The following is a 144,179-nucleotide window of genomic DNA, read 5'->3' on the forward strand; positions in this document are numbered from 1 at the left end:
CCCTCCTCTTTTTCATTCTGACTCCCTGCTCCTGAAGTTACTTCTCTCTTAAAACAACAACAACAACCTAGTGTGTGTACATGCGCGCACGCACACACACACACGTATTTGATACTCAAAACATTCTTAGATGTCTATATGTGGTGTTATGCTGGGTGTTTCTGTTCAGTAACTAATATAACTGAATATGTATATCGACTATGTCGTATAATGATATGTTGTGTATTGTTATATGTATATGTATGTGTGTGTGTGTGTATATATACACACACACACACACACACACACACACATATCTGTATATAATATGCAGTAAGTCCATATGACAGTTTTAGAAGTCTCATGCCAGTGATAATAGTGTGAAATGGAGGATACTGCATATAATACATATTCCAACTGTGGCACTGTAATGAAATATCTCATGGATTTCATGTATTTTTGCAGCATTGCCCAAAATTCATGTGTGACATTTTTGAAGCATAAACAGGACAAAATCTGTTTGTTTGTTTGTTTGTTTCCCCCCCACACAATGCTGTCCGAAATCATAAGGTCCTTCTCAGATCTGCCTCCAAAATTCCACTTAACCTGCAAGTTGAAGAAAGTACCAGGATTCTTCTTCCAGTGGAGTCTGATTGAAACATGAAGAACCACCAGAAAGAACAGCTGGGCTCTGAAGGTGCCTGTCAACAGCACCTGGACAACAGATTGAGCAATGCACGGAAGCCACCTGGTCACTGTCTTCCACACTGTGGTGTGTTGTACTTATTCATATTTAAATTACAAGAATTATTTCTAAATTTGCATTTAAATATATAAGTCCCGATTGGGCCTGAAGGTTGGGCCCGAAGGGCAGTCTGGGGATTCTGCTCGTGTACCGTCCACCCCGCTGCACGACTGACTCCCTGGCCGAGGTGCTGGAGGTGGTCTCTGATGTACGTGTGCAGTCCCCTAACTTACTGGTGTTGGGGGACTTCAACGTACATTCGGAGGCCATCCTCACAGGAGCACCTCGGGACTTCATGGAGACCATGGCCTCCTGGGAGCTGCACCATATTCTAACTGGGCCCACCCATGTAGCTGGTCATGCACTAGACCTTGTGTTTGTTTCTGGAGAAGCGGGGAGTGATCTGGAAGTCGGGGGTATATCCACCACCCCCTTGTCATGGTCAGATCACTATCTGGTGACGTTGGACTTCTCGGTTCCACAACCCCTCTGCAGGGGTGGAGGACCCATTAAAATGGTCCGCCCCAGGCGTCTTATGGATCCAAATGGATTCCTGAACGCGCTTGGGGATTCTCTGGGGCATGCCAACGGCCACTCGGTCGAGACCCTGGTGGGTGGCTGGAATGCCGCAATCACTGGGGCATTAGATCAGGTGGCTCCAAAACGCCCTCTCCCCCTGAACAGGGCTCGGACTGCACCATGGTTCAATCCGCGGTTACGAGCTCTGAAACAGGAGGTGAGACGGCTAGAGCGCCAGTGGCGGAAGTCTCGCTCCAAAGATGATCAGACACGGGCTAGTGCTGTATCTTCAGCCTATCACGTGGCGGTGAAGGCAGCAAAAAAGGAATATTATGCTGCCTCCATCGTGTCTGCAGAGTGCTGTCCCAGGAGGCTGTTCCAAGTGGTCCGGAGCCTGGTCGGTCCTGTGGCTCCAGAACCACTGGAGCATTCTAAGGCCTCCTGTGAGGCCTTGGCAAGGCACTTTGCAGATAAAATTGATCAGATTAGGTGTGTTACTCTGCACACTGTGGATACAGTTAGTGAGCAAGAGGCGGCCTGTGGCAAACCGGTTTTGTGGGATCGGTTCCAGCTTCTTCCTCCTGATGAAGTGGACAAGGTGCTTTCATCTGTAAGGCCGATCACCTGCTTACTTGATCCTTGCCCATCTTGGCTCATTATAAGCTGCAGAGAAAGATTGAGTGAGGGGATCAAGGCGGTGGTGAACGCCTCCCTTGAGGAGGGAGTGATGCTATCAGCCCTCAAGGAGGCAGTGATAAGACCGCTCTTAAAGAAGCCCTCCTTGGATCCTCAAGTTTTGAACAACTTTTGCCCAGTCTCAAATCTGCCATTTTTGGGCAAAGTGATTGAGCGGGTGGTGGCAGTGCAGTTGAAGGCACACTTGGAAGAAACTGATTATCTAGACCCATGTCAGTCAGGCTTAAGGCTTGGGCATGGGACAGAAACAGCCTAGGTCGCCTTGGCAGATGATATGAGGAGGGCTTTGGACAGGGGTGAATGCTCCTTCCTTGTTCTCCTCGACCTCACAGCGGCTTTCGATACCATTGACCACGGTATCCTCCTGGACCACCTGGAGGGGTTGGGCATTGGGGACATCGTATTGCGGTGGTTTCGATCCTTCCTCTCTGGCAGGTACCAGAGGATAGCACTGGGAGAGGAGGTTTCGGACCCGTGGCCACTTACTTGTGGGTTGCCACAGGGTTCCATCCTCTCCCCGATGCTATTTAACATCTATGTGAAGCCGCTGGGGGCTATCATCAGGAGGTTTGGGGTGCAGTGTCATCAATATGCGGATGACATGCAGCTCTACCTCTCATTTAAATCTTCACCAAGGTTGGCCGTAGAATCCCTGTCCAAATGTCTGGAGACAGTGAGTGGCTGGATGGGGAGGAATAGGCTGAAGCTGAACCCTGACAAGACCGAGGTACTTTTGGTGGGAGACAAGAGGAGGCTAGGGGATGTTGACCTGGTGTTGAATGGGGTACGGCTACCCTTGAAAGACCAAGTCCGCAGCCTGGGGGTCATTTTGGACTCCCAGCTGTCCATGGAGGCTCAGGTGTCAGCTGTGAGCCAGACAGTGCTGTATCAACTCCATCTGATACGGCGGCTGCGCCCCTTTCTTCCCGACCATCTGCTCCCATTGGTAGTACATGCCCTGGTCTCCTCTCGTTTAGACTACTGTAATGCTCTCTACGTGGGGTTACCCTTGAAGACGGTTCGGAAACTGCAGCTGGTACAGAACGCGGCGGCTCGCCTGATTAAAGGCAGTGCTGAAGGAGTTGCACTGGTTACCAGTTGTTTTCCGGGCCAAATTCAAGGTGTTGGTTTTGACCTTTAAAACCCTATATGGTTCCGGCCCAGCCTATCTTAAGGAGCGCCTCCAGCAGCACCAGACAGGCCGCTTAACAAGATCAGCCTCGGATGGCCTTCTCTCTGTCCCATCAGCCAGGACAGCTAGACTGGTGGGGACGAGGGAGAGGGCCTTTTCTGTGGTGGCCCCCACTCTGTGGAACTCCCTCCCTAGGGAACTCCGCCATGCCCCCTCTTTAATGAGCCTCCGTCGTGCATTAAAAACGTGGTTGTTCAGGCAGGCATTTGGGGTGGGTTAGGGTATTTTAGAAAACGTTTTTATTGTAGAATTTTATTGTTTAAAACTGTTTTTATGGTATGCTGTACATCGCCCAGAGTGGCTGGGTGACCAGCCAGATGGGCGATTCATAAATTTAATAATAAAAAAATAAAAATAAAGTCAGCATATGCAATTTGTATGCAGATTGCCACCCTCTTTTGTTGTCTTTTTTGTGTGACGCATTTCCTACATTTTGGCCATTCATAAGTGGCCACCCTACTCCCTGGAGAAACACCCCCACAGAGGACACTCCCTGCTGTTATCTCCAAACTCAGATTAGAGATAACACTGGGGATGATGCAGGAGAGAAAGGGGTGGGACGTTATATCATCCTGGCATCAGCATGTGGTGGGCCAGCTGGCATGAAACACGTCTGCGCCCCTGATTTAAGAGCTCGGGAGTTGTCCTCATGGTTCATTGACCCACCCACAGTTCACTGTCTTGCCTGATATAGCAAGCAGGTATCTAGTTATTGCCCCAGCAAGCAGGAAAGATGAGTAAGTGTAGAGTAGGGTTGGCTGTTGATGGGAAATCCAGCCCTTTGGGGCTCACTGGATTTCCCTGGAGCCCCAAGCGCAGCTTGCATTTGTGAGCCGAGCCACGGGCGTTTTCCTGAAATCCGGGAACTTCCTTGGTTGTCCTCCTGTTCAAATCACCATTCATGCAAATTGCAGCCATAATTTGCATAAATTGCGGCCACGATATGCCTAATTAAGCGCGTCATGTCTGCAATTTGTGTACATTATGCAAATTGCGGCTGCAATTTGCATGAAATGGCAATTTTGAGAAAAAGGGGGCGGGGACAAAAATATGCAGGCTGGGCTCAGTCTATACAAATTGAGTCAGTCCATCTTGCAGATAAGTGAGCTGGAGCCCAGGGGTGGGAGGTGGGGAGCTGCTGAAAGCTCAGTGCACTTCACCCCCTGGACAGATTCCTCTGACATCACTAGTGTCGAGACCATTGGAAGATACTGTTGATGTGTGTACAGCTTCTGTAATTCAGCCTCATCAGTGGCTGTGTGCCATTTGTTGTCTGAAGAATCCCTATAAATAGCTTGTGTGGCTTTTCATAAAGTTCTGAGGATTCTTAGCAATGAACGCCGCTGTAGAAATGCACCCACCAAATTGCTATTTTATTATATTACCATTGCACATTGGAAGGTGACAATTTCAATGATTTGATCAACTCCTTTATTGGAATCCCAGCCAAGTTGACTCAGCTCTTTGTCTTCCTAAGGGTGATAAATTGAGTTTTATGTGTGTGGAGCTTACCGGGGGTGGATCTTTTTCAGAAGTGACTTTATATCAAGGAGAAAAGAGAGAAAATTGTAATGATATTACTTGGCAAAGATTCATTCCTCCCCCCACCATCTTTCTTTTTTTTTATGGCAGAAAGGATGATTGGTGTAGGTGTTCCTTTTGCATGAAGTGCTCCATGGATGGATACACACATTGTAGGAATCATCTGAAGCCAGTTAAAAACCTCAAGGTGCCTCTGGGTATGGTCTGAAGGCCTATGATGAAGCGGCCTTGCTGAAGTAAAACAAGTCTGCATCTGGTGAGCACCTTGATGAGAGTCTTAGTGAGAACCCAATGATGACTCCCTTGCATTCTATGGAGCTGAATTAGAGAACTCCACAGATCTGAATTAGAACAGTAAGGAGTAGGCAAAAAAGTGTCCCCAACAGCCAATCAGGGATGACCCCCAAAATGCCTACTGTTATGTATTATTTTTATTGTTTATTGTTTTTGAACCTTGACAGTTCCTGTAGTGCTGGGAGTAGCAACACTGGGTGGAGCTTCTGCTAAGTTGTCACTTCTTTGTGTGCTGAATGAAATAACAGTTGTGTGTGAGGCCCACTGATTCTGCAGTCATTCCTTCTACCAATTCATCATCAATGATTCTATGGCAGATGCCCAAATGATAATCACTCACTGAGGGGCATTCCAAGTAAAGTGTCTGCAATTCAGAATTTCTGTGCCCTCCAGATTGTTCCAACAGTTCATGGAAACCCTACTTTCTGGAATTCCAGGTGTTGCACCATAATTTTTGACGATGTCCTGCTCATGGGATCAACAGGGGAAGAACTTGCCAAATGACTTCAAGAAGTCCAATATCATTTTGACACATCTGGCATTCATGTAAAAAAAGAGAAATGCAAAATCGGAACGTCCAGCGTGACATTTTTGGGCTACCATATTGATGCTTCCGGCATTCACCCCACTGACGAAAGCATACATGCAATTCATGATGCACCTGCTCCAAAAACAAAGTAGGAACTTCAGGACTTCTTGGGACTTCTTAATTTCTACCATGTATTTCTTCCACAGAAGGCTACCATTGCTGAGCCACTGCATCACTTGCTGGGAAAAGGAGTTCCATGGAAATGGACCGGCCAGCATGAGAATGGTTTCCAGAAGGTCAAACACTTGTTGAGTTCAAATTCTGTGCTTGTACATTATGATGGAAAAAACAACAACCCACTAATTCCTACTCTACCAATGCTTCTTCTTATGGGGTTGGTGCTGTGCTAAGCCACAGTACCCCTCCCCCAGTATACATAACACCTACACAGCCTCTAGCAAGTGCCTTGTGCAGGGGTGAAGAACCTCAGGCCCAGGAGCCAGATCTTGCCCTCCTAGGGTCCCAATCTGTTCTTCAGGGGTTTCCCAGATGGCCACACCCCCTCCTCCCAACCACCAACCAGTTGGCAGTTTCCCGGCTTTTGTGCTTGGTTTTTTCGCCATTCTAAAGGTGTAATGCCTCTCCTAAGGCTTAGCCACTGGCAGTAAGAGTTTTAGGGCACAATCCTATAGTGGCTAGATGGCTATAGGATTGTTTGGTTTCCAGGAACTGATCATGGAGCCCTCACTTCAAGGGTGGTTCCTGGAAAACCGCCTCCCCTCCCCCTCCCCCTTGTAGGCAGTGTGGATCGTCTCTGGGCTCCTTGTACAGATGAGCAGCATGGAGCAGAGCAAAAGGGGGCATCCTGGGGGGCAGGGAGAGGCGGGAAGTGCAGAAGCGCTGGTACGATGCTTGCTATACATCATGTGGCCTCCCCCTGCCCCTGCTCCAAGGTCCCAGCGCCAGACAGCTGAAATTGGCCATCTAGCTGCAAATGCAAGGCAGCCAGAGTGCAGAGGAGAAGATCCCTTCCATGGTTCAACCACCCTGCATTGGATAGGTGGTCACCTCTGAGTTCAGTGACCCTTAAGCAACAATATGCTGGTATTTGGGCACCACACTTTTTGCCTTTGACCCTGCTCACCACTGGAATGGTGGGCCCCTGTCAGGTTCTCTGAAATGGAATTCAGTTAAATCCTTAGGCTAATTCCCTGCCCCTGTCTTAGTGGATCTCTTACTATTGCACAGGCATGGGTGCGTGGGTCTAGAAAAAGTCCATATGGAAGGTGCCAACACCTTATGAAGTCACATGTCCCACCTCCCTATTGTCCATGTGTACCACGAGTTGGGGCAGCTGTTCATCCTACATTTCCCCATCTCAGCCTGAACCAGGGTGGGGCAAAACATCTCCCTGCAGAAACCTGGAGAGGTGCAACATTGCCACCAGATAGTGCAGAAACAAAATCGGGTAATTTGAAATGCCAATTTTGGATAGACATTTGCGGGGCGGGGGGGTGCAAGCCTTCCTAGCAGAGAAGAGCTGGATGCACCAATTGGTTGTCAGTGCAGTCTTAATTTTGAGGTAGAAAGCATTCCGTATAGCCCTAACTATTACTGCCAGAACAGGGATTTACCATGAAAGCCGCTAAAACCTTAACTGTGGAAACAGTAAAATGTAATGTGTTGCCATAAAATCCCTTTAACCTTTTGATGAATTTGAGTTTTAAATGGAGCACTACAATTGTTTCATCTTTTAAGTACAAGGGAAATCTTTCTTTCTTTCTTTCTTTCTTTCTTTCTTTCTTTTTTAATAGAAAGAGGATCAGACGGGAAGGGAGAACTAGAGAACCAGGGAGGGGCAGGTTGTGGATGCGAATTGTGATTGCACCTACAAGGTTTACCTCCTAGAGTCCTTTCAGATATCTGGAACCTTCATCTGTCCCTCACTGTGACAATGTAACAGTTTCATTTCAAGATGTCTGGGAAGCAAACACCTGGACTTGGAAATGACTATAAGGCAGTCTTTCAATATTATTGTTTACAGACCTTTACAGCTCAAGCCCCAAATGCCTACTTATAAGTAAGTCCCACCTAAGTGCATATAGAATTGTAGAGTACTTCACACTTCCTTTTTTTTCTGGATTAAAATAAAATCCTTTATTTTTGTCACCACACAAAAAAAATTAAACTTCCATGAAATGACAACACCTCAATATATTCAGTTAGTGAAAAAACCTCAACAAATCATTTTCAGCCACTCATGTGGATGATTATTGGGATGTATGTGCTATAAGGTGACATATTTTCATCCTTTTCTCCTTTCTTATCCATTTCTGCTGGCTTTGAAGTATCTCTCCCAGCATAAGCCATCGAGTCAGATTCCTTCGAGCTTAATATCCTATCAATAGCCCTTTTAAGATTTCGTTACATTTCTGTGGAGCATTCTTAGCTCATAATCACAGCACACATCTTCATCGCTCCACAGGGAACTCTCTTGCAAATATTGGGAAACCCACATGTTTTCCACATTATAGCTCCAGAAGAGAGCCAACCCCAAGCTGTGTGTATATTGTTCTAACTATTGTAGTATCCTAGAATGCACCTTAACGATGCCCCGGGGAGATTGCGGTGATGCATTTGTTACTTTATTGATCTCTTTTCTACATTTATTATTGCTTTTATAATTTACTTATTCCACACCTGGCACTTTTATCTGCAGAGCATCTTGCAAGCACAATCTTTTCACACATTCTTGGAGAAACAACAGAAATGAAAAAGAGTGCAGAACTGGAAATACAGGGGGTTTTTTTCCCCCTCCTCTCCTAATACATTTAGGAACTTTTCTTTGCCTTCTGCTCTTCGAGACTGTGTGGATCTTTGCTGGGTTTATTTTAATTATTATGTCATTCATCTGTTGCAGTAATTGGACATATCACATATTGTTCTTTGTGACAGAATTGCTAGAGAACCCCAATAACTAAAGTGATTAAATAATTGAAAGCTTCTGGGAGCTCAAAGTAGCCTCCTACAGGAGGTTGTCCACTATTATTTTTAATGAAATGCCACAGTGGGCAATCTTCTCTGGGATGTCTGTCTGTCTGTCTGTCTAAATGTGTGTGTGTGTAAGCTGTGACAATTTTTTCTGCCACATTTTTCAATTATTCTCATTCAATGAGATAGAAAAGGCTTTCAAAAAGAAATTCAACAGTGAAGAAAGTTTCAGAGGAATTATTTTTATGGGTTGGGTTTGGGCTTCTTGTGCTTACCTTACTTAGGAAGTGGCTGAAGAGTGTGCATAAGTGTCCTATTTTTTCATGGTACAATCCTCTCTCCAGCAACCTGTAGCCTCCTCAGCTTCCCACGCTTCAATGAAAGCCCAGGGGAAGATATCATGAGGTGATTCCTCCCACAGGCTGGCCATCTCTCTCTCTCTCTCTCTCTCGCTCTCTCTCTCAGATCAGGAAGTGTAGGCAGCCTGGGAGGCTGCAAAACAATGGGGAGATGTGTAATATAAAGAAAATTCATGCAGCATCTCTGGGCTGCCTCTCAGTTATTCATTAAGCTCAAAAACATCACAAAAATAAATTATTAAGCACCCTGAGAATGAGGCAGAATAATGGAAGTCTCTTTCACAGAAGAAGAAAGCATTCTCAGGAAATTGGAGGACAGATTTTGGCACAGCACCAGCTCCACCTCTTCCCTGGAGCCAGGTGCAACACTGCCCCCCCACACCTGTATTGTAGTGGATGCAAAATGGGGTCCAGCCTGCCAGCAACTTGATGCTGTTGCCGCTTACACACACACACACACACACACACACACACACACCACTAAACCCCAATGGAAACAAAGAAAGAAGCTGTGCTGCAACTCTGGCCAATTGTGAGCCCTACCTGTAAGTAATTGTGGAAAACTTATCTTCCACCTGGAGAGTGTCCCCTCTCTGTGAATTTATCTGCACACACAAATAGAGCAGAGAAGTTTGAGAGACCATTTGTGCAGACCTCTGATATATCATAGCTATGGAGCCAGTGTGGAGTAGTGGCTAAAGGGTTGGACTGGGAGTTGGGAGATCTGGGTTTTAGTCCCCACTTGGCCATGGAAGCTCACTGGGTAACTTTGGGCCAGTAATAGAGCATCTCTACACCAGCCTAAAATCCTGCATTTAGAATTGGGCTTTTTGCTTCCATTTTAAATGCAGCATCACGATGACTCCCTTTTTCACCCCCTTCCTTTTCCTCCACCCCCTTCCCCCTCCTTCTCCCCATATCTGAGTCTTCCATTAGCTTTCATTGATCTCACTCTTCTTTTTGCCGCTTTTCCTCTTTTCATGGAGGAAACTGAAGCAGGAGGACACAATGGGGTAATCTGATAGCTTATTATCTGTGATCTATTTAAAAATGGAACAAAGGGCATTTAGTGCAGGAAACACCCTGGAAGGTCACGGAATCTTGTAAAGAGCCCATAAACTTCCATAAAGGAGCATCTCCATTGCAGGAAAAAAGCTCAGTGTGAAGGAACCCATAGACTCCCAGCCCAACCTACCTCACAGGGTTGTTGTTGTGATGATAAAATGGAGGAGAAGGATTATGTATGCCATCTTGGGTTCCTTAAGGTGGAAAAAAGGCAAGATATAAATGTAATAAAATAAATAAATAAATATGCTCTCTCTCTCTCTCTCACACACACACACACACACACACACATACAGATGTTGTTAAATCCATTTCATTTGTGTTGCATAGATTGTCAGGTGTCCTTCATTCCATTGTCCTCACATTGACAGAATCTGATATATTTTTAGTAACGTATGGGGATTTCGTTCCATTTGTGCTAATGAGCATTAACGCAAGTGTGAATTTGTGCAAAGCCCTCAAAAAAGTAAAGACCAAAAAACAGTCTGCAAATCCACAGAATCCATGCAACTCAGAAAAAGCCAGTCAGCTGAGGAATCTGCAGGTCTTATTCAAAGAAATCTGAACTCCTTTGAACCTGTTGTGGATTTCTCCAACATAGATAGATGATAGACAGACAGACAGACAGTCAGATAGATACACACACACACACACACACACACACACACACACGAAGATAGATAGATTAAGGGCAGAGTAATTTCAAAATATATTTAAAGCTAAACATTTTGCCTTCCACCCTCATCTGCAGCTGTGATGTTACTGAAGTCTCTTTTTCCCTGATATGAGGGCAGCTAAAGGTTTATTTCACAATTTCACCTTATGTTCTTAACAGCATCGATGACATTAGCATATTGCAATGGATGGATTCTTGTGATGAAATAATAATAATAATAATAATAATAATAATAATAACAACATCATATAATCAAGTCCTGACTGAAAAGGGTTATATAATATTTGAGTCAGAGCAGATTGGATTATTTTCCAATTAGAAGTCCCCACCGCACTAAAGCTGTGAAATATCGGTAAGTATAGAGCTGTCTGTTAAAGAGGCTGGAACTTGTTATGCTTCATTTGAGTTAACATCAGTTTAGGATTAATTTGCATTAGGAACAAAATAACACAATTGTCTCACAGGGGGAAAAAAAAGGATAATGTATGTATGCATTGCCATGTGTTTGGCATAGACTTGCTACCAATCTGCTAACTTTAATTTAGCATTTTTTTAACTATGATCTTCAGTATGAACCTTTGTTCTAGTGTGGAAATTGATCTAGAGTACTTAAATTTTGTAAAGATGAAATGAATTAGGGAAAATGTTCAAAGCAATTAATTTTCCTAACTCAAAGGGGTTAGCAAAAAATACTTTTTAAATATATTATTTTGGGTTTTATTTTAAGTGTTGTTGTTTTGTTTTAAATGGCATTGTTGTTTGTTCCTAATTATTGATTCTAAAGGATTTATTTATTTTGGGGGGAGCAGGGGAGAGAAGGAAGAACAGGACATATAAATATTGTATTTACTTAATGCTTATCGCCTCCAAACCAATGAGGGGTTGTGTGTGTGTGTGTGTGTGCGTGCGCGCACGCGCGCACATACGTATGAATATCCATCACACCTGAAGATCAGAAGTGAAATTTGAAATATTTCAAAATTCAGAACTTAATTTTGAAAATGCTTGCCAAATTTTGAATATGAAGAACCATCAGAAAGAACTCTAACTTTTGAAATAGACACACACACACACAAAGTTTTCCTTACACAAAACTTATCATTTGTGTAAGCAGGAAAGATGAAAGACAATGGGAAAGATATAAAATTAGAGATACCATGGTAAATCTGTCAGGTTTTGTCTCTGACATGGATATGATCAGTGATAGGGGAGACTTCAGAAGAACTGGAGGAGTTCAAAAGATGAATGTGGTGAAGGAGCAAACTTTCTAGGGTTCCTCTTCCTACCCAACCATTTGTTGTTGTTGTTGTTCAGTCGTTCAGTCATGTCCGACTCTTCGTGACCCCATGGACCATAGCACGCCAGGCCTTCCTGTCCTGCGCACTCTCCCAGAGTGTGCTCAGGTTCATATTCATTGCATCGGTGATGCTATCTAGCCATCTCATCCTCTGCCGTCCCCTTCTCCTTTTGCCTTCAGTCTTTCCCAGCATCAGGGTCATATAAATTAACCCCAAGACTCTTCAGATCCAGGTCCAGTTCATAATATAGTTTGACCCCCACCAGCCAGCCTCCCTACCAGTTTCCTCACCCACCCCATCCAAGCAAACACACCCTTCTAAAGTGGTGGGGAACCAGTGTCATGGAGAGCTTGCTGATAAATCAATCAGAGAGACCTCTACTTATCTGAAACAGAAACTTATCAGCTTTATCAGCATCAGTTTCTGTTGGAGGGCCTGAATTTGTAGTGTTTAGTTCATTTAAAATTGGGGTGCATAGTAGAGATGGGGGAGAAATTCATTTGGTTCACATTTTAATTCAACCTTACTTAATTAATTTTGCACTTTGGAACCAATATGTGAATGAACACTCAGTTAAGCTTTCAAATTCATACTTCTCTGAATTTTACAATGGAGTTCTCCAATCAAAAAGTGTACAAGCTTGTGTCTATAAGGGGAAGTGCACACACAAAGGTGTGGAATAACATTCAAATTGCCAGAGGGGCTGTGGCTCAGTGGTAGAGCACCTGCTTTGCATGCAGAAGGTTCCAGGTTCGATCCCTAGGATCTCCAGGTAGGCTGGAAAAATCATTGCCTGGAACCCTGGAAAGCTGCTGCCAGTCAATGTCAACTGGGCTAGATGGACCAAGGGACTGGCTCAGTATAAGGCAGCTTTCTATGTTTCTATCCATAGTAGGAACAATGTAGTAGGAACAATGCTTGCAAAGCATGTGCCTATTAGGCAAAACTGCATAGAAAAATGCATGTATTAGGAGAAATGCAGGCAAAGATCTGTACGAATATTCCGGATTTGTACTCTGAAAGTTGGGATGAAATGGAATTAATTAATATCACCTAAGCAGCACTAAAAAGGGTCACTAGCATCACCATGTGCCCTACTTCACAGAGGACATCCCTCTATTTGAAGGGCTGTCAAAGGACAATCCTCAATTTCAAAGGCTCTAGTCCAAGTCTAGTTCAAAGATAAAGGGCCATAAGATGGGAAGGCTTTGAAACTGTCCATCAGCAGTTAGCGACTGGACAGAAGACTGAGTGGGTACATAGGTCACTTGGTCACAGTCTTGCCCATTATAGTGTGATGTACCATCTTCCTTTTTAAATAATAGTCATTATTTCTAACTGTTCACCCACACATATGATCTAGCATATGCACGTCTTGTGCAAACCGGTGTCCTCTTTTTTTGGTGACACATTTCCTCTTTTGTGTTGTTGTTGAGGTGCAAAAGCTTCTGCCCTTTTTGTTTTATGTATCATTTATTTATTATAGAATTTGTAAACAGCTCCACATCAAAAGGTACTGGGGAGGTGTGCGAGAAATTAAAATATAAAAATACAAAACATTTACAATAAAAGCAAAACCATCAAGAAAGCAGTGGCTGAAACTGATCCAGGAATTAGGAAATTGCAACGCCAGCAATGAAGTAATGTAGGTGTATGCCTGATCTCAATTGGGTGGGCATTCTGAATGTACCACATCCATAGGTGCTTCCCAAATTTGGTTCTGTCAGTCAGTAAGGACACAATTGTATTGCATGCATGGAGTGTCCACAATTCCTGGAAGAAAACATAGCAACCTGTGCAGGTATGGAGCTCTGGAAGTCAGGGGTACATCTAGCTTTGTAGGGGGGCCTGGATAAGTCAGGAAGGGTCAGTCTTTACATCACTCCTGTACCCTCATTGGACATGTCCCTCAAAGGCAGCATCTGATTGGTTCAGATTGCTGCTACTAAAAATATTAGTTTTTTAAAAAGTGTTATTTTGAAATAGTGTGACACACTGCATGCTCGGCTTGCCTCACCAGCTGCCACAGCAATTTCTCTCGCAGCTAGCTGGGCAAGCTTGCAGCCAGGGTCAGGCTGGCATCAAGAAGGAGCCACCTATCAAAGTTCAGGGATTCCTTTGGGGACCCTCAGAACCCTGTGGTCCCAGACCTGCACCCCCAAGGTCTGACTCTGGCTGCCCCACTCCTGGGAGTGCTTCTGAGGAACAAGTGTGCAAAGCTCTCAATTTCAGCCACAATTCTGTGGAAAGAAAACTGCCTTGGGTGCATGCTTGTACATTTTCTTAGAAGAGGCTTAAAAAACAGAATGGTGTGTGTGCTAGTTAAGTTGTTTTGAGCCAACTCTGAAGCCCTTAACGAAACCCATCATTATGAGGTTGTTGTGTGGCTTTGTAATGCTAAAATTGACAGAGGCAATTTATTGCCCGTTCACTCATCTGCGTATGTAGCATGCATATAAAACTGCTGCCATGCCTTTTATTCATGTGGGTGCTCAAGAGGCACCTAAGCTCCTAAAAGTGCAGTCATTATCCTATAAAAAGGCCCGAGTGCCAATTTTTTGGCACTTACTCCACAACTGCAGCTTGAAGAGACTGTGTTTGGTGCCTTGGCCATCGGATTGGTGTCCCAAATAGGTAGCTTCCCATTCCGCGATGCTATCTTTGTAATGAACTGGGGCTGGGATAACTCAGGAGAAGAGAGAAATGGATTCTTATTTCTGAGTCTTGTTTGTAGGAATCCTCTGAGCCTGATATTATTGGTACCCCTGCTAAATAATATGCTACCCTGCGTCTGTGGTAACTGTGACCAAAAAAAAAAAAAAAAATCAGTGCATTCTTATACTGCCAGAGAGACCTGGCACCAAGGAAAAACCACAACAACACTGAGCAGGGTCTGCCAAAAATAAATAAATAGATGACTGGCTATTGTGTATGCCCTTGTACTGTACAGTGTGAACAGTACAAGGGATGGGAAAATCAGACTATTTCTGGTCCATGTCATTTTTGCATGTTCTCACTCATAAGTCCCTTCCATTCTGCCATTAAAATAAATCTGCACAAAAAATGTACATTGAAAGACACATTTAAATATGTGTTTTCAGTGTGTCTTCTCTCAAAATACACATTTAGATGCCTTTTTGTTCCTTTTGTTCTTTTTTTTGCCAAGAGCTATGTTGCATTATTCAGAGAACTGAAAAATCTGATGGATGATTAGATTCTAATCTATACGTTAGTTGAACTGGTAAATTTGTATTAGAATTTGCAAAGAAAAATTCCTCAAACACCCCTACTTTGAAGCACAATTCAAAGTGCTGGTGTTTGTCTTTAAAAACCTAAAAAGGTTTGGACAAAACAAAACAAAAGCTTGTAAGAAAAGAAAAAGAAAAAGCTTGGGACAAAATGAGTGCATTTCAAAAATGTAATTAATCCATGCATTTGGAAAAAATATGCATAGAAATACACACAGATTTTCATGCAAGAAGAAAAGAACAGCAGCAGCAACAATAACAGCAACAACAAATCTCACAATCTGATATGGAGGCTACACAGAACGAGTTTAGAAATGGGATTCTGAGAACTTCAGCAAGCTGGAGTTTTGCCAATTCGCACATCCCTATCCAGCAAGGGTAATTATGCAAACACCCCAGCATGCATGGTGGGGGAAATAAGCCACTGAGGTTTATTTCACCCTCCATGATATTGAGAACAGGCTCTTAGAGTCTCAGCCATTGAGCTACAACCCCTCACCATGGCCCTGGTCAAGCTGTAGTTTAAGGCACAACGGCAGGGCAAGCTGTCTTTTTTCCTGGTCAGCTAGTAAGTCTAATTTTCTGGCATGATTAAGTTTAGTTTGCAGTACTGTACTGACTCTTAATGCAATAGTGTTGATCAAAAATGGAGATTAAAAACAAAACAAAACACCTCAACTGGAACCAGCTAATGAATAATCTGAGAAAATCATCATCATACACCCTGGTAATTCTCTTCCCCTTTAAATCCGTTCTCAGAAACTGAGATGGGAGGTGACAGGAATCTGTGAGATTAAGCACATGAGGACTGCTGATAGTTGACAATAGGGTAATCTTGATAATTTACATTAAATTGTAGCACTTATCCTACTCTCTGTCATTTTAAAAAGGCAACCCAAAAGAAGCATCATCACTAATTTTTCAATTGAGCTCCAGTTTAATTTTTCAATGGAGCTCTCTAGCATCCTGTGAAGGATTTTATTACTGTGTACTGACAATGGAACTCCCTGGACTGAACTCCCTTCCTCTTTCTTTCTTTCTTTCTTTCTTTCTTTCTTTCTTTCTTTCTTCTCCACCCCCACTTTCCTATTATCTATAAAATCATTAATATTGTATTTATTTGTTCACAATCTCTTATGTTAGACTAGAGTGCAATCCAATAGTATACACTTGCTCTATGTAAAGTGCAAGTGTAGGAGTTGCATTTTATATAGTGCAATTTTGAATTTTGCCCTAGGTTCAAATTCTGATATAATCATAGGGTTGTACGAAAGTCACTTACCTTTTTGAAGGGTGACATTTGTGGTGGGGGGGAGGCACTCTGACCCTCCCCCCAAAATTCTCTCTGGCCGGCTCTGCTCCACAGAGATTCTGCGGAGCCACCCGCAGACGGACATCTGCCTGCTGGGCAGCCTACTGGGATGCACATGGCAGCTGCCGTAGCTGCCGCCATTTGCGTCCCTGTATTTTGCCGTGACAGGCTACGTAAATATTTACGTAGCCTATCACAGCAAAAAAAAAAAACAGCGGACATAAATGGCGGCAGCTACAGCGGCCACCATTTGCGTTCCCTTTTTTTCCACCATTTTAGCCTACATAAATATTTACGTAGGCTATTACGATGAAAAAAAAGGGGAACGCAAATGGTGTGTGGCCGCCATTCGCGTTCCCTTTTTTTTTTTTTGCCATTTTAGCCTACGTAAATATTTACGTAGGCTATTATGGCGGGGAAAAAAGGGAACGCGAATGACGGCCACTATGCCATTTGCGTTCCCCTTTTTTTCCCCGCTGTAATAGCCTACGTAAATATTTACGTAGGCTAAAATGGCAAAAAAAAAGAGAACACAAATGGCGGCCGCCGTAGCTGCCCCCATTTGCATCTGCTGTTTTGTTTTGTTTTTTGCCATGATAGGCTACGTAAATACTTACGTAGCCTATCATGGCCTCTGCAGGGATGCAAATGGTGTCCCTGCATTAGCCATGATAGGCTACGTAATTATTTACATAGCCTATCACGGCTATAATCAGGAAGTGAATGGTGGCCGCAGATGCGGCCGCCATTCACAAGTCAGCTCGGATGGCAGCAGGTAAGTGCTCCATTTCATGTGCCTTTCGTGGGGTGGGGGGTGGGGGGCTTCATTCCACCACAGATTTTAGGGGGCTGAATGCACTGGCATTTGGCCTCACCGAGATCCGTGGCAGAATTCTCTGACATCCCTATATAATCATGGAGAAACTGAGCAGTCTTTGTGCATAGATCAGTCCTCCAAATCCAGCAAGAGAAATCCACATTGGATGAGCATTTCCTTTACAATGCTGAGTGGTTGGATACATTTTTGATGAAGGTAAAAAGAAGCAAAGAGAAGTGGATTGCCTTACATGGCAATTTTAGTGCTTGCACATGGCCAGTCGTCTGTTGCTAGGGAGGGATCTCAGCCGCTACATCTCAATTGTATTTCCATCTTTATCAAATGGGGAATGGCCTAGCCATTGGGACATTGTAACAAGGAATAACTTAGGGATTATAAATGACTTTGCACATTAAGACTGTAGTGTACTGGTAGATTTTGTAGTGCACGACATTGTTACAGTTTGTAAAGTCACACACACAGCTAAAGTGCAGCAGTACAGTGCATAATAGGCATTGCAAGCTATTTGCGTTGCCCTTATTTTCGCCGTAGTCTACGTAAATCTTTACGTAGACTACAGCGACCAAATAAGGAACGGGAATGGCGGCTCCCTATGGGGGCCGCCATTTGCGTACGCGCTTTTTTTTTTTAAGTCACCTGTGATAGGCTACGTGACGATTAACGTAGCCTATCACGGCTGACTTTGCAGATCTAGCCATGATAGGCTACGTGAATCATCACGTAACCTATCATGGGGGCGTTTATTTTTTTTAAAAAAAACTTTTGAGTTCGCGGCCGGGCGAGGCGCCTCCTTCCCGGCCTGAATTTCGGCCGGGCGAGGCGGGAAGCCTCCCCCCCCCGGCCTGAACTTCACGGAGGGAGCAGCAAAGCGCCTCCCCCCCACGAAAAACTTCGAGGACAGGTAAGTGAGTTTCGTCCACCCCTAGTGAGGAGGGGTGGTCTTCCACGCAATCCTTATCCCCACGCCGAGCTGCACAACTAGGGATGTACGAATCCCTTACCTGGCTCTGCACAGGGGCATTTGGGGTGGGGGGGAGGAGCTCTGTCCCTCCCCCTGGAATCCTCAATGGGGGAGAGGCGCTCCATCCCTCCCCCCGGAATCCTGCCTGGCCAAGCCGCAGAGCTGCCGGCTGGCTCCGGCCGCCCGCAGCCGGACATCCGGCTGCTGGGCAGCCCTGCAGGGACGCAAATGGTGGCTGTCGTAGCCACTGCCATTTGCGTCCCTTTATTGAGCCATGATAGGCTACATAAATATCTACGTAGCCTGTCACAGCAGGGGGAAAACCCCCAGCATACACAAATGACGGTAGCAGCCGCCATTTGCGTACACTGGTTTCCCCCCCCCCCCTGCCGTGATAGACTACGTAAATACTTATGTAGCCTATCATGGCAGGGGGAAAAAAAACCCAGCATACACAAATGGCGGTAGCCACCGCCATTTGCGTTTGCTGGGTTCCCCCCCTCTGCCGTGATAGGCTTACGTAAATACTTACGTAGCCTTTCACGGCCTCCGCAGGGACACAAATGGCATCCCTGCACTAGCCATGATAGGCTACATAAGTATTTACGTAGCCTATCATGGCTAGGAAGAGGAGGAAGCGAATGGCGGCCAGGATGGCCGCCATTTGCAAAGCAGTGTGGACAGGAGCAGGTAAGTGCTCCGTTTCAGGTGCCTTTCGTGGGGCGAGGGTGGCAGGGACTTTGTCCCGCGCGCCTTTCATGGGTTGGGGGGGCGGGGGCTTCGTTCCAGGACAGTTTTGGGGGGGCCAAATGCACTGGCATTCAGCCTCACCGAGATCTGTCGCGGAATTCTCTGACATCCCTAAGCACAACCCGTTCGGGGGGCCTCAGGTGTCACCTGTCACCATAAGGTGCCTCTGCATGCACACCATCCCTAATCTCTTTCTGCTTTTGCCCATCCTAGCCACCAACTGAAATGTGTCCTATGAGAGATTGGACCATATTCCCCTACTGGATGCACCCCAGCCCCAATAACAGTGTGAAGTAGGCAAAATGACACACGGTAAAGGACAATTTAACTGTGAGCCTAAAATGCCTACATGGCTCCCAAAAGGGCAACCGGTATAAACTAGGGATGTCGGAGAATTTCTCCACGAATCTCCGAAATTGGTGGAGAAACGGTCCTCGCCCCCACCCCCCCCGGGATGGGACTTACCTTTGTCGAATGTCCCTGGCGGCGGCGGCTCCCGGCGGCGGTTCGGCAGTGGTTCGGCGACCGGTCTTCCGACCGGCTGCCGCCGCTCCCATTTCCAAGTAAAAAAAACAAACAAACAACAAACGTGATAGGCTACATAAAGATTTACATAGCCTATCACGGCTAGATTTTCAAAAAACACCGTGATAGGCTACGTAAATGTTTACATAGCCTATCACGGCCGACTTTGGGGAAAAAAAGAAGAAGCGCATACGCAAATGGCGGCGCCCATGGCATTGCCCTTATTTTTTCCGTAGTCTATGTAAATGTTTACATAGACTACACGTGCCCAAATAAGGAATGCAAATGGCAGCGCCCATGGGCACCGCCATTTGCGTACGCGCTTCCCCCCCCAAAATCAGCCATGATAGGCTACGTAAACATTTACGTAGCCTATCACGGCTGATTGCAGGGGACGCAGACGGCGGCAACTATGGCCGCTGACATTTGCGTCCCGGCAGGAGACAAGATTTGAGGCCGGAGGGACGGGGCGCCTCCCCCCCTGGCCAGAATTTTGGCAGGGAGGCATGGGGAGCCTCCCACCCCGCCCAAAATTTTGGGGGGAGGGACGGAGCACCTCCCCCCCCACTGCGAAGCAAGCTGCGGGACCAGGTAAGGGACTTTCATCCATCCCTAGTATAAACCCACACTGCTTAAGGGAGGGCAGGAGGGAGCCGCGCGAGCGAGTGAGTTGGATTGAGAGGGGGCGCAGGGCTTAAGAGGTCTCTGCCGACCCCTCCCCTGCCTGGTGGTGCCGGGGGAGGCACCCAATAGGCAGCAGCCACCTCTTCTCTCCCCCCCCGCAACTCCCCCCCTTTTGCCAGTCAAGCTGGCGCCGGGGTTAGGGCTTATGCATTAGGACCCACGTCATTGTGATCACATGCATAGTAAACTGGGAGCACGTTCCATTGAACTCAGTGGTGCTTACACCTGAATGCACAGGCTCAACTTGGAAAACACATTGAGCTGTAAGACATGATCTTCAGTCAGCTGAACTGTAACCTTTAGCATTTAATTAGAAATGCAAATGGTTGTGCCAAAACATGCTGTTAGCATTGAAACTGTTAGTGTGAAGCAGGAACATCATCAAAGAAAAGGAAAGAACAATCCAGCCTCTGCTTGATTATTTTCCTCATTGCCTGACTCCCGCTGTGCTAATTTCTCACAAACCATCGTAAGAGTCAAAAGCCTCGTTATCACCTCACTCTCTGGGCAGAGCAAGGAGAATGTTCAGCTACCTGGGCACTGTGGCAAATGACAGTACCACCCGACCCGTACCCTGAAAAAGAAAAACAGGGGGAAAAAATGTCCAGAGCTGTGCTCTCTAAAATTCCCCCTCACTACACCGTTGGTCCAGATACTGTTCAAATCATTGGCAAATCCCCCCCCCCAGTGCTTTTAAGAGGCAGAATCATTAAAAGAACCCTGTTAAAAGAACCCAAAGGCCTTTTTGTCTTCATTTCCTTTTTTCAGCCAGATGGTTTGAGAAACAGGATATGAAAGCAACTGTACTGTCCCCAAACATTTTGCTGCTAGAAGCTGTTCCCAATTCCCCTCACACACACCCCATGCCCCTCATTGTATGCAACCTTACAATGTACGGTTGTAAAACAGCCGGTGTGGTGTAGTGGCGAGAGTGTTGGACTGGGAGTTGGGAGATCCGGGTTCTAGTCCCCACTTGGCCATGGAAGCTCACTGGGTGACTTTGGGCCAGTCACTGACTCTCAGCCTGACCTACCTCACAGGGTTTGTTGTGAGGATAAAATGAGAAGGAAGAAGAGGACCATATAAGCCACCTTGGGTTCCTCATGGAGGAAAAAAGGTGGGGTATAAATATAATAAATACATACAGATATACATACATACATACATACAATAAACCTTGCTGCACCCTTCAGACACCAGTTCCTCTTGCCCCCCATGGTGCCACAGGACTGAAAGGACATATTCCTGTCTGAAAGATAGTCTCTTCCTGCTTCCTTATCAGGGGCTTCCGGGAGGCTGATGCCAAAGAGGGCTCAATTTGCCTGCTTTACTTGTTGAAAAGAAAAAAACGCCCTCTGATAGGCTACATGACGATTAACGTAGCCTATCACGGCTAGATTTGCAAAGTCAGCCGTGATAGGCTACGTCAATCGTCACGTAGCCTATCACGGGGGCGTTTTTTTTTGTTTTTTTTAACTTTCGAGTTCGCAGCCGGGCGAGGCGGGAAGCCTCCCCCCCCAGCCTGAACTTCACGGGGGGAGCAGCGAAGCGCCTCCCCCCCACCGTGAACAAGCTTCGGCAAAAGGTAAGGGACTTTCGTCCACCCCTAGTGAGAGCTGGACTATAAGGAAGGCTGAGCGCCGAAGAATTGATGCTTTCGAACTGTCGTGCTGGAGAAGACTCTTACGAGTCCCCTGGACTGCAAGGAGGTCAAATCAGTCCATCCTAAAGGAAATCAACCCTGAGTGCTCATTGGAAGGACAGATACTGAAGCTGAAGCTCAAATATTTTGGCTATCTAATGCGAAGAGAAAACTCTGGAAAAGACCCTGAATCCTGGGAAAGACTGAAGGCAAAAGGAGAAGGGGACGGCAGAGGATGAGATGGCTAGATAGCATCACTGATGCAATGAATATAAACTTGAGCACGCTCCGGGAGAGAGTGCAGGACAGGAAGGCCTGGTGTGCTGTGGTCCATGGGGTCACGAAGAGTCAGACACGACTGAACGACTGAACAACAACAAGGATTAGTAAATATTTTTCGCTGGTTGTTCTTAAGCTTCATCGTTATATAGTAGCTAAAAGTCATGATATGGCCAATGGAAATGAATTCTAAGCTTGCTTCTTTGTTATAAGCCTGAAGACACAGTACTGAAATTGATTATTTATGCTGTATTGACTTGTAAGATTGGTGTAATCTTTAAGTAGAGTGATATTTGAAATTTATGTGTAATGTATTTTAAATTTAAGTTTGTTATGTAAACTTCTGATAATATTTTGCTTTGTTTTCCTCTCTTTTTGTGTTTCTTCTTCTTTTTTGTTTCCTTCCTCTTTGCTCTTCTCTCTCCTTTTTTTATATTATCTCCTTTCTTCCCTTCTTCCCCCCCTATTTCATTATTGAGGGGTCCTCTTAAGAATACTGTAATGTTGGAAACTGTAGAAGATGGTTATGTTGTTGGTGTTCTTTGGTTCATTTATAAAGATGAAAGTAGAATAAAAAGTATTAGGGAAAAAAAATACATCTGCCAGGATGATGGTAAGAGTAAAATGGGCAGCATGTGTTACAACAATCTTGAATCAATTGGATTCTTTGCCAGTTTTTCCAGGTTCAATTTGAAATGCTGGTATCGATCTTTAAAGTCCTGAATGGCCTAGTGCCTTTTTTTTTCCTGTTTTTTTTTTTTAAAGACCACTTTGTGCCACCATAAGCAGAAACTAGAAGGTCACCTTTCAGGAATTACGTAACAATGAATTTCCTGAATAGGCTGGGGGTTGCCTCTCCCAGCTTTACAATTCTATGAGACTGGACTGGCCCTAAGACCAGCATTAAAAGCCCTGCTCTCTGCCTCAATCATTAATCAAGTTCAGAGGGTAAGGTCCCGGAGACAGGATCTCCTCGGTGGTGGTGACACAATTGTGGAACTCTGCCACCCCCCTCCTGTTATTACACAGACTTAGAAACAAAACAAACAAACAAACACCCTTTGTATCCCATTGACAGGCTTTTTTTAAATGATCAGTGCCATTTTTTCATGCTGGTTCTTCCATTGGCATGTTTGCAAATGAAATCATAGAATAGTAGGGCTGGAAGGGGCCTACAAGACCATTGGATCCAACCCCCTGCTCAATGCAGGAATGTTTTGGAGCCCGCTGGAAACTGCATGTATCATTTGATACATTCTGAATTGCTGTTTCACTGTCTCTTTTTGTGAGCCACCTTACAGGAATCTTCAAAGGTGGGATGTCAAAAATAAAATGGATATGTAACATGCACTACATTCCCTGTACCTATTCTTGGCAAATCACCACTTCTGTTGCATCAGCATCTTGTCATTGATTTGGGGGCATGACATGGGTCCCATTTAACTGTCTTGTTAATAACGGCTAGAATTCTTCAGGATTTCAGCCCCCTCCCCTTTGTTGTTGTTCAGTCGTTCAGTCATGTCCGACTCTTCATGACCCCATGGACCATAGCACGCCAGGCCTTCCTGTCCTCCGCTCTCTCCCGGAGTGTGCTCAAGTTCATATTCATTGCATTGGTGATGCTATCTAGCCATCTCATCCTCTGCCGTCCCCTTTACACAGATTACAGAGTTTTGTGATATGTTCCATGGGGTTTTCTTGGCAAGAATACTGGAGTGGGTTGCCATTTCCTTCTCCAGTGGACCACATTTTGTCAGAACTCTCTGCCATGACCTGTCCGTCTTGGGTGGCCCTGCACGGCATAGCTTATGGCTTCACTGAGTTACGCAAGCCCCTTCGCCACAACAAGGCAGTGATCCATGAAGGGGTTACTAATCCTAGTATCATAATATTGATAATAATAATTAAAAAGAAAAGAGTTTATAAATAATAAAAATAACAACAATAAAACAATCACTAATATATTTTATACTATCTATATTTTATAATTTCGAAATATATAAATGAGTGTGCACATCTCTGTACACCCTCACATGGAAGATTTAAATACAATCTATCATATCCATTTTAAGAGAAGAAGAAAAAAAAGGAAAAGGATGAAAGAAAAAGAATGGATATACATAATCAGCTATCTCTTTGGCCTTATAGACCAAACATAGCCAATTGACAAAACATGTTTGTAAATTCCAGTTCATGGAGCTGGAGCAGAAGTCTCGTGTGTTTTTCCGATTAGCCATGCCGCCGCCATTTCGTGATTTAGAAACTTCTTCATCTGACCTTCAGAGAAAATGCAAAACGTAGCAGGATATTTTAAATGATATTGTAGATTCATTTGTTTTGCCAGATTTCTCGCCTTGGTAAATACCCTTCTTTTATCAACAACTTCTTTGGTGTAATCTGGAAATAACATAACTCTATCTTGTTTTGATCCCCCCAAAAGATTTTCCCCCGGTCTTGCCAAACGCAGGATATGATTTTTTGTGGAGACTCTTGTAAATTAAACTATAATCGTATAGTCAGTCCCTTTAGCATTTGGCACATGGAATGTATGCTCAATATCAAGTACATAATCAGATGAAAAAGGAAGTATCTCATGCAGGAGCTTATCTACAAAAGTAAACAAATTTATATCAGTAACTAAATCTTTGATACCAATAATACACACATTTGCTCTGCGTGTGAAAGCCTCCAATTACGAGATTCTTGCAGAAAAATTATCATGAAAAGCTTGCAAGACGGTCTCCTGTGCTGCCACTCAATCTTGCCTCTCATTAACCACTCGATCTTGCAGCTCGTTAACCTTCACCTCCATTTTTTGCCAAGAGTTGTTAATTAAATCCACAGCCCCTTGCAGGGTGGTGATGGAATCTTGGATTGAATCCAGTCTCTTAGTCTGTTCAGCAGATTGCAAAGACAAAGCTTTTATCAAAGCAAGTAACTCCTCTATATTTTCATCAATTCTCGAAGCCTTTGCCAAGGGAGGTGTGGGAGAGGTCGAGGGCACTTTTCTTCTCCTTGGTGTTGCCATCCTTCTTTTTAAACAAATCTTGTAGGTCCTCGAATATTGCTGGTATTCCTTAGTCCATAAACACTAAAAACTATATTGGGGCACATCAGCCCTGGTTCCTCCTAATTAGATAGGAGTTTTCAAAACAACTTTGAGTGGTGATTAAGCTCTGGCAGACTTGCCTCATAGTCCAACCTCTCTGCTGCATTGCAAAAAGAGCTGTTTTTCCAAGGCTTCATCCAGAATGCTGCTCTTGCTTCCCCCTTTCATTCCAGGGAAATATAAAAAGGTTTTTCAACCTTTGAAAAGCTGTTTGAGATAGTGTCCCGCACAGACTCCGCAGAACGCCACCAGGGCGACATTGGCTCCGACCAGAAGTCTACCCTGGCAGGTGTATTTTGAACTGATTTCAGGGCTGTATCCAATGTTAGCCCTACTTGTAGTAAACCCATTGAAATAAATCAAGTGCCATTTTATTGGTCGAAAGGTGGGGTATCAATCAAATAAATAAATACATGAATTGAATACAGCATTGAATACAACCCTGTGTTCTGAATTGTCTTTAAAGGAAGCCCTACACAGAACACGTGACAATACTCCATAAATCAAGTATGAGTAGCCACTTTTCCAGCTAGGATCGTAGTTGGATAACCACCCAAACTTGGTAAAAGGTCCTCCTTCTCTCCCTCTCTCTCAGTCTCTCTCTCTCTCTCTCTCTCTCACACACACACACACACACACACACTGGAAAGAGTTTAAGTTTAAATGCTTTGGCATTAAATGAAAAATGAAACCAAGGGAAACAAACGCTAGCTCACTTCTTGCCAGATGAACAATACTGGCATTTTCAAATAAGACTGTGAATTGTGTCTGGAAATATTTGACAGAAGCTAATGCTCCATCATCCTGAGAAGGGGAAGAGGAATGGGGTTGGAACAGCTCTGAAGTACATCACTTTTGGGGGGTGGGGGGTGGAGGAGGGAGATAGATTTCCTTGAGGGTTTTTTTTTCCAGCCACAAGAATGTGAATTCCAAGTCCCTCTCTCTTTCCTCCCTCTCTCTTTTCTATTTAAATGGGAAACTAATGGCTTGCGCCCATGTAATGACTTGTAATGTTTAATTCAGGATCTCTGGTCCCAAGCACTCTCAAACGTTTTGATGTATCTGTGTTCTACATACAGGGGTAGTAATGGTGGCAAAGGTGGTGGATGTCAGGAGTGCCCTTGCTGCCTTCTCAAGTAGCTAGATCCTCAAGTATCTAGAATCAACCCACAGACAAAAAAGCTCTTTTCCAAGGCTTTATTTCCATTCAGCCTAATGACGCTTACAGATGCTAATTGCCTGAGCCTAAGTGGAAAACTCAGAGGAGCAGCAGCCTACCAGGGGATCCTAGCCTTAGGGCATCAGTTGGACTCCGTTTGGAGGAAAAAGCACGGCAACCCCCTGAACTTAAGGAGTAGGAGGGGAGAGTCCACCCTTTTCCCATGGGGCATCGCCAAGTGGGCTGAGTGCCTCCTCTCAGTGCCTGCAACTAGGGATGGTGGAGAATTTCTCCCCGAAACTTCGGGGGGCTGAGCGCCAACGTGTTCGGCCCCCCGAACACGTTTCGGAGATAAATTCTCTGCACCCCCCCGCCCCCCGCACCCCCCCCCGGGATGGGACTTACCTCTCCCGAATGTCCCTCCCGGCGGCGGGTCCGGCCGGTGGTTCGTCGGGTCTTCGTTAGGGGCGGGGGCGGCAGCCCATCTTTCGACCGGCTGCTGCCGCTGCCATTGCAATAAAAGAAAAAATAAAAAAACGCCCCCGTGATTGGCTACGTGACGATTAATGTAGCCTATCACGGCTAGATTTGCAAAGTCAGCCATGATAGGCTACGTAAATCGTCACTTAGCCTATCACGGGTGACTTTAAAAAAAAAAAAGCGCGTACGGATAATGGCAGCCCCCATAGGGAGCCACCATTCCCGTTCCTTATTTGGTCGCTGTAGTCTACGTAAATGTTTACGTAGACTACAGAGAAAATAAGGGCAACGCTATTTGCGTTGCCCTTATTTTCGCCGTAGTCTTCGTAAAGATTTATGTAGACTACAGCGACCAAATAAGGAACGCGAATGGCGGCTCCCTATGGGGGCCGCCATTTGCGTACGCACTTTTTTTTTTTTAAAGTCACCCGTGATAGGCTACGTGGCGATTTACATAGCCTATCACGGCTGACTTTTAGGGATGGCGGAGAATTTCTCCCTGAAAATTCGGGGGGCCGAGTGCCAACGTGTTCGGCCCCCCAAACAAGTTTCGGGGAGAAATCCTCCAAACCCCCCCACCCCCCGCACCCCCCCCGGGACGGGACTTACCTTCACCGAATGTCCCTCCCGGCGGCGGGTCCGGCCAGCGGTTCGGCGGGTGTTCGAGCGGGGCGGGAGCGGCAGCCGGTCTTTTGACCGGCTGCCGCTGCCGCCATTGCATTAAAAGAAAAAAAAACACCCCCTCATAGGCTACGTGACGATTAACGTAGCCTATCATGGCTAGATTTGCAAAGTCAGCTGTGATAGGCTACGTCAATCGTCACGTAGCCTATCACGGGTGACTTTAAAAAAAAAAAAGCGCGGACTACAGCGACCAAATAAGGAAAGCGAATGGCGGCTCCCTATGGGGGCCACCATTAGCGTACGCGCTTTTTTTTTTTTAAGTCACCCGTGATAGGCTACGTGATGATTGACGTAGCCTATCACGGCTGACTTTGCAGATCTAGCCGTGATAGGCTACGTTAATCATCACGTAGCCTATCAGGGGGCTTTTTTTAAAAAAAAACTTTCGCATTCGCGGCCGGGCGAGGCGGGAAGCCTTCTCCCCGGACTGAATTTCGGCCGGGGCGAGGCGGGAAGCCTACCCCCCGGCCTGAATTTCGGCCGGGGCGAGGCGGGAAGCCTCCCCCCCCCGGCCTGAACTTCGTGGGGGGAGCAGCGAAGCGCCTCCCCCCCACCGCGAACATCCTTCGAGGACAGGTAAGGGACTTTTGTCCACCCCTACTGACGTTGCAGATCTAGCCGTGATAGGCTACGTTAATCGTCACGTAGCCTATCATGGGGGCATTTTTTTTTTTAACTGTTTAGTTCGCGGACGGGCGAGGCGAGGCGCCTCCTCCCCGGCCTGAATTTCGGCCGGACGAGGCGGGAAGCCTCCCCCCCAGCCTGAATTTCGGCCGGGCGAGGCGGGAAGCCTCCCCCCCCAGCCTGAAATTCGTGAGAGGAGCAACGAAGCACCTCCCCCCCACCACGGGAAATCTTCGAGGACAGGTAAGTGACTTTCGTCCACCTCTACCTGCAACCTTCCTCTTGTCTCTGTGCCTGCGCCTCATGTCTAGAAGCTCAAGTTGTCCTTCCCTCTCCCTGCCAGGGTCACTGTCGCTCTCAGGAATGTGAGTGCGGGGGAGGCTCTCCCTCCAGCTGCACCTCTGAAAAACGAGCAGGTTCATCTCCCATTGATTGTATCTCTTCCTCAGAATCAGAGCTGCTTTGGGACTCTATGTGCTCAGATCCAGCCCTGACAGTGGAGTAGAATGACTTGTGAGTAGCATGGACCCATTTTCCTTTCCTTTCCTTTCCTTTCCTTTCCTTTCCTTTCCTTTCCTTTCCTTTCCTTTCCTTTCCTTTCCTTTCCTTTCCTTTCCTTTCCTTTCCTTTCCTTTCCTTTCCTTTCCTTTTCTTTCTTTCTTTCTTTCTTTCTTTCTTTCTTGTATTTTTACTTCTGTCAGTAGTGCTTATAATTAGGGATGGGTGAAATGAGCCATCGGCTTTGCCCTTTGTGTGTGTTTATTTGTAAAGAATAGTTCACTAAAAAGTTAACCTATTTTGTTTTGCCTTAAAAATAAAATAGCATAAATGTGGACAGTAACAAAAATAAAACAACTAGAGCCCATACCTCAGGGGTGGGCAATTTGAGGCTCTCCAGATGTTTTTGTCTACAACTCCCATGATCCCTCACTATTGGCTTTTCTGGCTAAGGATCATGGGAGCTGTGGGCAAAACAGCACATAGCAAAATCTGCAGCACAGACAACAAAATCAGCGTCATGTATATAAATCAATGAAGCTCTTGATAAATGATGATTATGGCCTGGTGAACACTTTAGGGCACAATCGTATGCATGTTTATACAGAAAGAAAGTCCTACAACTCCCAGCATTCCCCAGCCAGCATGGCTGGCTGAGGAATGCTGGGAGTTGTAGGACTTTTTTCTGTCTAAGCATGTGTAGAATTGTGTCCTTAGGTAGAGAAAGTAGAGTCTGACATAATGGGGCTGAAATGCCAAGGCTTTAATATATGAGTAAAGTTTTATATTTGATATATGTATATACTTTTCTGTTTGGGGGTGCTGCTGCTGCTGACCTATCAGGTATCTGGCATATTCAATTAATGTGATCCACTTTGTGAATCAGAATAGTCTGCTGCCGTCCTGGTGCTGCCCAAGATTTCAGAGGTCTGGTCCATGATGGCTCAATAGGGCCTTTAGTATCGTAGGTGCACCCACCCTCTGGAACTCTCTACCACTACAAATTAGACAGGTGCCAACCCTTCTGGGTTTTCGGCTTCTACTGAAAACATACTTTCCACAACAAGCATTCCCAGGAAAGCAATCTTGTCTTCTGCATGCAGTAATAATATACCTTATTTAATTGAGCTCTTGGACTGTATTGCTTGGTACATCACTTAGAAAGTTATTTTAATGTAAGCTTATCATAAATATTGTTAAATCAATAAATCGGCCCCCTACTGCATCAGTGAGGCAGATATTGTCAGGGTGGAAACTGAGCCCAGAGAGCCCCAGAGCAGTTCTGATTCTGAGGAGGAATGGCCATCCATGGGAGTGGAGCCAGCTCATCCCTCACAGGCTCAGCACCTGGCAGAGATTCCTCCTGCTGGCATTCCAGAGATAGTTAGTGACCTGGGTAGTGAGGGAGTGCAGGAGGGGGGCTTCTTAGATGCTCAACGCAGACGCAAAGAGCAACAAGCGATGGAGGGCGTGGAAAGGAGGCGTAGTGCCCATTTGGCACGCAAGCAACAGCCGCCTCCCATGGACCCAAGGGAAAGAGGGAGAATCTCTCCCTAGCCCATAAGTTCTGGTTCTTCAAGTGACTCTCTTTCAAATGGGGATCAACTGCCTGCCTGAAGCTTAGTCCACGCTGCTGTTCCTTGCTTTAGCCGCTGGTGATTAGCATCTGAAAGAGTTATTAAGCTGTAATGGGATTAAAGCTTTGAAAAGAATTCCCTTTCATCTGTGTCTTGAGTTGGCTATTGGAATCTACTGAGAGAGGCCACCAAGGCATTCCTGACAGATATGCCCAAGGCAGGCAAGGTAAGACAAAAATGGCACCCACCCCTCAATAAACCTAGCCATCCTCTCAGACAATTTGTACACACACCCTGTCCATCACCATAGGAAGAATGTCAGACATGGTATTGTTGGGTTTAGGGATGGACGAAAGTCACTTACCTGTCCTCGAAGCTTGTTCGCGGTGGGGGGGAGGTGCTTCTTTGCTCCCCCTGCAAAGTTCAGGCCAGGGGGGGAGGCTTCCCGCCTTGCCCGGCTGAAATTCAGGCCGGGGGGGAGGCTTCCCGCCTCGCCCGGCCGAAATTCAGGCTGGGGAGGAGGCGCCTCGCCTCGCCTGGCTGCAAACTAAAAACTTAAAAAAAAAAAACGTAAAGATTTACGTAGACTACGGCGAAAATAAGGGCAACGCAAATAGCGTTGCCCTTATTTTCGCCGTAGTCTACGTAAATCTTTATGTAGACTACAGTGACCAAATAAGGAACGCGAATGGCGGCTCCCTATGGGGGCCGCCATTATCCGTACGCCCTTTTTTTTTTTTTTTTAAGTCACCCGTGATAGGCTACGTGATGATTTACGTAGCCTATCATGGCTGACTTTGCAAATCTAGCCGTGATAGACTACGTTAATCGTCACGTAGCCTATCACGGGGCGTTTTTGTTTTTTTTTCTTTGATTGGAATGGCGGCGGTGGCAGCCAGTCAAAAGACCAGCTGCCGCTCCTGCCCCGGGCGAACACCCGCCGAACCGCCGGCCGGACCCGCCGCCGGGAGGGACATTCAGCAAAGGTAAGTCCCGTCCCGGGGGGGTGTGCGGGTGGGGTGCGGAGAAATTCTCCCCGAAACTTGTTCGGGGGGCCGAACATGTTGGCCCTCGGCCCCCCGAAGTTTTGGGGAGAAATTCTCCGCCAACCCTAGTTGGTTTACCCTGGTCAGCTGACCCAGCGGGGTGGTCAACTGGATGCTGGAGGAAGGCAGGACTGGTGAACAACTAATCAATGAGCAGGAGCTACATCTTCAAGGTGGCAGGTATACAGGTCCTGGCTCTGTGGAGTCCAGATGTGCAATATTAGGGACTGGGTCCAGGAGAGCATGGAGCCTGAGGATGGCAGAGAATTCCGCCATGGACTCCAATGAGGCCGGATTCTAAAGAATCCTCCCCCCCATGGAGTCCATGGCGGAATGGAGCACTCACCTCCACCTCCCCATGGAATCTGTCCAGGTTGGATTCCTCTCAACGTCGATCCTGCAGAGCCGGCTGTCTGCTCCACTTCACTGCTGAATGTCTATACGGCCGGCAGCCATTGCCGTGCTGTATCACTGTATAAGTAAATCTCTGTTTACGGCTGTATAACTAAGTCTCCATTTACAGCTTAATTTAGGTTAATCTACCAGCTTTATGCCTTGAATGGCATCCAGTATTCCATTTGTGTCCCTGGTTTTTGACGTGGTAGGCTACGCAAATATTTGCATAGGCTAGCACGTGAAAAAAATAGGGATGTTAGAGAATTCTGCCACAGACTCCAGTAAGGCTGGATTCTTTAGAATCCGGGCCACTGGAGTCTGTGGCAGAACGGAGCAATCCCCACCACCACCCCACAAAATTTCCCCGGGATGGACCCTGCCTTTTGACGGCCGTCTGCTGCCCTCATCTATGGCCATGAATGGCTGCCCCAGTCTGTGGCCGCTATTTCCCTTCCTACTTTAGCCGTGATAGGCTATGTAAGTATTTACATAGCCTATCATGGCAAAGAGCAGGGACGCAAATGGCAGCCATTATGCCATTTGCGTCCCTGCCTTTTGCCGTGATAGGCTATGTAAATATACATGTAGCCTATCATGGCTAACGCAGGGAAGCAAATGGCGGCTGCTACGGCGGCTGCCATTTGTGGCCGCAGCCCGGCAGCAGATGGAGGTCTGGCTGCGGGTGGCCCCGGCTGGTGACTCCGCATACTCACCATGGAGTGGAGCTGTCCTGGACGGATTCCGGGGGGAGGGACAGATCGCCTCCCCCTGCAGGCGGATTCCCCTGCGGAACGACAGGTAGGGAATCCGCCCATCCCTAAATTGAAGCCCTCTGCTGAAAGATGAGTGGCACAAAGGAGAATAGCATGGGGATTCCTCTCCCTAGAAGGTGGGGCTTGGGAAGGGGGTGGGGGTTTGGCTGGCAGGAGGCAGGACCACAGATGGGACTCAAACCTCTGCAGGCTGGATTGGGCCACAGCAGGATTAGGCCCATGGGCAGGAGGTTGCCCTCCCTGAGCTAACATATATGTAGAGGTGCAATTTTAAAAATGATTGCTAATCAATGATAACGAAGATAATAATAATAATACCACCTACCAGTGTAAGGCCAGAGTTAAACCTATCTCATTTTGGCTCAAGTTTCATAAGGCCAGGAAACTGGAAGCTAAGGCTGAAGCTTTAATTAGGGATGTTGAGGAAATCTGCAACAGAACCAAATGAGTTCAGGTTTTCAGGATTCCGTAGTGGGCTGGCTTTTCCCCTGTTGGGTGGATTCCATGGACTTGCAGACCAGTTCTCTAACTTTCCCAAATTTTGCACAAATTCCATCATAGAAAAATATGCAAAATTTTAGGGATGTACGAAAGTCCCTTACCTGATCCCGAAGCTTGATTCATGGTGGGTGGGAGGCACTCCGTCCCTTCCCCCCGAAATTCTGGCTGGGGGGGAGGCACCCCATCCCTCCCCCCTGAAATTCTGGCTGGGGGGGAGGCGCCCCATCCCTCCGGCTGCAAATCCTCCTGTCCTGCCGGGATGCAAATGGCGGCGGCCATAGCTGCCGCCGTTTGCGTCCCTGCAGTCAGCCGTGATAGGCTATGTAAATGTTTACGTAGCCTATCACGGCTGAGTGAAAAAAACAAACAAACCCGCGCATACGCAAATGGCGGCGCCCATGGGCGCCGCCATTTGCGTATGCGTGGTTTTTTCTTTTTTCTTTTTTTTTTTGCGTATGCGTGGTTTTTTTTTTTTGCGTATGCGTGGTTTTTTTTTTAAACATTTACATAGGCTATCACGGTGTTTTTTAAAAATCTAGCCGTGATAGGCTATGTAAATCTTTACATAGGCTATCACGTTTGTTGTTGTTGTTGTTTTTTAAGTTGGAAATGGCAGCGGTGGCAGCCAGTCGGAAGACTGGCCGCCGCCGCTGCCACCGCCCCACCGCCGCCCCGCCGCCAAACCACCGCCAAACCGCCGCCAGAGCCGCCGCCGCCAGAGACATTCGCACAAGGTAAGTCCCGTCCCGGGGGGGGCGGGGGGGCAGACCGTTTCTCCACTAATTTCGGGGGGCCAAATGTGCTGGCATTCGGCCTCCCCGAGATTCGGGGAGAAATTCTCTGACATCCCTGCAAAATTTAGAAAAAGCCAAACGTGTATTTTCCTCCATAGGCTAAAGCATGGAAATGCACATTTGGGAGGCATTTGTGCATGTTCACATGTGCACGTTTGCACAAATGTGAATTTGCACAACTGTGCATTTGCACAAATTTGGAAACAAAAAGTCTGATTGTGTTGATGGATGGACAACAAGAACAAAAGGTGCCTGACAATCCACGAATCACAGATAGAATGGATTTTACATGATCCCTACATCCCTAGCCTTAACAGAGATGTCTCATGGACAGTAATGATGTTGTGCAATGCCCAAATTATGCTCGCTTAAAACATGGCCTCCATGCAGCCACACTTGTCTTTGGTCTTTCAGGACCAAATCCAGATAGGGAGAATGGAGTGTCAGGGACCAGCAAAGATTCTTCACATGTGCCAGGTCCTGTCTTTCCCTATGAACTTTCCTGTAAGTTGAACCATGCCTGTTTGTTGTCTTTATAAGCAATATAATTTTGGGGATTATAATGGCAGAACCTTTACTTTTCTGACTCACTTTAACTAAAGGGGCACTCTTGTTTACCCTAATCGTTAGGTGGCAGGACCAGGAAGAGAGTCACTAAGTTGAGTCTCAGCTGCCTGTTCTCTTGCTTTACCTGGAAATGTAAAGGACAATGTCTCTGGTAAGAGCTGACAACTTAGCAGCCCTACTTCTCTTCTCTTTTCTTTCTTTTCCAGATGTGATGTGAGTCGTATCCACTGGTTCTGCCCCAACCTCCATGTATCTAAACTTTAATGGAATGTGCATGGGTTCTCTGTTTATAATCTGAAGAAGCCCATTCTGGTCCCAATGGTATTAGATGACTACAATCCAGTTGTAAATACCCTGTTCTTAGGGAAGGTTCTGGACAGGATAGTGGGGGGAACAACTGCAGGCACTCTTGGAAGATACTGATTATCTGGACCCATTCAAATCTGGATTCCATCCTGGCTATGGGACTGAATCAGCCTTGGTCACCCTGAGGGATGACCTTTATCAAGAGGACAAGGGGAGGGCAACTCTCTTAGTTCTGCTTCGCCTCTCATCAGCTTTTGATACCATCGACCATGGTATCCTCCTGGATTGACACTGTGGGATAGACATTGAAGGTACTGTGTTAAGTGGTTCTGGTCTTACCTACAGGACCAATTGCAGAGGCTAACTTTGGGTGACCATTCCTCGGCCCCTTGGCAATTGAGCTATGTTTATAATCCATACCCAGCAATATTGGAGGTTCCACATTGTGCATAAGGAGCCTACGCATGTTCAAGTGTATGTGCAACTGGGAGCTTGAAGTTGGGAATGCAACCTGTGGGTGCTAGCCCAGTCTTTTCTTTCTCCACTTGTTCATCATACCAGTCTGCACGGGACTCTGTTGACTGGCAGATTATCAACTGACTCCTTTGGAAAAGCTTTGCATCTGAAAGTTCAAGCTGTGGCACTGTTCTCCACATTGAGCCATGCAAATCATCACTGGCTTTTGCAGTGACCCAATAATGAACATGAATGTATGCATCAGGGCTGGGGAGTGGGGGTGGGGATCTCCATTGACCAGAGCCATCCCCAAAACCTGGTCCAGAGCCTGCAAAGAAGAGAAGAGAGCTTCTAACAACTGGCAAGGGTCACATAAGAGACATACATTATTTATAAGGAGGGCAGCAATCAGTAACAGATTAAAGTGAACACAGGCATTAATTATTCAAAATAATAAATGCTGATAATTGCAGCCAGCCAGATAAGGAAAGAAGAGGCAGCATTGGCTCCTGAAGTTGATTCTGGATTGATTGAAACAATTTCCCAACTTTTTTTTTTTTTTTTTTTTTAAGGACAGGGGAAACAAAACACTGGCAAAAAGAGGTTGCCCAGAAGTCCATAACTCACTTGGCCAGGAACATTTAAAGGGCCAAAGCAAGGAGAACAACTCCTATCCTTGCAGGATTGGCAGGTGTTTGGTATGACACATGCTGAGCTTTTCCAGGATCATAATAAAGTTCTGGGAAATCCAGCCCTGAAGAAATCTTATTAGTTTTATGTAACATCTTTTGGCTTCTCTTGCAATTCTTTGGTAGTGCTGACATTTCTGGTTCAAATAGGAGAGTGGGTGAAAAAAGAAATCTGAATGCAAGATTTGGATTGAGTAATTAATTTAGGGTGCAGTCCTACTGATTGCATCCTCACATCTTGGAAGCCCCCACTGGAAGAGGTGGAGGATAAATGATATCCTGGCCTCTCCAGTCTCCTCCCCTCTCCACCCACCACCAGAATGACCCCTTTCCTCATTCTCTGAGGTTGCTTTTCTGACCTCAGAGAGGCAACTCTCTCTCTCTCTCTCTCTCACTCTCTCTCTCTCTCTCATTTCTATACTGCCCAATAACTGAAGCTCTCTGGGTGGTTCACAAAAAATAAAATAAGTGCAGCATTAAATATATAAACTATGAAAATATGAATATATATATATATATATATATATATACACACACACACTACAATATAAAAGTACAATCAGAATAAAGCATAGCAGCAACGATGATATTTAAACTACAGATTTCTGGTAGCCCCCTGCCTCACTTATTTGGCAGGGGTTCCCAGGGAAGGACACCGGAATATGATTTTAGGGTCAAGGCAGTCACATATGGGAGGAGGCGATCCTTCAGATAACCTGGCTCCAAGCCATTGTGAGAGGGAGGGGTCTAGGGTCAGATCTCCGATTCCCCTGTCTCCAAGTTCGGGTGGGTTTTCTGAGCCATCCTGTGGTCCTTGGGATGCTCACCCAGGGACCATAAGATTGCTGTCTTAGTTACTTGATTAACAGTTACTGGGATTTGGAATTCCCTGCCAAGGAAGGCCAACCAAGTTCCAGTTATGTTGTCCACTGCACTGGAAGGCGAAGGCATTTTTGTTGAGACAGGATTTTGGTTTGTAAGCTGATTTGTTTGCTGAAAATTGAGGATATATGAACATCTCAATTATGTTGGCAAATGATGCAGACATGTCCCATTCACAATCTCAAAAATGAACATATGCAGGAAGAGATTTTTTTTAGAAATGTTTGCAAATTCCTGAATTTGTGATCACGTTAAAAAAAACAATTAAAAACCTCATTTCAAAAAAATCTGCACTTTGAAATGTGCATTTTTCAGAAACACACACACACAATTTTTCACACTTCAGTCGATGGGGGAAAGCACACACTTTTGACAAATGCACACAGGAATGCACACTGTTTCCATTTGAAACATAGAATCATAGAATAGTAGGATTGGAAGGGGCCTATAAGACCCTTGAGTCCAATATGCACTTTTCCTGTTCAAATGAGCTGAAATGCAAGTCAGTCAAAAAACAAAATCTGGAGCAAGCAAAAATGAGCTTCAAAATTATTTGGGGGGAATTTAGGTGAGTTTGAAATCACTAGTTCTCTCATCCCTACTGAGAGTGGCAGAGAACAGTCATGGAAAATTCTACAAACTGGGTCTCTTTTCCGATGGGGAGAAAAAGAAAGAACAAACCTCAGAAATGTTCATAAAAAAATGTCTTGTGAGAAACTGTGGCTCAGCTTTAGGTTCTTTTTTCCTTGTGTATGATAACTCCTCTAAAACCTACCTATTATAGCACTTTGAGGACTCTTCCATTAGGCTGTCTTCCTGCCACTTGATGGTTCTTTGGATCAATATCAGTTGAATTGTTTATGGTTGTCACTAATGTTTTAGTTGTTTTATAGAGTGGCTGTATTTAAAGGATAATTGTTGCAGCTGTTCTATATGTTGTATGCTTTAATTCCATGTAAGTCACCTTGAGTCTCCCCCCTCCCAAATTGTGCCTAAGAAATAATAATAATAATAATAATAATAATAATAATAATAATAATAATAAATTCCACTAAGAAATCAGCTTTGGGTGAAGGGTGTATACTGAAAGTGGCTCTTGGATGAATTTGACTCATTGTGAAAATTCGGCTCAGTATTTCACCAGCAGAAGCCCCTCCAATAGCCTGCAGCTTTATTACACTCTCCGTTCCAAGTGAGCATAGTACAAATTGTGAGAGTGAAGGCCTCCAGACATGGATTTATGTCTGAAAATCAAATACTACCAGAGTTCAGATAAGGAGAGGAGCTTTATAGACAGATACACAAAGGGAAAATTGTAGCTTGCTGTAATGGCTAGCAGCTCAAGATGTTATGAAGCTTTTATTTTTATTGCTGATAACAAAACATTGCTTTTATTTTTTTGAGGGAGGGTGCTCTTTCTTATCTGCAGGATTCATTTCCCTATCTGGATATGCTTGTAGTACCTTTTGAAGACTCAGCATGACTCGACAAGTAATTTGGAGAGCAAGATGTGCTGCTGGCTTCTCCATAGACCTCTGAAATGCACATTCCTTGATGTATGTCTCAAGTTTGTGGTTCACTTTGGGGATATATTGCTAATTAAGCACCTAAGCAGATGTGGCTAGTGCTAGCATGCAGGATTTGAAGAACAGAGACTGCAGAGAGAGAATGGGAGCGTTTCCCAATGGAAATTTCAAGGGAGGGGGAGGGGGAATCCAGATGATGACCACGGTGGGGGCAAAAACATTGACCTCTCCATCCCAAGGTCCCAATCCAGATCAGACCCCTGCAACTGCATTTTATTTTGATTTTATTTTTATTTTATTTAAGATTTTGTTAATTTTCTGAATATCAAGACAAACTAGGGATGTCTGCCATTTGGAAATCTGGCCCTTATGAGGCTCGAAAGATTTCTGCTGCCCAACTGACTCTGCTTGCATTTGCAAGCCAAGCCAAGCCATGGGTTTTCCCCAAATTCCGGGGACTCTTTATAGTTTTTGCTCAAATTGTGGCCACAATTTTCACAGATTTGCATAATTTGTACAGATTGCAGCTGAAAATTGCACAAATTATGCAAATTGTGGCCGTAATTTACACAAATTGAAAAATATGGAAAATCAGCCAAGTGACCCAACGTGCTGCAGACCAAATCCGGCCAGTTAAAGGAAAACAGAACAAAGCCTGCGTGGGCCAAGTTGTCAATAGCTCATCGAGCTCCACCCCAAAATGGATTCCTCTGACATCCCTAAGACAAGAATACAGAGAGAAGGAAAGCCAATTGCATCAACTTTAAATCTACTTGTTCCAGAGGGTGAGAAATATATGGGTGGAATCCATTGACATTTGGGAGGTTTGCTTTATGGTTCTTCAGAATAGCAAAATATATTTAGGGTGCAATCCTATGGGGATAGTGGGCTGCCTCCAAACTTGGAGGCAGCCAACTATCCAACGCAGGGCAGGCAGAGCACAGAGGGGATCCTCTCCTCCGTGCTCTGGCCACTCTGCATTTGTGGCTAGACAGCCAATTTTGGCTGTCTACCCAGGGCACGTCGGATTGGAGTGGGGGGAGGGAGGCTGGATGGTGCATAGGAATCATCGTAATGACACTTCCACAGTCTCCTCCTCTCCCTGCCCCCAGGAACGCCCTCTTTTCAGCTGCCCTGCACTGCGCATTAGGGATGTATGAAAATCACTTACCTTTCACGGATTATGCTGATGGTGGGGGGGGAGGCATTCCGTTCCTCCCTCCCGGAATCCTCCGTGGCTGGCTGTGCTCCGCAGCAGCTCCCTGGAGCACCCGGCCAGGCCCAGCCAGGTCAGAGCCGTCCGCAGCCGGATTTCCGGCCGCGGAGGGCTCTGGGTAAAAACTAGGGGTGGACGAAAGTCACTTACCTTTTCTCGCAGCTTGTTCGCGGTGGGGGGGAGCGCTTCGCTGCTCCCCCCGCGAAGTTCAGGCCAGGGGGGGAGGCTTCCCACCTCGCCCGGCCAAAATTCAGGCCGGGGGGGGAGGCTTCCTGCCTCGCCCGGCCGAAATTCAGGCCGAGGAGGAGGCTTCCCGCCTCGCCCGGCCGCGAACACGAAAGTAAAAAAAAAAAAAAACAACGTCCCCTGATAGGCTACGTGATGATTCACGTAGCCTATCACGGCTAGATCTGCAAAGTCAGCCGTGATAGGCTACGTGAATCGTCACGTATGCTATCACGGGTGACTTAAAAACAAAAAAAAAAGCGTGTACGCGAATGGCGGCCCCCATAGGGAGCCGCCATTCGCGTTCCTTATTTAGTTGCTGTAGTCTACGTAAATGTTTACGTAGACTACGGCGAAAATAAGGGCAACGCTATTTGCGTTGCCCTTATTTTCGCCGTAGTCTACGTAAACATTGACATAGACTACAGCGACCAAATAAGGAAGGGGAATGGCGGCTCCCTATGGGGGCCGCCATTCGCGTACGCGCTTTTTTTTTTTTTAAAGTCACCCGTGATAGGCTATGTGACGATTCACGTAGCCTATCACGGCTGACTTTGCAAATCTTGCCGTGATAGGCTACGTGAATCATCACGTAGCCTATCAGGGGACGTGTTTTTTTTTCTTTCTTTCATTGCAATGGCGGGGGCGGCAGCCGGTCCCGCCCCGCTCGAACACCGGACGAACCGCCAGCCGGACCCGCCGCCGGGAGGGACATTCAGGGAAGGTAAGTCCCATCCCGGGGGGGGGTGCGGGGGGCGGGGGGGTGCGGAGGATTTCTCCCCGAAACTTGTTCGGGGGGCCGAACACGTTGGCGCTTGGCCCCCCAAAGTTTCGGGGAGAAATTCTCCGCCATCCCTAGTAAAAACAATAACAACAACCCGTGTATGCAAATGGCGGTGGCTACGGCCACCGCCATTTGCGTTCCTTCTTTTTGGCCATCTTAATCTACATAAATATTTATGTAGACTGACGGCGAAAATAAGGGGAACCCAAATAGCGTAGCGGACACTATTTGTGTTCCCCTTATTTTCGCTGTCTTAGTCTATGTAATTATTTATGTAGACTAAGACAGCCCAAAATAAGGAATGCAAATGGCGGCGGCCATAGTTGCCGCCATTTGCGTATGCCTTTTTTTTTTTTACACAGTCGTTTTAGGCTACGTAAGTTTTTACGTAGCCTAAAACTTCTGGGTAAAAAAAAAAAAAAGGCGTACGCAAATGGCGGCGGCCAGCCATAGCCGCCGCCATTTGCATATGCCTTTTTTTTTTTTTTTTTACCCAGACGTTTTAGGCTACGTAAAAACTTATGTAGCCTATCATGTCTGTGTAAAAAAACCAAAAAAACCCCTGCAAATGGCAGCGGTGGCAGCCAGTCAGAAGATCAGCCGCCGCCGCCGCCGCAGCCCCCGCCACCCGGAAGATCCGCCCCAGGTAAGTCTCGTCCCAGGGGGATCCGCTGGGGGGACGGGGGGTGGCAGGCCGTTCCGCCTCAGATTTTTTGGGGGGAATGCACTGGCATTCGGCCTCCCCAAGATCCGTGGCGGAATTCTCTGCCATCCTTCCTGCGCATATGAGCATGGAGATGGGGATGAACTGTGCAGACTATGAGGAGGCAGGAGAGGGAGTGGAGAGTAAGGTTTCTGGGAACCAAGCTCAGAGCCCTGGCTCCAAGCTCTGTTCGCAGAAACTGAAAAATCCTATGGCCATTTAAACACTGTCTAGTGGCCATAGGATTTCTCTCTCTCTCTCTCTCTCTCTCTCTCTCTCTCTCTCTCTCTCTTCCCCACAGTTTAAGGAAAGGGTTTCAGGGATGTTGCTTGCTGCACCTGCAATGTATAATCTAAAAATCCTGCACACTTGGGCTAGCCATGTGACTGATCTAGTTGGCAAGGAGTTTGCATTACTCTCAAGATGGAACAGTGGTTAGCAAGCACTAGCCTTATAATCTAGTCCCATAGGGTGAAGGCAAGGAGAGATCTGCAGGAGAGGCCCTTTTGAGGCAGCCATTACACGCAAAGGCCCATTTGTTAGCCATGCACTGAAGGGCTTTCTCCTGTGTTCTCCCCATACTATGGAATGCAGTCCTTCAAGAACATCCGCCCCCCTTTCGTTGCCTTTGGAAAGGGTATAAAGATGCATATTTTCTATTTAGTCTTTCAAAATGTGTAGTTTTAATGCTTTTACTGTTTTTATTGTTTTAAGATATTATTGTTTGAAATTGCTGTATGCATGATGGCTTTTTAGCAGATATAGCAGGATATAAATGTTAATAATAAATAAATACAGTTTCTGAAGTTACAGGTTGTTCAGTAGAGATGCCAAATTGTGTGTCGATATCATACTGGACACATAAGCAAGTCTTGTCAGTAGGATGAAGGTGCAAATGAAGAAGACTATTGTGAGGTGGATTTTCTCTTTGGTTGTTTATTCACAACATCCAGAGTTGAACCCAACCACTTCCCAGAACACACGTGCGTACATGCACACACACACATGCACAGTAGTGCTGGCGCTGGTGAAGGCTGGCCCAGTCTTGGATGTTACAGACAAGCAACAGTACAAGAGGCAGATTTGGCCATTCATTATCCACAATTTTAAATGCACGGGCAAGTCCTGAGAGAATGAAGCCTTCTTTTAAGACTCTTGGGGAGAAATTTACTGGGTGTTTTGGAAGAGCAAATATTCTAAAGAAAATATTTTAATGGAAAACCTGGCATGGCTATATGTTTCCCAAAATGTCTTGAAAGCTTTTGGTTCGTATTTATGTATTATTATTATTATTATTATTATTATTATATTTGAACTTTCTTTCAGGGTACACAAGCATCACAAAGTAGCTTACAATAGTATAAAAACACAAACATACGAATTACAGTTTTGTTGTTGTTCAGTCGTTCAGTGGTGTCCGACTCTTCGTGACCCCATGGACCATAGCACGCCAGGCCTTCCTGTCCTGCACTCTCTCCCCGAGTGTGCTCAAGTTCATATTCATTGCATCGGTGATGCTATCTAGTCATCTCATCCTCTGCTGTCCCCTTCTCCTTTTGCCTTCAGTCTTTCCCAGCATCAGGGTCTTTTCCAGAGAGTTTTCTCTTCGCATTAGGTGGCCAAAATATTTGAGCTTCAGCTTCAGTATCTGTCCTTCCAATGAGCACTCAGGGTTGATTTCTTTTAGGATGGACTGATTTGACCTCCTTGCAGTCCAGGGGACTCGTAAGAGTCTTCTCCAGCACCACAGTTCGAAAGCATCAATTCTTCGGCGCTCAGCCTTCCTTACAGTCCAGCTCTCACAGCCATACATTACTACTGGGAAAACCATAGCTTTGATTAGACGGACCTTTGTCGGCAAGGTGATGTCTCTGCTTCTTACTATGCTGTCTAGGTTGGCCATAGCTTTCCTCCCAAGGAGCAAGCGTCTTTTAATTTCATGGCTAAAGTCACCGTCTGTGGTGATCTTGGAGCCCAAGAAAGTAAAATCTGTCACTGCTTCCATTTCTTCCCCTTCTATATGCCAGGAAGTGATGGGGCCAGATGCCATGATCTTCGTTTTTTTAATGTTGAGTTTCAAACCAGCTTTTGCACTCTCCTCTTTCACCCTCAACAAGAGGCTCTTGAGATCCTCTTCACTTTCTGCCATTAGGGTGGTATCGTCTGCATATCGGAGGTTGTTGATAATTCTCCCAGCAATCTTAATTCCGACCTGTGATTCATCCAACGCAGCATTTCTCATGATGTACTCTGCATATAAGTTAAATAAGCAGGGTGACAATATGCAGCCTTGTCGTACTCCTTTCCCAATTTTGAACCACTCAGTTGTTCCATGTCTGGTTCTTACTGTTGCTTCTTGACCCTCGTACAGGTTTCTCAGGAGACAGGTACGGTGGTCTGGTACTCCCATCACTTTAAGAATTTGCCACAGTTTGTTGTGATCCACACAATCAAAGGCTTTAGCATAGTCAATGAAGCAGAAATAGACATTTTTCTGGAATTCTCTTGCTTTCTCCATGATGCAGCGAATGTTGGCGATTTGATCTCTAGTTCCTCTGCCTCTTCAAAACCCAGCTTGTACTTCCAGTAGTTCTCGGTTCACATACTGCTGAAGCCTAGCTTGTAGGATTTTGAGCATCACCTTGCTAGCATGTGAAATGATTGCAATTGTGCGGTAGTTTGAACACTCTTTGGTGTTGCCCTTCTTTGAAATTGGAACTAGGGATGGTGGAGAATTTCTCCCCGAAACTTCGGGGGGCCGAGCGCCAACGTGTTCGGCCCCCCGAACATGTTTCGGGGAGAAATCCCCCCGCCCCCCACCCTGGGACGGGACTTACCTTCACCAAATGTCTCTCCCGGTGGCTGGTCCGGCCAGTGGTTCGGCGGGTGTTCGAGCGAGGCGGGAGCGGCAGCGGTGTATGTTGCGGTGTATGTAGCGGTGTATGTAGCGATGTAGCCTATCACGGATGACTTTAAAAAAAAACAAAAAAAGAGTGTACGGATAATGGCGGCCCCCATAGGGAGCCGCCATTCCCGTTCCTTATTTGGTGGCTGTAGTCTACGTAAATGTTTACGCAGACTACGGCGAAAATAAGGGCAACGCTATTTGCGTTTCCCTTATTTTCGCCGTAGTCTACGTAAACATTTACGTAGACTACAGCGACTAAATAAGGAACGCGAATGGCGGCTCCCTATGGGGGCCGCCATTCGCGTACGCGCTTTTTTTTTTTTTAAAGTCACCCATGATAGGCTATGTGACGATTCACGTAGCCTATCATGGCTGACTTTGCAGATCTAGCCATGATAGGCTACGTGAATCGTCACGTAGCCTATCAGGGGGCGTTTGTATGTTTGTTTTTTACTTCCGCGTTCGCGGCCGGGCGAGGCGAGGCGCCTCCTCCCCGGCCTGAATTTCGGCCGGGTGAGGTGGGAAGCCTCCCCCCCGGCCTGAATTTCGGCCGGGCGAGGCGGGAAGCCTCCCCCCCCCGGCCTGAACTTCGCGGGGGAACAGCGAAGCGCCTCCCCCCCACCGCGAACGGCCTTCGACGACAGGTAAGTGACTTTCATCCACCCCTAATTGGAACGTAAACTGACCTTTTCCAGTCTTGCGGCCATTGTTGAGTGTTCCAAATTTGTTGGCATATTGAATGCAGCACTTTAACAGCATCATTTTAGGATTTTAAATAGCTCAGCTGAAATACTGTCATCTCCGCTAGCTTTGTTGTTACTAATGCTTCCTAAGGCCCACTTGACTTCACTCTCGAGGAAGTCCAGCTCAAGTTCAGTGACCGCACTATCATGGCTATCAGGGACATTCAGATCTTTCCTGTATAGTTCTTCTGTGTATTCTTTCCACCTCTTCTTAATCTCATCTGCTTCTGTTAGGTCCCTGCCTTCTTTGTCCTTTATCATGCCCGTCTTTGCACAAAACATTCCCTTGAGATCTCCAATTTTCTTGAAGATTTCTCTAGTCTTTCCCATTCTGTTGTTTTCCTCGATATCCTTGCATTGTTCACTTCAGAAGGCCTTCTTGTCTCTCCTTGCTATTCTCTGGAACTCTGCATTCAGTTGGCTATATCTTCCCCTTTCTCCCTTGCTTTTCGCTTCCCTTCTTTCCTCAGCTACTTGTAAAGCCTCATCAGACAGCCACTTGGCTTTCTTGCATTTCTTTTTCTTTGGGATGGGTTTCGTTGCTGCCTCCTGAACAATGTTATGGACCTCCGTCCATAGTTCCTCAGGCACTCTGTCTATCAGGTCTAATCCCTGAAATCTATTCCTCACCTCCACTGTATATTCATCAGGGATATGATTTAGGTCATACCTGAATGGTTTAGTGGTTTTCCCTATGTTCTTCAATTTAAGCTGAAATTTTGCAAGAAGCAGCTCATGATCTGAGCCACAGTCAGCTCCAGGTCTTGTTTTTACTGACTGTATAGAGCTTCTCCATCTTTGGCTGCAAAGGACATAATCAATGTGATTTCGATATTGACCATCTGGTGATGTCCATGTGTAGAGTCATCTCTTGTGCTGTTTAAAAAGACTGTTTGCTATGATCAGCGTGTTCTCTTGGCAAAACTCTATTAGCTTTTGTCCTGCTTCATTTTGTACACCAAGGCCATTCCTGCCTGTTCTCCCAGTGATTTCTTGACTTCCTACTTTAGCATTCCAATCCCCTATGATGAAGAGGACATCTTTGTTTGGTGTTAGTTCTAGAAGGTGTTGTAGGTCTTCATAGAACTGATCAACCTCAGCTTCTTTGGCATCAGTGGTTGGGGCATAGACTTGAATTACTGTGATGTTGAATGGTTTGCCTTGGATTCGTACTGAGATCATTCTGTTGTTTTTGAGATTGTACCCCAGTACTGCTTTTCCCACCCTTTTGTTGACTATGAATGCTACTCCATTTATTCTAAGGGATTCTTGCCCAGAATAGTAGATATGATGGTCACCTGAATTAAATTCGCCCATGCCTGTCCATTTTAGTTCGCTGATTCCCAAGATGTTGATGTTCAGTCTTGCCATCTCATGTTTGACCACCTCCAGCTTACCTTGATTCATTGATCTGACATTCCAGGTTCCTAAACAATATTGTTCTGTACAGCATTGGATTTTCTTTTCACCACCAGACACATCCACAGTTGAGTGTCCTTTCGGCTTTGGCCCAGCCGCTTCACTCTTTCTGTTGCTACTTGGAAATACCCTCTGCTCTTCCCCAGTAGTATATTGGACACCTTCCGACCTGAGGGGCTCATCTTCCGGCATCATATCTTTTAGCCTTGTGATACGTTCCATGGGGTTTTCTTGGCAAGAATACTGGAGTGGGTTGCCATTTCCTTCTCCAGTGGACCACATTTTGTCAAAACTCTCTGCCATGACCTGTCCATCTTGGGTGGCCCTGCACGGCATAGCTTATGGCTTCACTGAGTTACGCAAGCCCCTTTGCCACAACAAGGCAGTGATCCATGAAGGGGGAATTACAGTTAAACACACGCAAACATCACACAGTAGCAGCAGCAGCAGCTGATGATTTGTAAGCACCAAATGCATATTGGAATAAATGTCCCTCCATTGTTTGTTTTTAAGCCAGCAGTGATGAGGCCATCTATATCTCCCTGGGGAGGGAGTTCACAAGGCATGCGGGCACCACGGAAAAAGTCTTATCCCTAGTATTTGCCAGCATCATGGCTTTTGCTAGTGGGCCAGCCACTGACCTTAATCTTTAGGCAGGGTAATAGATATAGGTGGTCGTTCAGATAATGTAGGGATGGCGGAGAATTTCTCCACGAATCTCGGGGAGGCCGAATGCCAACGCATTCGGCCCCCCGAAATTGGTGGTGAAATTCTCCACCCCCCGCCCCCCCCGGGACGGGACTTACCTCCTTCAAATGTCCCTCTTGGCAGCAGGTCCCAGCGGCGTTTCGGTGGCGTTTCGGCAGGGGCGGGGGCGGCGGCCAGTCTTCCGACCGGCTGCCGCCGCTGCCATTACAAAGTAAAGTAAAAAAAAAAACACATGATAGGCTACATAACGATTTATGTAGCCTATCACAGCTAGATTTTCAAAGTCAGCCGTGATAGGCTACATAAATCTTTACGTAGCCTATCACGGGTGACTTTGAAAAAAAAAAAAGTGCTTACGCAAATGGGCCCATGGGCGCTGCCATTTGCGTTCCTTATTTGGGCAGGGGTAGTCTATGTAAAGATTTACGTAGACTACCCCTGCCCAAAGAAGTAACGCAAATGGTGGCGCCCATGGGCACCGCCATTTGCGTACGCACTTTTTTTTTTCAAAGTCACCCGTGATAGGCTACGTAAAGATTTACGTACCCTTTCACCGCTGACTTTGAAAATCTCGCCGTGATAGGCTACGTAAATCATTTTGTAGCCTATGACGTGTTTTTTTTAAAAAAAATTACTCTTTTTATTTTGTGGCCGGGGAGACGGGGCACTCCCCCCCGGCCTGAATTTCGGCAGCGAGGGATGGGGTGCCTCCCCCCCAGCCTGAGTTTTGGCTGGGAGGGGCAGGGCGCCTCGCCCCCCACCAAGAACTTCGGGGGGAGAACCGAAGCGCCTCCCCCCCACCGCGAAGCAAGCTGCGGGACCAGGTAAGGGACTTTCATCCATCCTTAAGATAATGTGGTCCCAAACTAGGGATGCTGGAGAAATTTGAGATGCATTAAAATGAGCTTGGATTTCTAAGAATCTGACCTGCAGAATCTACTGTGGAGTGCCCCCTTCAGGCTGTGCACAGTCCGTGGACTTTCAGATGATTTTTTTCTCTTTTTTTTTTACTTTCCCAAAATGTATGCATATAAATCCATAGAAAAATACGTAAGTTTCTGCTGAGGAAATGTTGAATGGAATACACTAAATGTTACATATGGAGGTAGATTATGTAAACACATAAATACTTAAGTAAATATTTACGTAAATATTTACGTAATTATTTCTGTATTTTTCTGCATGATGGGGAAAAAAATTCACATCCGTCTGTGGGTGGATGATGGAATGAAAGGTGTCTGACAATCCATGCAACACAGATGGAGCAGATTTTATACAGTCCGTACATCCCTATCCCAAATCATTTAGGAATTAAAAGGGCCAAAAAACTTGCATTGGGTGCTGCTTTTATATGGACCATTCATGATTTATTTGGGCACTTACCTGTTAATGCCAGTTCAACCATCATTGTTATATTCCATTTCTCTATGTTAACTCTGAACACTTTTTGTATGTTTCCAAATTCAAATTAAATGCAAGGAAGCATTCCTCTCCTCACACTTGTGTAAAACATCTGTAGCCACTCTCAGAATATAATGACAATGGTAGGTAGTATTCAGCTCTGGAGAATCCTCTACAGCTGATGAATCATATTAAAACTCCTTTTTCCCTACTAGTTTGTGGCCACTTGGCTTGTTGTCTTCGGCAGCTTCACTTTGCCTTGTTTCTCTGCTGGCCAATATTTCTTTGTTTCCAGTTAAGTACAGAGCTTAATAACAGGCTAGATAATGTTCAAAGAAATGCATCCAAGCATGTAACGTATCCATCTTGGCTGCTGGGGTGGCCTAAACCTCCGCTGTATTGTAATAAAAACATATGGCATACTGTGCATGTACAAATATGTCTTAATTTCAACCAAGTACCACAAATACAACAAATTGTTGCACATTGTCTTTTGGAGCAGTGATGATTTTATTCCCTTTTCCCCAAATATAGAAGTAGGGCAGTTTCACAGGGGGAGGCAGGGGCCCTCTGATCATAACTCTATAAATTGAATCCTTTGGGTATATGTGTGAGTGAATTAATGGATTTCTTTTCCCACTTTCCATTCAGAGGGGAGAAAAAAAAAGAACTGTGATAAAACTGCATTTCCAAAAAAAGAGATTGAGGCTGCCTTTCTAAACTTACTTGCTACAAAGTGTCCAGTGTAGGGATGCTCGAAGATTTTGTTTGGTCTGCTTTTTTGAGTGAAAAAAACTCGATTTGCACTTCCCAGACTTGCAGCACAGTCGATCTTCAGTTTTTGCACTTTACAAAATTGTACTACACAGGGCTTCTTCACATAGAGCTTTTATCCTGATATTGAGATTGCTCACTCACAGAAGTTTGTGGGTCCTTTAGATGATGTTGTGAGCCTCCAGGGCACATCCAGAGGTATTTCCTGGTTATTCCATCTCAAAAAGATCCGGAAATAATCAACTATCTATTTAAGTCTGGATGTTACACTATTAAAACAGTCACTAGATGGTGCTGTTTCATCGAGTTCTATGGAACCTTGAAAATTAAAAGCTTCCCCTCTCACCAATCACGTCGCCACTGTAAACATGGAAAGGCTCCACAATGGGAGGGGTGCAGGTTTTTTTCTTTAATGTAAAGGCAGCCACAGTTGTTGGCTCCAGAAATGTATCAAAGTGCATGTAGATATGTGTATTTTAGGTTACGATGTGTTAGATAAATGTGTATTTTTAGGATAAAATGCATACACAATACATATGTTTGAATAAAGGGCTTGCAGTAATGTGTATTTTGTGAAAAATACATTTAAAATATTGTGCAATTTTGTGCATCTTTAAAATAAATGGGTGGCAAGAGATGTATGTGGAACCAAGATGGAGCAGACTCATGAGTAAACATGCAAAACTGATATGGACCAGAAAAGGACTGATCCCTAATCCCACTGAATTTATTTGTTTTATTTAATTTCAAGTAAAAATGCATGGGAGCAGGCTGCATGTTCCTTGCATCAATTATTATTATTGTTCTCCTCCTCCTCCTCTTCCACGGCACTTTACAAAGGCGCTGAAAACTTCACAGTCTGAGATTTGACACAGAGGAGACAGCAGAGGAAGGAGACAGAAATGGAGATAGGAGTGGAAAAGGAGAGAAGATGTGCTTATTCCAGGTTCACATACTTAGGGTTACTTGCAGAAGGGGGTGGGGACTAAAAGGTGGTGCCAAAGACTTCATGGAAAGGGTGAATTTAGTGGCAGGAGTTGTAGGGAGGCTGGAAAGTAAAGGAATTGGGCAAAGGAATTTGAGCAGCTTTCCCCCACCTGGTTCCTGATATTTTGGAACTGCTATAATTCCTGGCCATTGGTTATGTTGTTGGCTGGGGCTGATGAGAGTTGTAGTCCAAAATTAAGGAGGGCACCAGGTGTATGTGTGTGGGGGGGCTGCTTTTGAGGAAGCCAGAGATACGGATAAGGGTTATGCAGCTGGAGGAGTGAAGTCTTTCATCTGTTCTGCTCTGGCATATACTAAATATAGACGACATTTATTATTAGTCTGAGTATTACTGTTTCTAAAAGCCATGTTTTTATAGCTGTGCTGCATTGCATATCAATATTTTCCCCAAATAACGAAAAACCCAAGCATTTCAGACAGCTATTGGAAAGTAACAGAAGTACTTGGGTATTATTCAATACAGTTTGTTTATTTATTTACAACCTTTGTATACCACTCCACATCTAAACAGGTTCCGGAGCGGTGAACAACAAGAGATAAAATGAACAAAAGATAAAAAGAATGAAACATGGTATTAAAATTATTCTTTAAAAAAAGTTCCAATAAAACCTAGGCTGGTTAATCAAGGAAGGCTTCCTGGAAAAGAGCTGTTTTCAGGGCCCACCGAAAACAACCCCGTGCTGGTGCCTGCCTGATTTCCAGAGGCAAGGAGTTCCATAGGAATGGAGCCACCACACTGAAAGCTCTTCTCTGGGTGGACTCCAGTCAGGCCATAGGTCCATGTGGAACCACCAGGAGCAGGCCTTTTGAAGACCTCAGTGATCAGGCAGGTTGGTAAAGCGGAAGGTGCTGTCTTAGATATCCTGGTCCCAAGTTGTTTAGGGCTATGTACACTGGTTGTACGCACTTCTAAAAGCGTACTTTTGAGGGTACTTGTAGAGATCGCAAAGATGGGATTGAAAACATGCAGTTGAAGCGGGCAGGGGCTTGCATGCACATGTCAGTGCTTATTTATTTATTTATTTATTTATTTATTTATTTATTTATTAAATTTATTAATCGCCCATCTGACTGGTCACCCAGCCACTCTGGGCGATGTACAACCCACCATAAAACAATTTAAAACAATAAAATTTTACCATATTTTTTTTTTAAATACCCTAACCCACCCCAAATGCCTGCCTGAACAACCACGTTTTTAATGCACGACGGAAGCTCATTAAAGAGGGGGCATGACGGAGTTCCCTAGGGAGGGAGTTCCACAGAGTGGGGGCCACCACAGAGAAGGCCCTCTCCCTCGTCCCCACCTGTCTAGCTGTCCTGGCTGATGGGACAGAGAGAAGGCCATCCGAGGCTGATCTTGTTAAGCGGCCTGTCTGGTGCTGCTGGAGGCGCTCCTTAAGATAGGCTGGGCCGGAACCATATAGGGTTTTAAAGGTCAAAACCAACACCTTGAATTTGGCCTGGAAAACAACTGGTAACCAGTGAAACTCCTTCAGCACTGGAGTGATGTGATCTCGCCGGCGGCTGCCTTTAATCAGGCGAGCCGCCGCGTTCTGTACCAGCTGCAGCTTCCGAACCGTCTTCAAGGGTAACCCCACGTAGAGCGCATTACAGTAGTCTAAACGAGAGGAGACCAGGGCATGTACTACCAATGGGAGCAGATGGTCGGGAAGGAAGGGGCACAGCCGCCGTATCAGATGGAGTTGATACAGCGCTGTCCAGCTCACAGCTGACACCTGAGCCTCCATGGACAGCTGGGAGTCCAAAATGACCCCCAGGCTGCGGACCTGGTCTTTCAAGGGTAGCTGTACCCCATTCAACACCAGGTCAACATCCCCCAGCCTCCTCTTGTCTCCCACCAAAAGTACCTCGGTCTTGTCAGGGTTGAGCTTCAGCTTATTCCTCCCCATCCAGCCACTCATCGTCTCCAGACATTTGGACAGGGATTCTACGGCCAACCTTGGTGAAGATTTGAATGAGAGGTAGAGCTGCGTGTCATCCGCATATTGATGACACTGCACCCCAAACCTCCTGATGATAGCCCCCTGTGGCTTCACATAGATGTTAAATAGCATCGGGGAGAGGATGGAACCCTGTGGCACCCCACAAGTAAGTGGCCACGGGTCCGAAACCTCCTCTCCCAGTGCTACCCTCTGGTACCTGCCGGAGAGGAAGGACCGGAACCACCGCAATACAGTGTTTCCAATGCCCAACCCCTCCAGGCGGTCCAGGAGGATACCGTGGTCAACAGTATCAAAAGCCGCTGAGAGGTCGAGGAGAACAAGGAAGGAGCATTCACCCCTATCCAGAGCCCTCCTCATATCATCCACCAAGGCGACCAAGGCCGTTTCTGTCCCATGCCCAGGCCTGAAGCCCGACTGAAATGGGTCTAATCAGTTTCTTCCAAGTGTGCCTTCAACTGCACCGCCACCACCCGCTCAATCACCTTGCCCAAAAATGGCAGATTTGAGACTGGGCGAAAATTGTTCAGAACTTGAGGATCCAAGGAGGGCTTCTTTAAGAGCGGTCTTATCACTGCCTCCTTGAGGGCTGATGGCATCACTCCCTCCTCAAGGGAGGTGTTCACCACCGCCTTGATCCGCTCACCCAGTCTCTCTCTGCAGCTCATAATGAGCCAAGATGGGCAAGGATCAAGTAAGCAGGTGGTCAGCCTTACAGATGAAAGCACCTTGTCCACTTCATCAGGAGGAAGAAGCTGGAACCGATCCCACAAAACCGGTTTGCCACAGGCCGCCTCTTGCTCACTAACTGTATCCACAGTGTGCAAAGTAACACACCTAATCTGATCAATTTTATCTGCAAAGTGCCTTGCCAAAGCCTCACAGGAGGCCTTAGAATGCTCCAGTGGTTCCGGAGCCACAGGACCGACCAGGCTCCGGACCACTTGGAACAGCCTCCTGGGGCAGCACTCTGCAGACGCGATGGAGGCAGCATAATATTCCTTTTTTGCTGCCTTCACCGCCACGTGATAGGCTGAAGATACAGCTCTAGCCCATGTCTGATCGTCTTTGGAGCGAGACTTCCGCCACCAGCGCTCTAGCCGTCTCACCTCCTGTTTCAGAGCTCGTAACTGTGGATTGAACCATGGTGCAGTCCGAGCCCTGTTCAGAGGGAGAGGGCGTTTCGGAGCCACCCGATCTAATGCCCCAGTGATTGCGGCATTCCAGCCACCCACCAGGGTCTCGACCGAGTGGCCGTTGGCATGCCCCAGAGAATCCCCAAGCGCGTTCAGGAATCCATTTGGATCCATAAGACGCCTGGGGCGGACCATTTTAATGGGTCCTCCACCCCTGCGGAGGGGTTGTGGAACCGAGAAGTCCAACATCACCAGATAGTGATCTGACCATGACAAGGGGGTGGTGGATATACCCCTGACTTCCACATCACTCCCTGCTTCTCCAGAAACAAACACACGGTCTAGTGCATGACCGGCTACATGGGTGGGCCCAGTTAGAATATGGTGCAGCTCCCAGGAGGCCATGGTCTCCATGAAGTCCTGAGGTGCTCCTGTGAGGATGGCCTCCGAATGTACGTTGAAGTCCCCCAACACCAGTAAGTTAGGGGACTGTACACGCACATCAGAGACCACCTCAAGCACCTCGGCCAGGGAGTCAGTCGTGCAGCGGGGTGGACGGTACACGAGCAGAATCCCCAGACTGCCCTTTGGGCCCAACCTCCAGTACATGCACTCAACAACCTTGGTCTCCCGGAGAGGGGGTCTGGTGAAGACCAAGGACTCGAGGTAGATAACAGCCACTCCCCCTCCCCGATCCCCAGCCCTCGGCTGCTGTGCATACGAAAATCCAGCTGGACACATGGCTGCAAGGGTTGGAGCAGCAGCCTCGGCCAGCCAGGTCTCCGTAATACATGCCAGGTCTGCACCCTCATCCAGGATCATGTCATGGATGAGGGAAGTTTTCTGGGTAACAGACCTGGCATTGCAGAGCAGCAAACGAAGGCCAGAAGATGGGGTCATGCCTCCCCCAGCCATCCTTTGGCTCTGGACAGGCCCGGAGCAGGGGACAGATACTACACATCTCTGCCTTGTTCCCCTTACCTGGCATGGCCTGCCCCTAGCGCTCCGCCAGCACCTGCCGCCCAGCCTCGGTATGTTCTGGCCCCCAACACTCCCCCCACTGCCTCCATCAGGTGGACACATGCCCCCTCGCTCCCGCCTATCAGGCAGGCTACCCACCCCTAAAAACACAACAAAATCCCCCCCAACAAAATAAAACAAACAAACAAAACAATTAAAATCCCCTTAAAAATGCCAGGCAGGAGTCCACAGGGAAGGCCTGGTGGCGGTGGTAGCGGCGACGGCAGCAGCAGGCCCAGCGGCGGCAAGCACGCCTCTTCCCCGGTGGTGGTGGTGGTGGCTTCTCCTGCAGGCCCTGGCTCTCCCAGGCCACCTCAGCCAGCCAGCTTATGTAGCCCCTCCAGGGAGGGGCAGGTGGAGCAGCACAGCTGGCTCGGTACCTGGGGACCTGGTCCTGCAGGGACTGGTGGTCTGCCAGGCAGAAGTCCACAAGGAAGGCCTGGTGGTGGTGGCAGCGGCGGCAGCAGCAGCAGGCCCAGCGGCGGCAGCAGCAGCAGGCCCAGCGGCGGCAGCAGCAGCAGGCCCAGCGGCGGCAGCAGGCCCAGCGGCGGCAAGCACACCTCTTCCCCGGTGGTGGTGGTGGTGGCTTCTCCTGCAGGCCCTGGCTCTCCCAGGCCACCTCAGCCAGCCAGCTTATGTAGCTCCTCCAGGGAGGGGCAGGTGGAGCAGCACAGCTGGCTGGGTACCTGGGGGCCTGGTCCTGCAGGGACTGGCGGTCTGCCAGGCAGAAGTCCACAAGGAAGGCCTGGTGGTGGTGGCAGCGGCGGCAGCAGCAGGCCCAGCGGCGGCAGCAGCAGGCCCAGCGGCGGCAGCAGCAGGCCCAGCGGCGGCAAGCACGCCTCTTCCCCAGTGGTGGTGGTGGTGGCTTCTCCTGCAGGCCCTGGCTCTCTCCTGCTTAGCTATGGTCAACTGTGGCACAAAACCCTGGAGCCAGGAATGAAACACCAGGAGTGAGGAGTCATAAACCAGGCACTGTAGTTCAGTCTTCCCAAGCCTGGGGCCCTCCAGATATTTTGGATTAAAACTGACTTCATCCCTGACCATTGGTCATGATAGGTAGATCTGATTGGAAATGAAGTCCAAAACATCTGAAGGTCGCCAGGTTGGAGAAGAACACAGTAGTGGAAATTCTTGTGGATGAGGCAAAGTCCCATCATGATCTGGAGGTTCCAGAGCATGGTCTGAAGACAAGAGTTGTAGTAACCTTGGCTGAGCTAATGCAGACTTTGATCTGGTCACAGCTTGGATGGAAGACCCTATGTGGGCTATTGTGAATCCCCCCCTTTTTTTTAAGCGGTGAGAGAGAAATGTGATGGATGGATGGATTAATGGATGGATGTAGTCTTCCAGGTCTGGGAGAATCAATGGGCATCCAGACATAGCATGGTCACTCTGGAGCCTAGGAACTGTTTATTTCCCAGGAACACTTTGACCTGTGCCTCTGGAGTCTCACCATGTGGGGTAATATCACACAGATCCATGGGCTCCTGTTTCAACCCGTTCAGCTCCTGCAGTGTATAGGTTTTCTCTGAATGGTTCAGGAGCAGCCATGATTCAGCATCCTGATTCCTGACATGTTGGGGGCATCAAGGGTAGGCGTGGTTGGGCACCTGCTGAGGGCCCACTACCAGTTAGGGATGGGCAACCCCCCCCCCCAAGTCCAGTCCAGGGAAGGTCTGCCACAGAGAAATCTGGGCCAATTGGGCTCACCGGATTTCCCCAGAGGCCTGCCTGTGCCTGCCAGATTTTGCAGGGCACCTTTCTGGTTTTAAAAGGACAAGGTCCACAGATAGCAGGTGCCATTCACAGACCATGGGAGAATCATGGCTGTAAATAGTGTATTTTATGCCATTTGTGGCTGTAAAGCACTTACATAAAATGGCTGCAATTTACATAGATGTAAGTGCTTCACAGCCACAGATGGCATAAGATATGCAACTTATGGCTGTGACCTCCCAAGGTCTGCTGTTTGTAGACTTTGTCTTTTTAAAACCTGGAAGCCATCCTGTGTGGAGACTGGTGGGTGTGGAGGTAAGGCGAGCCAGTCCACTGTGGACTCCACAGGTTGGATTCTTGGAAATCTGGCTTTATTTGAGTCTGCAGCAGATTCCTCCAGCATCCCTACTGCCAGCAGGGACCCACTGACAAGACCCCCCTGGGAGTTGCTCTTTCTCCTTCTCACCATTGCAACCTGCGTGTTTACCTACCTGCTTCTCACTAGGGGTGTATGAAACCCCACCTACCTGCATCTGCGGGGGGTCCACCGGGGGGGAGGTGATCTGTTCCTTCCCCCGTAATCCTCGACGGGGGGGAGGTGATCTGTTCCTACCACCCAGAATCCTCCCTGGCTGGCTCTGCTCTGCGGCGAGTCTGCGGAGCTGCCGGCTGGGGTCGCCCAACACAGCCTGACTTCTGGCCACAGTCGGGCTGCAGCCGCAACTGGCGTCCCGTGTAGGGGACACCATTTGCGTCCCTGCTTTAGCCGTGATAGGCTATGTAAGGATTTATGTAGCCTATCACAGCAAAAAGGGAGGCACGCAAATGGCATAGAGGATGCCATTTGCATCCTTCCCTTTGGCCGTGATAGGCTACGTAAAGATTTAAATCTTTACGTAGCCTATCATGGCCAAAGGGAGGCACGCCAATGGTGTCCACTACGCAGGACGCCATTCGCGGCCGCAGCCCGGACGGCAGCCAGCAGCGGCTGGATCCGGACCCACCGGGGGCCGGTAGAATCCGGTCTGCGCAGACTTCGTGGGGTGGCAGGGGGGATTGCTCCATTCTGCCACAGACTCCGAGGGGCTGGATTCCAAAGAATCCAGCCTCACTGGAGTCCGTGGCAGAATTCTCCACCATCCCTACCTCTCACTCTGGCCCAGACAACAGAGGTGGTGAGAAGAAGGAGCAGTAGATGCCATTGCCTACTTGCTCACTGGTTCTCTGCCTGTCAAGCAAGCAAGAGGTAGCAATGATGAGAGAGAGGAGGAGGAGCCATAGCAGCTGGTGACAATGATGGTGAGAAGGTGGACTCACTGAGGGAGGGGCCCATTGGACCCTCAAACACCTCCAGCATTGATACACAGCTTTGAAACATCTGAGAGCCAGTGTGGTGTAGTGGCTGAAGTGTTGGACTGGGAGTTGGGAAATCCGGGTTCTAGTCCCCACTTGGCCATGGGAGCTCACTGGGTGACTTTGGGCCAATCACAGAAGCTCAGCCTAACCCACCTCACAGGGTCATTGTTTTGAGGATAAAATGGAGGAGGAGGATCATGTATGCCACCTTGGGTCCCTTAAGGAGGAAAAAAGGTGGGATATAAATGAAATGAATGAATGAATGAAACATCTGAAAAGCCTATTGAAACAAACAGTTTAGTACATGAAATGTGTAACCATTTGTAGCAATTACAAGGAAATTCCTGTTGCCTGTGCTTTGCTGTCAATTACAAATCCAGATAGAAAATGCCAGGGAGAGACAAAGATTTTAGATATTAATCTGTTCTGTTTACAAAATATTTGATGACCTAGGAAGCAGGTAAACTTGCAGTTTCAAATTAATAGATAAAGAGCCTTTTTATATATGCAGTAGAGGAAAGCAATGAAGCATCTGTAGGTTCATAATACATTTGGCAGATAAAAAGAACATTTGAGGGGTTTGTTGTATATAAACACCTGCCTGGAGAGGATACCAAAGACAAGGCTCTTGATTGCATTCGACAGTTGATAAGGGTCGCAAAATCTATCATGATTATGAAAGGCGGGTACAAGATGTCCCCAACTGAAGAAAAAGAAAGAAGTAATGACAGATTGGTTCATCTTCCTTGTCCCATATATACGATACGGGAAATGCCCTAAAGCTAGGTGACAAAGGGTGTATCTCTGAATGATGATATCACAATAAATGTGTTGGGCTTTAACATGGCCCAAGAATCTTTTGTTGCAGTCCTGTGAATTGTGGGAGGGCAGAATTTCTCCTTTTGGGAAAAAAGTTATTATACAGATAGATTTTTGTGTTGGAAAGCGTTCAATACTTACTGATATAAATGTTCTTTTACCTGCCTTTTGTAATGTAACACATGGTAAGCAAAAATGGATATTTTGCACCCTTTTGGTTGCTAAAAGACTGATTCTACAATACTGGAAGGATAAAAGCTCACGCTTATAATGCAATGGATTGAAGACTTAACAACGCTAGTGACATTTGAAGGAGTAGTATATAGGTAACTTACAAATGGACTTACAGTTTATTTGGATATCTGGTCTGCTTTTTACTGAAGTTTATTATTCTCTCCCTCTCCTTCTCCCTCTTCCTCTCCCTCCCTCTCTCTCTCTCTCTCTCTCTCTCTTTTCTCCCTAGAATATTGTAATATTTTAAACTGAGGATTTTAGAATACATTGTTATATTTTTAATCTTTTTGGCTTTGTTATTTTTGTTTGTTTACTTATTTCTCTGTTTCATTTTGTTAAAGCTCACAATAATAATAATAATAATAATAATAATAATAAATATTTTAAAAAATGAATTCTGGGAGGGCATCCCAGGGATCCCAGAATAATTCAGGTCTCCCACTCAGAAGGCGGGGGGGGGGATAGGACCTCAGATGCCCCCCCCAGTCCCCATGAAACATCTGCAGCTTCTCCAACACCAGTAGAAGCCAAAAGGAGGGTGGATTGGAAAACATGCAGGGGAGTCTGGTGGCTTTGGTGGGGCTGTGAATAGGGATGCTGCAGAAATCTGCAACAGAACAAAATTAGTTTGGATTTTGATGAATCCAGCATGCAGATTCCACAGCAGACTGGCTTTTCCCTTGTTGGGTGGATTCTGCCAACTTGCAAACTGTTTTTGAAAAAAACTTCCCCGATTTTGCACAAATTTCCTCATCAAAAAGATATGCTATTAAAAACAAACAAACAAAACAGCCAAAATGTGCGTTTCTCCATAGATTAAAGGGTGAAAATGCGCATTTTGGGGGGAATTTGCACATTTTCACATGTCTGAATATGTGCAAATGGGCATTTGTGCAAATTTGGGAACTAAAAAAAAAATCTGATTCTGTTGATCGGCAGACAGCAGAAGTAAGGTGCTTGACTATCCACAAAACACAGACAGAACAGACTTCACACAATCCTTACAACCCTAGCTGTGAATCAGTTCTGGGTTTCAGTGAGAACCAACCAGAAATCTAAAGGACCTATCCAAGGTGCTTTGGAGATGGGGTTCAGTGCCTCAGATAGCTCCTTTAGAGTTCTGTCTGGTTCTAACCGAAGCTCAGAATGGATTCAGTACCCCATCAAACTCGGAGCCACCAGCTTCCACTGGAAACATGTCATTCATGATGGATTGGGGGAGGCTTTGGGTCCTGTACTACATCAAAAGCCCTACCAGTACCCTCGCATGCCCTTGGAGCTGGCATATATAATTTCCCTCCCATTGGTTCCAACAGGTGAGAGGTCATCAAAGAAAATGAAATGGAAAGTGGGGTGAGGGTAGGGATGTGCCAATTCACCCCCGTTTGGGTTCTCCAGATGCCCGGTCAGCCCTGCCTGCACTCGCCAGTCCCTGGACTGTACTTGAGCCCCTCCCACACTTGGCAAGCAGCCTGCACTCACCCCAGCAGCCTCGTTGAGCTCTGCGGTCACCACTTTTTTTGAAAAATAAAACGGTGATTCCAAAAATGCACGTTTTCGTATGCACAGAAATGTGCATTTTTGAGAATGCACATATTCTCATGTGCAAAATGCGCATTTTTGAGAAGGTGCACATTTGTGCATGCGGAAATGCACACTTTTTGAAAAATGTACATTTTCATGCATATGCAAATATGCACATTTGCAAAAAAAGCACATTTTGTGCGCGCGCAAATATGCACATTTTTGTGATCACTATTTTATTTCACAAGAAATACCCACCGCAAAGTTCGATGAGGCCACCAGGGTGAGTGCAGGCAATTCGCCGAGCATGGGCAGGGGCCAAGCAGGGGCAGGGGCTTGGTGAGTGGGGCTCGGGGGTGCCAGCAGGGGATGTTCTGCTAGATTCCTGGACGGAATCAGGCTCTTGCGCCATCCCTAGGTGCGGGGGGGGGACACTCTTTCTTCCCAGCAGGGCTTTGGATGAGGTGGTTCCTCTGCCTTTGAATCTCCCCACAACCAGTGATAGGGTTGCTCTGCCTATTTTGTAAACTCAGCCCCTCTGCTTGAAAAGGTCTCTTCCCATGCTACCTTTAGCAGATTTGTTTAAAATAATAATGGGTAATAATAATGTGGGAGGAATAACACACTTAAGTCCTCATCCAAGAGGAGTGGAATGTCTAAAAGGTTTCTGAGGCCTGTTTCTTCCCAGATCACCCTCAGTGCTCTAGGAGAAAAGGGACATGTGTGATGTGTGCCCATGGTGATGCAAACAATACAACAGGCCATTGGTTGGAGTGAATGTCTCTAGGTTTGACCTAGGGATGTATAGACTGTGTAAAATTTGCTCTGTGTCTTGGGGGTTGTCAGGTGCCTTTTGTTCTGTCATCCACTCACAAATGGATACTTTTTTTCTGTCATGCAGAAAAATATGCAAAGTATTATGTAAGTATTTATATAATTTGACTTAGTACACAACATTTAGCGTATTGTCCCCCATTCCATTCAACGTTTCCACAGCAGAAACTTACTTCTTCTATGGATTTATATGTGTAAATTTCAGGAAAGTAAAAATTCACCCGAAAACCCGCGGTCCCTACAAAGCCTGAGGTGCTCACTCTGCAACAGATTCCACAGGTTGGATTCTTAGAAATCTGAGCTCATTTTAGTCTTGTCTCAAATTTCTCCAGCATTCCTAGTTTGACCCAAAGTTGAAGGGTTTGGGCCTTCTTGGGATAAAATGAGTCTCAGAGTGAGAATGAAGAACCCAGGCTATTTTCTGCTTGACTTGACAAAAGCTCTTGCTATGAGCTCCACTCTTCCTGTAGCCACCAGGCTCTACCCCCACAGATAGACTGTAGTCCTTGACCTTCTAGTCTATTGCTGGGCAACTTGTGGCCTTCCAGATGTTGTTTGACTACAATCCCTATCAGTCCCAGCCAGAATAGTCAATCATGATATAAGGTGGTAATTGCAATCCAACATCTGGAGGGCCACATGATGCCCACTCATGCCATCCCCTGCTCTGTTCTGGTGCTAATAGGCTCCACCCATACCCCACCCACCTCCTCATACTGAAAGTACCACCCCTTTATCCCAATCCTCCTCTCCTGGAGTCTCAGGTTTGAAGCTTAGGCAATCAGGCAGCCCTTGGCATAGTTGAAGGAAATATCATGCATAGGTCTTGCAGAACAGGAGCAAAGGTGTGGACATGTCTCAGGGAAAGATGTGTATGGGCCTGAATGAATGAATGAATGAATGGATGGATGGAGAGAATGATGAAATAGAGACATCTACTCCCTTTAAGGACTCTGGGAGGCTGTATGCTGAAGTGTTGATTTGACCCCTCCCTTCCCACAACTCCCTGTGTTAATGTAAAGTGCCAAGCCTTCAGTCACCTTTGCAGTCACACAAAGTCTCAGTAAATAGCTTTTATTATGCAAGCCAGAGCCATCTCAGCCACGCTTCAGGTTACAGGTATAATCTGCATGCAGTAATACCATGCTAAATTCTCTAGTCAGCTTTGTATAATACTAATTAGGCTACAAGAAGCTACCTTTGATGAATGCACTATATTAGGAAGTTGCAATGAAAACTGGCACTAGCCAACAGCATGAAACCCAGCTTTTCCAGTCCCACCCTCAGGAAGTGTCATCCCGTAGGGACTTCTTTTGAGCGGCCAACCATTTGGAACATCTTGCATCCCAAAGTTATTCCTCCCTCCTCACCCGACATCTGATTCTTGGGTGTGTCACTCCCAACTCCTCCCACACCATAAGCTCTGACCTTCCCCTGGGTGGAGAGGGCTCTGGCTGGCTTTGATCCAACTGATTAGCCAGCATCTGGAAAGAGTCCTGTCCGCCACTGTTCTCCTGCCCTATTTCCAGCAGCCTTGGTTATTCCATCACCATTCTATCCTCTTTTAATGTAGGCAAGGGCCTTGGGCAAGGCGCAGGTAGTCCCAGGAGCTGCAGTGAGACAGCAACCAATTCAGGCCAAGGTCATGCACATGAGTTCCGAGGAGGGTTTGCAGACACAGACAGAGGCAAGGTCAAAGCAGACCAAAGGTGAGCTCACAAGTGTCAGTCTTATCAAGCATCAAGGCCAGTCAGGGGTGTGTGCAAATGCATTGTACAGATGGGTAGTCTAGGAGCTTGTCAGATCTGGCGTCTTAGAAGACAATGCCATGGCTAAGGCACTGTTGTTTGCAGCGACAACCTGGGCTCAGCTGGGCTGATTTATAGCTGGTCGTTAACCAGCACAGCTGGCTAATTAGGTCAGCATGTTGCTTTTAAGGGAGGCCCCATGCTGTGATTCCTCCTGTTCTTTTGCTGCTCGCGTCTGATTCCATGCCGTTCAGAGCGATGGGTTATCTCAGGCTCTGCTTCCAGCATTTGGGGGAATTCAGGAACTGTTTGAGAGGGGCCAGTTTGCTCCAGTAATGTTTCCTGTGAAGGACTGTCAGCCAAGGCCTCCTGTTCCTTGCTTAGCTCTGGCTGGGGCTCATTGTGCTGGCTCTCCCTCTCCTTCCTCTGATGAATCCTCCTCCAGATAGGGTCATGACACCTTCCTCCTCTTCCTCCTCTGACTCTGGAGCTGCTCCCATGGAATCTTGGTTCACTTCTGCAGGGTTGTTGGGCCCAATCCTTACAGTCAATGACATCTCCCTATAGTTGAAGCGTACTGATTGCCCGTGTTCATTCAGCCTCCTTCAAACGAGAGGCCTGGAGACCATACTCTGGACATCTGATAAGTATGGACAGACACGTGTCTAATATTCTCTGCAATTGTCACTAACCACAATGTAGCATGCATAGTAGGGCCTGGTCCCTGTACTGGTACTTCTGTTATGTGGTTGCTGGTGATTTTAGGTTAGGGACTTTCTTAAAGGAAGAACAGCCCCACCACCCAAGGCTTGTGAGAGGAAAGTAACATCGTCCATGATAACATTTCATGCAGCGGACTCTAATCCATGAAAGCTTAAGCCATAATGCATTTGTAGTCTTTAAGGTGCCACACACGCTTCGTTTGTTGTGTGCTGCAATCGACTCATATGGCTACCCCTCTGAGAACTGTCACAATATATATGCCTGCCCGAGGATTGAGACCTGTTGGAGGAGCTCTCCTCTGCATCCCAGCAGTACAAGACAAACACTGTGGTGGACATGGGATGTGAGAGAGGGCATTATCTGCTGTGGCACCCCAGCTGAGGAATGCCCTCCCCTTGGAGGCACAATTGGCAGAGACATTTGTTTCATTTCAGCGCCAAGTTAAAATGTGGCTTTTTACCAAAGCCTTTGAGGGCTAAATGAACTCCCTAAAGTTGTAAACTGTTTTGACTGCTTTATTGTTTTGGATTTTTAATTGGTATTAGCTTGTTTAATGGTTTAATATGTTTTCAGCTGTTTGAATTATTTATTGTTTTATACTGTTTAAATTGATTTTATCTATATGCTGCCCTGAGAGCTCAATGCTATAGGGCAGGATAGAAATGGTATGTATGTATGTATGAATGAATGAATGAACCAATAGCCACAATAATCAACATGTTGCCCCTTCTGAATTATAACAGCATTTCCCATTCAGTTTGTGGACTCACAGTTGACACGGAAGGAATCATTATAGCCTCTTTGTGTTTTTTGCATTGCTAGTTTATATATAAAAGAAAAGTATTAAAAAGGAAAAAAATGGATAGTCTTTTTATCCTAGAAGGCAAAAAAAGTAAAGAAAAAGAAGTACGAGCTACAACCAGTTACTGATTGTCTTGCAATCACTTAAAAAAAAAAAAATCCACATAAATATGTTCGGGGGGGGGGTGTATTATACAAACTAAGTTTGTTTTAACTTCAGGACTAGCAGATACTTTCTCTAATTTCCTTTCCTATTATGCATTATGGATCAACAGTCCATAGGTTTACACCAGTGGCAATGTATGTTTAATCCTCTCCAGAATATTGTTTTTTTAGCCAATTGGATTTTTTTAAATGAAATTTATTCCAATTTACATTGCAATTCAGTAGATTTCAGTCATGATAGTGGGATTCAATTTAATTAGCCTTTTAATGGTTTCTCATTTGCATTTATACTAATACAAGATGGAAATGAATAAGATGATTTAACTGGTTTCAGTAGGAAAAAAAGTGTTTGGGCAAAGGGGCTTTAATCAAGAGTGTATTTGTCTTGAAATATCAATTTCTCACTGGGAATTGACATTTTCCCCCACTAAGGCACACAACTTGGCAATACAAGAGCACAAAAGTTGCCAATTAAACTCTGCGGTAGTTTCTGGTTATAGAACTGATTAAAAATGCCAATCATTTTTTATTCAATTCAATGTTACTTTCATAAAATATATGATGTATGTGTGCTATTTTTCCTCTGCCAAGTTCTAATTAAGGTTTATCATCCTGAGTTATAGAAATGCTAGAGACTCGTAGCACTGCAAGTGTTTAAGAACTACTTTACCTTCAGCAAGTCATGGCTGCAAGGAAATTTCAATAGGGGATATGATTGGCACCTGCATATCTTCTCCTATTTTGTGTCCTATAACAAACTGTACAATCAGTAAGCATTCATGGTAGGTGGTAGCAGAAACTGCCTGAACCTGATTCTGCTGGATTTTGAAGTTCGATCTGGAAAACATAAGGGGAAAAACATCTTTGGTGTACAAAGTTGTTGCATTGTTCTTTGGATTGTGGCCTATATCTAGAGCATTGAGCTTTGCTTTCTGCAACACAATGGGTCTTGAATAAACAGCAGTGCCAAGAGTATAAATGCCTCGCATGCAGAAGGTTCAATCCTTGGCATCCCCAGGTAGATCTGGGAAAGACACATGGCTGAAATCCTGGAGATCCATTGCCAGTCAGTGTAAACAATATGGAGCTGGATGGACCAATGATCTGACATGTTATAAGGGAGCTTCCTGTGCTTTTCCAGCACTCCACATGGGTCTCCTTTACTTCCCTGCTAGTTCTTTGCTCCTTGGATGAAACAGAAGTGGTCATAGTTGTAGAAGTTGATTTTAGCTCAGCACAGCAAAGTGATAAAAGAGAGGGAGCCTATCAGAGTCAGCTCCAGGTTTGTTTGATCTGTGTGTGTGTGTGTGGGGGGGGGTCCCTTTGGTAAGATGGCCTCAGGGTGGCCTGAGTAGCTCCATCCCTTCCCCCCTGCTGTGACTACTGCCCATTTGCTAGCTCTCTCTGGGCCTAATCTGCAACACTGCCCAGAGGGATTGGGCAGGTTGAAAGGAGGCTGCTGCTGCTCCTTCCCTTTGCTCCTCACTCCTGTCCCTGCTTGCTTGAATGCCAGGAGAGGGTAATAGGGATGTACAAAAGGTACTTACCTTTCGAGGACTATGCTGATGGTTGGGGGGGAGGCGTTCCGTCCCTCCCCCCGGAATCCTGGCCGGCCTGCTGTGCTCTGCAGCGATTCTGCGGAGCCGCCAGCCGGCTCTGCCAGCAGCCGGACATCCGGCCACTGGCTAGCAGGGACGCAAATGGTGGCGGCTGTAGCCGCCGCCATTTGCATCCCTGCAGTCAGCCATGATAGGCTATGTAAATGTTTACATAGCCTATCATGGCTGAGTAAAAAAAAACACACAAAAAACGCGCATACGCAAATGGTGGCGCCCATGGGCGCCGCCATTTGCGTTCTTTATTTTGGCATGTCTTAGTCTACGTAAACATTTACGTAGACTAAGACGGCAAAAATAAGGGGAACACAAATAGTGTAACGGCTACGCTATTTGCATTCCCCTTATTTTCGCCATCTTAGTCTACGTAAATGTTTACGTGGACCCATGGGCGCCGCCATTTGTGTATGTGCGTTTTTTTAAAAAAAGTCAGCCGTGATAGGCTACATAAAGATTTATGTAGCCTATCGCGGTGTTTTTTTAAAAAAATCTAGCCATGATAGGCTACGTAAATCTTTATGTAGCCTATCATGTTTTTTTGTTTGTTTGTTTGTTTTAAATGGAAATGGCGGTGGCGGCAGCCGGTCAGAAGACCGGCTGCCACAGCCGCTGCTGCCGGACCACTGCCGGAGCTGCCACCGGAGCCGCCACCGCCACCAGGAAGATTCGCCCCAGGTAAGTCTCATCCTGGGGGGGGTGGCGGGGGGGTGGCGGACTGTTCCGCCACCAATTTCGGGGGGCCAAATGCGCTGGCATTTGGCCTCCCTGAGATCCGTGGCGGAATTCTCTGACATCCCTAGAGGGTAAGTGAGCAAACAACAAACAGAGATGTACAAGAATTTTCTTACAGTTCCTTTGTGACCAGAACTTGCCCTACTCATGCCCTTGAATGTGAGCACATTTTGCAAACAAAGCTTGCACAGTCCCAAACTTCTGCTGGTGGTTTGAATAATGTGTACTTTGCAGCAGCAACAACAACAACAACAACAACAACAGCACACTTCAGAATTGACCATTTTGAAGAGATATATATATATAATAATCAATGGGAGAAAGGTATGCATTTGGGTGTGCACTGGTAGAGTAGCAGGAGCAGGAGCAGGAGAAATGAAGCAAACCAAGCTTCAAGATGGAACTGAGAAAACCTTAACGAGTCAGACTTTACTGCTTCTCCCATCCCTAGAAGTAAGAGCAAGAAGGAGAACCAGCAGAGTCAGGGACCTTGGGGATTGCCAGTGCCCTCTGCCCCCATTGGTTGCCCAATGATGCTTACCCTTGATGCTGGCCCTGAGGCAACAACAACAACAACAACCCAATCTTCAATAACTTTAAGAAAACATTCCTTTTTCTTCTCATTTGTCTTATCAGTGTTTGAACAATACCTGCTTCTGAAGAGGGGCTTTTCAGGTTGTGTCTCTTGTAAGCTTTGAAAAACAGCAGCCATGATGCTTCCTTCTAGTGTTGTCTGCCTCCCAAGTGGCTTATTGGGAATAGGCCAGTGTCTCCTGTGGCCATGCTGTAGAGAAGAGTAACTGATAACCACAATGGATGTCCTGGAGAAGCACCATGCCATGAATGATGTCTGAACAATACGGCCTTCCAAAAAAATCACTGTACACAAGGGAGCAACTAAAAGCTGTTTACATCAGACAAGGTACTCCTGCCTGTGATTTACCAGGGACTGTCACAAGTGAAACATGTTTACTTACAAAGTCTGAACAAGTGTCAGACAGGAAGAAGGCTCCTTGGGATCTTCAGGGGTCTTCTTCTTCTTCATCATCTTCATCTTCTTCTTCTTGTCTGGAATAATTCATTGTTGAGCAAACAACCTCAGTAAATCCCAAATCATGGTTTTTCGTCTTGTCAAAAATATAGCTGAGATTGGATGTCAGTATTGCACATAGAGCTGGTACATTGCTGTGGCTGTGAGAAGATGTGCAGCAAAGCCCCCCCCCCATTCAAATCTCACTACAGCCACAATTTTGCTTGATGCCCTCTTGCCAATCTCCTGAACCAACTGTAATATGGCATGCGTAAGTATTATTAGTGATGGGCAAACTCTCGTTGGCTTACTCAGAGGATTCTGGGTAGAAACAGGAAACCAGCTAGGGAGGCAGTTGGACCATTGGATGACAATTGAGTTAAAGGAGTACTAGAGGAGTATAAGAAGATTGTGGATAAGCTAAATGAATTGTTTTCATTTGTCTTCACTGTTGAAGATATAGAGCAGATACCTGTGCCTGAAGTTAGAGATGTACGAAACCCCCCTTACCTGGCTCCGCCGAGTTCCGCTGGGGGGGAGGTGCTCCGTCCCTCCCCCCGGAATCCTCGCCAGGGGGGGAGGCGCTCCGCACTTCCCCCCTGGAATCCTGGCCGGCCAGCTCCGCTTTGCGGGGATTCCGCAGAGCCGCCGGCCAGCTCCGCCAGCAGCCGGACATCCGGCCACTGGCTAGCAGGGACGCAAAGGGCGGCGGCCATAGCCGCCGCCATTTGCGTCCCTGTATTCAGCCGTGATAGGCTATGTAAAGACTTATGTAGCCTATCATGTCTGGGTTAAAAAAAAAACAAAAACGCGATGCAAATTGCGGTGGCACTGGCCGCCGCCATTTGCGTTCCCTATTTTTGGTTGTCTTAGTCTACATAAATATTTACGTAGACTAAGATGGCGAAAATAAGGGGGAACGCAAATAGTGTCCACTACGCTATTTGCGTTGCCCCTTAGTTTTGCCGTCTTAGTCTATGTAAATATTTCCGTAGACTAAGACAACCAAAAATAGGGAACGCAAATGGCGGTGGCCGTAACCGCCGCCATTTGCATACGCTTTTTTTTTTGTAACCCAGACGTGATAGGCTACGTATGTCTTTACATAGCCTATCACAAATGGGGGGGGGAAGACTGCAAATGGCAGCGGTGGCAGCCGGTTGGAAGACCAGCTGCTGCTGCTGACGAAGCCACTGCTGGAGCCGCCGCCATCTGGAACATCCACCCCACGTAAGTCTCGTCCCGGAGGGGATCCACGGGGGGCAGGGGGGGTGGCAGGCTGTTCCACCACAGAGTTCAGGGGGCCGAATGCACTGGCATTTGGCCTCACCAAGATCCATGGCGGAATTCTCTGACATCCCTACCTGGAGTGACATTTTCAGGAAGTGAGTCTGAAGAACAGAAGTAAATAGTGGAGGTAAAAGATGAAGTTCTCAACCTTATTGACAAATTGAAAGTTAATAAATCACCAGGCCCAGATGGTATCCACCCTAATATGAAATGTCTGATCTTCTAACAAAAATATGTAACATGTTCCTAATATCAGCCTCTGTATCAGAAGATTGGAGACTGGCCAATATAACACCTTAAAAAAATGGAATCCAGGGGAGATCCAGGAAAATATAGGACAGTTAGCTTAATGTCTGTTCCAGGTAAATTGGTTGAAAGCATTATTAAAGATAAAATTAGTAAGCATGTAGAAGGACAAGCTGTGCTAAAAACAAATCAACAAGGCTTCTACAAAGGTGTTCTGTCTGAATTCTTTATTGTTGCCCTTGATGTTGTTAGCAATATGCTTCTCAAAATGCACTGTTCCCTGCCAAGAAGAAGGGCAGTCCAGAACCATGGTCAAACAGCTCTGGTCAAGCACAGACAAGTGGCCCAAAACAAGCACAATCCAAGGAACTGAGTCTTTCCAAGAGTCCAGGGGGGTCAGTAGCATGAGAGATCAGTCCAAAGAAGAAGCAGGATCAGGAAAGCTAGGTTGCAGGTACTGGGAGCTGAAATAAAGGTGTTATTCCAGAAAACCTCCCTGCTTACGAGTGAGGCCTATAAGCTGGAGTTTCCAGAGACCCAATCAGGACTCACTCATCAGCAGAACATCAGAGGTTTCCGGAAGAAGTCCTCCTGATGAGCATGGCCGTACTCATGAAGGGGCCTTCACTCATGGAGAGCCTTCCTTTGCAGATGGGCACTGTTCACAGGAGTTCTCCTGAAATGCCTCTTGAGACACTGCCGCTCTCAGGAACTTGGTGGTCACTCGAACTCTGTCTCAGGGGCAGAATTCCTTTCCTCTTGTGGGGATGGAGCCTGCAGCCATCTCCCCCAAGTGCCAGGCTCCACTTGTCCTTATGGCATGGGCTGCTCCACAATCTTGTTTGTTTCTAGGAGCTCTAGCTCCTACTCTGAAGAGGATTCCTCTAGCAGGGGCTTGAGAGTCAGCTGGTTTGTATGTCATGACAGTCCACCTAGGGATGGATGGACTCATCTGTGCCCAGCTTTGTCTTGAAGCTGCGGGGCTGTCTGCCCTTACACAGCATTACCTACCTGGAAGCACTGGAGCCACCATCCTTGTGCACAATGGCAGCTTGCTGGGGACCTGTCAGGCACTTACTGAGCTGTGGGGTGCTCACTGAGGGGGTCCATGAGTGCCCCATGATTCAGCAAGCAGAGTCTGGGAGGGCAGGTGAGGGGAAGTCCATTGGACTCTACCCCCCCGACCCTTTTGACATCTCTAAGCCCACAATAGCTTAATTTATCCACAGGGGCCATTGCATTATGTTGGGTGCCCATGGGCACTGTTTTTGCATGGTGCTTATGGGACAAGCTTGCCATGGCTTGTTGTGTCATGCAAACTGAGGCAACAGGGATTGTTTGAGGGTTAGACCACTGTCAAATAACTCTAACCCTCAAATGACCCCTGCTGTCTGGGTTTACTTGACATGGCAAGCCATGGAAACCTTGGTGCCCAGAGACGCCATGCAAAGATGGTGCCCTGCACATTGCAACAGCCACAACAGGTAAATCAAGCCACAGTAGCTGCTGTATCATGTGAACCAGGTCACTCTGTGTCTGTGTGTGTGTGTGCACGCATGTTTACTGAACTTCAGATTGGTTCAGAAAAAAAACTGTCATTTACAACTTTTTAAAAAGAAATACCCTGGCCACCCCACTGCCTAACAGAGTCCCTAACTGAGCTCACAGAGCAGGTCTTGGAGCTGCTGTTGGAATCACCCAGGCTTTTAGTCCTGGGGGACTTCAACATCCCCCTGAGGTCCAGCTTGCCAGGTGTAGCTCAGGAGTTTATGGCGACCATGGGCCTGTCCCAGCCAGGTGGTGAAGGGGCCAACACATGAAGCTGGTCACACACTCTCATAGAATCATAGAATAGTAGGGTTGGAAGGGGCCTACAAGACCATCGAGTCCAACCCCCTGCTCAATGCAGGAATCCAAGTCAAGAAGCCAGAAGAAAACCCTGAAGAAAACAAGCCAGAAGAAAACCCTGATGAATTATTTAATGATAAATACCTTGCGTTGCAACTCACTCCCGGCAACAAAGATGAAATGGAGAGGATTTCTGCAAACACCACACCAGAAAGTTTTCCCCCCGAGTCCCTATTACACTGTAGCCAGCAGGACTACGTACTGGATGCATTGTCCCCACATTGCAGCCAACGTTTTCAAAACTGCTCTCTCGAGCCTGTGTTTGCTGCTGCTCATTAACCGTATTCCATTTCTCAAGCCCACCCCCATCCTTCCTCTGCACAGCATCTTCCAGACTGTGGTAGACAAATAACAAACAGGAAACTCCACTGGCTCTGAAAAAGTTGCACCTACTGATGCAGAAGTCAGGAGACTTTACTCAGAGGGAGGCTCTTTCTTATAAACATCCATGTGCATCATAGATCAAAACTGGCACCTCACCATTACAAAAGAGGGGATGCAGTGGAATACGTTTCAGTGATGCAAACAGGAAACAATGCCAATGCTGGAGAGCTATATTCATGTAATAAGACCGAGTAAGGAGTTGCCTTTAGAGGTACTGAAGAAGCTCACCACTCCCAGGCCCAGCTAGGAGATTCACAGGCTCTGATGCTCAAATCGAAGAAGAGCTAAGCATTAGGGACCCCAAAAGTGTACAGTCTCTCTCGGATTGAAATCTGAGCTGGAGAAGAATTCCCAGCCTCCTTTGTCCCTCAGCCACACAACCTCCCCCACCCCCCATGCACACCTAGGGATGTACAGATTTTGTAAAATCCATTCCGTCTGCATTTTGCCAATTGTCATGTGCCTTTCATTCTGTCGTCTGCTCATTGACAGAATCAGGTTTTTCCCCAATTTCCTTTTTTTTTTTTTTTTTTTGCAAATTCCCACTTGCACAAATTCACACTTGCACAAATTCACACATCTGCAAAGGCACAAATCCCACCCCCCAATGTACAAATCTGCCCCCAAATGCACAAGTCCCCCCCGAATATGCATTTTCATGCTGCAAACTATGGAGGAAATGCACATTTTTGGTCCGTGTTTTGTACCGTCTTTCATTATTTATTTATTAATTACATATTTTCCTATGACTAAATTTGCATAAAATTCCAGGAAGTAAAAAAAAAAAGAAAAGAAAAGATATGCAAGTCCACAGAATACATGCACCTGTGGAAAAGCTGGTCAGCTGCAGAATCTGTGGGTCAGATTCACAGAAATATGAACTCACTTGATTCCATTGTGGATTTCTCTGACATCCTGAGGGCCACCCAGCCCTCCAGTACCAAAAGTCCCCTTTCCTCTTCTTCTTCACGCAGGGCTGCACAATTAGGGATGTTGGAGAATTCCACCATGGATTCCAGGGAGGCCGAATGCCAGAGCATTCGACCCCCCAGAATCCATGGGGGAACGAACCCCCCCCCCACGAAATGGGCCCAGAACAGAGCCTACCTTTGTCGGCCGTTCCGGTGCTCCTCGAATGGCGGCCATGTCTGCGGCCGCCATTCGCCTCTTTCGAAAGGCCGTGATAGGCTATGTAAGTATTTACATAGCCTATCACAGCTAATGCAGGGATGCCATTTGCTTCCCTGCAGAGGCCGTGATAGGCTACGTAAATATATACGTAGCCTATCATGGCAATAGGAAAGAACGCAAATGGCGGCCGCCACAGCCATTTGCGTCCATGTCTTTAGCTGTGATAGGCTAGGTATATATTTACGTAGCCTATCACGGCAAAAGACAGGGGTGCAAATGGCGTACCGGCCGTCATTTGCACCCCTGTTTTTTGCTGCGATAGGCTATGTAAATATATATGTAGCCTATCAAGGCTAAAGACACGAACACAAATGGCGACAGCTATGGCGGCCGCCATTTGCATCCCTGTGCAGCCCAGTGGCCAGATGTCCGGCTGCAGGCAGCCCTCGGAGCGCCTACGGAGCCCTACGGAGCGCCTCCCCCCTACTGCGGATTGCCCGTTGCAGAGCCAGGTAAGGGTTTCATACATCCCTATGCACAATGCTTTTGGCCCCAAGGGTCACGTGAAATATTGGCTTGGAGGCTAGGGGCTGCAAACATCTGCTGTCATACAGAAACATATGCATGTGCACACATGAAACATGTGTGTCCCACTGATGGTGATAAAGATAGCTTTTTTCCCAGAGCCACAGGGGGGATGAACGATCCACATGAGGATTGAAGGAGGAGGCAGCATAGAGCCTTTTATCTACTCCACCTCCCAGCAATCCTGATAGATTGCCTCCTCTGAGGGAGGTTCAGAGAATGGCAACAAGGGAAAAGGCCTTTTCAGTGGTGTCCCCCCCAATTGTGGAATGCTCAAGCCAGCTTACGTTCCATGGTGGAAGATAGTTGGGGATATAAATGTAATAAATAAGTAAGTAGTGATGGCTGTCATCTTGGATGCTTTAAAAGGGGATTAGACAAATTCATGGAGGAGAAGGCTAATAGTGGCTTCTACTCATCGTGACTATATATTTTACTTCCAGTATTGGAGGCAGTATGCCTTTCAATACCGGTTGCTGGGAAACAAGAATAAGCAGGTTCTATTGCGCTCATGAAGCTTGTGAGCTTCCCAGAGGCATCTCCACACACAGAGGCTTCCTTGTTTCCTGGAACCCTGATCAGGAATATTTCTTGTCTAAATGGCTGACGCCTGCAAAACCAAACCAGTCGCTTGAGTTTTTCTTGAGCATCATCCAGCAGCCCAGGTGCTGTTGCTGGTGCGTGTTGAAGTCACCACTTCATATTTAGTAATCATACCCTGCAGCATCCCTGATTTCTGAAGTGTATGACAGTTTCAAAAATAGCATGACAAACACAACTCTTGATTTAATTACAGCTTGAAGTGGAGAGATACCACTGCTTACCTCATTACTGGCTCAAATCGATTTTACACACAGTGTGTTAGTTAGATCTGTTCTTTTCCTCTTCAATTAAGTTTGCTTTTTTCCAGTCCTGTTTTCAGGAAAGGAGAGGGGAGAAGGCAGAAGAAGATAGCACAGTGACTTGAAGAACAAGAGCTCAGTGCTCTTTACCCAGAACCATTCTCAGCAATATCTGCAGGGGAAACAAACAAGCAAACAACAAACTCAGAAAAGCCAACAACCCCAGTGCCATTCCTGGTAAGACAAGGAGAAAAGCAGCAACCAAAAATACATACATACGTAAATGTTGTTGTTTTTTTTACAAAGTCATCTAAAGTCAGCTCATTTCTGATAAGAATTTTCCCAAATTCACAACATTATTTCTATTCAGAAGAGAAAGAACTTTAGGGTGTTTTTTCTTTTTTTTAAGGATCAGTTTTTCACCCCCCAGCATCTGTTCACATGTCGGTTCCCCTGCTGAACTGGGCTTCAAAGTTCTTGAATCATTTCAAATTTATTTTAGCATTAAAAAAGAAAGAAAAATGAATTAGTGACAAACAGTGGCAGTTGTAGGAAAAAAAGAAATAGAAAGAAGAAAATTCCAAAGACATTCTCATGGGTTGGGTTTAGGGTTGTTGTACTTGCCTTACTTGGGAGGTGGCTGAAGTGTGTAGTAAAGTGCCCTGTCCTTCATTGTACACTGACCTCTCATGCAGCTTGTAACCACCTTGGCTTCCCACACTTTAACTAAAGCCCAGGGGCAATCCCTCCCATAGGGGCTTTTTTCCCCCTTCAGATCAGGAAGCACAGGCAGCCTGGGAGGCTGCGTAGCAATGGAGAGATGTGTAATAGAAAGACAGACAGACAGACAGACAGACAGACAGACTTCAAAATAGAACACCCTGAGAATGAGGCAGAACAAAGGAAGCCTCTTTAATGAGGGAAGGAAACTTACAGGAAATTCGAGGACAGATTTTGCTACAGCACTAGCTCCACATCTTCCCTAGAGCTGGACACAACACTGCTGCCCTCACACCTGCATTGTGGAGGATGGAAAATGGGGGTCAGGCTGCTGACAGACTGGATGTTGTTTCCACTTGCAGATGGCAGAACCAGACAATGAAAATGCTTAGGAAAAAAGAAAGACATTATACTACAACCCCTTGTCAATGCTGAGAAATTTGGTGAAATTGTCTCCTAAATTTCCCTGCCCACAAATAGGGTGGATAATTTTGAGAGGCCATTTGCACAGAGATCTAGAGGATGCTGACTGCAATCCAATTCCCTCTTGTGGGGCGTTGTGAACAGGACATCTGACCCAGCTTTATCGGCAAAGAAGTTGATACTTCACGTCAAAACCACTAATTGTTTTTCACATTCTATGGCATCCTCCATAACAACTCAAATAAGTAGCTGTCCAGGGTCTCCTGCCAAATTATTAAGCATGTGATATTCATGATGTGAAAGGAGATTGCTAAGGAACTCCTCTAGAGGTACCTTGAGGTTATAGTGTGCTGTAACAACCTGTAGTTTTGCAAAGGGTAGCCTGAAGCCATAACAAGGTGTGCTTGATTTTTCCCTCCCTGTACAAAAGAGAAAAGCATATAACAATAAATATGCATTTCAGTTTTCTCCATTTTTTAAAAAGGTATACATGACAAAGTGTGGGTGAAAGGACCGCTAAAATACAGGCAGATTTCAGCCTGAGGGTGCAATGCTGCCATCTCTTTCCCATGTAGAGTGGAGATGTCCCTGCAGCTTACACAGCTTGAACAATTAGCCACCGTCTCTTTGACTAATGAGCTGACCATGGAAGGCTGAGAGGGGAAAATTGACAGCTGAATGTTCATTACTCCTGGACTAAATTCAGTTCTGTTCATTTTAGATATATTTCCTGTGAATTCCCTCTCTAATGAGTGGCATATAGATTCCACCCATAACTTGGAAAGCATGGGTGGGGGACTTCTGGCCCATAGAGCCTCCCAATCCTGCCTCTGGACTTCCCCCCCCCAACCATTAATTTTTAAAAGTAGGCTTTTTAAAAGCCTTCACTGGTGTCAGTGGAGGATTTTCAGAGACCAATTGCCATGTGAGAGGGATTGGTGGGAGGTCACAGTTGGGGGGGGTGTAACCAGGTTTCCTGCTGAAACCCTGGTTGATCTGTGAAATGTAGAAACTAGGGATGTACGAAAGTCACTTACCTTATGACGAAATTGATTCGCGGTGGGGGGGAGGTGCTCCGTCCCTCCCCCTGAAATTCTGGCCGGGGGGGAGGTGCTCCATCCTTCCCCCCTTAAATTCTGGCTGGGGGGAGGCACCCCATCCCTCCCCCCCAAATTCTGGCCAGGGGGGAGGCGCCCCATCCCTCCCGCCGTGAATCCTGGCCGGCCGGGTCTGCAAGTGGCGGCGGCCATAGCCGCCGCCATTTGCGTCCCTGCAGTCAGCTGTGATTGGCTACGTAAATGTTTACGTAGCCTATCATGGCTGAGTAAAAAACAAACAAACCGCTCATACGCAAATGGCGGCGCCCGTGGGCGCCGCCATTTGCGTTCCTTATTTTGGCATGTCCTTATTTTTGGCATGTAAAATTCCTTATTTTTGGCATGTAAATGTAAACATTTACGTAGACTATGGCGAAAATAAGGGGAACACAAATAGCGTAGCATCTACGCTATTTACGTTCCCCTTATTTTCGCTGTCTTAGTCTACGTAAATGTTTACGTAGACTAGATGTGCCAAAATAAGGAATGCAAATGGCGGCGCCCATGGGCACCGCCGTTTGCGTACGTGCGGTTTGGTTTTTTTTACTCAGCTGTGATAGGCTACGTAAACATTTACGTAGCCTATCATGGTATTTTTTAAAAATCTAGCCATGATAGGCTACGTAAATCTTTACGTAGCCTATCATGTTTTTTGTTGTTTTTTTTTACTGGAAAAGGCGGTGGCAGCAGCCGGTCGGAAGATCGGCCGCCTCAGCCGCTGCCGCCACACCGCTGCTGCACTGCCACCGGAGCCACCGCTGCCAGGGAGATTCGCCCAAGGTAAGTCCTGTCCCAGGGGGGGCGGGGGGGCAGACGGTTTCGCCACCGATTTCAGGGGGCCGAATGCACTGGCATTCGGCCTCCCTGAGATTCGTGGCGAAATTCTCTGACATCCCAGTGGATACAATTGCTCCTGAACACCCTCTCCAGGTAGAGCTTGTTCCGTTCCTTGGTATGCTCCAGAGCTGAGAGTGATGAAACAAAATAGGAGATAGCTTGAGTGCAGATTGACATGAACTCCTAGCCAATGCAATCAAACATTGGTAAGATATATTCAGGGGCAACAGGGCAGGAAATAAACAACATCTTGCCACTTCTATTGAATCCTCTATCTGCCACCCAGCAGAGCTTTTTAGGGTCGTCCGTGGGCTATTACATGCCAGGCATAAAGACACTAAAGGTCCATCTGAGGCCCACTGTAATATATTTGCTAGGCACTTCCAGGATAAAATGTCTTTCATCTGCTGGGACTTAGACTGCAGTGTTACAGCAGTTGAATCAGGTGAGGTATCCAGAGTACAGCCTTGTCCACTTTTCATGTACGGGTTTCAGTTGGTACAGCTCAAGGATGTTGACAAGGTGCTTGGAGGTTCATGCAACCACTTCCATATTGGATCCTTGCCCCTCTTGGCTTATAAAACTAGCAAGGACAGAACAGCTGGCTTGGCCAGGGAGGTAATTAATGTTCCTTGTTAGAGGGAGTAGACCTGGGCCACCAGAAAGAGGCAGTGGTGGGACCACTCCTGAAGAAATCCTCCCTAGAACTGAAAACCTTAATAATTATAGGCTGGTTGCAAATGTTCCATTCCTGGGCAATGTCCTTGAGTGGGTGGTTGCAAACCAGGTCCAGACACTCTTGAAAGAGACCGATTATCTGGATCCATTTCAGTCGGGGTTCAGGCCAGGCTTTGGCACAGAAACAGCCTTGGTTACCCTATATGATGACCTATGTTGGGAGAGAGAAAGGGGGACTGTGACCTTGTTGATTCTCCTTGATCTCTTGGCAGCTTTTGATACTATCAGCCATGGTATCCTCAGGATGACTGCCTGAGTTGGGAGTGGGAGGTACAACACTGCAGTGGTTTCACTCCTTCGTGGAGGGTCAGCTCTGGGGAACATAGCTCAGCCCCACAGATTATTGAGCATACGGTTCCACAGGGGACAGTTTTGCCCCCACCCCCCCGGCTAGTCAACATCTACATGAAACCACTGAGTGTAGTGGTCATCCATTTTGGAGTCTGTCATCATTACTATGCTGATGACACACAGCTCTATTTCTCCTTTTCATCTTCACCAGGTAAGGCTGTGGATGTGTTAGATTGGTGCCTGGCTGAGACAATGGACTGGATGAAGGAGGCTAATAAACTGATGATCAATCCAGACAAGACTGTTGGTGGGTGGTTCTGCTGATGGGATGGAGGGTGTTCAACCTGTTCTGGATTCCACTGCACTCCCCCTGAAGAAGCAAGATTATAGCTTGAGATTCTCCTGGAGCCATCTTTGTCACTTGAGGCTCAGGTGGCCTCCATAGCATGGAGTTCCTTCTACCAACTTCAGTTGGTGGGACAGCTACTCCCCTATCTGGACACGGATAACCTGGCTTCAGTTGTCTATGCTTTGGTAACCTCCAAGTTAGACTACTGCACTGTACATGGGGCTATCTTTGAAGATGGTTCAGAAGCTGCAGCTTGGGCTAAACCAGCTGCCAGCTTAATAACAGGGACAAGAAGGTCCAAACTTATAAGACAGACTCTGCCCACTTGCACAGGCTGCCTGTATGTTTCCAAGCCTGATTCAAGGTGCTGGTTTTAACCTATAAAGCCTTACACAGCTCAGGACTGCAATACCTCATGGACTGCCTCTCCTGGCATGAACCTATCCTTACACTATGCTCAGAATGCCAGGGCCTCCTCTGGGTGTCTCCTTCAAGGAAGGCTCAGAAGTAGGGATGTACAAAAGGGACTTACCTTGTCCCGCAGCTTTTTTCGCAGTGGGGGGGAGGCGCGTCGCTTCTCCCCCCGAAGTTCATGCGAGGGGGGGGAGGCTTCCCGCCTCGCCCGGCCGAAATTCAGGCCGGGCGGGAGGCGCCCCATCCCTCACCGGCGAAAGTCAGGCCGGGTAGAAGCGCCCCGTCTACCCGGCCGCGAAAAAAAAACAAAAACCCACCCCCGTGATAGGCTACGTAACGATTAACGTGCCCTATCATGGCTAGATTTGCAAAGTCAGCCGTAATAGGCTACGTTAATCGTCACGTAGCCTATCACGGGTGACTTTGGGGGAAAAAAAAAAGCGCGTATGCAAATGGCGGCCCCCATAGGGAGCCGCCATTTGCGTTCCTTATTTGGTCCCTACGTAAAGATTTATTTGGTCCCTACATAAAGATTTACGTAGACTACGGCGAAAATAAGGGCAACGCAAACCCCTATGGGGGCCGCCATTTGCATATGCGCTTTTTTTTTTTTTTTCAAAGTCATCTGTGATAGGCTACGTGATGATTAATGTAGCCTATCATGGCTGACTTTGCAAATCTAGCTGTGATAGGCCACCTTAATCGTTACGTAGCCTATCACGGGGGTGGTTGTTTTTTTTTTTTTTAACTTTCCTTGTAATGGCGGCGGCGGCAGCCGGTCAAAAGACCGGCTGCCGCCCCCGCCCCTGACAAAGGCCCGACGAACCGCCGCCGGGACCCGCCGCCGGGAGGGACATTCGTGAAAGGTAAGTCCCATCCCAGGGGGGTGGCGGGGGGGTGGCGGAGAAGTTCACCACCGATTTCGGGGGGCCGAATGCGTTGGCACTCGGCCCCCCGAAGTTTCAGGGGGAAATTCCCCCCCATCCCTACTCAGAAGGTGGCAACAAGGGAGAAAGTCTGCTTTGTGGTCTCCCCCCCCCCACGCCCATTGTAGAAAGATCTCACCAATGAGGCCATTCTGGTGCCAACATAAACTTTTCAGCACCAGGTTAAGACCTTTCTCTTCAATCAGGCATTCAGAAACATATGATGAGTTTTTAATCAGGTCCTGGATTTGTTTTCTGGTTAACTGTTTAAAATTGTTTTTAGATACATGTTTTCTGTGTCTGTGCTGCCTGTTTATATGTTTTTGTTTTTGTTTTATGTAAATGGTTTTACAGTTTGTATAATGCATTTTAGTGCCATAATAGTGTTGGTGGTGAACGACGAATCTGATGTTCTAAAGATCAACACACCATAGGAACCTGGAATGTAAGATCTATGAGCCAGGGCAAACTGGATGTGGTTATTGGGGAGATGTCAAGATTAAATATAGACATTCTGGGTGTCAGTGAACTGAAATGGACTGGAATGGGCCATTTCACATCAAATGACCACCAGATCTACTACTGTGGACAAAAGGACCAAAGAAGAAATGGAGTAGCCTTCATTGTTGTTGTTGTTCAGTCGTTCAGTCGTGTCCGACTCTTCGTGACCCCATGGACCATAGCACGCCAGGCCTTCCTGTCCTGCGCTCTTTCCCGGAGCGTGCTCAAGTTCATATTCATTGCATCCTTGATGCTATCTAGCCATCTCATCCTCTGCCGTCCCCTTCTCCTTTTGCCTTCAGTCAGTGCTTGGATACAATCCAAAAAATGACAGAATGATCTCAATTCGAATTCAGGGTAAGCCATTTAACATCATAGTGATCCAAATATATGCCCCAACCACAGATGCTGAAAAAGCAGAAGTAGATCAGTTCTATGAGGATCTGCAGCACCTACTGGATAGTATGACAAAAAAAGATGTTATTTTCATTATAGGAGACTGGAATGCTAAGGTGGGTAGTCAAACGACACCTGGAATTACAGGCAAGCATGGTCTGGGAGAACAAAATGAAGCAGGACATAGGCTGATAGAATTTTGCCAAGACAACTCACTGTGCATAACAAACACTCTCTTCCAACAACCTAAGAGCAACTTTATACATGGACTTCACCAGACGGTCGACACTGAAATCAGATTGTCTACATCCTTTGTAGCCAAAGGTGGCAGACATCTATGCAGTTGGTAAAAACAAGTAGGGATGTATGAAAGGGACTCACCTGGTCCTGCAGCTTGCTTCGTGGTGGGGGGGAGGCGCTTCGCTTCTCCCCCCGAAATTCAGGCTGGGGGGGGAGGCGCCCTGCCTCGCCCAGCCGAAATTCAGGCCAGGGAGAAGGGCCCCGTCTCCCCGGCCGCGAAAGAAAAAGTATAAAAAAAACAACAACAACCCCGTGATAGGCTACGTAACAATTAATGTAGCCTATCATGGCTAGACTTCCAAAGTCAGCTGTGATAGGCTACGTAAATCGTTACGTAGCCTATCACGGGTGACTTTGGGGGGAAAAAAAAGCGCGTACGCAAATGACGGCGCCCCATGGGCGCTGCCATTTGCGTTCCTTATTTGGTCCCGGTAGTCTACCTAAAGATTTACGTAGACTACGGCGAAAATAAGGGCAACGCTATTTGTGTTGCCCTTATTTTCGCCATAGCCTACGTAAATCTTTACATAGACTACCGGGACCAAATAAGGAACGCAAATGGCGGCGCCCATGGGGCGCCGCCATTTGCATACACGCTTGTTTTTTCCCAAAGTCACCCGTGATAGGCTACGTAACGATTTATATAGCCTATCACAGCTGATTTTGGAAATCTAGCCGTGATAGGCTACGTTAATCGTTACGTAGCCTATCACGTTTTTTTTTTTCTTTTAACTTTACTTTGTAATGGCGGCTGCGGCAGCCGGTTGGAAGACCGGCCGCCGCCCCCGCCCCCGATGAAACGCCTCCGAACCGCCACTGGGACCCGCCGCCAAGAGGGACATTCAAGGGAGGTAAGTCCCATCCCGGGGGGGGGGGCGGGGGGGCAGAGAATTTCACCAACGCATTCGGCCTCCCTGAGATTCGTGGAGAAATTCACAGCCATCCCTATTGAATAGGCCTTTAGAAGCATTGCTAATAACAAGGCAGCAGGAGATGACAGTATCCCAGCTGAACTGTTTAAAACCTTGCAAGATGATGCTGTCAAGGTGATGCATGCCATATGCCAGCAAATTTGGAAAACACAAGAATGGCCAACAGATTGGAAAAAATCAACTTATATCCCCATACCAAAAAAGGGAAGCACCAAAGAATGTTCAAACTACCGAATAGTGGCACTTATTTCACATGCCAGTAAGGTAATGCTCAAGATCTTGCAAGGTAGACTCCAGCAATTCATGGAATGAGAATTGCCAGATGTACAAGCTGGGTTTAGAAAAGACAGAGGAACTAGAGACCAAATTGCCAATATCCGCTGGATAACGGAGAAAGCCAGGAAGTTTCAGAAAAACATCTATTTCTGTTTTATTGACTATTCTAAAGCCTTTGACTGTGTGGATCATAACAAATTGTGGCAAGTGCTTGGTGGGCTGGGGATACCAAGTCATCTTGTCTGCCTCCTGAGGAATCTGTATAACAACCAAGTAGCAACGGTAAGAACAGAACACGGATCAACGGACTGGTTTAAGATTGGGAAAGGAGTATGGCGGGGTTGTATACTCTCACCCTACCTATTCAACCTGTTCACAGAATACATCATGCGATGTGCTGGGCTTGATGAAGCCAAGGCTGGAGTTAAAATGGCTGGAGGAAACATTACCAATCTCAGATATGCAGTTGATGCCACTTTGATGGCTGAAAGCGAGGAGGAGCTGAGGAACCTCATGACGAAGGTGAAAGAAGAAAGTGCAAAAGCTGGGTTGCAGTTCAACCTCAAAAAAAACAAGATTATGGCAACCAGCTTGATTGATAACTGGCAAATAGAGGGAGAAAACATGGAGGCAGTGACAGACTTTGTCTTTCTAGGCGCAAAGATTACTGCAGACACTGACTGCAGCCGGGAAATCAGAAGACGTTTACTTCTTGGGAGGACAGCAATGAGAAATCTTGATAAAATAGTTAAGAGCAGAGACATAACACTGACAACAAAGGTCCACATAGTTCAAGCAATGGTATTCCCCATGGTAACCTATGGCTGCGAGAGCTGGACCATAAGGCAGGCTGAGCGAAGGAAGATAGATGCTTTTGAACTGTGGTGCTGGAGGAAAATTCTGAGAGTGCCTTGAACTGCAAGAAGATCAAACCAGTCCATACTCCAGGAAATCAAGCCAGACTGCTCACTTGAGGGAATGATATTATTAAAGGCAAAACTGAAGTCCTTTGGCCACATCATGAGAAGACAGGATACCCTGGAGAAGATGCTGATGCTAGGGAAAGTGGGAAGCAAAAGGAAGAGGGGCCAACCAAGGGCAAGATGGATGGATGATATTCTGGAGGTGACGGACTCGACCTTGGGGGAGCTGGGGGTGGTGACAGCCAACAGGAAGCTCTGGCATGGGCTGGTCCATGAAGTCATGAAGAGTCGGAAGCGACTGACCGAATAAACAACAATAATGCATTTTGATGGTTTTTAATCTTTGCAAGCCACCCAGAGAGCTTCAGCTATGGGGCGGTATAAAAATGATGATGATGATGATGATGATGATGATCCCCTCCTTGAATCCTGCAACCCCTGTAAAAAAAAAAATCCCTCCCAGCTGCCTTATAAATAAATGAATAAATGCCCCCAAGCTGCCCATGGAGGCTTTTTGAAAGACTACTTGCTGGGGGTGGGAACATTTTCTGGTGTGTGTGGCTACAGGAGTGTGTATGTGAGTCTCTGTGAGTCATGTGTGCACAGAAGGAAGAGCCTGGGATGGCTGCTGCCCTCTTTAATCCCATCCACTTTTTCTGGAGGGGGGGCACTCACCTCTACAATGTGCCCTTCAGAAGTTTCTACCAAAGGGAATATCCAAGAAAGATTCCCTGCTTCTGATGTAAAAGGATGTGCCACATGTGACCTTTGCAGGTATAGACCTAAAACATTTAGAAAGGTAACCCCTTAGCGTACACCCTCTAACATTCTCTGTACATGTGTGTTTGAATACTAGGGATGTACGAAACATCTACCTGGCTCCGCGCCGGGCAATCTGCGGTGGGGGGGAGGCTCTCCGTCCCTCCCCTAGGAATCCCCGACTGGAGGGGAGGTGATCCGGTCCATTTGCGTACGCTGGGTTCCCCCCCCCCCAGTGTGATAGGCTACGTAAATACTTATGTAGCCTATCACGGCCTCCACAGGGACGCAAATGGCATCCCTGTGTTAGCCGCGATAGCCATATCATGGCTATGAAGAGGAGGAAGTGAATGGAGGCTGCAGGATGGCCGCCATTAGCAAAGCAGCGTGGACAGGAGCAGGTAAGTGCTCCGTTTCGCACAACTTTTGTGGGTTGGGGGCAGCAGGGACTTCGTGCCGTGCACCTTTCATGGGTTGGGCGGGCGGGGGCTTCATTCCACGATGGATTTTGGGGGGCAGAATGCACTGGCATTCAGCTTCACCAAGATCTGTTGCGGAATTATCTGACATTCCTATTGAATACCAAAGGCTGAAATAACCTTTGAATAGCAGTTGTGAGGCAGAATGTGGGGAGAGGGCTATTGCCCTCATGTCCTGCTGGTGGGTTTCTGAGAAGCATCTGACAGACCATTATGTGTAGAGGAGACAAATTCTAGACCACATGGGTCTTTGATATAGTCCAGCAGTGCTATTCTTATGTTCTTTAAAAATAAAATACAAAATAAGATTTTTTAAAAAAGTGTAGCAGATAGGTTTTTTTGGAACACATATATTGTTCATATTTGTTTTCACTCCCTGTACAGTATTCTTCTTTGTAAAAGAGGAAAACTATAGCGTGTTGCTGTGTAATGTGTGAAATAGCCCAAAGGGTGAAAAGAATCATTAAAAAAGGCTGGAGACATATATATGGCTAGCTGAGCCCGAACTTTTCTGAATCAGAAAAAGATAGGCAGGGCTGCATATAGAGAGACCTCATAGACCATTTTATAATTTTATTTTAAACTTCATATGGTTATGAAATCCCCCATATCATTGTGATCCTGCTTTGCCTCATAAATACCCCCCCCCCGGATTGGAAAGATGGAGGGGGTGGCACCACAAGGTGGCACCATAGCTGGTGTACACCAGTTACTGGGGAACATGGGTGGGAGGGTGCTGTTTCACTCATGTCCTGCTTGTGAGTTCCTGGTCGACAGCTGGTTGGTCACTGTGTGAACAGAATGCTGGACTAGATGGACCCTTGGTCTGATCCAGCAGGGCTCTTCTTATGTTCTTATGTTCTTAGGTGACAATAGAAGGGGTAACCAAATCAGTGGTGTAGAAATAAAATAGTGCAATCTGCCTTTGAGAATAGTACCACCTGAAGATGGTTTGCATGTAGAAAACCCAGGGTTCAATAACAGGTACCTCCATTTGAAGGATTTCAGGCAGCATGACAGAGACGTTTCCTCATAGGGGAGTTGCTCCAACTTCTTAACCATTTTGGTTGCTCCTTTCTACACCTTTCCCAGCTCTACGATATTATGTTTGAGGTGTGGTGACCAAAACTGTACACCGTGTTCCAACTGTGGTCACATCATAGATTTGTTTGTATAAGGGCAGTATGATATTGGCAGTTTTATTTTAGATCCCTTCCCTAATTATGCCCAACATGGGATTTGCCTTCTTCACAGCAGCTGCACACTGAGTTGACATTTTCATTGAGTTGTCCACCACAACCCCAAGATCTCTGTCTTGGTCAGTCACCACGTGATTCATCAATGTTATGACTCTGAATTTTCCTGGTTAGCAGATCTAGAGTGTGTGTGGTATGTTGTATTTGCGTGAGCTGATTGGCTGAGTGAGTGGGGGGGGGGGAAATAGTCTGCAGTGTATAAACAGGGAGCAGTGCCTGTGGATTTTAGGTATGGATTGGACAGGGAAGAGATAGGGAATAGAGAGGGAATAAATAGGGTTTGAAAAGCTATATACAGGGCTTGAGAGGAGATAGATAGTACCTAGGATCTGTGTTTATAGGATTAGTGTGGTGATTGAGTGTGGTGTGTGAGGGGATGTACAGAAGGTTTTAAAGTGACTTATTTCTGTAACTCAATTATTTATATGCAGGAGGAGAGTAAATTGGTGATTTGCTGTTTAACACCTTAATTATGTAAATAATGAATATTTCTTCTGCCTTTTCAAAATCCCACACCAACAGTTTGTGACTGCTAAAGAGCAAAAGTGACAAGGGAATAATACATGTCAGAATAAAAAGCCTCACATTTTGAGAAGTAAAGGTGTTGGACCTGAGATAAAGGTCCTGGTGGCAGCGTTACTGTGTGTGTAGAGGAAGGTGTTGCCTGCTGTGGAAAAAGCCTTATACAAAAGGTATTCACACTAGGGATGTGTGAATGGCTGCATTTACCTTAAACTAAGTAAATGGCTGCTTTTACCTTAAATTATGGCCTTTATGGCCGCAAATGGCATCCGGGACGCCATTTGCGGCTGTGGCACAGTCAATCTGCCCAGCCGGCGATATGGCAATGGCGGCCGTATCTCTGGCACTCTGGAGCTGACCGGTGAGGAGGATCTGGCCGGCAAGGATTTCTCCAGGAGGTGGAGGTAAGTCTTCTAATCCTCCACGGACTCTGGGGGGGGGGATTCTTTTGAATCTGGCCTCACTGGGTTCCGTGGAGGATTTCTCCCTCATCCCTAATTCACACTGGTAAATAGGCAGGAACGCCATACACCATTAGCCCATCATATGTACTAGAACCCTTGTTGAGTTCCTTCCCTTTTGAAAAAGGATGCAGAACCCCTTTCAGCCCAGGGACTGACTTCCATTTCAGAGAAGCGTTCAGGGGCCACATTCCAGGGATGGGCAGGGTTGAAGGCAAAATGGGGTGGCAGTCAAAGGCAAAGGAGCAAGACCAGATGATGATGATATGACGATGATGATGACTTACATTTCTATACTGCCCCATAGCTGAAGCTCTCTGGGCAATTTACAGAAGTTAAAACATTAACTACAATATACAAAGTTTAAAAGCCATTTACATAAAAGCACACAGACAATATCCAAACAATAGATAATTAAAAACAACTTTGAACTGTCAGTCGTAACTAAAGACACATCCAGGACGGATTAAAACTCATCATGTCCTGCAGAAAAGAGATAAGCCTTAACCTGGTACTGAAAAGATAACAATGCTAGTGCCAGACTGACCTCATCAGGGAGTTCATTCCACATGGGGGCCCACCACTGAGAAGGCTGTGGGCCTTCTTTCCTGCCTTCTGAGCTTCCCTTGGAGGAGGCACTTGGAGGAGGACCTTAGATGCTGAACGTAGTGTACGGGTAGATTCATTTCGGGAGAGGTGTGCTGTCAGGTATTGAGATCCCAAGCCATGTAGGGCTTTATAGGTTTAAACCAGCAGCTTGAATTGAGCATGGAAGCATAGAGGCAGCCAGTGCAGGTGGGGCAGAGTTGGTCTTATATATTCGGACCTTCTGGTCCGGTGATGATGATGATGACAATGATGATGATGATGACGACGAAGAAGAAGAAGAAGACAATGATGACAACCAGCCTATTTTAGCTTCAACCTCTTACTGCCAGTGGCTAAGCCTTAGGAGAAGGATTTCAACTTTTTGGAATGGGAGAAAAAACTCTACAAAAATGAGAAGCCACCAAGTGATCAATAGTTAGGGGAAATGGGGTGGGGTCAGGAGGAGGAAGAGTGGCCACCTGGGCAGGAGGGCTGTGTTTGGCCCCAAGTCCCAAGTTGCCCTTACCTTTGAGAATGTCCTCTCTGGAGCTGGGGAGTCCTCTTGCCACACAGAGAATGGGGATCAATGCTCCATAGAGATTCTTTACTTCAAGGGACATTGAGTGGTGGATTCATTCCATGTGTTAATTTAATTTTTGAAGGCAGTCCTTACACCTTCAAATGGTACTCAGTTTGGGAAATGTTGACTGGCCCCTTTAGTGCTTCCTTACAACTTCTCCTTGCTTTGCCAGTATTTCAGGAAACCTAAGCATATACATCGTTGAACTGCTCCTCCTGATCAAGTTTGAGGTGGGGGTAATGGACTGCTGATTGCCTCAGAAAAAGAAGGGAAAATCCACCATAATATGCTTTTGAAATCTATGTAATGGCATTAAATTAAGCAACAAAGCCAAGGCAGGAAATTAACGTAATGGTGCAGAGATGTATGCTAGAGACATTGTGATAGATGCTCTATGGCGCCAAGACGAAGATCCTAGACTCGTTCCTGCAGTGGGTCAGAAATGTCTCGCACAAAGGCAAAGCAGTGAGGCTTCCAAATATTATTTTTGCCACCGCAGCAGCAGCTTCAGCTGGGAATTCTGAGTCATTCTGCCAACTAAGCTCTGATGAGATGTAGTTAGTGAAATTGAGTGATGCTACAGATTTCAATTTCACTATGTTTGCATTTTGAATGAGTGTGTATGAAACCTGTTTAAAACAAACAAAAGCACAGTCATAGAAATGCTTAGAACTTCTATGATGCTTCTGACTGTTCAAAACAAGAAGTACAACATCCTTGTAAGTAGGTAGGAACAGGCATCCTTTGTTACATTTCTTTATTGTCCCATGAGTTCTCTCTTGGATACATTCCACTCCTTGTGAATTCAGGTTTAACTAGAAGAATGCCCCTAAATGATTCTACAATATGAGCATGTACCTTTTTTTTTTGCCATAAATTTCCATTATTATTATTATTATTATTATTATTATTATTATTATTATTGAAATTATTTCATTTCTATACTGCCCAGTAGCCAAAGCTCTCTTAAAAAATAAAATTAACATTTGAATTAATTTAAAAATTAATTAACTTTGAATTAATTTAAAATTTAGAACCAAAAAGTGCAGAATAAAACAATATAAAATATGAAAGTATTAAAACCACATTATAAATAAACTTCTCCACATCATAAGATATCAGAAGAATGTACAACAAATTAAAATACAAAATAGCAATTCAAAAATCCCAACAAACCAGTAACACCAATAAAACAGTGGCTGGAATTTAGTCATTAGTCAATTGGCAATTTGGGGGAAACCAAGGGGCTAGGGGAAGGGGCATGGCCAACTGGGAAATTCTGGAGGACCACACTGGGGCCTCTAGCAGGACAGACTTAGCAGGCAGCCCACAGAGGCCTGAGGTTCCACATCACTGCACATATTCACTGCAAAGGTCTGAAAAGACATTCTAGAGGGGTCTCCTTTTTATTGGAATAACTGCCTTATCAGGGTTCTTGATTGTGGGGAAGAATCTAGAGTTGTTCATCTGAATGCACTTAAAATCCCACTTCAGTCCTTTGTACAGAATGCACAAACATCAGAAATGGAGCCCACCATGTTCTTGGACATTGGATATTGGGCTGTCATGCATACCCCTGCCCAGTTTAAACCTACATATGTTTCACAGAGTGCCTGAGTAGGTCTTTTATTTACTCTTGCATCAAGATTGCTTTTTGATGGTTTTCTTTCTTTCTTTCTTTCTTTCTTTCTTTCTTTCTTTCTGATTTTTATCCTTTTAGTGGTCCATAGCCACTATGAATGCCCATTCATTCATTCATTTTGTTTGTTTTGTTTTATTTGTATTTTTTGCACATCTGGGACCAGGTGGACTGCAGGGGGTCCAGGGGCAAAAATTGTCCCTGGACCTCCCAAAGTTGGCCACCCCTGTGATCCATTCATAGAACTGAAAGTAGCCCCAGTAGAAGCTGTGTGTTTGAAGACACTCATTTCTGGCTGAATAGGGACTGTTTTACACATATTTCCTGAACCTCTGATACATTCCACATTTTACAATTGTCTCATATTGAGTTTTGAATGTAAGAAATATTTCAAATGAATTAATTGTCCAAAACCTTGGATCTAGTTAGAACTAAGGCTGCAACATTTATCTGAATGATCAGTTAGGTTAATTGATTAAGGGTGCAGTCCTATACATGTTTAGATAGAAAAAAAAGTCCTACAATTAGGAATGTTGGAGAAATCCACCATGGATTCAAATGAGGCTGGATTCTTTTGAATCCGGCCTCAGGAATCGGTGGCAGATCAGCACCACTAACCTCTGCTCCAGGAGGACTGGAGGCAGAACGACACTCGGATGCTTCTTGCCGGCCAGAGCCATTCACCTCCTCTCTGCCAATCGCCATTTCTTTCTTTCTTTTTTTAAAGGCAATCAGCAGGAAGTGCCCATAGACTTATATGCAAATAGATCCATGAATTTTGCATATAAGTCTATGTGTCCATAGGTTTATATGCAAGATGCATGGCTCTATTTACATATAAGTCTATGGGCACATCCTGCTGTTCACCGTGTGTGTGTTTTAAGAAAAGATGATTGGCGGGGAGGAGGCGAACAGCTCTGGCCAGCAGGCAGCTAGGTAAGCGGCCCCCAAGCTGGGCTCCCCTCCCCTGTAATCCTCGCGGAGTGGAGCTGCCCCAGAGGATTCTGGTGGGGGGAGGAATGGATCACCTCCCCCCACCAGGGATTCCCCACCAGAATGGATGGTGGGGAATCCATACATCCCTACCTACAATTCCCAGCATTTCTTACCTAGCCTTGCTCGCTGGGGAATGCTGGGAGTTGTAGGATTTTTGTTTTCTGTCTAAGCGTACATAGGCTTGTGTCTTAAAGCATTTTGATTGGCTAAAAATATGGTGCTGATTAATTGGGTGGCATACCATTTGTAAAAAGTTAAGTATTTTACTGTAAGAAAAAAATGTCATTGGCATCCTTTGGAGATTTATCCCCCCTCTCTCTTATACATAAGGATAGGAGAATGAGCAAAGTTCAGACTCACTAGGATTCTCCAAACTTCAACTCACAGCTCATGTCATGCCCATTTCCCAGTCACATTTGAGATCACTGTTCACTCTGTGTGAATGGGAAAATTGTGCAAATTGAGCTGCACCTGAATGTGACCTTTGCACAAATTTCCTCCATATACTAAAGTGGGGCTGATTTACAGTAGTCTATGGGAAAAATTTGTGCAAATTAGGAACTCCTCACAAATCGAATTGGGACAGCTGCACAAATCAAATATGACCACATTTTCAGCAATTTATGAACAGTGTGAGTGTTCGAAGTCCTGAACACTCGCAAGCACATGCAGGACTTCGAAGAGGCCACACTCACATGATTTGCAAGCAAACACAAATTTCTCATACATCCCTACTTATATGTGAAGGAATATATTTTATAAGACAGTGTGTGAAGGTTTGAGGCCTACAGAGGCAAAAGGAGAAAAAAAAAGGTCAGGCTTAGAGGCCTGGAGTCTTCTGTTGGAAGGGGGGAACCCTGAGAGGAGTAATTTCATTTCTCTGATTAACTGTGAGTTTCATTTCTCTGCTTAGGTTTCATTTCTTCAGGTTTGAAGCAGGACTTTCAGTTCTGAGGGAGGAGGGTATACAAAGAGAGCAAAAGAGCCAGTAAGAGCAGAGACAGCCAGAGCTTGAAGTGAGAGCCATGTCTGAAGAGTAAGCAGGAAGAAGCAGCCTAGAAAAGTCTAAGGACAGCTAGGGTAAAGGAACTTGCATTTTGCAACTTTTATTTCCTTTTAATAACTTTTGTATCACTCGGCTCTATTGTGTAAATACCTTTAGTTGTGACTGCTAGCTTTAAATTTACCAGTAAAATGTGTTGGTTAAACTCCATGTCTAGAGTGTCAATCACCCCATGCCTACAGCCTAAGCCCCACATTATTGGGAAGGGGACAATAAAAGAAGGAAGGTAGGATTCTTATGGAGGCAAGATATCTTTAAGGTAGGGATGTACGAAAGTCACTTACCTGTTCGCGGATTTTGCTGATGCTGGGGGGGAGGTGTTCCGTCCCTCCCCCCAGAATCCTGGCCGGGGGGGGAGGCGCTCCGTCCCTCCCCCCTGGAATCCTGGCCGGCCAGCTCCGCTCCGCAGGGATTCTGCAGAGCCGCCGGTTGGCTCCGCCAGCGGTCGGACATCCGGCCGCTGGCTAGCAGGGACGCAAATGGGAGCGGCCGTAGCCGCCGCCGTTTGCGTCCCTTCAGTCAGCTGTGATAGGCTACGTAAATGTTTACGTAGCCTATCATGGCTGATTAAAAAAAACACAACAACATGCGCGTACACAAATGGCGGCGGCCATGGGCGCCACCATTTGCGTTCCTTATTTTGGCACGTCTTAGTCTACGTAAACATTTACGTAGACTAAGATGGTGAAAACAAGGGGAACGCAAATAGCGTAGCATCTACGCTATTTGCGTTCCCCTTGTTCTCGCCGTCTTAATGTACGTAAATGTTTACGTAGACTAAGACATGCCAAAATAAGGAACACAAATGGTGGCGCCCATGGCCGCCGCCATTTGTGTACGCGCATGTTGTTGTGTTTTTTTTAATCAGCCATGATAGGCTACGTAAACATTTACGTAGCCTATCACGGTGTTTTTTTAAAATCTAGCCGTGATAGGCTACGTAAATCTTTACGTAGCCTATCACTTTTTTTTTTTTTTTACTGGAAATGGCGGCGGTGGCAGCCGGTCAGAAGACCGGCCGCTGCAGCCGCCGCCACCGAACCGCCGCTGGAGCCGCCGCCGGAGCCGCCGCCGCCAGGAAGATCCGCCCCAGGTAAGTCTCGTCCCGGGGGGGCGGGGGGGCAGACCGTTCCACCACCAATTTTGGGGGGCCGAATGCACTGGCATTCGGCCTCCCCGAGATCCATGGCAGAATTCTCTGACAACTTTAAGGAGTTCTCTACTTTAAGGAGTTGCTCAAGGGGTCCAAGTCATATCATAAGTGGAAACTTGACACAGTGGCAGTGTGACATTATTGTGTCACAGCTAGCCTCAGTCTTATAGGTTTCCAGGCAAGTGTGTGTGTGTGTGTGGGGGGGGGGTGTCCTGGGAAGTTCAAGCTCCAGAAAGGCAAACTAGCAAGCAAAGCACAGGAAAGTTCAGTTTTAGGCAAGGGCAGGCAAAATTCAAATTCCAGGTAGCATTTAATAAATAGCGTTGCCTTTATTTTTGCCGTAGTCTACGTAAATCTTTACATAGACTACAGGGACCAAATAAAGAACGCAAATTTGTGTACGCGCTTTTTTTTTTTTTTCAAAGTCACCCGTGATAGGCTACGTGACGATTTACGTAGCCTATCACGGCTGACTTTGGAAATCTAGCCGTGATAGGCTACATAAATGGTTACGTAGCCTATCATGGGGGTGTTTTGTTTTGTTTTTACTTTTCTTTTCGCGGCCAGGTAGACGGGGCGCTTCTACCCGGCCTGAATTTCGGCCGGGCGGGGGATGGGGCGCCTACCCCCCTCGCATGAACTTCGGGGGGAGAAGCAAAACGCCTCCCCCCACCGCGAAGCAAGCTTCAAGGACAGGTAAGGGACTTTGGCCCATCCCTAAACCTGATCTGCTCTTGGCTCCAGAAGCATTGTTCTGCTGTGGCTTCCAAGCTGGAGTCAGAAGACATCACTGCAATCTCCTCAGACAGGAGAAGTGTAATGAGACAGGTTTTGGATTCAGAGGGGCTTTGATGCACCCAGTATCAAGGGCAATTCTGAGTGCCATACTCCCTCTGAGTCTTGTCTCCTGAACTTGAGGAATTTGAACTTTGGGTCATGGCACCCACACCTCAAGTAAATTATGTCTTCTTACCTTCAGTAGTAGGTGTTTTGGCTTTATGCAAGCTTATGCAGACTAATTGACTGAAACTCATGCATTGATTAATCCATCAACTCAGATTCATGTAATTAACTACTATTTCTCTGATCAGGTGAAAGCATCAATTTGAACCCACCTCAACTGCTGCTTGGAGAGGAAAATCTGCTGCTTTTCCAACTGTGGAAATATGTTTTGCTGGTGTATATAATGTCTGTGGTGTGCTGGGTTTTTGTTTTATTTATTGATCAGGATGTGTGTGTGTGTGTGTGTGTGTAAAGGAATGCAGTATAAATCAAATGTGTTATTACTGTGGGTAAGAGATGCTCCCCGCCTCCAGTTCCTGAAGGAGTTTAAATTTGCAGCCAGCCAAACATTATGAGTTAAAGGCATCTTCCTTTGTGTGTGATGGTTGCACCCTTTATCAGAATTGATGTATGCTTATGCTGACAACGGCATGTACAGTTGTTCAGTAACATTAGCACGTCCCACGTCTACATCACTCACAGAACTCCTTTGTTCATTTCTTGGAGGACATAAACCTTCCTTAACATGTGACTTACCATCCTCTATCACAGCTCATCCCTATTAAAAGGGGGGGGGGACCAAAAGCCATCCATGGGAAATCAAGATTTGATGCAGAAACATCCCATCTTGTGACATTATTTTACTCTGTTGAATCTGATCCTTTAAGGGGGAAAAATGTGAATATAAGACTAAAGGGAACCTTTTAAAAATGCTGGTTTTGTAAAATTAGGTTGCATTGCCCTGATGGGACATAAGGTTTTAAAACCCCACACTGTGATTACAGCTGAAAAAGCAATTTGAGAGAGAGAGAGAGAGAGAGAGAGAGAGAGATTGCACACCATTTCCTTGTGTGGTTAGGCTAGTGAACTCTTTTGAATTAAAACGTAACACATTGGGAACAACTGTGTTGCTTTTTAGCTGGTAGTTTGATATTTGGAGAAATTATGCAAGTGGACAAAAACTGTAGACTGGCAAGAACAACTTGATCTGTTTGTTAAGACTCCAAAATATAAGCTTAGTATAATAATTGGCCACATTTGGTGTTCCGTTTTAGTGTTTACTAGGGATGTCAGAGAATTCTGCCATGGATCTTGGTGAGGCCAAATGCCAGTGCATTCGGCCCCCCGAAATCCATGGTGGAATGAAGCCCCTGCCCCCCCCCATGAAAGGCATGCGAAATGGAGCACTTACCTGCTGCCGTCCACACTGACTTGTGAATGGCGGCCGCGTTGCGGCCGCCACTCGCTTCCTCATCATAGCTGTGATAGGCTATGTAAATAATTACGTAGCCTATCATGGCAAGCGAAAAAAAAAAAGAGCATACGCAAATGGCGGCAGCTACGGCGGTCGCCATTTGCGTTCCCTTTTTTTGCTGTTTTAGCCTACGTAAATATTTACGTAAGCTATTACGGCGAAAAAAAGGGGAACACAAATAGCGTAGTGGGCGCCATTTCCATTCCTTTTTTTCCCAGCGTAATAGCTTACATAAATATTTACGTAGACTAAAACGGTGGGAAAAAAGGAACGCAAATGGTGCCCACTACACTATTTGCGTTTCCCCTTTTTTCCCACCGCAATAGCTTACGTAAATATTTATGTAGGCTGAAACAGTGAAAAAAAGGGAACACAAATGGCGGCCGCTGTAGCCGCCACCATTTGCGTACGCTGTGTTGTTGTTTTTTGGCTGCAGGCTGCCTAGCGGCTGGATGTCTGGCTGCGGGCAGCCCCGGCTGGCGGCTCTGCGAATCTCCGCAGAGTGGAGCCGGCCGGGTTAGGATTTCGGGGGGAGGTGCGGAGCGCCTCCCCCCCACCGCGAATCACCATGTCGAAAAGGTAAGTGACTTTTTTGTACATCCCTAGTTTTTACTGGCTAACAGTTGTCTGAATAGTGCTTTTCTACAGAGAGAGAATTCCCTGCATAATTGCTTCTCCCTGCAGGTGGCTGAAAGGGTATTTTTCTTCAGCAGAAAATACCATCTGCAGGGTTGTTTGTTTATTGTTCTTTATCAAGAATTTCAGGACTGGTTACAGCATATGTACAGCTGCCTCCAAAAAATGCACCCTCATGTGTCTCCTTTGTTACCTCCCCTATATGGTATAGTACTATGAACTGCATGAAGTGATGTAATTGTGCTGCCCTTCACATGGATGGAAAGGGACCAAAAATGCCCCTGTGGGGAATGGTATGTGGTCCCTGTCAGGGACATTGAATTGGGGGGGGGAAGTCTGCCCCCATTGCTATAATTCTATAGTTTTATAGTTGTAGAACTATACATCCCTTGTTTTCCTGGGGCAAGAAAATGACTGCTCACCCAGGTTTGATTTGCAGCGTGATTATCCCAGAGAGTTCCCTAAAGCTGCAATCCTATGCACACTTACCTGGTAGTAAGAATTATTAAAATCAATAGGGCTTACCTCTGAGTAGTGATGCATTCAACCACACTGTAAAGGTTCAGCCATCAGGCCTCAGTGCCCTTGTCTAAAATGGCTAGGGATAGTGGGGAAATCTGTAACAAAATCAAATGAGTTTGGATTTCAGTGAATCCGACCTGTGGATTCAGCAGCAGAACAGCTTTTCCCAAATCATATGGATTCTGCAGACTTGCAGACTATTTCTACTTTCTGGAATTTTACATAAATCTAGTTTTAGAAAAATATGTAATTTTTTTAAAAATCCACTGCCCGAAAATGCACATTTCTCCCATAGGTAAAATCATGAAAATGTACACGGGGAGGGGGGAATTTGCACATTTTCTCAAATGTAAATTTGTGCAAATGTGGATTTGTGCAAATGTGGATTTGAGCAAATTAGGGGAATTGGGGAAAATCTGATTTGGTCAATGTGCGGACAATGGAATGAAAGGCACCTGAGAATCCATGAAATGCAGACAGAACAGATTTTACAAAATCCATACATCCTTACCTGGTGGTGGATGAGCTAATCAACCTAAGGTCTTGATGAGCATTATTGGATAGGTTATGGAAGAGGTGGTTGAGAGATATTTTCTGGGACTGTGAGAGATCCATGCTCGCATGCACACGCACGTGCACACACACACACTTGACAAATTATTCAGTAGCAGCAAATCAGCCCTGTATTGGGAATGCCTGTCCTACCATTTCTCCTTTTCCCCTGCTCAATGTCACTTTTAAGTGATCAAGGAAGCTTAACAGTCAGAAAGCCAGCTGAGTGCTTTGAGGAACAGGCTGTGCATGATTAAAAGGGAAGGCAGGTTTAGTAACTGCAACACTTGATGTGAGGGATTTTTTTCTTTCCTTTCCCCTTTCATTTTTAGCTTGTGCTTAGTGCTCCTTGCTTTTGAATCCCTAAGCTGTCTTCCCTGTTTTATGATGAAATAGAATTCCCTCCCATGAACTCTGCCAATGCTGCTATTGTAGAAATTTTCAATATGGCAGTGTTCAGATTTTCTGGCTTCAGCAAAACATTTCATATCAACCTGTCTGCTGAGGAACATCTGCCCCAGAACCTCTACACATTGCAAAGGATTTTTGGAAGTGCTCTAGGGCACAGATTCAATCAATGTAGGTTCCTGCCTTAGCATTATTCTGCTTCTTCTTGTTGTTGTTGTTCAGTCGTTCAGTCGTGTCCGACTCTTCGTGACCCCATGGACCATAGCACGCCAGGCCTTCCTGTCCTGCGCTCTCTCCCGGAGCGTGCTCAAGTTCATATTCATTGCATCCGTGATGCTATCTAGCCATCTCATCCTCTGCCGTCCCCTTCTCCTTTTGCCTTCAGTCTTTCCCAGCATCAGGGTCTTTTCCAGGGAGTTTTCTCTTCGCATTAGATAGCCAAAATATTGGAGCTTCAGCTTCATTATCTGTCCTTCCAATGAGCAATCAGGGTTGATTTCCTTTAGGATGGACTGATTTGACCTCCTTGCAGTCCAGGGGACTCGTAAGAGTCTTCTCCAGCACCACAGTTCGAAAGCATCAATTCTTTGGCGCTCAGCCTTCCTTACAGTCCAGCTCTCACAGCCATACATTACTACTGGGAAAACCATAGCTTTGATTAGACGGACCTTTGTCGGCAAGGTGATGTCTCTGCTTCTTACTATGCTGTCTAGGTTTGCCATAGCTTTCCTCCCATGGAGCAAGCGTCTTTTAATTTCATGGCTACAGTCACCGTCTGCGGTGATCTTGGAGCCCAAGAAAGTAAAATCTGTCACTGCTTCCATTTCTTCCCCTTCTATATGCCAGGAAGTGATAGGGCCAGATGCCATGATCTTCGTTTTTTTAATGTTGAGTTTCAAACCAGCTTTGGCACTCTCCTCTTTCACCCTCAACAAGAGGCTCTTGAGATCCTCTTCGCTTTCTGCCATTAATTCTGCTTCTACATCAACTTAAAGCAGTGGCAGGCAGAGAGTAGATCTCCAGATGTTGCATTTCTGACCATACTGGTAGGGGCATCTAGGAGCAGAAGTCCACAACATCTGGAGATCTTCTGCCCACCTCCATCCTACAGCATACCCAGCACTCTCCTTTGGCCAGTCATTTTCTGAGGATCTGCTGTATTCAGCCCTTAAAGACCATCCAGCCCCTAGATTCCCACCTCCATCACTTTCCTTGTCCTGGGGTGGGGGTGGGGACCTCTACTGTAGGTCTGTGTTAAGAGTCCTGCCAAGGGGTTGTATACAAAGATCCTGGTAAAAACAATTGTGTGGACTCTGAATTAGTTTTCAAAGTTTAACAGACAATACAGGGACTATTAATTTTGGCGAGCAATGTGTCCTTTAGATGATCTTGTCCAGCATTACTGGTTTCATTTGTTTCATGAATTTGTTACATATATATTCTACCTCTTCTTTTCCTTCAAGAAGGGCAAGGTGGCATACATGATCCCCCTCCTCCTCCTCTCCATTTTATCCTCACAACAACCCTGTGAGGTAGGATAGTTTGAGAGTCAGTGACTGGCCCAAGGTCACCCAGTTAGTTGCATGTCCTAGTGGGAACTAGAACTCAGATCTCCTGAGTCCCAGTCCTACACTTAGGCACTACGCCACGGCAGCCACGCTTGCTCTTTTCCCACTGAGGAACATTGCTTAGTTTCTGGATAACTTCATGGTCCTTTAGAACACAGTACAAAAACTATAGTGAACAGAAGCTCTAAAGGTTTTTCTCTCCCTTTCCTACATCGCTTCCATTGTTTTCTCCTGCTATTCCACACTACCAGTGTAGATGTCAATTGAACCTATCAGTCCAAGCTCTATGAAGGCAGGAGCTTCCAGAATATCAAGACCCCACACCTATATCCCAATCTCCTCACTGCTGATTCTTGTAGCCCTGTTTGTTTGTTTGTTGATGTTGTTTTGTTTTGAGTATTTGTTTCTGTTTCTGTTTGTTTGTTTGTTTTCAAAAGGGAGAGAGAATAACTAAATTACACTGATGGGGCAAGAGACATAACAAGAGCTGAAGATGTGGTAGTGGCATTTAATTTGCAATTCAGCTTCAGAGAAGCCACACAGATGAACTTCCCCAATCTAATTTAGAATTGGTTCTACCAGTTGACCTATTCACACACACACACACACACACACACACACGCACTCAGAAAAAATAACACGTTTCTTTCCCAAGACGACTTCCAAACGTGGACCTTGTTGTACTTTTGATTACTTGTTCTCCCTCCAAGCTCCACCAGCAAAAAGCCCTACTCCCAACTGGAACACCTTCCTTTCAATGTGCTTACCCAATGGTGATACCTCATTTGAGACCACCATCCCATTGCTTGGAACAGTGACATGTCTGGCACAATTCATTCTGAGAAATGTAGGGACAATGTTGTATTATGAGTGAAGTGATTATTACAAGCTGCAGATAGTCCATACAAAGCTGCTTATACTGTGTCCAGTCACTGGTCCATTGAGCATGGTGTTGTCTTCTATGACTGGCAGCAGCTTTCTGGTGGGAGTCTTTCCCAGTCCTGCTTCCTGAAACCCTTTAGCTGGAGGTGTCAGGGATTGAACCTGAGACTTCCTGTATGCAAAGCATGAGCTCTACTACTGAAGCATGGCTTCTCCTCATATTTAAAAAGTTTTGATTGTGCTTCCTTTTAAAATTTCATAAGCTTTTTAGCTCTTCAGTTTTAAAAGTTGTGTTAGTGTGTTTTTAGATCTTTGCACCGCTACTGGCTTTTAGAGTGGTTAATGTGTTTTATTCTGTCTAAAATTAATGGTTTTATATTATGTTTTACTACATTGCTGTACTTTATGGTTTTAAGTTTAAGTTATGCTCTTGGAAACCACCCAGAGAGCTTTGACTAATGGGCTGAATAAAAATGCAATGCATGCATAAATAAACAAACACTATAGCAATGTTTTCAACACAGGATAGTAATCTAGTAGTAGTAGTTGAAGTAGTAGTAGTAGTAGTGAATTATGTTATGCCTTTGTCATAGATAACTAGAATACAGACCCATTTAGGATACAGATGTAGCTAGGATTATAGACTCATATAATTTTAGAGTTGGAAGAGACTTCAGGCCATCTTGTCCAACAGTCATGTCAGTGCAGAAATCTTGCAACAACAGCATCCCTCTGGTAGATGGCCACTCAACTTTTTCTTCAATACCTGCAGTAAAGAAGAGCCCACCACCTCCTAAGAGAGTCTACTGCTCTGTTGAACAACTCTAACTCTTAGGAAGTGTATACCAAATTTTAGCCAAAATCTGCTTCTTTGTAGTTTCTACCCATGAGTTCTAGTCCTGTCCTCTGGAGCAACAGATATAAAGTCTGCTTCATCACTGTCTATCTGATAGCCCTTCAGATATTTGAAGACAGCTATCATATCCCTCTTAAACTTCATTTCTGCAGGATAAATATGCCTACCTCTTTCAACCATTCCTCATAGAATTTGGTTTCCAGATCCCTCACCATCTTGGTCATCCTTTTCTGGACTCACTTGATAGAGATATAGGTCAGGGGATGAGCATAAAGTAGATCTCCAGGAGTTTTGGACTTCCTCCCAGAATTCCTGCCCATTGGCCATGTTGGCAGGGCCTTCTGGTATTTGAAGTCCCAAAATTCTGGAGATCTACCTTCTGCCCACCCCTAATATAGGGGCTTCTGAGAAATAACCATATATAGTCTGAAACATGGAAGTGGTGGGTTGGGATGGAGTAGGGAGAGAACCAATCCCTCCTGCCATGTTTGTAGGAAGCTCTGTATTAACCCATGGACTCTGCTTGTTACTCATTTAGTCACCAAAAACATCTCTTCATAAAGATGATCAATCCTTTGAAACAAATGGAGTTTTCAGCTGATACATTAGTAGATCATTATCCAGATGTTTCCCTCCCTCCCCACACACCTAACACATGTATCAATGGCAACATCTTTGAATATGTATCTAATCAAATTCATGCTCAGCTTGGTTGCCAGGGAAACAATCACATGGTTAGTCATATAAACAAACTGTCAAGAGTGAAAAGAAAAGGGGGGAGGACTTAAGTGGAAGCATGTACTGTTCATGCATTGATCATGATCAGAGGGAACAAATAAAATATTGTCCTATTTTGAGTGGATAATGAGGAAGAACAGAGAAGTATCCTTGTGGTCTCCATCTGCACAAAATGATGAGACTTCCATTGGAGAGGCAATGAATCAGTGAATATTAAAGAACCATTCTCCTTCAGTTCTTTTCTCTGTCCTATTACCTTTTATTTCATAAAGTGCATGTTTTTGGTCCATGCTATTAGTATGGATGGAGTCATGATCTGTTTGTATTGGCATCATGATCTGTTTTCAAGCCTGTTTCCATTTTTTTCATGCCATCTGCATCTTTCTTGTAAGCTTAATTGATTTGCCAAGTTCTTGAGTCTTGATAATGCACAATATGAGAAAAGGAATCTCCTAAACAGGGCACAGATAACCCTAGCTACAGAGACAAAGGCAAACAGTTGCTATGGCAACCGTGGACCACATAGAAGCTCTCAGTCAAAGTTTGCATCCATTCTTCTTTTTCTCCCTCCCTCCCAAACATTCCCAGATCAGGTTTTGATGCTTAGCCCTTATCACAGGTGTCCCAGTAGGAATCCAGAAACTGATATCAACTTGGTTTGGGTGTTGCAGGTCTCTGGATATCTTTTAAAGGTGTTATTCAATGTTGTGGGATTTTAGCAGTGCCCCAGTTGTTCCACCACCATAAAAAAAAAATAATTCATGGCCCACACAAAATTGAAAAGTTCCTCATAAATTAAATACTGTAAATGTAATGAGGCCATTAAGAAATATCTGGAAAGTTGCTCCATGCATCAGCTCAGTCAAAGCATTTTACAGCATGATGGGGGGTGGGGTGTCCCATATTTTATGTTTCATTGGTGCTTTAATAATTTTGTTGTGTTGTGTTAATATTTCTATTAGCAACAAAGAGTCTGGTGGCACCCTAAAGATGAACATATTTATTATGGCCTAAGCTAACATAGCCTAGAGTCCTCTTGACCAAATAGATGAAATTTTATTCTAAGTTGGCAGGCATATGCCATATATACAAAAGATTGTGTGGGTGGGAGGGATAGGGTTAGAGTGAGGTCAGAGAGAAATTGAATGTAAGATTTACACACTATGACATTTATGCAATAAAACTAAATGTACGCAAAATTATATGTTGTGCATACTGCATTCTACTTCTGCTCTCTACTTGGGCAGAAGAGGAGGGATATATATATGTAATTAAATAAGTAACAAACAAACAAACAAACAAGTGACTAAATAAAATCAGAGCTACAATGTTGAGTTGAGATTAATCAGAGATTCATGAATCAGAGATTCATTTATCAACCCCTCCCCATGGAAAAAAAATGGTTTTGAAAGGGTGGCCCAGTCAATGAAGGAACAGATTTTTTTACATTAAAAAAATGAATTATTCTTAATACCACTACTTGCAGAAACCATAGACACCTAGCACCATCTTAAAAAGAAGCATTCTTGCTTCTCTCTTACACAGGAAGGAATGCCTCTTCCAAGAGGGAGCCAGCAGCAGCCTCCAAAAACAATTAAGAAATATACTCCCCCCACACACACACACCCTTCATATGTAGATATATGGAGACTTAGTGTTTACATTATGCTAGAGTAAGTGATCAGGTGCAGAGCATGACCATAGGATTGTACTGCCCATGAATTGATGAACCAGTCCATTAAAACTCATGATTACTAAGGTTTTGTACTGAAAGATTTCATGTCCAGACAAGTCACATTATTTATATACCTCTTTTCTGCAATTATTGCACACAAAATGGGTTCACAACAGATATAAATACATAAATATTCGAAGGGTCTTTTTAACTGGTGCAATTGCACTCTGCTCTACATGATTAACCTGTAATGGTAATTAGGTGTAACAGAACATAGCTGTTTTTTTGGAAACACAGATGCTAGAGAGATAAGCAACAAGAACGTGGCTCATATACCCAGATACCAACATGTTCCTGACCAGCTGGAAAACAACAACACCAGTGTTGTGCAGGCGAAGGATGAAATCAAATTAGTAACATGTGAACTCTGCAGGAGAAATTTTGTTTCTACTCCATGTTCCATCCCCAAAAGCAGTGCCAGCAACAGCTTTCTGCAGAAAATCCATCTGCATCTTTGAACATTGCCTAGTTCCATTGCTGCTGCCATCCTTTCAATATTACCAGTACTCTGAATGCTCTGAGGGCTTGCCAACCCATCATGAGGGTTGTTACTTTTAAGACCACATAAACTTTTAGCCTCACACAGGAGGCATATTCCACTTAGGGATGTGTGAATCAACAAAACCTGAGCTCATTAAAGTTCTCTGATTTCCACCTCAAAACTCATTCTGACTCATGTCTGTGTATCAGACTGTGTATCAGATTTTGTGAACCACCCAGAGAGCTTCGGCTATTGGGCAGTATAGAAATAAATAAATAAATAAATAAATAGTGAGCTTTTTCACATGAAAATTAGTGCATATTTCCATGTTCATTTTTCCAAATGTATGCATTTTTCAAAAGTGCACATTTTTTATGTACATTTTTCAAGTTTACAGATTTGTCTAACTCATTCTTTGTGTGAATCTCATTGCAAGCTTGGAAATGTAAGGACTTCCGCCATAGGTTGTGTTAGGGTCCACATTCATTTCCAGGAGGTACAAACTGGGTAAATTCTGGTCAATAACGAACTGCAATGAATTTTTCATATGTCTCTAATTTCACTCTAGATCACATTGCATGGATGAGGTAGTCTTGAAGCTTCACTATTCCTCCTTTTCCATGCATGTGTATTTCACTCCAGGTCTAAGACCACTATTGTAACATTTGATGAAATTTAAGGAAATGTCTTGGAGGATTAAAACTTAGGATAAAGAGTTGGAGGTAAGAAAGGACTGGGTTCTTGAACCTCCATCAGATGTATTCTGTGAAGCAGCCATTCTGCTACAAACATCCCCAGACCCAAGGGACAGTGAAACGTATGCCCTCTGCTTTTTAGGAGGTGGCTGTGCCTCTCATCTTCTGAATTGGATGACTCCTCTCCAGACCCATCTGTAGGCCCAAAGGATCTCCTTCCACCACCATGCCAAGACGAGGGAGCACAGGAGACATTCTAGCTACACTGGCACAAACTAGAAATGGACAATTCTGTTGATTTTGGCTTCTCTCAGTTCATTTTTCCAAACATATGTTTGGTTCATCTCAAACTTTGATAATTTATCCCATCTTAAGTTTGAATTGCCCTGAAATTTGAGATTTTTTAAAAAAGAAACTTATGTGAAAATTCATAAGCATTTTTGCACATATTTCTTCTAATACATGCATTTTTTGCCAAATACACACTTTTTTGCAAGTGATTTTCCTAATATAATGTACATTTGAATACTATTTTCTCTCATATATGTATTTGCATATGCATTTTTTGATTGGATAACTTTATTACAAAAATTCATAAAATGTGAATTTCAGTTTGCATAGTGGTTTGGGAGTGAGAAATTAGGTAAGTTCACTGAATGAATTTCTCCCCCATCCATAGCACAAACACCTTGTGTAGTAAAGCATGGTCCTTGGATTCTCAAGCAGCCTCCTTCTAAAGAGGCAGGAGCAGGATGTCCTACACTTCTCTTGCTCCAAGAGTACTTAACCCCTCAATTGGCTGCAGACAAGATATGGAGCAATACCACCAGCTCCTTGATTGTCAATTATTCTGAAAATACAAGGGCTGGATCTAGGATGAGGGATGGGGGCATGCACACAAACTCACCGCCAATGCCCCCATGTATGCAGGCACATGATCTTCAGAACTTGGTGTGTTCCACTGGTCTGAAGGTTCCTAAGCATGCTTGTCTGAACATAATTGGAAGCCTCCCTCTGTTTTGGAAGAACACAGATAAGGTGAGCTTTCTGATTGTACTAAAGCTTTTACACAAGTTCAGATGAACATTCCTAGACAATCTGTTCAGACCTTTCCACTCCACACACACAAGTCTGAGGAAGACCCTCCATGTGTGGGGCTCTTGGTGAAGGGCTTGCATTCCCCACCCCAGTCCTTGTGACTTCAGGTGAACCATCGAATAGGGCAAATAACTCCAGTGTCCTCTGATTTTGTATCTTGCTACACAAGGAGTTATCCATGGTCCTGACCATTTGAGTGACATGTACTTTTGCACGCCTGGCCAGAAGGCCACTTGAAGAGTGGAGGTGGGAGTGACTTCAGTGCTAGATAGCTTATGCCTTTCTACAGGGTTTGTAATAGGTTTCTCCTTACTGGGCTCTATCTTCTATGTCCTTGGGGCACACATACTCCAAATGGCCACTACGCCATTTGCGTTCCTTTTCTCTCTCTCGCCGTAATAGCCTACGTAAATATTTATGTAGGCTAAAACGGAAAAAAAAAGGGAACGCAAATGGCGGTGGCCATAGCCACCACCATTTGCGTCCGCTATTTGTTTGTGTGTGTTTTTTGCTGTGATAGGCTATGTAAATACTTACGTATCCTATCACGGCCTCCGCAGGGATGCAAATGGCGTCCCTGCATCAGCCATGATAGGCTACGTAATTATTTACGTAGCCTATCACGTCTATATGGAAGAAGCGAATGGTGGCTGCAGACGCGGCCGCCATTCTCAAGTCAGCATGGATGGCAGCAGGTAAGTGCTCCATTTTGTGGCCTTTCGTGGGGTGGGGGGGAGGGGGGCTTCATTATGCCATGGATTCCAGGGGGCTGCATGTGCTGGCATTCAGCCTCCCTGGAATCTGTGGCGAAATTCTCCAACATCCGTAAAGCAAAAAGCCTCCCAGAGCTAGGGATGTCAGAGAATTCTGCCACGGATCTCGGTGAGGCCGAAAGCCAGTGCATTCGGCTCCCCAATCTCCGTGGCGGGACGGCCTGCCCCCCCGCCCCCCCCCACGGATCCCCCTGGGACGAGACTTACCTGGGGCGGATGTTCCGGACGGCGGCGGCTCCAGCGGCGGCTGCGGCAGAGGTGGTGGCTGGTCTTCCGACCGGCTGCCACCGCCACCATTTGCAGTCTTTCCCCCCTCCCCCATTCGTGTTAGGCTACGTAAAGACTTATGTAGCCTATCACGTCTGGGTTAAAAAAACAAACACGTACGCAAATGGCGGCTACGGCCGCCGCCATTGGCGTTCCCTATTTTTGGTTGTCTTAGTCTACGTAAATATTTACGTAGACTAAGATGGCCAAAAATAGGAATGCAAATGGCGGCGGCCATAGCCACCGCCATTTGCGTACGCGGTTGTTTTTTTTTTTTAACCCAGACGTGATAGGTGATGTAAGTCTTTATGTAGCCTATCACGGCTGAATTCAGGGACACAAACGGCGGTGGCTATGACCGCCGCCATTTGCGTCTCTGGTAGCCAGTGGCCGGATGTCCAGCTGCTGGCAGAGCTGGCCGGCGGCTCCGCGGAATCCCCATGCAGCGGAGCCAGCCGGCCGGCCAGGATTCCGGGGGGGAGGCACGGAGCACCTCCCCCCCCGGCAAGGATTCCGGGGGGAGGGACTGAGGACCTCCCCCCCCCAGCGGAACCCGGCGGAGCCAGGTAAGGGGGGTTTCGTACATCCCTACCCAGAGTAGATGACATAAAACTGGTTAAAGAAGTCAGACTGCAGGCTTCCACTCTAAAAAGACATGGCACACAAGGAAAAAGTAATAGGGATGGAAGAAGGAAATCCATTCTTTCGGCAGGGCTGATGGAATGGTCCTGCTCCCCTCCCATCTCCCTCCATTCAGCTTGCTGGAACAGGGGAGGCCCCAGACTAACAGCCAGCAACTGGGAACCTAGGAGAACCATGCAATTGGTGCCCCCACCCGAAACTCCAAAGGCAGATTTTGGCTGAGGTTTTTGGTAAACTGGGAAACATTTTACCCCTATTTTTGGTTTAATGAAGAGGCACCCCATCCCCCATCTTCAGAAGCTAGACATATTACCACAGAGCCAGTGTGGTTTAGTGACTAAAGTGTGGGACTGGGAGTTGGAAGATTTGGGTTCTAGTCCCTACTCTGCCATGGAAGCTCACTGGGTGAATTTGGGCCAGTCACAGACTCTCAGCCCAACCCACCTCACAGGGTTGTTGTTGTGAGGATAAAATGGAGAGGAGGAGGATTGTGTACGCTGCCTTGGGTGGCTTGCAAGAGGAAAAAAAGCAGGCTATAAATGCAATAAATAAATAAATTACCATAGAAAATGCATGTATTAGGAGAAACACATACAACATGCAGGTCTATCCTGGCTTAGCTTCAGCAATGTTGCATCATAAGAGCCAGTGTGGTGTAGTGCTGAAAACTTTGGACTGGGAGTTGGGAGATCTGGGTTCTAATCCCTGTTAGTGATGTATGAACCCCACACTTTCCAGTCAGGGGGGGTCGTAGAGGGGCCATCCATGCCGCTCAGGGCCCCTTGAAATCCTCTGGTGCTGCTTCATGTCTGGGGCAGTTTGCGGAGCAGCTCTCTGGCTCCCTATACAAGGTGACACACTAATGACAGCTGCCATTAGCCTATCGCTAGGAAAAATACAGATGCAAATGGTGTATTTGACACCACTTGCGGCCGTAAAGCCCTGACTTTGATTGCAGCAGAATTCTCTGCCATCCCTAGTCCCCACTTGGCCATGGAAGCTCACTGGGTGACTTTCGGCCAGTCACAGACACTCAGCCCAACTTACCTCACAAGGTTGTTGTTATGAGAATCAAATGGAGATGGGGGGGGATTATGTACACCATCTTGGGTTCCTTAAGGAGGAAAAAAGGTGGGATATACAGTACTGTGCAAAAGTCTTAGGCCACCGTTAGATTTGTTATTTTAGCAATGGTATAATGACCATATATAATTATTTCTCAGTCTCTTCATTAGAATACAACCAGAAAATACAGGAAATTTGTATGCAGTATTCAACAATAGAAAAAGAAAATCAGAAAAAACAGCTTCCATAGGCTAAAGTGGCAAGTATTTTGTGTGACCTCCCCTTATACTGGAGTAACAGCAGGCACCTGGACAGGAATGGTCTTCGTGGAAGGGTAGCAGCCAAGAAACCACTTTTGCAGAAGTGGAACAGGGTGAAAAGGCTAAGATATGCTAAAGTTCACAAAGATTGGAATGAGGATCAGTGGAAAAGAGTATTATGGAGTGATGAATCCAAGTTTGAAATTTTGGGGTCCAATCGTCGACAATATGTGAGAAGAAGAGTTGGAGAGAGATGGACGAATGAGTGCTTGCGGCCTTCAGTGAAACATGGTGGAGGGTCTGTCCTGGTTTGGGAAAAAACAGCGGGAAAAAAAGGAACGCAAATGGCGCCCACTACGCTATTTGTGTTCCCTTTTTTTCACCCTAATAGCCTACGTAAATATTTATGTAGGATAAAGTGACAAAAAATAGGGAATGAAAATGGCGGCCGCCATTTGTGTCCGCAGCAGCCCATCCATGGCCGGAACTCCGGCTGCGGACGGCCCTGGCCAGCTGCTCCGTGGAGCCGCCACAGAGCGGAGCCGGCCGAGCAGGATTCCGGGGGGGGGGACACCAGATCACCTCCCCCCCCATTGAGGATTCCGGGGGGAGGGACGGAGCACCTCCCCCAAACCGTGAATCACATCCGCGAAAAGGTAAGTGACTTTCGTACATCCCTAGTACAGACAGGTTTTAATTCATCATGCCATTCCTTCTGGAAAGCACTTGGTTGGGAATGGTTTCATTTTTCAGCATGATAATGATCCCAAGCACACTGCTAATGCAATGAAATCATATTTAGTGAGGAAAACAGCTGATGAAACACTTACAGTCATGGACTGGCCTTCACAGAGTCCATTCCTGAATATTACAGAGGCAGTATGGGATCACCTGGACAGAGAAAGAAATAAAAGTAGGGATGGACGAAAGTCCCTTACCTGTCCTCGAAGCTTGCTTCGTGGTGGGGGGGAGGCGCTTCGCTTCCCCCCCCAAAGTTCATGTGGGGGGGGAGGCACCCCGCCTCGCCCGGCCGAAATTCAGGCCGGGGGGGAGGCGCCCCATCCCTCGCCTGCGAAATTCAGGCTGGGTAGAAGTACCCCGTCTACCTGGCCGTGAAAAAAAAAACAAAAACCCACCCCCGTGATAGGCTACGTAATGATTTACGTAGCCTATCACGGCTAGATTTCCAAAGTCAGCCATGTAACATAGTCACATAGCCTATCACGGGTGACTTTGAAAAAAAAAAAAGCACGTACGCAAATGGCGGCCCCCATAGGGAGCCGCTATTTGCATTCCTTATTTGGTCCCTGTAGTCTATGTAAAGATTTACGTAGACTACGGTGAAAATAAGGGCAACGCAAATAGTGTTGCCCTTATTTTCGCCGTAGTCTACGTAAATCTTTACGTAGACTACAGGGACCAAATAAGGAATGCAAATGGCGGCTCCCTATGGGGGCCGCCATTTGCGTACGTGCTTTTTTTTTTTTTCCAAGTCACCCGTGATAGGCTACGTGACGATTAACGTAGCCTATCACGGCTGACTTTGGAGATCTAGCCGTGATAGGCTACGTTAATCATTACGTAGCCTATCACGTTTTTTTTTTTTTACTGCAATTGTAATGGCGGCAGCAGCAGCCGGTCGAAAGACCGGCTGCCGCCCCCGCCCCTGACGAAGACCCGACGAACCGCCGCAGGGACCCGCCGCCGGGAGGGACATTCGTGAGTCCCATCCCGGGGCGGGGGGCGGGGGGCCGGAGAATTTCACTGCCGATTTCGGGGGGCCAAATGTGTTGGCACTCAGCCCCCCAAAGTTTTGGGGAGAAATTCTCCCCCATCCCTAAACTAAAGACAACCTACATCTAAAGAAAAACTCTGGGAAGTGCTGAAAGAAGCCTGGTATAACATACCAGAAGATTACTTCAGACAACTTCAGGACAGTCTGCCCAAAAGAGTTCAAGATGTGCTTAGAGCCAAGGGAGGTCACACTAAATACTGACTTTTGCCTGTACATATTTCCTGTATTTTCTGTTTGTATCTTAAGATTCTTAATACAGAGAGACTGAAAAATAATTATGGATGATCATTAAAACTTTGCCAAAACAGCAAAGCTGGCGGCGGCCTAAGACTTTTGCACAGTACTGTAAATGTAATAAATAAATAAGTAAAAATAAAAATAATGAAATGTGCCCAAAATGTTTTTGTTTTTGTTTGTTTTTAACTAAGCTCTGTATCAGCACAGAGGGCCTGATAGAAACAGCAGAGGAGATAAGCACAGCTGTCCACTCTGCGAAGGAACAGAAGTCCCATCCACAACGCCCAAGGGAGATCCCTGGAAGAAGAGTCCTTGTTGCATCCTCGGGGCGACATGGTCAAGAACGCACTGCCAGCGCCTAGGCTGAGCTGTCTGAGAGCAAAGGAAGTGGCTGCTCTCAGGGGAGCCTCTCACTCCCTGCCTCCAACTGGGAGCAGCAGAAGAGTAGGGGGATGTCCCGCATTGCCTCAGTCACCTCTGCAGCCTTGGTCATATTCCCTCTCTATGCACATGCACTTGGGGGGGGTCCCTTGGATTTGGCACCCCACCTAATTTGGCACCCTAGGTGACCACCTAGTTTGCCTATATGGATGGGCTGCCCCTGTGCTGGAATGGCTGCTGGTGGTTACAGTTAAAGGAGGAACCTTTGTGAGCAGAAGAAATGAGAAACCTTACCTGACAGTTGTTCATTATTATATTAGCAAAGCAATGTTATCATAAAAGACACCCCAAGGACAGGGTTTTCTTTCATTCTTCAGTAAATGGTTACTTGATAAAGAGGTGCTGGAGAGTGGTCTGGTGCTCTTCCCTGGAAGTAGATAGGTCTTCACAGCCAGACAGCCCCAGAACATTCCTCCTGTCCAGCAGACAGAGCAACAGCAACTGTTACTGGGATCACAGGGAAAGGAGCTGCAGAGTGAGCTAGGCCGGGTGGCGAACAGAATTCAGTCCCATCTGTGGTGGTGATAGTATCTGTGGAACTCTTCCCAGAAAGTGCATTGATCTTTACACCCAGGTAGGGATGCTGGAGAAATTCACAATGGATTAAAATGAGCTTGAATTTCTAAGCATCCAACCTGCAGAATCCACAGGAGAGCGACCCCCTCAGGCTGCATGGAGTCTATGGACTTTCGGATGATTTGTTTACTTTCCTGAAATTTACGCATATAACTCCGTAGAAAAATACATAAGTTTCTGCTGAGGAAACATTAAATGGAATAGGGGACAAAACACTAAACATTACGAACTGAGGTAAATCATGTAAATACTTACGTAAATACGACCGTATTTTTCCGCATGACGAAAAAAAATAACATTCTCATCCGTCTGTGGGTGGATGATGTAACAAAAGGCGCCTGACAATTTGTGAAACACAGACGGAGCGGATTTTACACCATCCATACATCTCTACTCCCAGGTTCTTTTATTGGCCACTGAAGCCAATTCTCCTGCTGTAAGATAGGTGGCTGGCAGGTTTTTCATCACTGGCTTTGTGGCAAATGTGTGTGTGTGTGTATGTGTGTGTGTAACCAAGAAATCATTTCAGATAAATCTGATCTGTGGACAGGAGCACAGGGGAATTCAAAAGCCTTTTTTTAAAAAAAGCTCAAATGCATTCCGGGAGGTTGGCTCTCAGATACGTGCTCGATTTGTTTTACAATAGTGTTTTGAAAGGAAGAAGCTGTAATAAAGTAACCTCCTGGATTTATTGCCTGTGCTCCTGAGACAGCATCTCTTGTAATGAAGAGTTCGACGTATTTGCTGCAATGACTAACTGTGGGGAGAGAAGAGACAGAACCACCCTGGATGCTGTGTAATGACACGACTTGGAGTCACAGTTCCTTCTGCTTTGCTGCTTCTCTGCTGACAAGGAGCACACAGAAAATCCAAGCCCACGCACAAAAGTTATCAGAGCTTGGAATGGAGTGTTCACGGCAGGGCAAAGTTTCATAAATCAGGAAGGAGGGGAGCATGTTTTGTCCCAAGAACAAGCAATGTTTGCAGTTCTGGCTGCCCCATCTGCAAAACTAGAAGGGGGGGTACTATAGAGCTAGAAAAGATGCAGAAGGGCCACTGTGCACAAATAGCCTCTTGAAATTCTCCGCTTTACTGATGGGCAGAGAAATTTGGGAGGCAGTTTCACCAATTTTTCCCAAGGGGAGGAGAAATTCTCCACAGTTTCTCCCAGGCAGGGCTCCCCATTGACAGGGCTTGTAGTGCAGCACCTTTCTTTTTTGTTAAGGGTTTTGCAGGTTTTCATACTGCAACAGAATCAACTGCCTTGGCTGCCCCTGGCCCCCAGTTTGCACCCACCACAATGCAGGTGGGGGCAGTGCTGCATCCAGCTCCAGGGATTAGGCGGAGTTTGTGCTCTGCCAAATCTGTCCTCCAATTTCCTGAAAGTTTTCTCCCCTCGTGAAAGAGGCTTCCATTGCTCTGCCTCATTCCGGATGTGTTATCATGTATGTTTGTGTTGTTTTTGAGCTTCCCTAATCACAGCCAGCCTCCCAGGCTACCTGCATGTCCTGATCTGAAAAAACCCTATGGGAGGAATTACCTCACGGTGCCTCAAAATGGGTTTTAATTGAAGTGTAGGAAGTTGAGGGTGCTGCAGGCTGCCCGAGGTATGATTGTACAATGAAAAACAGGCCACTTCTGCTCACTCCTCAGCCACCTCCTAAGCGAGGTAAGCCCAAGAAACCTAAACCCAACCCATGAGAATGACTCTGAAATTTTGTCACCAACTGAATTCCTTTTCAGAAGCAATTTCTCTTCTATCAACTTGAATTGAGAACGGTAAAAAAAAAAATGTGGGAGAAATTTTCAGCATGGCATTAGGGCCAACCAAAGTGATCCAAATCTTAGGGCAACTTCCCTTTGCAGAAAGGATAAAGCCTTTGGGCCCTTTTAGTTTAGGACAGGAACAGTGAACCTCAATCCCGCTCCAGCACTCTGGTGTTCCCCAAATGGCCATATGCCATTCCCCTGGCCTCACACCGCCTTCCACTGATGGTTGGTGCTTCCTTGGCATTGCAAAGTCCCCACCCCCACCCCACAATGTAAAAGTGTGAAAAGCCTCTCCTTAGTTACTGTACTGGCAGTAAGAGTTTTAAGCTAAATTACACTGCTATGTTGTGGTCTGTTGTTCCCACCCTTTTTGCCTTTGGTTTGCCCCCTTTGGCCTTCAGCCCTTCCCACCACTGGAATGTGGCCCCGAGAGCTCCTCTCAAATGGAATTAGCCCCTTGGGTTGGAAGAGGGTTGACAGTTTGATTTGAGGGCAGGGGTGGGGTGGCAAGAGAGAAAGATGCACATTTGGAAGACAAGGTGGGGGAGACTGGATAGAGGTCGGAATGCTCCGGGGAAAGTGTATGCTGATTGCTGAGAAGTGTGTGTGTGTGCGTCTGTGCACATGCCTGCCTACCTCTCCCCCCCCCGTGTGTGTGTCTCTGTCTGTCTGTCTGCCTGCCTGTCTGTCTCTCTTTCTGTGTGTGTGTGTATATGTGTATCTCTCTGTCTGTGTGTCTCTGTCTCTGTCTCTCTCTGTGTGATAATGTGAGAACTTGTGTGGCACCCAGTGGAGTGGATTGTCAGTAGAGATTCAAGACAGATTAAAGAAAATACTTTTTTTCATTAAAAGCACATACTTCACTTATAGTATATGCTGTCCCAAGATGTGGCAAGGGTTACTGGCTCAGCCGTCATAACTAAATGGAATCTCGATGCTCCAAGGAATGAAGCCTCTCAAATTGGGGCAGGGGAGCAGTTCCCCCCATGCCCTTCTTGTGGGCTTCCTGGAGGCATCTGGATGACCATTGCTGGAGTTGTTGTTGTTGTTGTTAATCAATGTGTTAATTAATAAGGAGCTCAGAGCAGCATAGTTGATTCTTCTGCCCACATTTTATCCTCACAAGAAATCCCTGTGAGGTAGGTTAGGCTAGCCAGTCCTAGGCCAACATTATAATCACTAGGCTATGCTGATCCAGTGTCTCTCATCCACAGATGAGTTGAGGGAGACTGCCTGAATCATCAGCCAGTGGGCCCAGTTGTTTTCAGCAGGTGAGGCAGACATACCACGAGAAAGCTCTGTTTTCTTCTCCCAGGCAGAATTGCCCTCAGTAGGAAGGAACCCCCTTCTTTCTATGGTTGATGTCTCAGAGTGCTCAGTCACACTGGAACCACCAATTCCCTAGGGAGGTAGTGGGCTCTCCCACACTGGAGGCATTCAAGATGTGGCTGGACAGCCATCTGTCGGGGATGCTCTGACTTGGATTCCTGCACTGAGCAGGGGGTTGGACTCGATGGTCTTGTAGGCTCCTTCCAACCCTACTATTCTATGATTCTATGATTGGCCCTGCAATAGGGATGTCAGAGAATTCTGCCCAAATTTTAAATGGGATCAAATTCTGACAAATCCAGTCCGTGGAATCCTCCTCGGAACAGGACTGCCCGATCGACCCGGACCAGAACTCATGAGGACCCCCTTTTTTTTTGTCCACCAAATGGCAGATTTTACAAAAATAATTATGAAAAGAAATCTGTAAATTCGAAATGGAGGAAGAAGAACGCGAACAGCGTTACCCTTTTTATGAGGCATTTTCCCTGGAACCCGAGGCTTTCTTTCGCTGTGGCTGAGTCTTGAAGTCCACGGAAATCCTCCGTCTTTTCTCTTTATTGTCTGTGGAGGTGAGGTGAGGTCAGGTGAGGTCAGGTGAGGTCAGGTGAGTGAGGTCCAGTAAGGTCAGGTGAGGTCAGGTGACTGGAAGTTACGTGGGGAATCTCTGCAAAGGGCTTTACCCTTTTTACAAAAATAAATAGGCTTATGGAGACTGACAGCAGGCATGTGAAAAGGATTTTTCAGCAGTACTTACAGAATTATTTCCATAAGTTCGGGGAGCTGAAAAACAATGGGGGAATCCGGGGCATGCAGACAGCGGAACGGGGTGTCCCTTGGCTCTGCAGAATCCTCGCGGAGCAGAGCTGCTCTGCAAGGATTCCAGGGGGCGGAATGGATCACGTCCCCCCTCGTGGATTCTCCACCGGAACAGACAGTGGGGAATCCGTACATCCCCACCCTGCAAATCATGACCAAAAAGGAATACCCTCCAGAATTGCCAAGACATTCAAAATTAGAGCTGTGTGCAAGCAGCCTCTCAAAATTATCCAGTCTATTTGTGGGCATAGAAATTGGGGGAGGGGGACAATTACACTGAATTCCTCCGAGGAGAGGAGAAATTCTCCAACAGTGTCTCACACAGAGAGCTCACTATTGGCAGGGGTTGCGGCACAGCTTCTTTCTTTTATCCTAAGTGTTTTTGGTTTATTGCACTGCTCCTGAAAGTGGGAACAGCTAGCATCAACTACATTGAGGCTTCCACTTTCTTGAGGCAGATTTTTTAATTTATTTTGTATTTTGAGCTTGCCTAATCACTGCAAAGTGGCTGAGGGTGCTGTGTGTGTTTTCTCTCTATTCCACAGCTTTCCATGGCTCTGCAGCCTCCCAGGCCACCTGACCTTTCTGAACTGAAAAAGCTCCATGGGAGGAATTGCCTCACAATGTCTTCCTCATGATGGCTTTAACTGTGTGGGAAGCCAAGGAGGCAACAGGCTGCCACAGAGATGACTGTACAATGGCAGACAGGACAATCACGCACACTCCTCAGCCATCTCATAAGTAAAGTAAGCACCAAACACCAAACCTAACCCATGAGGATTTCTCCAGAATGTATTCACCATTGAATTTCTTTTGGAAAGCAATTTCTTTTTTCTATCAAACTGAATGAGAGTGGTCAAAAAACATGTGGGAGAATTTTCCGGCACAGCACTATTCAAAGTGCCTATGGCAGGGGAAGAGATCCTGGTGTCCTCCAGATGTTTGAGACTACAGCTCATAGAAGCCCCAGCCAGCATGGCCAGTGGCCTGGGATTATGGGAGTTCCAGTCCATGACATCTGGAGGAGACCAGATTGCCTAACCCTGATCCATGGGGTACTCCTCCTTGGGACTACAGTGCCAAGCAGGCTTCTAGCCAACCTACTGTTGAGCCTATTGCCAAAGCACGTTGAAGGCAGGCTGGCTGAGGTGGCCTGGGAGAGCCAGGGCCTGCAGGAGAAGCCACCACCACCACCACTAGGGAAGAGGCGTGCTTGCTGCTGCTGGGCCTGCTGCCGCCACCGCCGCCACAACCACCACCACCACCAACACCAGGCCTTCCCTGTGGACTCCTGCCGGGCATTTTTAAGGGGATTTTAATTGTTTTGTTTGTTTGTTTTATTTTGTTGGGGGGGATTTTGTTGTGTTTTTAGGGGTGGGTAGCCTGCCTGATAGGCAGGAGCGAGGGGGCATGTGTCCACCTGATGGAGGCAGTGGGCGGAGTGTTGGGGGCCAGAACATACCGAGGCTGGGCGGCAGGCGCTGGCGGAGCACTAGGGGCAGGCCATGCCAGGTAAGGGGAACAAGGGAGAGTTGTGTAGTATCTGTCCCCTGCTCCGGGCCTGTCCAGAGCCAAAGGATGGCTGGGGGACGCGTGACCCCATCTTCTGGCCTTCATTTGCTGCTCTGCAATGCCAGGTCTGTTACCCAGAAAACCTCCCTCATCCATGACATGATCCTGGATGAGGGTGCAGACCTGGCATGTATTACGGAGACCTGGCTGGCAGAGGCTGCAGCTCCAACCCTTGCAGCCATGTGTCCAGCCGGATTTTCGTATGCACAGCAGCCGAGGGCTGGGGATCGGGGAGGGGGAGTGGCTGTTATCTACCTTGAGTCCTTGGTCTTCACCAGACCCCCTCTCCGGGAGACTAAGGTTGCTGAGTGCATGTACTGGAGGTTGGGCCTGAAGGGCAGTCTGGGGATTCTGCTCGTGTACCGTCCACCCCGCTGCATGACTCACTCCCTGGCCAAGGTGCGTGAGGTGGTCTCTGATGTGCGTGTACAGTCCCCTAACTTACTGGTGTTGGGGGACTTCAACGTACATTCGGAGGCCATCCTCACAGGAGCACCTCGGGACTTCATGGAGACCATGGCCTCCTGTGAGCTGCACCATATTCTAACTGGGCCCACCCATGTAGCTAGTCATGTACTAGACCTTGTGTTTGTTTCTGGAGAAGCGGGGAGTGATCTGGAAGTCGGGGGTATATCCACCACCCCCTTGTCATGGTCAGATCACTATCTGGTGATGTTGGACTTCTCGGTTCCACAACCCCTCCGCAGGGGTGGAGGACCCATTAAAATGGTCCGCCCAAGGCGTCTTATGGATCCAAATGGATTCCTGAACGCGCTTGGGGATTCTCTGGGGCATGCCAATGGCCACTCGGTCGAGACCCTGGTGGGTGGCTGGAATGCCGCAATCACTGGGGCATTAGATCGGGTGGCTCCAAAACGCCCTCTCCCCCTGAACAGGGCTCGGACTGCACCATGGTTCAATCCGCGGTTACGAGCTCTGAAACAGGAGGTGAGACGGCTAGAGCGCTGGTGGCGGAAGTCTCGCTCCAAAGACGATCAGACATGGGCTAGAGCTGTATCTTCAGCCTATCACGTGGCAGTGAAGGCAGCAAAAAAGGAATTTTATGCTGCCTCCATCGTGTCTGCAGAGTGCTGCCCCAGGAGGCTGTTCCAAGTGGTCCGGAGCCTGGTCGGTCCTGTGGCTCCGGAACCACTGGAGCATTCTAAGGCCTCCTGTGAGGCTTTGGCAAGGCACTTTGCAGATAAAATTGATCAGATTAGGTGTGTTACTCTGCACACTGTGGATACAGTTAGTGAGCAAGAGGCGGCCTGTGGCAAACCGGTTTTGTGGGATCGGTTCCAGCTTCTTCCTCCTGATGAAGTGGACAAGGTGCTTTCATCTGTAAGGCCGACCACCTGCTTACTTGATCCTTGCCCATCTTGGCTCATTACGAGCTGCAGAGAGAGACTGGGTGAGGGGATCAAGGCGGTGGTGAACGCCTCCCTTGAGGAGGGAGTGATGCCATCAGCCCTCAAGGAGGCAGTGATAAGACCGCTCTTAAAGAAGCCCTCCTTGGATCCTCAAGTTCTGAACAACTTTCGCCCAGTCTCAAATCTGCCATTTTTGGGCAAGGTGATTGAGTGGGTGGTGGCGGTGCAGTTGAAGGCACACTTGGAAGAAACTGATTATCTAGACCCATTTCAGTCGGGCTTCAGGCCTGGGCATGGGACAGAAACGGCCTTGGTCGCCTTGGTGGATGATATGAGGAGGGCTCTGGATAGGGGTGAATGCTCCTTCCTTGTTCTCCTTGACCTCTCAGCGGCTTTTGATACCATTGACCACGGTATCCTCCTGGACCGCCTGGAGGGGTTGGGCATTGGAGACACCGTACGGCGGTGGTTCCGGTCCTTCCTCTCCAGCAGGTACCAGAGGGTCGCACTGGGAGAGGAGGTTTCGGACCCGTAGCCACTTACTTGTGGGGTGTCACAGGGTTCCATCCTCTCCCCGATGCTATTTAACATCTATGTGAAGCCGCTGGGGGCTACCATCAGGAGGTTTGGGGTGCAGTGTCATCAATATGCAGATGACATGCAGCTCTACCTCTCATTCAAATCTTCACCAAGGTTGGCTGTAGAATCCCTGTCCAAATGTCTGGAGACGGTGAGTGGCTGGATGGGGAGGAATAAGCTGAAGCTGAACCCTGACAAGACCGAGGTACTTTTGGTGCGAGACAAGAGGAGGCTGGGGGATGTTGACCTGGTGTTGAATGGGGTACGGCTACCCTTGAAAGACCAGGTCCGCAGCCTGGGGGTCATTTTTAGGGTTGGCGGAGAATTTCTCCCCGAAACTTCGGGGGGCCAAGCGCCAACATGTTCGGCTCCCCGAAGAGGTTTCGGGGAGAAATCCTCCGAACCCCCCCCCCTGCACCCCTCCGGGATGGGACTTACCTTCGCCGAATGTCCCTCCCGGCGGCGGGTCCGACCGGCGGTTCGGCGGGTGTTCGAGCGGGGCGGGAGCGGCAGCCGGTCTTTTGACCGGCTGCCGCCGCTGCCATTGCAATGAAAGAAAAAAAAAAACGCCCCCTGATAGGCTACGTGACGATTGATGTAGCCTATCACGGCTGACTTTGCAGATCTAGCCGTGATAGGCTACGTGAATCATCACGTAGCCTATCAGGGGGCTTTTTTAAAAAAAAATAAAAACTTTCATGTTCGCAGCCAGGCGAGGCGGGAAGCCTCCCCCCCGGCCTGAATTTCGGCCGGGGCGAGGCGAGAAGCCTCCCCCCCCAGCCGGAACTTCATGGGGGGAGCAGCAAAGCGCCTCCCCCCCACCGCGAACGTCCTTCGAGAACAGGTAAGGGACTTTCGTCCACCCCTAGTCATTTTGGACTCCCAGCTGTCCATGGAGGCTCAGGTGTCAGCTTTGGGCCGGACAGCACTGTATCAACTCCATCTGATACGGCGGCTGCGCCCCTTCCTTCCCGACCATCTGCTCCCATCGGTAGTACATGCCCTGGTCTCCTCTCGTTTAGACTACTGTAATGTGCTCTACATGGGGTTACCCTTGAAGACGGTTCGGAAGCTGCAGCTGGTACAGAACGTGGCGGCTCGCCTGATTGAAGGCAGCCGCTGGCGAGATCACATCACTCCAGTGCTGAAGGAGTTGCACTGGTTACCAGTTGTTTTCCGGGCCAAATTCAAGGTGTTGGTTTTGACCTTTAAAACCCTAATGGTTCTGGCCCAGCCTATCTTAAGGAGCGCCTCCAGCAGCACCAGACAGGCCGCTTAACAAGATCAGCGTCGGATGGCCTTCTCTCTGTCCCATCAGCCAGGACAGCTAGACTGGTGGGGACGAGGGAGAGGGCCTTTTCTGTAGTGGCCCCCACTCTGTGGAACTCCCTCCCTAGGGAACTCCGTCATGCCCCCTCTTTAATGAGCTTCCGTCGTGCATTAAAAACGTGGTTGTTCAGGCAGGCATTTGGGGTGGGTTAGGGTATTTAAAAAAAAAAATATGGTAGAATTTTATTGTTTTAAATTGTTTTATGGTGTGTTGTACATTGCCCAGAGTGGCTGGGTGACCAGCCAGATGGGCAATTAATAAATTTAATAATAAATAAATAAATAAATATATAAATGGGAGCAATTCTTGTTCTGCCACAAATAGGAGTGCACGAAAGCCACTTACCTGGTCTCGCAGCTTTTCGCGGTGGGGGGGAGGTGCTTCGCTGCTCTCCCCCCGAAGTTCAGGCCGGGGGGGGGGAGGCTTCCCGCCTTGCCCGGCCGAAATTCAGGCCGTGGTGGAAGCTTCCCGCCTCGCCCGGCCGAAATTCAGGCCGGGTAGGAGGCACCTCGCCTCGCCTGGCCGCGAAATAAAAAGTTTATAAATAGCATTGCCCTTATTTTTGCCGTAGTCTACGTAATCTTTACGTAGACTACAGAGACCAAATAAGGAACGTGAATGGCGGCTCCCTATGGGGGCCGCCATTAGCCGTACGCACTTTTTTTTTTAAAGTCACCCGTGATAGGCTACGTGACGATTTACGTAGCCTATCACGGCTGACTTTGCAAATCTAGCCGTGATAGGCTACGTTAATCGTCATGTAGCCTATCACGGGTTTGTTTGTTTTTTAACTTTTATTGGAATGGCGGCGGTGGCAGCCGTTCGAAAGACCAGCTGCCGCCCCCGCCCCTGACGAAGACCCGACGAACCCCCGCCGGGACTCGCCGCCGGGAGAGACATTCGGGAAAGGTAAGTCCCTTCCCGGGGGGGGTGCGGGGGGCAGGGGTGTGTGGAGAATTTCTCCCCGAAACTTCTTCAGGGGGCCGAACACGTTGGCGCTCGGCCCCCCGAAGTTTCGGGGAGAAATTCTCCGCCATCCCTAGCCCACAAATCAACCAGTCAACCCTACCCTGGCACTAAAGATAGATAGATGGGATCTACCTCCAACAGATGCTAAGGAGTTGGATTCCTATCATCCTTTTGCCTGCCAAAGCCCACCTCCCACTGAACAGGCTGGATAGTGCTGCTGCAGGGGGAAGGGATGTGGCTCAGTGGCAGAACACCTGCTTTGCATGCGGAAGCTTCAGGAGAAGGTGGTGGCTCCAATTTTATTGGGGCAGTGATTCCATGCTGGGTTTTAGTTAGAACCAGTCTGAAGGCACTATCCAAGGTGCTGAAACCTATCCCCCAATGGGTCCAACACCTTGGATTGTGCCTTTAGACTTCTGGCTGGTTCTAACTAAAACCCAGAATGGAATTACTATCCCACTGAAATTGGGGCCAGCCACCTCCACTGCACAGGTTTGATCCCCAGAATCTCCAAGTAGGGCTGGAAAATCTCCTTGTCTGAAACCCTGCCAGTCAGTGTTGACAATACTGTGCTTGATGAACCAGTGTTCTGGCAGCTTCCAATGTTCCTGAGTTCCAGGTGGCTTCTCTTTCCATCTTCCTTGTCTCCCTTCTCTCTGCATGGGGTGAGGGGAGGATCAGATGAAGCTCTTAGTTGGGGCAGATTTATATGTGACCTTCAGTTCCCTGGTTAGCCAGGACATTTAGGGCTTTATAGGTCACTTTGACTATCTATCTGCTAAGCTGTTGGGAATAACATCTTTCCTGGCTCTCCCTCTATAGCATTGAATGTCATTTTAACATCCTACTCTGCAAAAAAACTGTATTTATTTTCTAACTGAGAAGAACATCTTTACTGGAAGAAAAGTACCTCTGGGGGTCAGGCTGTATCAGTGTGTTTCTTTCAGCTGGCTAAGGACAAACACTCTAGTTGAACTCCAAAGTCTTTCCTGAGGAGGAGAGGCTGTCCATATTCAAGGAGCACTAGCCTTCTCCTTGTCAGACTTCTTCTAAGGCAGCCTTAGATACTGTGGAGTAAATATCATCTATAATTCACACCAAAAATGAGAGGCAAAATAGAAGAGAAAAAAAAAACCCTTATAAAAACTGAAGATAGATTATTATTGGGGAATTCAGCAACAAACCTACACATAACAAAAAAGAAACTCTTGGAATAATAATGTAAGGGATTCACCTACCAAAATATGATTCCTGCCTACACACTTCGTGCTTCAGCTAGATGGAAGACAAGCATCTTTCTTGCATGGAGAGTCAAACTATTAAGTTGTTGTTGTTGTTGTTGTTGTTGAGTTCAGGATCAGCTGTCACAAAATGTGTTCCAGTTTGATTCTGGGTTGTGCCAACAATTTCCACCTGGTGGCCTCCGAGATAAAATAAGGCCTCCTCTATTTGGGACCCACAACCATTTCACTTCTCCCCTCCCAGAACTCATTACAAGGAAGTTGTTGATGTTCTGAACAGTGCTGTGCTGAAAATTGTGACTCTTCCATTTTCAGCATGGGGCAGGGGGACAAAAACTCCGAAGAAAGAGACTGGGAGGGGTGAGAATTTTGGAGAATTTTATTTTGGAGAGGTGGACAGGGTTTCCACATACCCTTTTAAATGTAGGCAATACTTGGGGTATGTGTCTTCTTTCTATTTTTTTAAATTAAAAAACAAACAAGACACCCCATGCACTTGCAGGAGCCCAGGACTGTCCTCCAGCCCAGAAGTACTTTCTGAACTCCCAGGAGACCATGTGACCTCACCCTCTCCAATAAGCATTCAGGAAGAACTCCCATCTGGAGAAGAGGCCTCAGCTCCTGAAAGTGCAGGGGATTCTGGAGACCCCCCAAGAATTGCCTGCACTTAAAAAAACAAAACAAAAAAAAGTATGTGGAAACCATGTCCCCTTCTCCAAGGAGAAAATTCTCTGAATTTCACCCCTTTCCTGTGAAAGAGGCAGAAAACACAATGCCCCTTTCATAGGGAGAGAAAAAGTTCCCCAGAATATGGGGCAGGGTTTGGCACAGCACTCGTTCTGAATCAATGAGCAATGACTGGGTGTGATAATGGACTGAGCCTCCAACAGGACAATTAAACTGAAGCTTAATCCAAACAGAGCTGTTGCTGGTCAGGAAAGGGACTGACCTGGGAATAGGAACAGACTGTTTTAGATGGGGTATCCAGGGATGTCAGAAAAATCTGTGACAGATTCAAATTAGTTTGGATTTCTATGAATCCAACCTGTGGATTCCACAGCTTTTTCCAAGTCATACAGACTAGTTTTTGTTTTTGTTACTTGGGGGTGGGTGGCTGTGCAAATTTGCACTTGTGCTAATGCACATTAATGCCCGTGTGTACTTGTGCAAGTAAAGTGAAATTCTCATACACCCCTAAAAAAATCTGATTCCATCAATGAGTGGATGATGGAATGAAAGATGCCTGACAATCCGGAAAACACAAACAGAATGGATTTAATAAAATCCATACATTCCTATGTATACCACTCCCTTTGAAAAACCAGGTTCATCATTTTGTGGTATTCCTGCATCCAGATTTACTTGCAGTTGTCCAGTAGGGATGGGGGAGAAATTTGTTTGGTTTGGATTTTAATGCAAACTTACCTAATTCCACACATTTAAACCAATACGTGAACTGAATGTCAGATATTCTTTGAAATTCAAACTTCTCTGAATTTCCCAACTTATGTTGGGAAAACTGCACACAAATATGCATGTCTGTGTGCAAATAATGTTTGGAAATGAAAACAGTGTGTATATTAGGCAAAATTACATACCTAAAATGCATAGAAAAATGTGTGTGGATTTTCATGCAATCTTTAAAAAAATCGCAATATTTGCAACAAACCTCACTTAACACTGGGGGAAAAAATCTCAAATTTCAGGCTGAACCAGACTTAAGATTTGAAAAATGAGTAGGGATGGCCGAGAATTTCTCCCCAAAACTTCAGGGGGCTGAGCGCCAATGCATTCGGCCCCCCAAAATTGGTGGGGAAATTCTCCGCCGGCCCCCCGCCCCCCCCGGGATGGGACTTACCGTGGCCAAATGTCCCTCTCGGCGGCGAGTCCCGGCAGCATTTCAGCGGCGTTTCGTTGGGGGCGGGGGCGGCGGCCGGTCTCCCGACCGGCTGCTGCCGCCGCCATTGCAAAAAAAAAAGTAAAGTAAAAAAAGAAAACACCCCCGTGATAGGCTACGTAACGATTTACGTAGCCTATCACAGCTAGATTTCCAAAGTCAGCTGTGATAGGCTACGTAAATCGTCACGTAGCCTATCACGGGTGACTTGGGGGAAAAAAAAAGCGCGTACGCAAATGGCAGTGGCCCATGGGCACCGCCATTTGCGTTCTTATTTTGGCACGTCTAGTCTACGTAAAGATTTACGTAGACTATGGCGAAAATAAGGGAACGCTATTTGCGTTGCCCTTGTACGTAGACTACAGCGAAAATAAGGGCAACGCAAATAGCGTTCCCTTATTTTCGCCATAGTCTACGTAAATCTTTACGTAGACTAGACGTGCCAAAATAAGAACGCAAATGGCGGCGCCCATGGGCAGCCGCCATTTGCGTACGTGCTTTTTTTTTTTTTTCAAAGTCACCCGTGATAGGCTACGTGACAATTTACATACCCTATCATGGCTGACTTTGGAAATCTAGCCGTGATAGGCTACGTAAATCGTTACGTAGCCTATCACGGGTGTGTGTGTGTGTGTTTTACTTTTTTTTTTGCGGCCGGGTAGGCGGGGCGCTTCTACCCGGCCTGAATTTCGCCAGCGAGGGATGGGGCGCCTCCCCCCCAGCCTGAATATTGGCCGGGCAAGGCGGGGCGCCTCCCCCCCTCGCCTGAACTTCGGGGGGAGAACCGAAGCACCTCCCCCCCACCGCAAAGCAAGCTTCGAGGACGGTTAAGGGACTTCCGCCCATCCCTAAAACTGAGAGACTGAGACAAACTGAAATGGACATATTTATCCAGCCCTAATGTCAAGATAGCCAGGGATACTTTTGCCTATCTTAGACTGATATGCCAGCTGCATTCATTCATGGGAAAGCCAGACCTGGACATTCAAGGTGCTGGCTTTGACCTATAAAGCCTTACATGCCTCAGGACTGCAATACCTGATGGATCACCTCTCCTGGTATGAACATCCCTGGAAACTACAGTCATCAATAGGGATGTCAGAGAATTCCTCCACAGGTCTTGGTGAGGCCGAATGCCAGTGCATTCGCTCCCCCGAAATCTGTGGCGGAATGGCCTGCCCCCCCGCCCCCCCACGGATCCCCCCCCGGGACAAGACTTACCTGGGGCGGATTTCCGGGCGGCGGCGGCTCCAGCGGCGGCTTCGGCAGTGGCAGCTGCGGCAGCTGGTCTTCTGACCGGCTGCCACTGCCGCCATTTGCAGTCTGGAGGGGTTTTTTCTCTTTTTTTTTACAGAGACGTGATAGGCTACGTAAAGATTTATGTAGCCTATCCGGCTGGGTTAAAAAAAAAAACGCGTATGCAAATGGCGGCGGCTATGGCCACTGCCATTTGCGTTCCTTATTTTTGGCCGTCTTAGTCTACATAAATATTTACGTGGACTATTACAGCGAAAATAATGGGGAACACAAATAGCGTAGTGGACGCTATTTGCGTTCCCCTTTATTTTCGCTGTAATAGTCTATGTAAATATTTACGTAGACTAAGATGGCCAAAAATAAGGAACACAAATGGCGGCAGCCATAGCCGCCATTTGCGTATGTGGTTTTTTTGTTTTTACCCAGAGCCCTCCGCGGCCGGAAATCTGGCTGCAGACGGCTCTGGCCTGGGCCTGGCCAGCTGCTCCACGGAGCCACCGCAGAGCACAGCTGGCCATTCAAGGATTCTGGGGGGGAGGAACAGATCACCTCCCCCCCGTCGAGGATTCCGGTGGGAGGGACGGAACGCCTCCCCCCCACCATAAACATAATCCACGGAAAGGTAAGTGACTTTAGTACATCCCTAGTCATCACCTGAGGCCCTCCTTCAAATGCCGAAGTTTGGAGGATGACAACAAGGAAGAGGACTTCTCAGTGGTGGCCCCACTCCAGCCAGGATTATGCAATGCTCTCCCCAGCGAGGCCCACCTTGTGGCAACATTGTCAGCTTTCTGGTGCCAGGTAAAAAGCTTTCTTCTACTCTACTATGATAATTTTTTTAACAGGTCCTAGAGTTTTTATTGTTGATCGTGCAATTCATACACACACACACACACACACACACACTTGAATGCAAGTGGTGTTTTTATTATGTTATTATATTGTAGTTTTAGTGTCTTAGTCGTTGAAAACCCCCCGAAGAGCTTTGGCTCTTGGGCAGTAATGTAATGAATGAATGAATGGGAACATATGCCTTAATTATATCCAGATTGGATTACTTCAATACACTCTACATGGGGCTGCCTCTGAAGATTCTCCAGAAAATTCAGTCACTAGAGAATGTTAGAAGTGTTTGCCCTTGGGAACATACTGTGTATAATTTACAATAGCCGTACTGGCTTTCAACTTGTTTATTTTTTTATATTTATTTACAAATAACTGTAATAACTGTACTGGCTTCCAAGGTGTTTATTTCTGCATTTATTTATTTGCATACCAACCCATGGTATAAATTTTTCTGGGTGGCTTACAGTTCAGAAGTCCTTGAAATAATTCAAAGTCCTGAAGATTACCTGTAAAACTCTAAATGGCTTGGTCCAAGGATATCTAATGGGCCACATTCTCCCATATGAGCACCCCTGTTCTCCAAGTCCCAGGTGTGGCTGAATCATTACTGGCTGGGCTGTGGCTGTGGGAGATGGCCTTCTCTGCAGCCATGCCTAGACCTAGCTGATACTTGACCTTCCAGGTTAAGAGGTTTTAGGACTCAGCTCTTCTTTTGAAGCTATTTCTGTCTGCTATACCAGAACCTTTTTTTACTAGACCTTCCCTGTTTCATTACATTGGAATGCATTACAATATTATACTGTTTCTTAACTGTCATTTATTTATTGTTGCACGCCATTCTGAGCACTGTAACTAGGGGTAAGGGCAGGGAATACATTTCCTTAAATAAATAACTACGCAACTGTTGTCATCGGCAACCATTCCACCTGGCTCAAGCTTGTCCTTCCCCAATCCAATTCCATTTGTCCAAATTATATAGAAGCTGGTGCCCAGTTACACTAGTATGGTGCCCTCTAGTGGTAGGGAGGCCTGAAGTATTCACTTATCCCTAGCACTGTGTTCCATAATTGGAATTGCAGTTACAATATGAGTGTGGGATTGCAGGTCTAGCCAGGCTCATTGGCACATTGGAGGAGCCCTGAAGACAGCAGAACTGTGTCTCTTTTGCATTCTTTTAACCTCATCAGCACTGGGGCTCCCTCCAGCAAGGATGTCATTGGGATGGAGAAGAAGGTAACCCGGAGGGGCAGGTGTGTATGAGAGGTGCCTGAGGGTCTACAAGAGCTTTCCCCAACCTGTTGCCTTCTAGATGCTTTGGACTTCAACTTTGAGCAGCACAGACAGCAATGTTGGGAGCTGTCAACCAAAACATCTGCAAGGCACAAGGTTGGAGAAGGCTGGTCTACAAAAACCTAAAACCGGTCCTATGTGGGAGACAATGTAGATAGATGATGCAACTTCCTGAAGGAAAAAGCCAGTCTAGGCCCTTTTAAAAAATGTTTATGGGTCCCCCCTCACCCCTGGTATGTTAATCTGCAGTCATGAAAATGCCACTGCTCAAGTCTGCTGTCCAGTTGTGTCCTGCTGCTATTGCTGGGCAATTCCAAGGCCCCTGCAGCTCTCCCATCTTAGAGTTCTTTATTTTTAAACTGGGCTCGTATTGGGCAGTCCCTCAAATAGATGACACCTTTAAACAAGAGACTGGGCTCTGACAACCCTCTAAATACAGGACAGTCCTCTGTAAATTAGGACACATGGCCACTCTAGCAGTTTTGCATCCATTGCCTTTAAAATTGCTAGATGACTCCTTGTTGCTTTAGCTGAAATCTAGACAACTGATTCTGATGCATGGGTGGTTAAGTCTATACGCATCCATGTTTCCATCTGCTAACCCAGGAACTGAAGGTTAAGTGCTCTTCCATACATAATGAAATAAGTTAAAAACCTTGCACACTGAACACTGGCATGTCATGGAGAAAGGTTCTAACTCAATCTTTCCCCTGACATGCTACTTCTCTGTTCACCTGGATGATCATGGTGGTGGTGGAGGTGATGATGATAATGATGATGATGACATGGAGGAACATTCATTCATGTGAACCCTACATAGTGTCTGAAGTAGTACATTGGGTGGCCATCTGTTCTACTTCACAAAAGACAGCCTTCTATCTGCAGGGCTCTCAGAGGACAGTCCTCTATTTGGAGATGACCTCTATTTGAAGGGCTGTCCGGTCCAACCACATGTTAAAGATAAAGGGCCATAAGAAGGGAGAACATGAGCTTTGAAGTTGCCCATCCACAGTTAGGACCTGAGTAGCAGGCACACAAGTCACCAGGTCACAGTCTTCTCTGTTATGGTGAGAAGTGTTGCATTTCTCTTTGAATGATATTCGTTATTTCTAAATTTGCACCTAGACATCCAAAGAGCATATGGAAAGCATACACAAATTGGTGCCCACTTTTGTCCTCAGAACTGGAGTCCTCTTTTTTGGTGGGACTTAACTGGCCACCCTACCAGAGACATCTTTACCAACTCATCTGCTATTGCAGAAGATTAATCCATACCAAGCCAACAACAACTCATGCAGGAGAAAGGTGTTCTGTTTTGTTTCTTTTCAACAGATAATAACTAGGGGACTAAGTCAGCACAATCAGCTAAACCTTCTAGAGATACAGGACAGAGCTGCGGCAGGTTTGCACATCGGGTTAAATAAAATGAACCTTGGTGCAGTCTTAATTATAGGACCGATGTTGGTTGATATTGCAGCAAGCTGACCTTCAGCATTACATTACTTTAAAATGCTGGGGTCCTAGAAACAATCATGGGCATTGCTTAGCCATTTTCAGAGTGAAGTTGTTACTACAGTGCCATCTTCAGAGCATTATACAAAGTAGATTTTCCCTTCCCCCATGGCAGTTGATTTTTGTTGTTGCTGTCGCTGTTTTCAGTAGACTAGAGATACTGAACTGGAATCACAATAGGAATAAAGATAAAAATATCCAAGTGCCCATCCCAGTTGATTTAAGAAGGAAATGGAGAACTTTGTCAGAGGGGGAGAATTAGTCAGGTGTCTGACAGCTGCAAAAACACAGGTTATATAAAAAAAAGTGGTGGTGGCCATTCCAACAGAGAGAGGGGTCATATGAATTTTTCAGTGACACATTGCTAATATTCAAGCACACATACACACACACCCAAAATGTACTAATATTCAAGCATGGAAAAAAGCACCATTATGTGGTCTGCTTTTAATTGCATTGGCATTTAGCTGAAAGGTTCCCCTCTGTAGAATTTGTGCCAGCCTTGATCTTCAGGAAAAGGAAAGTGAGACCAGTTGTATTTATTACAATAATGCATAGTGAAAACCACATTATGTGATTCTCCAACCTAACACCACCTGGTCTAGATCATCTGGCAGCTGGTTGGATTCCCATCCTGCTGATTGGAGATGATGGGAGTTGTAGTCCAACATATCTGGAGGGCCCAGTTTAGGGGAAGGCTGTCCTACATACTAATAGAAAACTCATTCCCCTAGTCTGGATGTTTATGTAGCCAAAACATCCACACACAAGAGGGAGGTATTAATGTTTTTTTAAACTTTGTAAATCGCCCAGAGAGCTTTGGCTATGGTGTGGTATAGATATGTAAACAACCACAATCATCATCATCAAGCTTAGGGGAACCCCAAGGTCTGCAGAAGTAGTGTATGTTTAAGGAAAGATTCCTCCTGTGCAAGCACCGGGTCATTGCTGACCCCTAGAGGGATGCCACTTGCGCTGGCGGGTGATTTGCCATTGCCTTCCCCAGTCGTGACTACCTTTCCCCCCAGCAAGCTGGGTCCTCATTTTACTGACCTCGGAAGGATGGAGGGCTGAGTGGACCTGAGCCGGCTACCCGAGACCCGGCTTCCGCTGCGATCGAACTCAGGTCGTGGGGAGAGTTTTGGTTGCAATACTGCCGCCTACCACTCTGCGCCACACGAGGCTCTCACATGTTTAAGAGGGGACCCTAAAACAGCCCAATGAGGACTGAGCAATACACAGTGGTCATGAAATGGTGACTGTCTGGGCAGGGATCTGGAAACCGGGGAGGGGGTATGGAATGGAGCATCTTGGAAAAGAGCATCTCTGGCTGGCTGGCTGGCTGGCTGGCTGGCTGGCGCACTCCACACTGCAACATTTTGTTGCAGCTCCCACTGGTTTTTCTGCTACAAGCAAACTCCAAGAGTCTGTTCACAAAAGCACTGTAGTGTACAGATAAGAAACTAATAATACCATAACTTCTAAAATTTCACAGGTGATGGTAGGAACACGTGCCTTTGTATCATTTGTTCTCCACCAAAAATCACTGTCTGATGCCCCTCTTCTACTCATGCACATAAAGCATTGTAGATGGATCTGCTCCACCTTCTATGTATTGTATTCATTTTCTGTGCATGTCTGTCCCGCATTGATGTTTGAAGCAGGATGTGTTAGTCAAGTCACTGTAACAGTTCCCTAACAACATTTACAGAATGTTCATTTGCATCAGGTAACATTTTATTTATACTATTTGAATATACATTTGTGTAGAGAGTTGTTTTGTTTGTTTTTAAAGACAGCAGCAGTGTGCATGTATGTCAATGTGCAATGGAAGTTATATCCAGTCCCTACTCAGTCCCAGATCAGAACAAAGATTCATCTTTTACTAGAGATGATTGGACTTCATAAACTCCATTCTGTCTGCCTTTCACAGATTGTCAGGCACCTTTCGTTCCATCACCTGGTCATTGACAGAATCAGATTTTTCCCAATTGCCTGCATTTGTGTGAATTCACATTTGCACAAATTCACACTTGCAAAAACGTTAAAAATTCCTCCCCCCCAAATCGACAAATCCTCCCCAGAAAGTGCAAATCCACCACCCCCCCACCCCCCCAGCACTTTTTCAAGCATTTTCCTAGCGGGGAAATGCACATTTTCAGCTGGTGGTTTTCAAATTTTATTTTATGTATATTTTTCTATGCCTAAATTTGCATGCAATTCTGGAAAGTAAAAAAGAACAGTCCAGAAGTTCACAGAATCTGCATGACTTGGAAAAAGCTGGTCCACTGCAGAATCCATGGATCAGATCGATAGAAATTTAAACTCATTTGATTCCATTGTGGATTTCTCCAACATCCCTAACTTCTACAGCATCCTGCTTCCCACTTTAGCCAGCCAGGTGTTTCTAGGATACACAACATGCAAGGAGTGGTGCCATCATGAAGTTTGAAGTGCAGGAACTCATCATGACAGTGTATACATTAGGGATGTACAAAAGGCACTTACCTTTCGTGGGTTATGTTGATGGTGGGGGGGGGAGGCGTTCCGTCCCTCCCCCCAGAATCCTGGATGGTGGGGGAGGCGCTCCGTTCCTCCCCCCCCCCCGGAAATCCTGGCCAGCCGGCTGTGCTCCGCAGGGATTCTGTGGAGCCGCCGGCTGGCTCCGCCAGCAGCCGGACATCCAGCCGCTGGCTAGCAGGGACGCAAATGGCGGCGGCCGTAGACGCCACCATTTGCATCCCTGCAGTCAGCTGTGATAGGCTACGTAAATCTTTATGTAGCCTATCACAGCTGACTTAAAAAACAACAACACCACGCATACGCAAATGGCAGCAGCCATGGCCACTGCCATTTGCGTTCCTTATTTTGGCACGTCTTAGTCTACGTCAAGATTTGCATAGACTAAGACGGAGAAAATAAGGGGAACGCAAATAGCGTAGCGGATGCTACGCTATTTGCGTTCCCCTTATTTTCGTCGTCTTAGACCGTTCCGCCACCAATTTCGGGGGGCTGAATGCGCTGGCATTCGGCCTCCCTGAGATCCATGGTGGAATTCTCTGACATCCCTAGTATACATACACACACACTCACATCCATCAAAGACCAGCAGTACATAGCACACTGCCCAATTTATTAGGATCTGCAATCTCTTATGCATAATTCTCTGGGAGTAATCACCTCTGAGCTCACTGGTGCTTGCTTATTTCTGACTTGCTAGATTCAACTTGCAAAACACATCATGATTCTTGAACAAAAAAAGCTCTTCAGCTAGGAACGTATGATAATTTTGTTGAGGCTCGAATAATTAATGAAAATGGCCCGCTCACAACCCCAAATGCAATCACATTTTTTTTAGAAAAAGCTTGCACATTCTTGAGCTTGTAATTGCATTCATAAAATGCATCCTTTTTTGGAAAATGCACAAGAAAGAAAGAAAGAAAGAAAGAAAGAAAGAAAGAAAGAAAGAAAGAAAGAAAGAGATTTTTCATGCTTAGGGGGAAAGTATGTATTTGGGAGGGTGCATGCTTGGAAAAGTGTACATTTTTCCTGTTTGAAAATGCACATGCACAGTTCTCCTTGTTAAAAACAGCAACACACCTGCATTTGTGAGTGAGAATTAGGTAAATGAGCATCGAGGTGGGGAAATGAGAGCCCTTGAAAATCACTTGTTCACCGATCCCTATCTTCACCCAGCTGAAATACAGCCTTTAGCTTTCAATTAGAAATGCAAACCATAATGCAAAGTGTTTCCATTTAAACTGCTAGTGTGAAATAGGAACTTTATCAAAGAAAAGGAAAGAAGCATCCAGTCTGCTTGGCTATTTTTTTTCCCTCATTCTCCAACTTCCTCTATGCTAATCTGTCACAAAGAAAAATAAGACTTGAAAGCCTCATTAACACCTCATTCACTTGTTAGAGCAAGGAGGATCCATCAGTTACCCTGACACTCAGCAGATGACATCACCGGTCCTGCTCTGATACTCCCGTGTTCCCCCTTCACTACACTATTGCAAGACCAGGATGAAGACCTCCCCTGTTTGCCTACAGTATCTGATATTTGGAGATACACTGCTTCTGAACATGGAGGTTCTATTTAGCCTTCATGGGTAGCCATGATAAACCTCCATAAAAAGCAGCCTTGCCAGATCACCAGAGCAAAATTTCATTTAGTCCAGCACCCAGTTTCCAACAGAGGGCAGCCAGTGGGAAGCCTACAAGCAGGATATGAATTACGGTCTCTCTCTCCAAATTTTGCCATGTCTGTTGAAAAAAAAAAAAAATTCAGAGAGCAGCTATTGGACAGTATAGAAATAAATAAATAAAATTGGACACACTATTGATTTTGCCCTGACTGCATATTGGTGGTGGCTAGGTTATTAATTTGTTTGTTTATTTGGTATATTTCTATGCTGCTTTTCTACAGCATAAAAAGGTAAAGGTAAAGGTGTCCCCAGCCAGTCGTGTCCAACTCTGGTGCTCATCTCCATTTCTAAGCTGAAGAGCCAGCGCTGTCCGAAGATGCTTCCGTGGTCATGTGGCCGGCATGACTGAACACCGAGGTGCACGGAATGCTGTTACCTTTCCCACCGAGGCGGTACCTATTTATCTGCTTGCAATTTCTTCCTTTCGAACTGTTAGGTTGGCAGAAGCTGGGACTGAAGACGGGAGCTCACTCCGTCATGCAGCACTCGGGTCTCGAACTGCTGTCCTGCCAACTTTCTGGTCTGCAGTTCAGCGTCTTAACCACTAAGCCACCGTGGCCCTAATTTCTACAGCATACCGTACCCCAAACAGCTCAGAATAAACATTAACTTATTGAAAGGGGATAGCAATTTCTTTCAAACTGTATCAATAAAACAATAAAATACAAAAACAATTCAAATATAAAAAAGAGCATTCCAACAAACGTAGAAGAAATTCAATATTACAATTAAACTAGTGTTGAGCAAAACCAAAATAACCCCACCCAAGATATTTCACACTACTAACGCTGGTCTTATTTTACTCCAAGTGTCCACAGGAGCCTGACTAAATCGATTTGGGGTGGGAGGGGTGGGGGGAGTCCACACCAGGCATCTTACAGCTGCTCCCCTCTTCTCTCCTCATCTCTCTAAAAGAGAAGCCAGTTGGGCGGTCAACTTTTGAACCAGTCCTTGTGTCTGTGCCTTTAACAGAACAGAAGACATCAGCAGGTGATCATGTTTATTCCTGTGCTGTGTGAAAAAGCTCACACCTGTTGATTTCTCTGTGCATCACATTGCTGCTAAAGCAAAGAGCCTTTCCTTTCTGTCCAGTTGGCAATGTTGTCAGTACCTCCAGTCTGTGGGATGTGGGTCCTCTTCTGCAGAGCCGGATTCTACTGGATTCCTGTAACTGCAAGAGCCAGTGCTCATGGGGGAGGCAGACTGATTATCCAAGCCCACCCTCTCACAAGCCTCCACCAGTATGGCTGGAATTCTACGGAAGCAGGACCGTGGACTAAGGATGGGTGAGAAATTTGTTCAAGTACATTTTAATGGACTTACCTGATCTGCATCTTATGCAGAAACAGATGCAATTTGAGGTCAAAAATCCATACATTTCCAGGCATGCAGTGCCTTCCACAAAAGGGGGAAAAAATTAGGGATGGCGGAGAATTTCTGATAATTTCTCCACGAATCTTGGTGAGGCCGAATGCCAACACATTCGGCCCCCCGAAATTGGCGGTGAAATTCTCCGCCCCCCCGGGATGGGACTTACCTCCTGCGAATGTCCCTCTCGGTGGCGGGTCCCGGCGGCGGTTCGGCGGCGGTTCGGCAGGGGCGGGGGCAGCGGCCGGTCTTCCGACGAGCTGCCACCGTCACCGCCATTACAAAATAAAGTAAAAACAAAACAAAACCCGTGATAGGCTACGTAACGATTAACGTAGCCTATCACGGCTAGATTTCCAAAGTCAGCCATGATAGGCTACGTTAATCGTCACGTAGCCTATCACGGGTGTCTTTGGGGGAAAAAAGCGCGTACACAAATGGCGGCGGCCCATGGACGCCGCCATTTGCATTCCTTATTTTGGCACGTCTAGTCTACGTAAAGATTTACATAGACTATGGCGAAAATAAGGGCAACGCTATTTGCGTTGCCCTTATTTTCACCGTAGTCTATGTAAATGTTTACGTAACTACCCGCGCCCAAATAAGGAACGCAAATGGCGGCGCCCATGGGCCGCCGCCATTTGCGTACGCGCTTTTTTTCCCCCCCAAAGTCACCCGTGATAGGCTACATGACGATTAACATAGCCTATCATGGCTGACTTTGGAAATCTAGCTGTGATAGGCTACGTTAATTGTTACATAGCCTATCACGGGTTTTTGTTTTTTTCCACTTTTTGTTTCGCAGCCGAGGAGACGGGGCGCTTCTCCCCGGCCTGAATTTCAGCTGGGCGAGGTGGGGTGCCTCCCCCCCCAGCCTGAATTTCGGCTGGGTGAGGCGGAATGCCTACCCCACCTTGCCTGAACTTTGGGGGGAGAAGCGAAGTGTCTCCCCACCACCACGAAAAAAGCTGTGGGACAAGGTAAGTCCCTTTCGTACATCCCTAGAAAAAATGCATTTGGTGACATGTGCACACTTGAAAAATGCACAAAGAACCACTGCATACATATCTAGAATTCACACACATGCCTTAGTCAATGGGGCAATGCATCCATTAATGTGTCAGTTTGAAAAATGCACACAAATTTTTTTAGATCCGCCCCCTCTCCATTAAAGCACAAAAACAAAACTCAAATGGAACAAGCACAGAATGGATATGGAGGTGGGAAAAGGAGGAAGTCTGTGGGAACAGACTTCACAGATTGGCACATCCTTACTGTGGAGTCTTCTCCCCACCCGCACCCCATTTTCCACACACAGACACACACACACTTCCCTGAATAGTTGGCATTCCATCTCCACTGAGCATGTTCAGTTCTCATTGGGCTGTCAGGGGGAAGGTGCCCCCTCCCTAGGGTTTCCCCCCAATATTTAATTGTACTTCTGCAAACATTGGGGGACCTCCACACACACCCTACCCTGCTGATAACACTTCCTCCTTGGGCATGGGTGATGCTGATTTGGCTGCATCAGTACCAGCACTCAAGGAATTAAGATGGCTGTTGGAATATACATGTGTCCAGTTACTGGACAAACATTCCTTTGCTAGTGTGTTTGCTTGTTAATAGCCTGGCATCATGGTCTATGAATATCTTTTCATGGAAACAAATGGTTAAGAGATAGTTCGATACCAGGGAATCTGTGTTGAAGACATAGTGTAGTGGTTAAAGCAGCCTTCCCCAACCTGGTGCCTCCAGATGTGTGGGACTGTAGCCCTCATCAATGCTAACCATTGCCTATGCTTTCTGGGGCTAATGGGAGTTGTAGTCCAACACATCTGGAGAACATCAGGTTATGGGAGGGTGGATTAAAATGTCAGCCTAGGACTGAGGAGACTCAGACTCAAATCCCTGCTCAGCCACAAAACTCCCTGGGTGACCTTGGGCCAGTCAAACGTTCTCAGCCTAACCTACCCTGCAGGGTTGCTGTGAGGATAAAAGAATGCAGCCATGTATGTTGCCTTCAGCTCTTTGGAGGAAAGATGGGATATAAATGAAAGTGATATACAAGCAGATTGTAAGAGGAGATAAACAGGAGACACTTCTGCAAGCCAGTAGATCCAGTGCTGCACACCAGTTCCCCAGGAAGACCATTGCACATCGCTCCACCAAGAGGAAACACCTCACCAAAACGGAAGACAAAAGAAGACACCTTTTTTTGCTATATTTGCATTTTCATTTCTACTTTAAATCTAGAGAGGGAAATTTAGAAATATTGACTATAATTTAAATACAAATACCATACCATCATGAGGAAGGCTGTGAGCAGGGGCCCTGTGCTCCTACCCTGTTGTCCAGGTACTAAATGGCAATGGACAACTTCTACCACCTGGTCTCCCCTTTTAGGGTTCTTTATCTTGTACAACATGCAGTGCGGTCAGGCCTTCAAACACAGGATGCCTTCAAGTAGAGGGCTCTCCTCTCTAAAGTAGGACACATGGCCACCCTAGGCTTGGGTGGGGGGTCAACTTCTTCAAAACACTCGAGAGAGATCTCTGGATGTCACAAGAATATCAAGCAAGGACTGGGCATCCATCTGTGAGGGATGCTTTAAACTGGATTTCTTCACTGAGCAAAGGGTTGGACTTGATGGCCTAAATGGCCCCTTCCAACTCTGTTGATTCTATGATCTTCCCTCAAAGAGACATCAATTGAACTGACCAAGCAAGCTCCCTTACAAAGGAATGATTGGCCAGTAGCTGTTACAAAATTATATAGAGAGAGGGGGGGGGGATTCCTTACTCATTTCAGTGATTTACTCAAGCATATACATTTTCCACTGTTTGCCTGGGAACAACATCACTGGTTTTGTAGCTAAGTGTCAAGAAAGCATGGGAAAAAGAGAATGTGTACAGCAAGAATAGGCGGAGAACATCCATTCATCTCCAGCGCTTACTCTGCTTATGAACAAGCAAATATTCTCCTGCAAGCCAATGGTATCCCTATTGTGAAATTGACTGGGTCCTGATAATATTCATTATTTGCACAGAGCTTTAATCATGTAAAGCATATTACAAATATAAATGAAGCCTCACAACACCCTCTTTTCAAGCATTTGAGCATTATTATCCTTGTTTTTCAGATAGGGAAATTGATGTTGGATGTTTTTGTCAGCTTCCTCAAAGCTACAGAGGGAAAATATGTGTCAGAAAGAGGATTAGAAGAGAGCAGAGCTGGATATTCACAACAAAGTTTGCAACTATTAAATTTAATGGATTTTGAAGGGCAGAAATCCATACACAAAGGCCTGTTTGATTTTTTGAGCCTTGAAAGTAAAGGTCGAGTAAGGATTTCCCGAGCACAGGGGACCCTATAGAACCATCTTTGAATGGTTGCAGTGGAAGTATCCATTATAGGTGGATTAGTTGACACTGTTCATGTCAGGAGACTATCCAAATCAGCAGTTCTTCCAATCCTCACCCCTTTCACAGGATTTTTAGAATTATTATTTTGATTCCAAGGAGGGGCACCTTCTCAGGTGCTGAGAAGCTGACCATGGAAGATTCACTTGACATTTTGAAAATATACACAGTACTGACCACCATCCAACGCAATGGGCTATCTTCAGTTTTTCTCATGAATTTGGTTATTTGTGCTCACTGCAATAGGATTTGTGACTTCTTTTCAACATTTCTCAGAAGACATTCTTTTTTTTTTGGGGGGGGGATAAAATAAATAAATCCTGAGACTTTTTTTCTCTCCTGCCCAGAAAACGAAGGGCACTTTGCAGAATTTTCTTCAAGAATGTTTCCTCCCCTTGGATAATTAGGGTGAAAAACTCCTCTCCCCACCCCAATTCTCCCCAATTTCAGCACCAATAGCATCACCCTGATCTGCAGTGGGCATCAAGCCATCAACCATACTGAAGTTCCTACAAAGCCCCCAATACAATGTCACCCTGGGGTATCAAGGGAAGGAATGCCAACATGGTGGCTTCATCACCACCAGCTGCTGCCACTCAGTTAATTTAGGCCCATGGAGATGGGTAGGGGGGTAGGCCTAACACAAAGCACCAATGCTGGTGGGCCCTATTGAGACCCTGGACCCTTGGCCGTTGCTCCAGGATGCTGGTTGCTTCTGCTGGATTTGCCATACAGTATGGACAGAGCAGAAACAAGCTGCTGTTCATTAAAAGAAAGTCCAAACTCATGTTGGACGTGGAGAATTAGCCATGTGGTTGTGGAGAGCTGAAAAACAAGCATTTAGTCACGTACCTGGAGAACTAATGGCATTTTATTTTGTTGATGATTTCAGTTTACAGGCCACTTGTCAAGTTTATGTTTCCCAAAGTGGCTTACAATTAATGTTAATATATAGTATATTATTTAAGGCATCCTGAGAGCAGCTAACTATAGGTGAGGGTTTGTCTATCTGAACACACTTCTTCTATTTGCATTTTTCCATCTTTGCATATGAGCCTTCAACCTCCAAGATTATCCTCACCCCACAACTATTTTTTTAAAAAAAATCAATTTACACAGAGTAGTCTTACTAGTCTATTGCAGCAAAAACAACAACAACAAAGAGTTTTGTGGCACCTTAAAGGCTAACACATTTATTTTGGCAAAAGCTTTTATGGACTATAGTCTACTTCATCAGATGTATGCATCTCATCTGATCTGATGGAAGTGAACTATAGTCCACAAAAACTCAAGTTTTTAACAGTATTTGTCAGCTGGGGAATCTCTGTCTTTTGGCTTCACCTAAGGGACTAGCATGATTGATTGATTGATTGATGTCAAAAATGGGGAAACCTACAGTCAGGGCCAGAAAGATCAGAACAAGGATAACTGTTTTGGCAGTTGGCCTCTGCACACCACCACATTGAAGTTGAAAGAAAACACACCCAGATGGGAGCGAAGTCAGGACTTTCAGCTATAATTCAAGGGTGTGACAAAAGTGGGGCACTAACCATTCAGGAAGTACAGCCAGTGGCATACACACACATCCATCGTTGGTGGCTCATAAGTAATGGAACAAACCAACATCATTTCAAACTTAAGGATCGCCTTTAATACCTGGATGAAAATCCTTTGTAGTCAATGACTGTCACTGCCTGAAGTCTGGAACCCATGGACATGACCAAATGCAGAGTTGCTTTGCCAAGCCTTTACTGCAGCTGCCTTCAGTTGCTGCTTGTTTGTGGGTCTTTCTGCCTTCACTCTTGTCTTCAGGAAGTGAAAAGCATGCTCTTTTGGGTGGAGAACAGGTGACTGACTTGGCCATTGAAGAACATCCCACTTCTTTGCCTTGATAAACTTTTGGGTAGCTTTTGCTGTAAGTTTTGGGTCATTCTCCATCTGCGATATGAAGCGGCATCCTATCAGTTTGGCAGCATTCGGCTGAACCTGAGCAGAAAGTATAGCCCTGTACATTTCAGAATTCATCCTGCTGCTTTTATCAGCAGTCAGGTCATCAAGAAACACCAGTGACCCAGCTCCACTAGCAGACATACATGCCCATGCCATAACACCACCTCCACCATGTTTGACAGATGATGTGGTATGCTTTGGATCATGAGCTGTTCCTTTCCTTCTCCATACTTTTCTCTTCCCATCATTCTGGTACAAGTTAATCTTGGTTTCATCAGTCCAAAGAATCTTATTCCAGAACTGGGCAGGCTTTTTTAGGTGTTTGCTGGCGAAGGCTAATCTGGCCTGTCTGTTCTTGAGCGTTACCAGTGGTTTGCACCTTGTTGTGAAGCCTCTGTATTTACATTCATAAAGCCATCTCTTGACTGTAGATGTTGACAATGACATAGGATCATAGAATCATAGAATAGTAGGGTTGGAAGGGGCCTACAAGACCATCCTACATGCCTACCTCCTCAAGAGTATTCTTGACCTGGCTAGAGGTTGTGAAAGGGGTCCTCTTCACCATGAGCAACATTCTGCAGTCATGCACTTTAGTTGTCTGCCATGGTCTTCCAGGCCTTTTGCTGTTGCTGAGCTTGCCAGTTAATTCCTTCTTTTTCAGGATGTTCCAAACTGTTGTGTTGGCCACTCCCAATGTTTTTGCTATCTCTCTGATGGGTTTATTTTGTTTCCTCAGCTTAATGATGGCCTCCTTCACTCTCATGGACACCTCTTTGGACCTCATGTTGCGGGTTCCAGTGAACAGCTACCAAATGCAAGTATAACACTCAGAACCACCTCCAGGCCTTTTATCTGCTTGATTGGTCATAGGCTATCCAGGAAACAGACCACACCTGGCCATGCAGCTGCTCGCCAGCCATTTTCCATTACTTATGAGCCACCAACGATGGGGGTGCATGTATGCCACTGGCTGTCCTTCCTGAATGGTTAGTGCCCCACTTTTGTCAAGCCCCTTGAATTAAAGCTGAAAGTCCTGACTTTGCTCCCATCTGGGTGTGTTTGCTTTCATCTTCAATGTGGTGGTGTACAGAAGCCAACTGCCAAAACAGTTATCATTGTTCCAATATTTCTGGCCCTGACTGTATTTGGAATGCAGGTTGTCTAAACACATAGACCTTCTCAAACTGGGGAGAGGTAATGAGTGGGGTACCACAGGGCTCAGTCCTGGGCCCAGTGCTCTTCAACATTGTTATTAATGATATGGAGGAGGAGGTGCAGGGAATGCTGATCAGATTTGCAGATGACACAAAACTGGGCGGGATAGCTAATACTTTGGAAGACAGAAACAACATTCAAAGTGATCTGGATAGACTGGAGCGCTGGGCAGAAAACAACAGAATGACATTTAAAAAGGAGAAATGCCAAGTTCTGCACCTAGGAAAAAGAAACCAAATGCACAGTTACAAGATGGGGGATATGTGGCTCAACCACACTACAAGCGAGAAGGATCTTGGAATTGTTGTCGATCACAAGCTGAATATGAGCCAACAATGTGATGTGGCTGCAAAAAAGGCCAATGCTATTTTGGGCTGCATTGATAGAAGCATAGCTTCCAAATCCTGGGAAGTACTAGTTCCCCTCTACTCAGCACTAGCTAGGCCTCATCTGGACTACCGTGTCCAGTTCTGGGCACCACACTTTAAGAAGGATGCAGATAAACTGGAGAGGGTTCAGAGGAGGGCAACAAAGATGATCAGGGGACTGGAAACAAAGCCCTATGAAGAGAGACTGAAAGAACTGGGCATGTTTAGCCTTGAGAAGAGAAGACTGAGGGGAGATATGATAGTGCTGTTCAAGTACTTGAAAGATTGTCACAGAGAGGAAGGCCAGGATCTCTTATTGATCATCCCAGAGTGCAGGACACAGAATAATGGGCTCAAGTTACAGGAAGCCAGATTCCAGCTGAACATCAGGAAAAACGTCCTGACTGTTTAGAGTAATACGACAATGGAACCAATTCCCTAGGGAGCTGGAGGCGTTCAAGACAAGGCTGGACAGCCATCTGTCAGGGATGCTCTGACTTGGATTTCTGGACTGAGCAGGGGGTTGGACTTGATGGCCTTGTAGGCCCCTTCCAACTCTACTATTCTATGATTCTATGATAGAGGTTTTCTTCTCTTCTCCTTCCTCCTCCTCCCAATTATTATTAGATAGCATTGACTTTGAAATACCAACCAGTCCCCCAAAATCTTGTGTTCGCTGTTCAGGAACAAAAGGAATCTTGCTGAGAGGAACTTGCAGAATCCATGCAATGCTGCCAAAAAGCAGAGGGATCTGATGTATACTACATAGGCTTCCTGCAGTTTCTTCCACTGAGTTATCTGCCAAAACTGTCAGGAAGGTCTATGTTTTGCTCATCTCCCCACTGGGTTGTATTTATGTGTCTATATTTCACATTCATACAGGTCTGAATGCACAAGACAACAAGTAAACAAAGCCAAGTTGAAGGACATGGAAGGACTTTTTCACTGTATCCCTTTATTCTGGACTGAAAAACCAAGCAAACTTAGGACCAGTCTGAGAAATCAGGAAAGCCATTTAGAGGTGGTGGTTTCAAAGAGTTGCATAGTACAATAAACAAACTACATAAAAGATAGTGTTTGGAATCAAGGCTGCCAAGAAGAGCCTGTGTTTTTACTGGGCTGACCAGTAAACTTACTGTATACTCTGTCCTCACCATTGAGAAAGTTCTACCACATTCCATCATAATTGTTTGAGGATGCTGATGTGTTTGTTAGCTTATGCTCCGTTTTGTCCTCTGGAGGGCTCATCACTTACATTGGAGTGCCTTTCAAAGAGTTCTGAAATAGCTGCACATTTTAGGGTTGGACTAGATGAGGCCCCTCCCAACATTACAACCCTATGAAGTCTAAACAATCATTCATAGACGAAGGGCACAATCCTATGCATGTTTAAACTGAAAAAAAAAGACCTACAACACTCAGCATGCCCCAGACAACCATGCTGGCTGGGGCATGCTGGGAACTGTAGGCCTTTTTTTTCCTGTCCAAACATGCATAGGATTGTGCCTTTAGGGATGCAATCCTATGGCTACTAGACAGCGGCTAGATGGCCATAGGATCGTTCGGCTGGCCTCTGAGGTCAGTTCCCGGAAAACTGACTCCCTGCCCCCACCCCCACCCCCCATAGGCAGTGCAGATCATCCCTGGGCTCTGCACTTCAAAGAGCAGTCTGGAGCAGGCCCAGAAGGGGTGTTCCCGGGGCCGGGGGGGGGGGAGTGCTGAAATGCCAGTATGACGCTTCCTATGCATCATCTGGCCTCCTGCCTTGAAGTCCCATGGCTAGACAGTGACAGCCAAAATCAGCCATCTAGCTGCAAATGCAGGGCAGCTGGAGGATGGAGGAGAAGATTCCCTCCATGCTCTGCCTGCCCTGTATTGGGTAGGTGGTTGCTCCGAGTTTGGAGGCGGCCGCCTATCCCAATAGGATTGCTCCCTTAGGCTGCAATCCACTGCACATTTACCATGGGGAAAGCTTGACTGAACTCAGCAGGCCTTACATCTGGGTAGACATGCTGAGGATTGCACCATTAACCCCTCCAAGATACACATGCACAGGGCTCTGTACAGATGTCAGTTGCTGTTGATTTTTGTTATTGTTTTAAACTGAACAAATGAGTATTGCTAATGCATCAGTTCCACTTTGAAAACAAGAGCAGGTAATCCAGAGCTCTAAAACACAGGGAAAAATTCAGATGAGGAGAATTTCAGAAGCCCTCCCCGCCCCCCTGCCCTGCGCCCAGCTTCCAGACGCTATCCACAGCCAGATTACCATCACCAAGAGGAGCTCAAGGATATGGAGAGCGAGTAAAAAATCATACTGGCTATTGTAACTCAAATGTTAGAATACTCACACAGCTTGCATTTTTATCTGGAATGGATTTTTTGCATGTGCCAATATTTAACTACCCAGCCTGAGACATCTTTAAAAAGCTGGACATCCAGAATATGCTGAGTTTGTCTCTCAAAATAAGCTTTCCTTTTCTCAGGCAATCATACATTGGCTGTCTACTATTGAGGCACCTTGTCACACGGAGCTGTGCTTGTTTTTTTATTTTTTTATTTTATTTATTATTTAATTTATTAATCGTCCATCTGGCTGGTCACCCAGCCACTCTGGGCGATGTACAACATACAATAAAACAATAAAATTCTACAATAAAAACATTTTCTAAAATACCCTAACCCACCCCAAATGCCTGCTTGAACAGCCACGTTTTTAATGCACGACGGAAGCTCATTAAGGAGGGGGCATGACGGAGTTCCCTAGGGAGGGAGTTCCACAGAGTGGGGGCCACTACAGAAAAGGCCCTCTCCCTCGTCCCCACCAGTCTAGCTGTCCTGGCTGATGGGACAGAGAGAAGGCCATCCGAGGCTGATCTTGTTAAG

This window comes from Heloderma suspectum, chromosome 9 (genome assembly GCF_057233095.1).
Source record: "Heloderma suspectum isolate Gila_16-S chromosome 9, 16-S_ref, whole genome shotgun sequence".
In the NCBI taxonomy this organism is placed as follows: Eukaryota; Metazoa; Chordata; class Lepidosauria; order Squamata; family Helodermatidae; genus Heloderma; species Heloderma suspectum.